Raw genomic sequence first — 127019 nt, 5'->3', positions numbered from 1 at the left:
AAATAATGCCAAAAATAAACACACTTGTGGGACTTTATAGGGACGCTATTAACTCCTTCTCTTAGGATAGGATTCTGCTCTCTTTGCCTAGAATAAAATAGAATAGAATAGAATATAGAATACAGAACAGAAAAGACTAGAATAGAGAATATAAAATAAGAGAGTAGAGTAGAATAGAATATAGAATACAGAATAGGAAATAAGCATTAGAATAGAATAGGAAATAAGAGAATGGAAGAACAGAACAGAACAGAATATAGGATAGACAGGACAGAATAGAATAGAATATAGAATACAGAACAGGAAAAAATAGAATATAGAATAAGAGAATTGAATAGAGTAGAGTAGAATACAGAATAGGAAATAAGCATTAGAATAGAATAGAATAGAATAGAATAGAATAGAATAGAGAATAGGAAATAAGAGAATGGAAGAATAGAACAGAACAGAATAGAATATAGAATACAGAACAGGAAAAAATAGAATATAGAATACAGAACAGGAAAAAATAGAATGTAGAATAAGAGAATTGAATAGAGTAGAATAGAATACAGAATAAGAAATAAGCATTAGAATAGAATAGAGAATAGGAAATAAGAGAATAGAAGAATAGAACAGAACAGAACATAGAATACAGAACAGGAAAAAATAGAATATAGAATAAGAGAATTGAATAGAGTAGAATACAGAATAAGAAATAAGCATTAGAATAGAATAGAATAGAATAGAGAATAGGAAATAAGAGAATAGAAGAATAGAACAGAATAGAATAGAATATAGAATACAGAACAGGAAAGAATAGAATAGAATATAGAATACAGAATACGAAATAAGCACTAGAGTAGAATAGAATAGGGAATAGGAAATAAGAAAATAGAAGAATAGAACAGAACAGAATAGAATGTAGGATAGATAGAATAGAATAGAATAGAATAGAATATAGAATGCACAACAGGAAAGAATAGAATATAGAATATAGAATAAGAGAACAGAATAGAGTAGAATAGAATAGAGAATAGAAAATAAGAAAATAGAAGAATAGAACAGAACAGAATATAATATCGGATAGACAGAATAGAATAGAATAGAATTTTTTATTGGCCAAGTGTGATCGGTGTACATCAAGAAAAATAAAACACATTCATCAAGAATCATAAGACACAACACTTAATAATAGTCATGGGTTATTAGTAAGCCATCAAATTATACTAGGAAAGAAATAAAACGATATAAAATTGAAAGCTACAAGCAAGACGGTTATAGTCATAATTGGGGAGAGATAGATACTAGGAAGGAAGAGAAGAATAATAGCAATACAGTCTTAGTAGATAATTTGACAGCGTTGTGGGAATTAGTTTAGCAGTGATGGCATTCGTGGGGGGCAGGGGGGGCACTGTCCTTGTGTCTAGTGGTTCTGGTGTGCAGAGCCCCCCCACTATAGAAGTTGAAACTATTTATGTCCTGGATGTGAGGGGTGAGCAGATATTTTCCCAGCCCTCTTAAATCTGTGCCAAAGAGTGAAACGTGGAGGCTGTCACCCCTTCCCTGAAAGGGGGACCCCCTCACACTTGTTGAAATGGGTACCCTCGAATCTAGCAGCTGACGGGAACAATAACAACCCCCTTCCTGGGGAAAAACATGACTCCACAACGCATCACCCATCCGTCCACCGCAGTTATGTGTGAACACAGAATTACCCCGAGGTCCAGTTTTTAGGATGCAAAACTCCATCTTTGGAAAGGATGCCCCCAGTTCTTTCCTCCCCTTCCCTCCAAATCTTAACACACACACCCCCTACCCTCTTTGCAAAGTTCAGAGGGGTAGAATGAAAAGGGATGCCCCGGTTTCAGCCCCCCAACACCCCAGAAATCACTCACTGCGCAAAGAGGGGAGGGCTGAGGTCTCCGCTGGATGCTGGCTGGAGGGCTCTCTCGCCCCGCACATTTCCTGCCCCGATCTTTTCTTTGCTGGGTGTTGCCTCCTCCTCCTCCTCCTTCCCTAACCCAGCCCCTGGGGGTGGGGGAGGGAGAGGAAATGGGGAGGGGGCTGGCGGAGTAACCTCAGTTTGCCTGGGGAGACTTGGATTGGAGAGCAGCAAGGAGGCTGACTTGAGGCTTGGCATCCCAAATCAAAGGGTGTTTTTTTTAATATACCTTCCCCACTTTGGCCAGATGTGGCGAAGAGGACCCCAATTCCTTGGCTTGAAGGCGTGGGGCAGTTAGGGGCAGGGGGGGGTATCTGCCAAGGGGCAAAGCTGGTGCCTCCTTCCTTCTGCCACCCCAGCGTTGAAGCTGCAAACTCCTTGCGCTGGGCTCAGATGAATAGGCTGGATGGAAGAAGGATGCCCGTTGTGGTTGTGCCCCCTTAAATTCCCCCCCACCCTGTGACCCCCCCCCCAATGTCTTAATTCTGGGGCACACAAGTGCAGTTAGCCACGGCAAATCACTGCATGTCCCTCAAAAGGAACAAGGAAGCAAGCTATGTTCCCGGGCTGGTAGCAAGCCAACATTTAATCTTCATCCTGGGTTGTTCTCACTTTGCCCCTCTGACACCCTCCCCTGATGCCCCCCCCCGCCCCAAAGAAGGGGAAGAATCAAAGCCCGCGCACCCCATTAGGCAGTCCTAGAGATGCAACCAGTCTCCTCTGGTTACAGATATGGATAATTGGGGGGTGGGTGGAGAGACCACACTTTCCCATCGTTCCTAGCTCTCTTTGGAGCCCCGGAACCATTTCACCAGCCAAGCTAGGTTTCTAGTCCTCAAGGTCCTGTTTCTGCTTTGACTGGAGTAGAACCAAAGGTGTGGGGGGGAAAGTACCACCTGCCACAATTTTCCCCCTTTTCTGTAGGGAGACAGGAATCCAACCGAGTTTTCAAGGTTTTTTTTTCCTCTTCTAAACATGGGGTCTTCTTGGGGGGGGGGTCTCCCCTGCCAAAAGGGATAGAGAGGGGACGGGGCTTCCCAAAGATCAGCGAGGCTGTCCCTTTAAGAAGCCAGGGCGTTCGCTCCGCGGCTGCGGCCCGCGCTATCTTCCCCGACTTCCTCTTCCAACTTCCCCCAAGAGATAGGAGAGATTGCGCTGGCGCCGCGCGGCTCGGGATCCCAGGACCGAGCCAGCGGCGTTTGGCGCCAGCAAGGCACAAGGCTGGGACGTCGCTTCCCACCCGCCCCCTCTCCGCGTCCGGCTAGCAAAATCAGCGCGCCCCCCCCATCCCCATTGCCAAAGCCAGCATCTCAAAGGGAATTACCCTTCCCTTGCTTGCGCCCTAGCTCTCCAAAACGCACGGCGCGCCCGGGGTATCCAAAGGAGTGCCACGCACTTAGATCTGATCTGAAACCCCCCCTTGTCCCCCCCAGGGGAAAGCTGACTCTTGGGGGCAGGAGGGGGAGGGAAGTGAGAGACCCCCTATTGTCAAAACCAGCGTCTCAAAGGGGATTACCCTTCCCCTGCGTGCGCCCTACCTCTCCAAAATGCATCCAAAGGAGTTGCCACCCACCCAGACCTGAGCCTCCTTCCCTCCGCCGGAGAAACCTGGCTCTTGGGGGCAGGAGGGGAGGGAAGTGAGAGCCCCCCTCCCCATTTTCAAAACCAGCATCTCAAAGGGGATTGCCCTTTTTCCTGCGTGCGCCCTAGCTCTCCAAAACGCACGGAGCATCCCAAGGAGTGCCACCTACCCAGATCTGATTTGAACTCGGTGGAAGCTGGCTCTTGGGGGGCAGGAGGGGGAGGGAAGTGGGAGCCCCCCCTCCCATTGCCAAAGCCAGCATTTCAAAAGGAATTGCCCTGCCCCTCCGTGCGCTCTGCGCCCCAGCTCTCCAGAAGCGCACGAGAACAGAAAACTGGCTCTTGCGGGCAGGGAAGTGGGGAGGGGCTCCCCAGCCTGGCTCGGTCCTTAGTAGCCGGGGGTGGGTAGGAGCGGGGAGTGCTGGCCACGGGGTGACCCCTGGCGCCGGCCCCAGTCGGGCTGAGCTTAGTGGAGGCGGACAGGATCTTATCAAGGGAAGCAGGAAACTGCTTGCAAAAAGGAAAAAAAAAGAAAAACCGAGACGGAGAGGAGCCGGGACGCCGGAGTCAGGAATGGGGAAGCGGCTTTGCAATGGGGCCGGGATGGAGGGGGGCAGGGGGGGGGGCTTGTGAAGGAAGGAGGGAGCCGCACCGAGGAGCTCAAAGGAAGCCGCCAAGGGCGCGCCTAAGATTGCCTGCACTTCCTGACCCAGGTAGACTGCTCTTGGACAGGGAGGCTCTGCTCCCATATTTCCCACGGTTGAGGGGTGTGTGGGGGGGGGAGTGGGGGAGGGAAAGAAACCCCCGGGCTGGATTTGGGGAATTCTGGGAGTGGAAATCCAGCCATTTCAAAAATTGCCAACTCTGGCTAAGAAATTCAGATCATCCTTTTGGTCCCCGATGATCAGCTATAGGTTTTTTTAAGGATCACTTGTGGGTTCCAAAAAAAACAAAAACCCACTGCTTTGGTGTGTTGTATTTTGATATGGTAGGTTTTATCTGATGTTTTTTTAAATAATAATATACGCATCAAGAAATTGCAGCTTCCTGCAATAAATAACACCAGCGGGACTGCAAAAAAAATGGTGCTACTCGGAACATCGTATATTTTAAGAGGGTCCTTGGTTGATACCTAGGATGCTGGCAGCAACCAGTATCAACCATTAGCACCAGTCAGTGGTATTTGTGATGCATTTTTGAATGTTCAGTTGACTGAGTTTCATGTTTAATGAATAAAAGAAATAACAACAACAATAATAATATTAAAACAGCAACAAACTGGTGGGAACATCAGCCTGAAAAAGTCACCGAAAATCAGATGGTCAAGATCTTGTGGGATTTTCGCATACAAACGGACAAAATACTGGCGCATAATACACCAGACATCACACTGGTTGAGAAAAATAAGGTCACAATCATAGACATCGCAATACCAGGTGATAGCAGGGTCGACGAGAAGGAACGTGAAAAAATTGCGAAATACCAGGACTTAAAAATCGAAATTCAACGACTATGGCACAAACCAGCAGTGGTAATTCCAGTGGTAATTGGCACACTGGGTGCTATTCCAAAAGCACTGGAATTACATTTAAAATAGTTAAAAAATTGACAAAATCGCCATCAGTCAAATGCAAAAAGCCGCACTGCTTGGATCTGCACGCATATTATGAAAATACGTTACAACGTCCTAGGCCCCTGGGTGGGGCCCGACTAGTAACCAATGCCAAATCCGGCGAAACAACTGGCCGCTGTGATACAATTGTATAATAATGATAATATATACAATTGTATAATAATATATTTTAAGAAGGAACTTGGTTGGTAGCTAGGATGCTGGCAGCAACCAGTATCAACCATTAGCACCAGTCAGTGGTATTTGTGATACATTTTTGAATGTTCAGTTGACTGAGTTTCATGTATAATGAATAAAAGAAATAATAATAATAATAATAATATAATCCTTTTGATTTGTTTCAATCACAGTAAAATGAGGAGAAGGGAAGACCGGTGAGAATTGGGGGGAAAAAAACACCCAATTTTTTATTCCAACACACAGAAAATGGAAAATATCAGAAACACGCTCTGTTTGCGGAATACGATCCGCAGTTCGAAAGATGCCAACAGGACTAGACCAATCCAAGGACGGCCCCTCACCTACGCGTTCCGTTTTACGACGCCGATAAAACTTTCTTTGAAAAGTTCACTTCTTTCCCCCCCCCCAGGCCTTGCTTAAAACCAGCATTGCTGGCTACAGACGCGATCCGGGGTTTCAATGGCGACAGATGCGTTCTTCTTTCTCGTCTTCCAACTCGTAAGCCGGCCGGTAGGATTCTTGGCCTTGTGCGTTTCTGTAACGCAACGCTTGGTTTTTGTGGGTGTTACTCATGCTCCCCAGCGAGGTGTAACTGCCGAAACATTAAACCAAAAGGAAGACATAACAAACAAAATAAAATCCCACATTTTCTATCCAGAACTGATCAACCTCATGATATACACGGTACAAGTAGGCCTCGACTTATGACGTCGAGCCCCAAATCTCCATCACTAAGTTAGACAGTCGCCGAGCGGGTTTTGCCTCATTTTACGACCTCCCTGGCCACCGTTGCTAAGGGGGTCAGTGCAGGTGTTAAGGAAGGAACATGGTTGTTAAGCGAATCCTGCTTCCCTGGAGACTTGGCTTGCCGTCATAAATATGAATCGGTTGCCAAACGTGCGCATTTTAATCCCGCCGATATGGAGATGCTGAGAGGTGGCCTAATGGTGGAGCCTCTCGCCTCACAATCAGGAGGCTTGTGAGTTCGATCACGGGTAGAGGCACAATGAGAATAAATCTGCTGAATAAAAAAAACTCCGCTCTGGCGATTGGAAAGGCATCGGGCCATGAAACACCCAGCTCCATTCAGTTGTCTAAGACTCCATCCCGCAAGGGACGACGGGGTCCTAAGTCCCTTTTCTCTCTCTCTTCTTCTCCCTACCCTCAAATCTTAAACCCGCCTGGCCTTTTAATAGCTTCCTAGAATATTTCCTCGCGCAAATACACCTGTAAACATATCCCCCCCTCCCGAATTAGATAAAAATTAAAGATATCATCGCACTTACCCCTTGTCGTAGAGAATGCAATACGGGATATAAAGACTGCGAAGGAAACGCCATATATCGTGGTAAGTCCAGTCCTAAGCACCAAACGAGAGAATTAAGGAGGATATTTCGCAGACTCTTACAACCTTCACAGCATGGACGTTCCCGTCCAAATTCTGGTCGTAAGTCGAGGACTGCGTGCAATATTTAGTTTGGTTTTTGAACGTGTCCTCAAAAATTAACAAGAGCCTATTAGAATTAAGAGAACTATACGCGGTCGCTCAGGGGCTGAGACGCTGAGCTCGTCGATCAGAAAAGTCGGCAGTTCGGCGGTTCGAATCCCCAGCGCCGCGTAACGGAGTGAGCTCCCGTGACTTGTCCCAGCTTCTGCCCATCTAGCAGTTCGAAAGCAGGTAAATAAAAGTAGGAAAATAGGAACCACCTTTGGTGGGAAGGGAACAGTGTTCCATGCACCTCCGGCATTGAATCATGCCGGCCACATGACCACGGAGACGTCTTCGGATAGCGCTGGCTCTTCGGCTTTGAAACGGAGATGAGCAGCGCCCCCCTAGAGTCAGGAACGACTGGCACGTATGCGCAAGGGGAACCTTTACCTTTTCAGAGTTAAAAATTAAACTGGCACGTATGAATTAAAATGTTGAAGAAGACTATTAAAAGAGCTGTTAAAGCAGGACTCACCAGCAGAGGGCAGACACGCATGTACTGTGGCCATTCGGGGTCCGTCATGCAGAAGGGTTTCAGGGAGCGGGAATATGGGTCCGTCCGGCGGGTGCCCATCAGCACGGCCTCCAGATCCGGCTGCTGTCCCTTCAGGATCCCCAAAGCTTCTTTGATATTCCCATGGACTACACAAATGTGAAGGTTGTACCTGCCGGAAAAATCGCGGGAAGATTCAGAGGGGAAATCGTCAAATTCGGCACGGATCCGTGTTCCGAATCCGCTCCTTGTGGGATTAATGGACCCTATATTTTTTTTTAATTGCTTCCGATTCTTGGACACTGCGTGGAGGAGTCCCAGCCGTTGATTTGGGGATTTTTTGCCATTGCTTCTTTTTTTAGGGCTGCGAGAATGTGGCTGGCACAAATTCAATTTGGCATTGATTTTTTCAAACCAGATTGGTTTTTGGGATGAAAATCAAGGCGGCCGAAGATTTTCCCCTGGTGTGGCATCACCAAAGGAAGAACGGGTGCCTACCTCCGAGACGTCTCTTGAATAAATTCTTCCATTTCGGGGAAAGGAAGGACCGTACGGATGTAGAGAACCTGCAGCTGCTTCAATTTCTCGGGATATCGCCTGCGGAGAAGCGAAAAATGGTTTTTTAGAAAAGGAAAAATAGCAATAGCAATAGCAGTAGACTTATATACCGCTTCATAGGCCTTTCAGGCCTCTCTAAGCGGTTTACAGAGAGTCAGCATATTGCCCCCAACAATCTGGGTCCTCATTTTACCCACCTCGGAAGGATGGAAGGCTGAGTCAACCCTGAGCCGGTGAGATTTGAACCGCTGACCTGCTGATCTAGCAGTAGCCTGCAGTGCTGCATTTAACCACTGCGCCACCTTGGCTCTTTGACCCAAAAATGAGCAACGTCCTGCCTCGAGAGCTAGCTTGACTGTCAAGGGGCCTCTAATCCCAGACAACTCACTCGGACGGTCGCTAAATGAATTGTCGTCAGTTTGAGGTAGCTAAGAAGCGTCGGGATGAGAGTTGGGCCCAGGTTCTCCTATCGCTAAAGGTGGAAAACAACACCCATCATCCCCGGGTGTCGGGGGAACGTTAATCCACCAGGTTTACCCACCAAAAAGGCAGCCCGAACATAAGTGGTCCCGGATTTACGACGGCAATCGAGCCCCAGAAATTTCTGTGGTTGAGTGAGACACTTGTGAAGTGAGTTTTGCCTCAACTCACGAGCTTTCTAGCCCCGGTTGTTAAGTGAATCTGGCTTCCCCCTTGATTTTATTCGTCAAAAAGGTTGCAAAAGGGGGTCACACACACACACACACACACACACACACACACACACACATGGGGGATGCTGTGGCCGTCGTAAATATGAGCCAGCTGCCAAGCGTCTAAATTTCGTTCGCGTGGGGATACTGCTTACGGTCGTAAGCGTGGGGAAAAAAGGGCCATCGGTCTCATTTTTCGGCGCCGTTGTTATCTTTGGTCCCTTAAACGAATGGCCGTAAATTGAGGACTACCTTTGACCATAATTTTAACTTCCTGGATTAAGCCCTCCAGCAAAAGATTGAACTTGGGAGCTTCGCAGGCAAAATTGGCCTCGGAGTCAACAATGAGGACTAGAAACATGCATTCCCCTTTTTAAAGCGTGTAGTACAATTTTAATTTAAAAAAAAAAAAATTTAAGCGCGACTCTACGGGAGGCTAGTTTCGTATCCCTGGGTGACTTTGTGCCAAAGCGGGGTCGAAAGCGAGGCACCTTTGCACGACGGCGTAAGAGAGGTGCAACAAGGCGGTGCAATCCTTCCCGCCGTTAAAACCAATGCAGATTTTGGAGAGACTGTAGCTCTCCAAGCCTTCTTCGATGGTCCTGAGTGACGCTGCCACCTTCTGGCCAAGAGGAGAACCTGCAGGTAGGGAGGAGGAGGCATCCGTGAGTAAAATCATGATTGACAAGGTCCGAAATCCCAGCGGCCCCCTGGGTAGCTGATTTATACAAACAGTCCTCAACTTATGACCGCCAGAAAAGGTAAAGGTTCCCCTCGCCACACCTATTCATTTCAGCCCCCTGCCTTTTATCCCCCGAGCTAGGATGGGCCTTATCTAGCAGCGGTGGCTCTTCCGTCCCAAGGACCGGCCCATAGATTTCCATTGCTCTCCTCTCCTCTGCTTTCTATGTCAGGCAATGAACTCAGCTGTCCCTCCTCTTCCTCATCAGCCACCTCCAGACCTGGGGGCTTTTGACTCGCCATCTGAGGGCTGATGGACGTCCCAGGCTGCGCCTCTGTCTCTCTCTCTCTCTGCTAGCTCCATTCCCTCTTTCCCCTTGGTTGCCTGGATGCTGATCCTGACTCTCATACCGCCGCCTACTCCTCTGATTCGCCTGCCGGAGGGTGGATAGGACTACTTATCATACTCAGTATAATCCATGCGGGGGGACAAGGCTACCTACCGGACTCAGCCAAACCGTAGACATCCGTAGAGGCCCGGGAGACCGGATCCGCTATCAAAGGTACCACCACCCCACGGGGCAAGTTCGCCATCAGGAAAGCGTGCGCCTCGTCCAGGTCAGCCTCCGAATCCGAGTCCAGGATCAGCTTCACGCGGTGGTAGTTGCTGACCCAATCCGGGTACGAGCCCAGGTTGGTGCGAGGCCAGAATTTGCCGTTGGTGTCGTTCAGCACCGACGCGATCCGCGTTTCTTCCACGTTGACGTAGATCTCCCGCATGTAAAACTGGGTCTTCTCGTTCCGGAAGAGATGTTCGAGACCGTCCAGGGCCCGTTTCATTAACGAGGGGATCCCTGGGAAAATGTAGACATTCCGGACGCTGATGAGCGGGTACGGGAGTGTACGTCCCGTCTTCTCGTCCACCCCGTAATTGAGAAGAGACGATTCGGGGACGCAAGCCAGCTTCATGTTAGGGCTTTCGGGCTTGGACTGCTGGCCGAAAAATTTCTTGACCAGCTCCACCATCTCCGGATGCGGTTGGATTTTCTCCCCGAAGGCTTTTGCCACCGCTTCAAAGGTGACATCGTCGTGCGTGGGGCCAATGCCTCCTGACGTCAAAACGTACGTGAATGTGTCAGCAAAAGATTTCACCTCGGTGGCTATGGCCTCCACCTGGTCGGGCACCACAGAGATCTTGGCCACCTTCACCCCCAGCGAGCGGAGTTTTCGGCACATGTAAAAAGAATTGGTATCTTGTGTGAATCCCTGAAAAGAAAAGACCCCCCCCAAAAAAGGAGAGATATTATTAGAAGGATAATCATCATCATGGGACGCAGTGGCTCAGTGGCTAAGATGCTGAGCTTGTCGATCAGAACAGTCGGCAGTTCCATAACGGAGCGAGCTCCTGTGAGTTGTCCGAGTTTCTGCCAACCTAGCAGTTCGAAAGCACGTAAAAAATGCAAGTAGAAAAACAAGGACCATCTTTGGTGGGAAGGGAACAGCGTTATGGTGTGCATTTTGGATTCAAGTTCTGTTCAGATACAGCCTGTTGTGCCTTAAAACGGCTTCTACTGTACAGCACAGTGGAGTTGGCATGATAATGGCTTTGCGGTACTTCACAAGGGGAAGATTGGGATAAACACATACTCAGGCTACGCTAGATAAACTTCAGTGTGAAAAGGCAGGGTGCAAATCGAACAAATGAATTAATCAGTCGGCGTAGATCACCAGATTGAATTTATTGGGGGGGGGGAGAGAATAGATGAATTCGCCGATTGAAGCTTGCCTCGGTTTCCCCAAAGCGTACGCCGGTTATGCGAATGGTTCACGCACCTTTAAGATCTCGTCTCCGATGACGATGATGCCGGCGGTCACGGCTGCGGATTGGGGGGTGCCCCCTTTGTCTTTGGGACTCTCCCCATCCACCTGGGTCGCCATCGTTTGCAGCCACCGCTTGGGGCTCCCGGCGGGCGCGACGTTCCTGCGGAGCCAAAGATTCCAGCGCAGGATCGAGCGGCCCTTGGAAGCTGCCAGTTCTGAAGGTAGCTTTGGCGGGGTTTTGTGAAGCTGCGTTACCTGCAAAGCCCCCCCCCCTCTTGGAAATGAAAATTACAAGCCCCTTGGTAGCAGCTATTTATCTCTCCCCCTCCCCAAATTCTTGCAGGATTGTTATTATTTTAAATCACGGAGAATGTTTGTAGCTTAAAGGTTGAAATGAGGGGGGGTCCTTAGTGCTCTCTGACCTGGGTGGTTTCCTTGCAGACGTTTCTGGACCCAGCTAGGTAACACCATCAATGCTAAAAGAGAGGGGAATTGAGAAGAGGAGGAAGAAGAAGAAGAGGGAGAAGAGGAGGAGGAAGAACATGACCCAGCTAGGTAACATTGTCAGGGTTAGAAAGGAATGGGGTTTTCTTTGTATGAGACTGATGATGTTACCTAGTTGGGTCGTGAAACATCTTCAAGCTGAGAGAGTACTGTGGACCTCATATATCTTCCTCCTTCTCCTCCTCCGTTTCATACACCCCACTTCCAGTCTAGGACTGATGTCGTTAGCTAGTTTGGTTATGAAACGTCTGCAAGAAAACCACCAAGCTCAGAGAGCACCAAGGACCCCCATATTCTTCCTCCTCTTCCTCCTCTTTTTCCTTCTCCTCCTCCTCCTCTTCTCCCTTCACCTCCTCCTCTCCTTGCCCACAACCCTCCCTCTCTTCCAGCACTGATGATGTTACCTAGCTGGGTCATGAAACGTCTGCAAAAAAATCGCCAAGCTCAGAGAGCACCAAGGACCCCACATTCCTCCTCCTCCATCTCCTTCCTCCTCTTCCTTTCACCACTCCTCCTCCTCCCCCTTGCAGATCCCCCCTCCAGTTTAGCCCTGATGTCGTTACCTAGTTTGATCACGAAACGTCTGCAAGAAAACAAGCCAGCCAAAAGAAGAACAAAGACATCATCATTATTATTATTATTACATAATAATCGTTTTGTTTTGGCTGGACGTTTCTACTTTATTTATGATTATTTTCCTCGCTTTGGAAGTACTAAAGGTTGCAGATTCGCCCTCTTGACATGGACAATTCAAATTAAAATGGAATTAAACTGTTCCTATTACAACAACAGCAATTTATTATTACCGTTTTAGACCAGCGACCAGAACAAGTAATTGACACTGGATTTTATTATAGATTTTATGTGATAATTTTTTATTTTATTTTAAACACATAAGCACGTCAACAAAAGCAAACACCTAACTTAAAAACAACATAGGAACAATAAGTCCCATCGTATTTCATACCGCAGTTCCGAATCGGTTTCTTTGCAGTTTTCTATACATTTCTATCTTTCATTCATAATCTCCTTATTCGTTATCCATTTTTATGTACATTTCTTTATTTATTTAAACTTAGCTACTTACGACCAAATATTATCTACCTATATTATGCTTCATATTTTTACTGTCATTTATTCTCTTACATACAGATTATAGATATACATTCACATAATTGTTCTTTTTCTTTGCCATTCTTATATTGTTATTATTCCCTTTGGAAGGTTATAAGGTATAGTTTAAAATGCTTTGTTTACCATCCTTCGCACCTGCTAAGACACCACCTCGTTTTCTCTTTCTTTTCTTTTCTTTTCTCCTTCCCTTCCTTATTATAGATTTTAGTTGTTATGTATTATTTTATACTGGAAGTTTTTAACTGTATATATACACACTGCGCTTTGATTTGTTCTGGTCTAAGACTGTAATAATAAATTACTATTGTTGTTGTTGTTGATTGAATTCAATCACTTTTTTGATTGATTGGTTGAATTAACCCATTCCAATCCTCCTCCTAAACTGGATCGCACCCTAAACCTGCATTTATTTACCTACCCAAGACCATGATTCATCCTTATACTAGTTTCCTGCTTTAAGCAATCCCCAAACAGAGAAGCCTTCGCTTCCAAGCGCCTTTGACACTCTGCCCATGCTCAGGAGCCCCCTTTCCCCAAACCTACAGGGTGGGAGATACCATTTCAAGCAAAAACCCGGGGGATTCCCACGCACCCCCGACTTACCCCAAGCCTCGCTCAAGTAACTGCCCGGGAGCCCCGCCTATCGCTGGCCCATTGGCTGTTTCTTCTTGCCAGACCCGCCCGCCTCGTTTGCTATTGGTCTAGCGAGAAAGGGGCGGGGAACGGAAGGAGCGCGGATTGGCCAACAGGCGTGGGCGGTGTTGCAAGAGAGCGACGCTGTAGGCCTCCCGGGAAACTACAGTTCCCATCATGCCTCCCGGCGCTTCCTTGTGTATATATGTATGTATGTATGTATGTATGTGTGTATATATATATATATATATATATATATATATATATATATATATATATATATATATATATATATATATATATATATATATATATATATGTGTGTGTGTGTGTGTGTGTGTGTTTGTATATAAATGTGTGTGTGTGTATATATATTTAAAGTCAGCTTGAAATAGATCTATACTAGTCTCCCTTTATTTATTTATCAGCACAAATATAACATATATATATATATATATATATATATACACACACACACACACACAATTAAATTGTTTATCATATAATAATAATAAAATTATATAATTTTTTTCTGAATTATGTGCAATGTTGGAAATTGTCATTTCTGCTTAAAGCTGGCTTGGCAGAGAGAAATCCCTTGGGTGTCCAATCACACTTGGCTAGTAAGAAAAGAAGAGTAAATGGATGAAGAAGGGAAGGGAAAATGGAAGGAAGTGGTTGAAGAAGAGAAAGGAAGAAAAAAAGGAAGAGAAGTAAATGAAGAAGGGAAGGGAAAGATGGAAGGAAGGGAAGGAAGTAATGGATGAAAAAGGGAAAATAAAGAAGGGAAGTAAATCGATGAAAAGGGAAGGGAGGGAAATGGATGAAGGGAAGGGAAGGGAAAAATGAAAAGAAGTAAATGGTTGAAGAAGGGAATGGAAGGAAATAAAAAGAAGTAAATGGATGATGGGAAGGAAAAGGAAGAGAGGGAAAGATAGAATGGAGGGAAGTGAATGAATGAAGAAGGGAAGGGAAAGGAAGGAAAGAGAATGAAGTAAATGGATGAAGGAAAGGGGAAGGAAGAGAGGGAAGTAAATGAATGAAGAAGGGAAGGGAAAGGAAGGAGAGTGAAGTAAATGAAGGGAAAGGAAGGAAAGAAAAGGAAGTAAATGGATGAAGGGAAGGGAAAGGAAGAGAGGGAAAGATAGAAGGGAGGGAAGTAAATGAATGAAGAAGGGACGAGAAAGATGGTAGGAAGTAAATGGCTGAAGGAAATGGATGAAGAAGGGAAGGGAAAGGAAGAGGGAAATGGATGAAGGGAAGGGGAAGGAAGAAAAGGAAAGAAAAAAGCTCTTTTTCCTTCCCCAGCCATCTTTCTTTTTATGCTCCTCTATTTTTAAAAATTATAAATCTGCCAAGGCTGGTTTTTTCACCCTGGATTGCCTATATGAAGCTTTTACACAAACACCCGATTTAATTTAATTTATGAGATTTATAGGCCTCCCAATCCCGGAGGATTTATTACACACAGCCCTACATTATTTAAACTACACTGAGTCTAAGAATTGGAAATGTAGGCTACATTCCCCCTACGGATAGCTTTCAAAAGCAAAAATAAACAGACCCAAATTCCGTATAAACAACCTTTATTTCCTGTTCAGGAAAGCTCTTCGGATCAGTCCATCAAAGGAAAACAAACAATTAATTAAGCTTAGGTTACTGGTGTGCGAGTTCAGCTCTTTCGCACCCTTTTAAAACCATCCCTATCCCCAGGTAACACAATAAACGCACAACACAATTATAAACTGCAGTTAAAACGGTCTTTTAGGAAAATTGTGTTCCAGCATAACCCAAGTAACAGAAAACGCTCCCATCAATAAAGTTTTTTTTAAAAATAATAAAGGTCCTGAAAGGAAAATTTAAAAACAGAAAGGAAAGCACAAGAAAAAGAAGGAGAATATGTATAGAATATTTCTTGGCACAATAGATTATATATTGACTCGTAAAGAGAGGTTACAACATGGATAAAAGTTGCTGCATTTGACCATTGAACCCGAAGCTTAAATATTGCCTATTTTTATTGATTTTATTTTTTTTAGAGACACCCACCCCCCTCCCCGGTCAAAGTTTAAAGTCCTGAATGGCTTTCTTTGGAAGACAACATAGTTGAATTTTAATCCTTCAAACCTCAAATGGTTGTTTCACCCCAGTGTAGCTACATCGACACGTTTTATTATTTTCCTCCTAATTTTCAATCCGTGACACGATTCCTCCTTCCCCCCCAACATATCCCAATGTCCAGGTTACGTTAAGATTATTTAAACAGCGTAGAAAATCGGGGGGGTACACGGAGGCAGAAATGATCCTTGGCATGTTAACTCTTTATTAACCCAGCCGGAAAAAAAACAATCGTATCAAAAGTAATCCTATTATAAGCTCTAAAGCAGAAGGTGAAATATTAAGATTAAAAAGGAAAGGCACGTTTGAAGAACAACGGAGCAGAACAAAGTTTCGCAAGACCAGAGATTGAAATAAAACCTCACATGATTTAGGCCTCTCGGGCGGGCCAAGCTTTCAGCCGGTATTAAAAAATGTTTTGTTTTTTAAAAAAAAAAGAAGTCAAGTTGTTGTAGTTTTTGAAGATGGCTTCAGCCGGATAAAACATCGGAGGCAAAATCAATATTTCTTGGATGCTTATTTACGTTGAGAGGTATTTTCTGGGACCGGCATCTTAAAATATTTCTTGGAATTTCACGATAAAGAGATAAAAGAGCCAACTGTTCTCCAAAAAAAGGTGCTTCTATCGAAAACAGAGAAGAAGAAGGAGAAGGACATGCCGTCATTTTTCAACTTTTTTCGGCAGCGGTCTTCGGAAAAGCAGGATGTGTGGCTCTGAAAAGGGAAAGAAACGGCACGTGAATAAGATTCCGTGAACTTGGATTTTTTTCTCCAGCGGGAATCAAATCCCTCGGATCAGTTTTTATGCGGGGCAAGATGCAGAAAATAACCAGATCTTGAATGAGGGAGCGATCCAGAATCGCGGCATTGCTGGGCAAAAGTCGAGTTTGGAATAATTTAATTTGTTTTTATTTATTTGCATCCCCCCTGTTTTTTTTAAGCAGTAAATCAAAATGGCAAATATATCCATTTATCTATTCTTGTTTCCTCGCCCTCAACAACAATCCTGTGAGGTGGGCTGAGCTGAGACAAATTTTGAGCCTAAGGCAGGACTAGAACTCCCAGTCTCCTGGTGATTGGCCCAGTCACCAAGCCTGCTTTCATACCTAAAGTGGGACTAGGATTCTCTGTCTCCTGGGGATTGGCCCAAAGTCACCTAGCTGTCTTTCATGCTTAAGACAGTACTAGAATTCACCATCTCCTGGTGCTTGGCCGAAGGTCACCTAGCTGGCTTTTGTGTCAAAGGTGAGACTAGAACTCACCCTTTCCTGGTGATTGGCCCAGCCATCCAGCCTGCTTTCATACCTAAAGTGGGACTAGAATTCACCATCTCCTGGGGATTGGCCCAAAGTCACCCAGCTGTCTTTCATGCTTAAGACAGTACTAGAATTCACCATCTCCTGGGGATTGGCCGAAAGTCACCTAGCTGGCTTTCATGCTTAAGACAGTACTAGAATTCACCATCTCCTGATGATTGGCCCAAAGTCACCCAGCTGTCTTTCGTGCCTAAGGTGGGACTAGATTTTAGGATTTAGGATTTATTGAACATTTATAGGCCGCCCTTTTCCCTGAGGGGACTCAGGGCGGCTTACAATCACAAAGGAAAGGGAGTGTAGGACAGTGCAAAAAGAAATGTGAACAAAAATAAATTAAATTAAACAATAAAACTCAACATTCACTCAACATTCGGGAGGGGCGAAAATAGACTTAGCCCCAGGCCTGACGGGCTAGCCAGTTCTTGAGGGCTGTGCGGAAGGCCTGGACGGTGGTGAGGGTACGAATCTCCACGGGGAGATTGTTCCATAGTGTCGGAGCCACAACAGAGAAGGCTCTCCTCCGGGTAGTCGCCAGTCGGCACTGACTGGCGGATGGAATACTAGAACTCAACATGCCCTAGTGATTGGCACCCAGTTGGTTTTCATATCTTAAGGCAAATCTAGAACTTTTTTAAACCTTTTTTTAAACCTTTTTTTAAACACACTGTTCAATTGGATTGCTTGTATTAAGATCATTTTTTTTTTTAAAAAAAGAAAAAGATCCAAGCGACAGAGAGGTTTCACCCAACCTGGTTCGTGGATCATGTAATGGACCCAACCCTGGCTCTGCTGGACGCCCAGGTTCCGCCACTCCGATTCGGACATGAGATGGGTCTTGGGGACGAGTTTGGCAATGTCCTTGGGCAGCATGACGTGTCTGCAAGGGCGAGGGAAGAGGAAGAGAAGGAGCAAGAGGTCAATCAACATCGGATCAAGCTACAAAATCCCATGGGAGGGTGTGTGGGTCAAAGAGGAGGAAGGAGTGATGGGACTTGTAGTCCCACCAAACGTATCCAGCCCCCTCTTAACTTGCTGGGGAACCTCTTGACCCGAATTCTGTTCAACCTCAGCTGGATTTGCTGTCAAAGGGCTCTCACACCCCCTTCCCATCAGCCACAGCCAAAGGCTGGGGACCATGGGGGATGGACTCCAAGTAATTCCCAAATGGAGAATGGCTGACTTTTTTGGGGGGCAGGGGGGGGGGGAAGGAGAAAAGGATTTTCCAGAAGACTTTTCAAAGAGTTGAAGCAAGGAGGGTGTGTGTGTGTGTGTGATGATGCATCGATTAGCCAATATAAAATCGAGATTACAAAAGCAAAAAAGGCCAGGATTAAAATGAGATAAAATATCTAATCCTGCTAATTCATTTAAACTGATTTGACAGCCCAACTGTGGGAGGTGTCGAAAATTAGGGGTTTTTTCTTCTAAAAAAAAAGATTAAAAATACAATGCACACTTTTTTAAATGCAGTTCATTAATCTTTTTTTTTTGCTTTCTATTGTAAAAAAAGTTTTGTGGGGAGCCTGTATTTTAATTTTTTTAAAGTTTTATTGGATTTTTAAAAAAATGTACATCATTCCTTGAATAACAAAAGTTTCAACAAAAAATACTAAAATAATGTTGCAGCAGCCTCCCGCCCCGCCCCCTTTCCCCAAGCCACGCCCCCTCCCGTGTCGTCGCCGCGGAAACCTCCCGCCCCGCCTCCTCGCGCCTGCCCATCACGCCAGGCTCCGCCCCCTTCTCACCGGTACTCGAATTCCTCGTCGTCGTATTTATCCGAATAGTAGATCTGCTTGTGCGTCATGATCGGGAAGGCGACGGCGGGGCGGCTGGCGGCGTCTGGCTCGCTCCCTCCAGCCGCGGCTCGACGTTTCCCGGCGGCCTCCGAAGCCCCGCGCTCGCCGGCGCCAGTTGGAGGAAGACGGATAGGGGGAGGCGCCGGCCGCCGTTGCGCATGCGCCCCTTTCTCGGCCTCGCGCGGGTTTTCCCCCTCGCCTAGTTCCACCGAACCGCCGCTTTTCAAAAGCCTCCGCCTTCGACGCTGATTGGGTGGGACGGTCTGAGGGGAGGACGCTTGTTGAGACGTGGCGGAACATGATTGGCTGAGCTCGGAATTACCTCAGACACCCGCATTATGTCTGTCAAACTACAACTCCCATCAGTCCCGTTCTCACAACCTTGTGAGGGGGGACTACAAGTCCCATTCTTCCAGTTTAGGCCGTATATTCCATCCTCGTCAAGCCAGAGCTACATTTTGATTGTAAATGAGATGAGAAAAGAGGAGTTAGTCATTAATGTTCACATTTTATGAAGTTTTAATTTAATTTAATTTTCTCCCTTGGTTTAAAATTAACCATTTGTTTTATTAGGGACTGTGTCAATCAAATTGAAAAAGAGGTTCGGGGGGTCTCAGGTAAAGTCTTAGAGCCGTCTCGTTTACAACCAATGAGGAGCTTTCCCCCCCAAGTGCGTCTACATGCTGATTGGTCTCTGAATCCCCGCGGGGACCTATAAAATAGCCGTGCCAGCAGCCAATGAAAAGTTCAGACCGTTGGTGCTTTAACCAATCGCGTTCAGAGGTGCTTTGGAGGGAAAGTATAAAAGGAGACAGCGGGGGACGGGACGCCTTCAGTCAGCCCGCCGAAGAGCTAGAAGGAGACGCAAGTCAAAGAAGGAAGAGGTTGAAGCGTCGGGAGGCTGGAAGAAAGAAGCTGAGGCAAAAGCGCGCCCAGCCGAGGAGAAAAGCGGCGAAGTCAATCCTGAGGGGAACTTCTGCCTCGCCTGCGGACCGATGTGAAGACTACGACTATCTTTTAATACTGACGTTGTGTAGTAGTCTTTAATTACACCCCCCCCAACCTCTCGCGTAGTGTTCTGTCTATCCCACCTTTAGAATAACCCAGCGGAAGTAAATTAGGTTGAGATGGGTCCCAGCTGACGGGGGAGGAGTGGGTAAGCGAGTCGCAAGGCACGAGCGGCACTACAGGAAGCGTAGGGAAGGCTGATAAAGGGAAGGGGGCGGTGGCTTAAGAAACCCTGCCTTCAAGGCGGGACGGAACCCGGAAATGATTAGTGGGGGGAGTAGACAGGCAGGGGCAGAGAGGTCCAGAAGTTTGATCGGTGAGGCGCCGTCGGAGCAGCCGCAGTCCGCCGCCTTTGTCCCCCCAATGGTGCGGCTATCCCGGTAAGAAGGGGCTTCATCTTCTCCCCCTGCTTTTTTTTTAAATTGCACCGCGTAACCCTGCATAGTCGGCCAGTTTGGGGGGGGGGGTTTACTCGAGCGCTGCCGTCTCGGGTGGGGTGCACAACAGCCCTGCGAGGGAGGCCTGCGCGATCTTTCTTTGCCCCCCACCCCAGCGACGTTCATTTTATCGGCGTCGTTTGCAAACCGCTCCCTGGCGGGATGGGCGTGGCGATCCCTCGAAAGAAGAGAGGGGCGCCTTGCAGAAAGGGAGACTGTCCCTGCGGCTGGAGGCTCTACCTCCTCAGGGCTCCTCCTTTTGCATTTTAAGGAGCGGAGGCTCAAAAGTGGGCCGGTCCCCGGGTGTCGAAAGCGCGGCTTGTTTCCCCGAAAATCAAGGGTGGATTTGGCGGCGAGGAATCCGCACCCTCTCTTCCCCCCCCCTCGAGTTCCGTGGAAGCGCCGCGGGGAGGATTCCCGAGCCGTCTCTCAAAAAGGTTTTGTAATCGAAGCGGGTTACTAACCTCTTACTCAGAGACTGACGAGGCCAGACTATTCCCCCCCCCCCCGCCTCCCTGTCTTGCGCGACGGGCCGGGGAAGAAAGGAATGTGAGATAGAGGAGAAAAAAAAGGCGAGGGGGAAACCCCGTGTCTTGCGGACCAGAGGGAAGACCTCTCCGAAAACAGAAAACAAATGGTATTCGAGAGAAACGAGCGGGAGAGGGAGGGAAAGCACGCCGGACCAGAGGGAAGACTGCGTCCGAGACGTCCGCTTCAAGCGCTTCGCTCTTTCTACGGGGGCTCCTTTCTCCCCCGGAGTTTCTTGCAGGGCAGCCGGCTAGCGTTGTTCTCGGCTCGTCCCTGCGGCTCCCTCCTCGACCCCGAAATGGGGCAACAAGGAAGAGGAAAGAAGGACGAAGCGAGCTCCGCTTTGGGGTCGGCGGGGATGGGTGGGAAATCCACCCAAGTGGGTGGGGGGGAGGCGTCCGAAACGTTTTGCAGAAAGCGCCCGTGATACCTTAAAAACTTGAGCTGCTTGTTTTCTGAGTGTTAGGGGGTGGATGATGGTCTCTGGAACCCTCCGAGGCTTTTTTGGGGGGAGGGTGAGCCTCCATAGCTGGAGTGTGTTGGGGAAAAGGTGGGGGGTATTTCAGTTCAAATCCCTAGTACAGGTCTGGGTGAGCAGGGGGCTGGACTAGATGACCTCCAAGATCCCTTCCCACTCCGTTAGTGTTACACCCGTTGACCCGGCGGAGAAATGCTCGGCGATTTTAACGTTTTAACGCTGCTGGGTGTGTCGGTCTCTCTCTCGGTTGCGAAGTTTGGAGGGGGGGGGCAGGATTAATCTCTCTCGATGACAAGGCTGGGTATTGCAAAATCGGAAAGGGGAGGATTATTTATTAAACGCGTTTGCTGCCAGTTCTCGATACTCCCCGATGCTTGGAGCCAGGATTAATGTCCTTATTCAATTGACCTGCTATCCATAAGTCCCTTTCTCCCCCACCCTCTCCTCTTTTTTTTCTTTTGGAAAAAGAAGACACAAAAATCACATTTCTTTTTTGCATCATCTGTCAAATTACTTCAAACCTTCTTGGGCCCCAAAATCCATCATTTTTTTTAGACTTTGCACCCCTATCCAACAATGGAGGATTTTCTCCCGCTTAAAGAACCGGTGTCCAATTTTGCCAAGCAACTGAGATCTCTTTTTTTAAAATTGAAAATTTTGCAAAAAAACCCAAACTTTTGCAAATGTTTACCTCCCTCCCCCTCCCCACCCAAACCTCCCCCCTCCCCAACTCCCCCCCCCCACTTCCCAGAACCAATACAGGGTATAAATCTTTAACAAAGATATTCTAAAATAAACTTAGTATCATCTTTCATTTGTGCTTTAACTCCTCTTTGCTAGGCTAACTCTAAACAGATTATATCATTCCTTGTTTCTTCAGTCATAAACTATCTGGAATTTCTTAGTCCCGTATTTATTTTGAGTATAGTCAATCCATCTTCTCCACCCCAGTTTATATCTCTCGTTTGAGCGATCCTCGAGATATGCTGATATTTTAGCCATCTCTGCTACGTTTGTTACTTTTAATGTCCATTCTTGAATAGTAGGCAAATCTTCCTTCTTCCAGTATTGCGCCACCAACAGTCTTGCTGCCGTTATTAAATGCAAAATCAAGTTAGTTTCTATAACTGTACAATCAGTAATTATGCCTAACAAGAATAACTCAGGGGTAAACTTTTATCCTTTTTTTAAAGAACATTTTGCATAATCCACCATATTTTTATCCAAAATGCTTTTTACCTTTTTACAAGTCCACCATATATGATAGTATGTTTTATACTTTCGATCCATATTCATTTTATAACCAATGATATATGATAGTATGTAGCATCAGCACAATCACATCTCCAGCATTTAAGGTTGTAAATTCGGATACATAGAGGCCAGTTTTTTAGGATCTAACAAGCCACTGAGATCTTAATTCGTTTCCTTGGACGTCCTGGGGGATTTTTCTCAACCCAAATTCTGTTTAAACTTTTCTGTTTAAGAAGAGGGGAAAAAAACCTGTCTCCCACTGTCCTATCCACCCCCCTCCTTCTCCAGCTGCCTCTTTTTTTTAAAAAAAGTGACAAATGCAGCCCCCAAATCGGATAGCGGGGAGCCTTCCCCATCTCCCATCCCTTTTGGGGGCAGGCGGGGCGATCATCCCTCCCCTTAAGAAGGAGGGCTCTGCATTTCTCCAATTTCATCCCTTTTTTAAAAAAACCGGAGTGGAGGAGGAAAAAAAAAAGGAACTACATCATCCTCTTTTTTGGCAGGTCAGTTTTTCTTTTTTAAGTTTTGCTTTCCTTTCCCCCCACCCCCCTTAAGAAAAAAGAGGAGCTTTAAAGCCTTAAAAAGTTAAATAAATCTCTCTTTTTCTCCCCCCCCTTCCCCTTTTTCCTCCGGGTAGTTGGCATGAATTTCTGCGGGGCTGGGCTTTTTCACTTTGGAATTGGCTTGTCGCTCCATCTATCCCCCTTCCTTGTATTTTTAGGTTGGAGACCCCCACCACCATTCCTTAAAATGCTGAGGGGGGGTTCCCTGTGGCTGAGGGCCCCCCCTTTTTTATTCCTGCAGTCCTGGAAAGGGGGGGGGGGAAGTGCCACGTTTCCCTTGGCTGCCGAAGCGAGAATCCGAAGCGAAGGAAATGCAATTCTACTCCTTTGCAAGCGGGTAATTTTTTGGGGGGGAGGGGGAGTGAGCTAAAAAGGTTGGGGAGGGGGAGTTCTCATCTTTTGGGTCTCCATCCCCCCAAATTGTGGCTTTTGTCGTTCTCCCGCTCCGAAGCCCACCCAAAAAGGGACAAGGGAAGTGTGTACGAAAAAGCAACTTTTTTTTCCTCCTCTTTTGGGAGGAAAACTGCCCGTCCGTCCTTCGGGGAAGCTGTCAGATAGACTGTGCCCACGTTGGGAAGCTCTTCAGAAAGAGTTTGGGCTTCGGGTTGAAATCTTCCCTTTGGGGAAGTGTGTGGGGGTCCTTGATCTCTGCAACAGAAGTGGGATTTGGACGCTTCTTTTGAGCCGCTGATGGTTTTCGTTCAGGATCTGTGGGAGAAAATGAAGTTGGAGTGTGAGCATCTTGGGCTGGTTAACAAGAATCCCCCCCCCCATATATATGTATAATTATAGAAAATCAGGATAATCCCACCCACCTCCCCAAAAATAGTTGCCATTCCCTCTTGGTTTGATAAAAGATTCCCCAGCATCCCCTTCCTCATTTCCAAGCCCACCCATCCCATAATCGCAGAGGCTTGGAAGTGCCTTTCCTTGCTCAGCGGGGCTTCGGAGATAGACTGACTTGGTACATGGAGGTTCTCCGTGGTTCTCTGGCAGTGAACAGTCCCGCCGTGTCTAATCGGTCTCCCTTGGAAGGAAGACCTGGCCGGGGAATTCTAGGATAGGAAGCCCACCTCCTCCTTAAAGCATTGCTGGCTGGGGAATTGTAGGAAGGAAGGAGAGAGAGAGAGAAAGAAAAAGGAGAGAGAGAGAGAGAGAAATTCTTGGAGTTGAAGACTTGAAGCATGCTGGCTGAGGAATGGAAGGAAGGAAAGTAAAAGGAAGGAAGAGAGAGAGAGAAATTCTGGGAAGGAAGGAAGGACGGATTGATTCTGGGAGTCGAAGCCCACCCCCCTCTTAAAGCATGCTGGTTGGGGAATTATGGAAGGAAGGAGAAAGAATGAAAGAAAAAGGAGAGAAAGAAAGAAATTCTGGGAATTGAAGTCTTAAAGCATGCTGGCTGAGGAATGGATGGATGGAAGGAAGGAAGGAAGGAAGGAAGGAAGGAAAAAGAGAAAAATTCTGGGAGTCGAAGCCCACCCCTCTTAAAGCATGCTAGCTGAGGAATTCTGGGAAGGAAGGAAGGAGATAGAAAAGAAAGAAATAGAGAGAGAGAAAAAGAGAGAGAGATTCTGGGAGTCGAAGCCCACCCCTCTTAAAGATGATGGCTGAGGAATTTTGGGAACGAAGGAAGGAGAGATATAGAGAGAGATTCTAGGAGTCAAAGCCCACCCCTCTTAAAACATGCTAGCTAAGGAATTCTGAGAAGGAAGGAAGGAGAAAGAAAAGAAAGAGAGATTGAGATTCTGGGAGTCAAAGCCCACCCCTCTTAAAACATGCTGGCTGAGGAATTCTGAGAAGGAAGGAAGGAGAAAGAAAAGAAAAGAAAGAGAGAGAGGGAAGAGAGAGTCGAAGCCCACCCCTCTTAAAGATGATGGGCTGAGGAATTCTGGGAACGAAGGAAGAAGAGATATAGAGAGAGATTCTAGGAGTCAAAGCCCACCCCTCTTAAAACATGCTAGCTAAGGAATTCTGAGAAGGAAGGAAGGAGAAAGAAAAGAGAGATTGAGATTCTGGGAGTCGAAGCCCACCCCTCAACCCACCAAGTCTGAGAACAAAACGAGATAAAGGCACGAACGAAGGCATCGTCTTCCTGCCTCCCCCCTCCCCTCAAAATCTCCAGCCCCTTCCCCCTCCCCTCGGAGCCCCCTCCTTAATTCCTTCTTTGTCACCAAAATGCAGGTTTGGCTCCCGCGACGAAACAACTCTCCGGTGTCCGGAATGGAGTATACGGTAAGGGTGGGCACCTCCGTCTCCCCGCTTAAACGGTGCTGGGCTGCTCAGCTGCTCTTCCTCCGCCTCCTCTGACCGGTTCCAACATGGCTGCTGGACTTCCAACTCCCAGAATCCCCCTCCGCCACGCACACCGCTGGAAGGGGAGGAATTCTGGGAGTTGAAGTCCCCGCGGCTTAAAAGTTGGGTGAGCTTCGCTCTCTAAAGCGGTGACGGCATTAAAACGGGGGTGATGGTTTCGGCTTCCTATCCCGGCCTTCCCCCCCCTCTCCCGCCACCCCAAGAACGCAGTTGATCGTAGTTTATTTCCTGGAAACAAACCAGGGTTTAGGCACACGAAACCTAACGAAAGAAGTTTGATGAAAGACTCAATTTTTTCCCTATAAACCTCCACGGGTTTTTTTTTCCGTAACGGGGGCTCAAACTTTCACCGGCTGTGGTTTGTACGAGTCAGGAAGCTTGGGATACAGCCAGCCGCGTGGGCCGTTAAAAAAAAGGGGGGGACACTTTGTAAAGCAGGAAATAGAAGTTAAAAAGAAAACCGCCCAGGAATTCATCCAGATATAACTCTCGGTCACCGTATAATTATCACACCGGCTAGCTGGGAACGTCGGCAAATATTTTTTGTTCCCTGCGGGGAGAATCTGTCGGCTGTTTTTAAGTGCTTATTCGGCAGGGGGACCTGATCGCACCTTGTTGCCCTGTTGAAAGTGACCGAGGAGGGGTCGGAGGCAGGGAAAGGATGGGTGGGTTTCATGAGGACTAGCGCCCTGCAGCCACAGATTTGGCGGGTTCCAGAGCCAATAAACTGGGGTGGTGGAAATAGACGGCGCGAGAGACAGAATGAAGAGAGATGTGTGAAATAGATCTCGAAAGTGGCCTTTGGAGACAAGCATGCCGGTTAGGGGGGATTCTGGGAGTGGAAGACCACCCCTCTTAAAGCAGGCTGACTGGGGGATTCTGGGAGTTGAAGACCACCCCTCTTAAAGCATGCAAACTGGGGGATTCTGGGAGTGGAAGACCACCCCTCTTAAAGCAGGCTGACTGGGGGATTCTGGGAGTGGAAGCCCACCCCTCTTAAAGCAGGCTGACTGGGGGATTCTGGGAGTGGAAGCCCACCCCTCTTAAAGCAGGCTGACTGGGGGATTCTGGGAATTGAAACCCACCCCTCTTAAAGCATGCAAACTGGGGGATTCTGGGAATTGAAGCCCACCCCTATTGAAGCAGTCCAGCTGGGGGATTTTCCCGATAAAAGGGCATTGCACTGAAGAAATGTTTTAAAAACTTGGAAAACTGGGGTTATATATATTAAAAAAAAGCCCATCTAGAAAGTTTGCATTCACGCTTCCTTTCAAGGCAGCCTCTTCCCGCAACCCCTCTTCCAATGGCGCTGGACTCCGGCGCTGCTGGGAATGAGGGGCTACATAGTCCCGACCTCTCTGGGCGTAGGGGGGGGGGGTGTTGCTGCAATTTGAGGCCGGATCCCTGGACGAAAAATTCAAAACCTTTGGCCATAGGAGCTTGTAGTAACTGCACCCTGACCTTCCCCAGTTTTACAAGGAAGTGGAGAGATGGAGTAGGGGTCTCCTGTGGGGGGGGCGGGTGATTTCCTGCCCTCCCTTCCCAACCCCTCCCCGGGTCCTTGAGCGAGGTCATCCGAGCATCCGGTGGTAAGGCTGGGAGCCAAACGGCCCTCTCGTCCCACTCCTTCCTCTGTTCTGCATGTTATTTTTTTCCCCGTCTTTCAGCTGTGTCCAGGTGGGTGTTTCCGCTGACCCCCCCCCTCCCCAGAGGAAGGAACCAACAAGGGGGGGAGGGGGCTTCGCCACAGCCCACCCACGGCCGGACATGGACTGTCCAGGAAATGGCCTTGGCTGCCCACCAAAATTAGTTGGTTCAGAAGGGAAAAACAACAACAGAATAACAGAGTTGGATGGGACCTCGGAGGTCTTCTAGTCTCACCCGCTGTTCAAGGCCGGGATCTTGAAATCTACCCCTCTTAAAGCAGGCTGGCTGGGGAATTCTGGGAATTGAAGCCCACTCCTCTTAAATCATGCAAACTGGGGGATTCTGGGAGTCGAAGCCCATCCCTCTTAAATCATGCAAACTGGGGGATTCTGGGAGTGGAAGCCCACCCCTCTTAAATCATGCAAACTGGGGGATTCTGGGAATGGAAGCCCACCGCTCTTAAATCATGCAAACTGGGGGATTCTGGGAATTGAAGCCCATCCCTCTTAAATCATGCAAACTGGGGGATTCTGGGAATGGAAGCCCACCCCTCTTAAATCATGCAAACTGGGGGATTCTGGGAATTGAAACCCACCCGTCCTAAATCATGCAAACTGGGGGATTCTGGGAGTGGAAGCCCACCCCTCTTAAATCATGCAAACTGGGGGATTCTGGGAGTCGAAGCCCACCCCTCTTAAATCATGCAAACTGGGGGATTCTGGGAATTGAAGCCCACTCCTCTTAAATCATGCAAACGGGGGGATTCTGGGAGTCGAAGCCCACCCCTCTTAAAGCATGCAAACTGGGGGATTCTGGGAGTTGAAGCCCACCCCTCTTAAATCATGCAAACGGGGGGATTCTGGGAGTCGAAGCCCACCCCTCTTAAAATTTTCAAGGTGGAGAACCCCTGAATGAAAGGATTCAGCGTCTCTTGTGTAATATTGTCTTGGAGGAGGGCAGGATCTGATGTTTCGAGGGGATTTGCAATCCCAACTTCGGAAAATGTGTGGTGGTCCCTTTCTTGCAAAGTTTGTCTGCCCTGCAGCCCTTGGCGGGGGGGGAAGTCACACATTGCAGCCCCCTCCGAGGGTGGGCTGGGGGCTTGGTCGGACGGCGGTTTTGGTGGGCAGCCGGATTTCAGCTCCGTCTTTTGCTTCGTTGCCAGCTTTGTGCCCCCTTTCTCCTCCTCCTCCTCCTCCTCCACCCCAAATGTGGTTTGCAGTCTCTTTTTTTTCGTTCTTCCTGCGCGGCTGATGCGAAAAACAGACTTTGTGTTTAAGCCAACAAAACTGTTAAGGAAACCGCAGCTTAGCCGGCTGCGTCGATGGATCTTTGCAATAACAACGACAACAATAGCACAAAAACCTTGCAAGGGCTGCCCAAAGGTAGATATTGTACCGGTAGTCCTGGACTTACAACCGTTCGGCCTTACGACGGCACTTAAAGATGGTGGCAGCATCCCTATGATCAAAATTCAGGTGCTCCCCTTTCCTTCCTTCCTTCCTTCCTTCCTTCCTTCCTTCCTTCCTTCCTTCCTTCCTTCCTTCCTTCCTTTTTCCCTACTATGATCTTCCTTTCCTTCCTTCATTCCTTCCTTCCTTTTTCCCTACTATGATCTTCCTTTCCTTCCTTCCTTCCTTCCTTCCTTCCTTCCTTCCTTCCTTCCTTCCTTCCTTCCTTTTTCCCTACTATGATCTTCCTTTCCTTCCTTCCTCCCTCCCCTCCTTCATCTCCTCCTTATGTCTGTTTATATATCATCTATCCTCTTTCGGTTCTTTCTTTTTTCTTTCATTCCTTTCTTTTTGCTTCCCCCTTCCTTTTCCTCCCTCCCTCCCCTTGCTCATTCCTTCCTATGTCTGTCTGTCTATATATCATCCATCTGTCCTCTTTCTCTCTCTTCCTCTTTCCGCCCCTCTCTCTTTATCTTTCTTTCATTCTTCCTTCTTTCATTCTTTCCTTTATGTTCTCCTTCCTCACTTTCCTTTCTCTCTTTTTATCTGTTTCTCTCTCTCCTCCCCTCCCTGTCTCCTCCCTTCTTCTTTTCTTCGTCCTTTCTTCCTTCCCTTCCTTCCTCTCTTTTCTTTCTCTTTTTTTATCTGTTTTCTCCTTCCCTCTCTATCTTCTTCCTTCTTTTCTTCATCCTTCCTTCCCTTCTCTCTTTTCTTTCTCTCTTTATTTGTTTTTCTCCTTCCCTCTCTATCTCCTTCCCTCCTTCTTTTCTTCATCCTTCCTTTCATTCTCTCTTTTCTTTCTCTCTTTATTTGTTTTTCTCCTTCCCTCTCTATCTCCTTCCTTCTTTTCTTCGTCTTCTCTTCTCTCTTTTCTTTCTCTCTTTATTTGTTTTTCTCCTTCCCTCTCTATCTCCTTCTTTTCTTCATCCCTCCTTTCCTTCCTTTCTCTCTTTTCTCTCTCTTTTTATCTGTTTTTCTCCTTCCCTCTCTATCTCCTTCCTTCCTTCCTTCTTGAGCAGGGGATTGGACTAGAAGAGCCCCAAATTCCCTTCCAACTCTGTTATTCCTTCCTCTTTCTTCCTTCCTTCCTTCCTTCCTCCCTCCCTCCCTCCCTCCCTCCCTCCCTCCCACAGCCTTCTCTCTTCCCGGAGAGCAACTGTGCCTGTCCTACCTCGCAAGGCCGTTGCGCGCCTCCCTTGATTTGCAAGGGAATCGAGACCCAGAAGTGGATAAAGATTGTCCCGACTTAACGGATTTCTGGATGGCCAAAGCATTCCGTGACTCTGTCCTCAGTCACGCTCCCCCTCGTGCAAAACCCCTTTTGGGCCAGCCCTACATTGTCGCTCTGTTCCCCCCCCTTCCCCACCCCACCCCAACTGTCACCCTGACCCATGCCCTGTCCCCCCCCCCCACAACCGCCTTGGGCAAACCAAGCGGCCTCTCCCACCCACCCACCCCCTCCTTCCTGGCGCATCCCCCCTCCTCCTCCTCCTCCTACCTCCCGCTGCGTCCGTCCATCCCTCCCCCCCCTCTTCCTCAGCTGGTGTGAGTCAGCAGCCTGCCCTTCCCCTCCGAAGCAGCCAGTGACCAGGCCTGGAAGGTGGGGGGGGGAGGGAGAGGGGGGGGGCTTGGCCTCTTGCCTCTGCCCTTCCCTTTCTCCTTCCCCGCCTTTCCTGGCTGGAGAGGGATTTTTTCCTCTCCGAGCAAAGCTGGATCAGGAATTGCAAGAGAAGGGATTCTCCCCCCCTCTCATCCCCCCCCCACTTATCCAAAGGGGGCTCCAGACGTCTCAACCCCCCCTAAACGGACACCCCATCCTTCCTGGGCTTTTAAAGGGCCGAGTCGCCCCTCCCCAAGCAGCTGGGCACGACCATCCTCAAATTGTCGCCGTCTGTGGATGGCAGCTGGCTTGCCCGGCTTTTAGAGGGCTTCCCGCTGCGGCCAAGCCCCCCCCCATTTTGCGTCGGCTGGAGAAATGGCTGTTTGATGCCCCCCACCCCTTACACGCCTTGGCACAGATAACCAACCCGGTGCCTGCCATCCAGAGGTCGTAAAGACGGAGCTTTTGCACAGAACGAAGAGGATGAGGACTCCCCCGGTGTTGGAAGGATAGCCGAGGCGGGCCGAAGTTCAACAGGCGGCAGCCGAGACGGGCCGAAGTTCTACAGGTGGTGCCGGAGCTTGGAGAGGGAAGAGCCTCCGGGGAACTTCTAAAAACAGCCCCCTAGTGGGGGGGAAACGCCAGCGACACGGCCAAGGCCTCACCCTCTTCGTCTCGGAGGCTGCGCTAAGGCAGGCAGGAGTTCAACAGGCGGCGGTGCATCCGGAGGGGAAGGGCCGGGCATGTCTTAAAACAGCCCTTTGGGGCTGTATCATCGGCGACGGACTAGAAACTTCTTCCTCTCGGCGGCTGCACACAGGCGGAGGTTCAACAGGTGGAGCTGCAGCTGGAGGGGAAGGGCCAGGAACTTCTAAAACAGCCCTCTGGGGTGGGATGGGGAGGCTGTAGCATCAGCAACGGAGCACAAACCTGGCCCTCGTTTTTTTGCCTGGGAGCAGCCGAGGCAGGCGGAAGTTCACCAGGCGCTGCTGCAGCCGGAGGAAACGGGCCAGGAACTTCTCAAACAGCCCCACGGAGGGCGCCGTTACATCAGCAACAGACCAAAAAACTCGGCCTTCTCTGGGGCCGTGCGGGGTCACCGGTCACCTGGCGGGACGATTCCTGTTGAGTCAACAGGACGGCTTGCCTGATTTGGAGGGGGGTGTTGTGATTTGGCAGCAAAGGGGGGCCAAGCAGGAGTCGGCGGAGGCCCCCCCTGTTTCCGGCATGCCAGCAGGGACTTACCGAGACGCCTCGTCGGGATCAAGTCGGACTTTGGGGGGATCCTGACCATCCCCATCGCGGTCGCCTCTCTCTCGCTCTCTCCCCTTCGCTGCTTTGTAGCCCCCTCAAAATGGATCTTCTCCCAAAAAGCAAATACACCCACTTGCAGGATGAATCGCTGGACGAAGGGAGCCCCGTGGCCGAGGAGGGCCCGTCTCCTGACCCTTCCTCCTCCCTCGGGGTTGCCCCGTCGCTGACCGGCTCGACCGGCTCGGGGTCTTCGTCCTCCCTCAGCCCCATGCTGCCTGCGGGGGATCACCCCGAATCGGAGAGCAGCCCCACCACGCTGTGTTCCTTCTTCCCCAAAATGGCTAACCTGAAACTCTCCAATCCCGCCTTTTTGCTGAACCTCCGGTCTTTTCCCGTGAGCCGGGAGTCCCCGAAGACTCTCCGTGCGCCGCGGCCTTGCCGGACTCAACGGGGGTTGTCGGTCTCTATTCCCAGGATATGAACAAATTGAGTTGCGGGAAGAAAATGCGGGTCGAAGGCGGTCAGCTGGGTGGCGAGGAGTGGACGCGGCACGGGAGTTTTGTCAACAAGCCCAGCCGGGGTTGGCTGCACCGGGACGACAAGGTGATGGGTTCCGGAGTCTCCTACCTGGTCCGGGTGAGTGAGGAGGCTGGTGGTTGTGTGAGGCTTGCACACTTGGGGGGGGGACGGGACAGGATGGGACAAGGGAGCGGGGAAGGGGCGGGGAGTACTTGCAACCTTGTTCAGGAAGGTTGGTGTTTTCCCGTCAGGTCGTTCTCGCTTTAACGACTGCAACTGAGCCCGTTGCTAAGCGAGACATTTGTTAAGGGAGTTTTTGCTCCCGTTTTACGACCTTTTTCACCGCAGTTGCTTTTTTTTTTTTAAAGGGAATCCCTGCGGTTGTTCAATTAGTAACAGGGTGGTTAAATGAATAAAACTCGGAATATAAATGATTAGAAATCGAATAAAAGGGCGGGGCACGCACGATTTCCTTCGCGTTTCTTATCCCTGCTCTCCTTCTCGCCCCGCAGTACATGGGTTGTGTGGAAGTGCTGCAGTCCATGCGGGCCCTCGATTTCAGCACGAGGACTCAAGTTACCAGGTGAGCAGGCTAGCAATACTGAAGGTGGGAGTGGGGAGGGGGGGAGAAAGAGCCCCCTCCCCCCAATGCTTTGGGACATGATAACGATTTCTGCCATTCAGTTCCTGCATGTAGTTTCTGAATTCATTTCTGCTCCAATTTATATGCAAATTATCTATCTATCTATCTATCTATCTATCTATCTGTCTTGTCTTGTCTTGTCTTGTCTTGTCTTGTCTTGTCTTGTCTTGTCTTGTCTTGTCTTGTCTTGTCTTGTCTTGTCTTGTCTTGTCTTGTCTTGTCCTGTCCTGTCCTGTCCTGTCCTGTCCTGTCCTGTCCTGTCTGTCTGTCTATTTATCTATCCTATCCATCTATCCTATCATATCCTATCCTATCCTATCCTATCCTATCCTATCCCATCCATCCATCCATCCATCCAGCCAGCCAGCCAGCCAGCCAGCCAGCCAGCCAGCCAGCCAGCCATCCCTCCCTCCCTCCCTCCCTCCCTCCCTCCCTCCCTCCCTCCCTCCCTATCTATCTATCTATCTATCTATCTATCTATCTATCTATCTATATGTATTTATATCTATATCTATCACTATATCTTATCTATCAATCTCTATTTATCACTATCCTATCTATTTATCTATCTATCTATGTATTTATCTATATTTATCTATATCTACCACTATCTTATCTATCTATCTATCTATCTATCTATCTATCTATCTATCTATCTATCATCTATCTATCATCTATCTAATCTTATCTATCTATCTATCCATCTATCCTATCCTATCCCATCCATCCATCCATCCATCCATCCATCCATCCATCCATCCATCCATCTATCTATCTATCTATCTATCTATCTATCTATCTATCTATCTATCATCTATCTATCATCTATCTAATCTATCTCTTATCTAATCTATCTATCATCTATCTATCTATCTTCTATCTATCTATCTTCTGTCTGTCTGTCTGTCTGTCCGTCCGTCCGTCCGTCCATCTATCTCTGTTTCCCCCCCTCTGCAGTCCAGTCCATTAATGGACAGGAAGCAGCTGGAGGGGGCTGGAGAAGCTGCATGGAGCTACGTCTCCCCCCCCCCCATCCCGATTAATTTACTAATGACAGGAAGCATTGATCCAGCATCATCAAATATTTAAGGGGGTCTCGCTCTCTCGATTTCCCCTCCCCGCTTCCTTCTCTCTCTCTCTCCAGGGGTGGGAGGGGGATACGTGGGTTCCCCCTCCTCAAAAAAGTGGGTTTCTCACCCGATTCACGCCAAAGCTCAGGACTTTATGGTCCCCCCCCCCCCCCAGCTGCATTTCTCGGCCTTGAAGAAGAGTGGACTTCATCTCCCAGAATTCCCTGGGGTGGGTGGGGGGAGAGTTGGATTCTGGGAGTTGAAGTCCGTGTGGTTCTAGAGGTTTATGTGTCTCTGGGCTTGCTGAGACCCCAGGGGGACCCCCACACGCAATTGACACACACACACACCCCAAGCAGAAAGGCTACGGGAATTGCTCTGCTTTTGCTGCGTGTTTCGTGTGTTTTGACATGCTCTAATGCCTCCCATCCTTCCTCTTCCTCCCCTGCAGGGAGGCGATCGGCCTGGTTTGTGACGCTGTGCCCAGCAACAAGGGAGCCGTGCGCAGGAGGAAGGTAAGGCGAGATGCGGGAAGCCATTCCTCTGGAAAGGGATGGGGTTTCCTGCTTGGGCAGGGGGCTGGACTAGAAGACCTCCAAGGCCCCTTCCAACTCCGTTATCCTATGTTCCGAGCAGGGGGTCAGACTAGAAGGCCTCCAAGGTCCCTTCCAACTCTGTTATCCTATATTCCGGGCAGGGGGTCAGACTAGAAGGCCTCAAAGGTCCCTTCAAACTCTGTTATTCTATATTCTGAGCAGGGGGTCAGACTAGAAGGCCTCAAAGGTCTCTTCAAACTCCATTATCCTATATTCCGAGCGGGGTCAGACTAGAAGGCCTCAGAGGCCCCTTCCACCTCTCTTATTCTGTATTATGGGCAGGGGGTCTTGCCTCCTTTAACGCCCCATCCTCCTCCTTTCTCAAACTCCAAAAGCAGGAAGCGGCCCCTCCTTCATCCCTCGGAAACATTGGGGTGGGTGGGAGTGGAGAAGCCCCCCGCCCCCCCTCCCCCCCCCCCCGAGCCACCAGGAAGGAAATGGATGGATGCGGTTAAATAGGAGATCTATAACTGCGAACCCCTGGCTGAGAAATCAATCAGAGGCGTCAATCAACATTTTTGGAGTCCCGCAGAGCCGATCGATAGACTAGCGCAATTCTCACTAATGGATGCTGTTGGAAAAATGGGGAGGGGGCTCATTCTCTCCCCCCCCCCCAATTGTGTGTTATTGGCAGTTTCTTCTTCCTTGGGATTTCTTAGCATCAGCGAAAGTGGTCATACGTCGAGGACCCCCCCCCCCCTGTAACAAGCCGGGCCTGAATTTATTCATAATTTATTCACAAATGTCCCGCTTACCGACCTAAATTTGGGATCCGCATTGCAGTTGTAAGACGAGGACACACACACACACAACCGAAACATGCCAGCTTCCGAGTTTATTGTTCATAATTTGTTTCAGGAACATCCCACTTAGCAGCCTCAATTGGGGTTGCTCCGTCACGGTCGTAAGTCGAGGACTTGCCTGAATTCTGGTTTTCTTTTCTCTCTCTCTTCGGCAGCCTGGTGGCCGGGCACTGAACTCCATCTTGGGCAAGACGAACCTAAAGTTTGCCGCTATGCCCATCACGTTGACCATCTCAACCAGCAGCCTGAACCTCATGGCGTCCGACTGTAAACAGGTGAGGTTCCCTCTTCCGCCTTTTGTCCGTCCGCCTCCTCCAGTGGGCTTCGTTTAACCAAGGTCTTGTTTTGCGACATGCGTCGCGCGACGCAGAGGGAAGAACCTCCTCTCCAGGCTCCGAATCGTTTAGGTCTTCAAGCCAAGGTTTTTTTTCCCCTCTCGAAATCCAGTGGGGTTTTGCACAAGAGAGGATAATAATCAAGAATGATAAAAAGATCGATTAACAGAGTTGGAAGGTACCTTGGAGGTCATCTAGTCCAACCCCATTGGGAGTTCCTTCGTTGTTGTTTTTTTCTCTCTCTCTTGAAGTCCACTGGCGTTTGGCACAAGAGATGATGAAGAATAATAAAAGATAAATTAACAGATTAACAGAGTTGGAAGGGACCTCGGAGGCCATCTAGTCCGCCCAGAATGCAGGATAACAGAGCTGGAAGGGACCTTGGAGGCCATCTAGTCCAGCCTCCGCCCAGAATGCAGGATAACCGAGTTGGAAGGGACCTTGGAGGTCATCTAGTCCAGCCCTCCGCCCAGAATGCAGATAACCGAGTTGGAAGGGACCTTGGAGGTCATCTAGTCCAGCCCTCTGCATAGAATGCAGGATAACCGAGCTGGAAGGGACCTCGGAGGTCATCTAGTCCAACCCCTTGCCCAGAATGCATGACAACTAGAGTTTCAAGGGACCTCAGAAATTTCTGTCGCTAAGCAAGACAGTGGTTAAGTGTTCGGTTGGTCCTTGACTTCCAATCGCAATCGGGCCCCAGATTTCCTGCCACAGTCCTTAAGTGAATCACTGCGGTCGTTAAGTGAGTCCCATGGTCGCTAAGCCAATCCGGCTTCCCCCTTGCTCTTGCTCATCAGAAGGTCGCAAAAGCAGAACCCCGGGGACGCTGCTGCCGTCATAAAATACAAGTCAGTGCCCGAGCGTCTGGATTTGGATCCGGTGATCGCGGGGGGGGGCTACAATGGTCGTAAGTGTGGGGAAAACGTTCCAGAGCCCCTTTTTTTCAGGGCCATCGCAACTTTGAATGATCATTAAGCGAATGGTTATAAACCGAGGACTGTCTGTCTTGTGTTTTCTTTCTTCTGATTCAAACTAGTCGACATCCGTTCTCAATTTTATCTCCTTTCGATTTATAGATCATCGCCAATCACCATATGCAATCGATCTCATTCGCTTCTGGAGGGGATCCGGTGAGTATCGTGATATTTCCCCCACCCCCCAAAGTCTTATCCCCCACCCCCCAAATCCTACACTTGATCCCGCCGTTATTTGAAGCGAGCATAAAATAACGAAGGATTTTGGGCGCTCCCTCAGGTCAAAGGATTCCACCGGTGTTTCCCCTGGTGTGAGGATCCCGGTGGATTAAAATTGATCTCCTGCCAGCTTGTTTTTCCCTCCCTCCGTCCTCTCTGTCAAGGCCCCGGTGTATTTCTGGTCATCCCCTTTGTCATCCTCTTTTAACGACGCCATAATCCTTGTGGGGTGGAATCCGGGCAACTGAATGAAGCTAGAAAAATGTTTCATGGCCAGTTGCCTTCCCTGTCGCCAGAGGGGAGTTTTTTGTTCGGCAGATATATTCTCATTCTGCCCAGAGAGGAAAGAATCTGCCTCTACCGAGGATCGAACTCCTGCTCCAGCCTCCTGGTTGTGAGGCTACTACACCACCCTGATCGTCCTCTTTGTATTAGGTGCAAAAACAAATAACGTTTCCGTATTAATTAAGATTAATTGGGGATGAAGGAACGGAAGTTCGGCCTTCAAATTGCAGATTAATCTGGGGTTTATTCTTCATCGGCAGGCAGTCCTCGATTTACGACCGGAATGGAAACCTAAAATTTCTCGTGCTAAGCGGAGAGCGTCGTGAAAGTGACTTTTGCCCTGTTTTGCGACCTCTCTTAAGTTGTTAAGGAAATCAGGGCAGTTGTTAAATGGGTCACACGGTTGTTAAGTGAATCTGGCTCGTCAGACAGTCGTTAAAGTGGGTCATGTGACACACACACACTCCCAGGACATAAATCCAAGTTAGTTTGAATGTCTGAATTTTGATCACGGGGCTACGGCAACGGTCATAAGGGTGAATCACGGTCGTTAGTCACATTTTTCAGGGCTGTTGTAGCCACGAACGGTCGCTAAATGAATGGTCATAAACCCAAGGACTCCCTGTTGTTGATTTTCACAGCGATAGTAATCTGGGTATTATTTTTTGTACAACTGTGTGCAATTTTTTTTAATCCTTTCCCTAAATTCAACTTATTTTGCATTTTTTTCGCCCTAGGATACGGCGGAATACGTCGCTTACGTTGCCAAAGACCCCGTCAATCACCGAGGTAGGTTTTTTTCCCGGCATCTTGGCTTGGATCTTCCAATCCTGGCTTGATCCTGGCTTCTTTTCCTGCAGCCTGTTTAATCGTTAATCAATTCGGCTTGGAAACACGATGGCCTTACCGGTTCACGTAGCGACCGCTCGAAATGACAACGGCGCCGAATAAAAGGAACCCAGGGCCGCTGTTCACACTTAGCGACCGTTGTCACCTCTCCCGCGGACAACGGGATCCGAATTGGGAACGGGCTCACGTTTATGCCGGTTGTGGTGTTTCTCCTTTTGCGACCTTCCGGCAAGCAACGTCAATGGGGGAAATCCGGATTTCTCTTTTAACAACCGTGTTTCTATCGGAACACCTGCAGCGATTCGCTTAACGACGGATCGCAAGGAAGGTCGTAAAACAGGGCAAAGTTTACTTGAACAATTTTCAGGCTCCATTGTCGTAAAGCCGAGGATTGCCTGTAGGATGTGACGGGGTTATTTCCCCCCCCTCCGTAGGCACCTGATGTTCAAAGAATCCGTAATAATAATGATCAATAATCAATAATCGATCAATCAAGGCCACCACCCCCCCTTTTTCTTTGGGGGTCTCTTTGCAGCTTGCCACATCCTGGAGTGCCCCGAAGGTTTGTCTCAAGATGTCATCAGTACCATCGGACAAGCATTCGAATTGCGCTTCAAGCAATACCTTAAGAATCCTCCTAAACTCGTCACGCCCCACGACAGGTAGGGCACAAGCAGGATTTGAACCCGCTGCCCGGGGCGGAGAGGGGGGGGAGGTTTGTGTGTGAAGGTGCTCCTCGACTTACCACAGTTTTAGTGTCCGTCCGAAATCGCAACGGCACCAATGTTCCCTCTAATTTTTTTTCAGTGTGAGCGGAAAAGCATAGTGTTTGAGCGGCACATTTTCATGCCTGAGCACCTGAATTTTTTTCACAGATGTCACCTAAGACAACAACGAAATCAGTATTATTTGAAACTCAAAGTTATGTTTATTCAAGGTACCCGCTTAATTAAAAGTGTTATATAATATCAGTATCACTTAACAACGGTCCTGCTTAGCAACCAAAATGTTGGCTCAGGAACTCTGGCATTGAAGCGTGCAAGTCTTAAAGCTGTCAAGTTACAAGACCCTTGCACCCCTAACCCTTTAGGGAAAAAAACCCCAGGGGTCTTCAAACCTGACAGCTTTAAGACTTGTGGACTTCAACTCCCAGAATTCCTCCTCCAGTCATGTTGGCTCAGAAACTCTGGCATTGAAGCACGCAAGTGTTAAAGCTGTCAAGTTACAAGATCCACCAGGTTCGGGTCATGAAGAAGAGAGAAAAGAGCGCTGTTTCCCTTGTTGTCTTCCGGGGGCCCTGGAGGGAGGGAGGGCTCCTAGGGAGAAGTTGCCCACAACCTGGCAACGGTAGTGCTCAAACGTCCTGGTTACCCCGGTTGTGTGAATGCAGCCACCGTGATGCCTTCCTCGCTAATTTTGCTTGCGAGGCTACTGATCGTTTCCATCTTCGCCCCATAGAGCTTTGGGGGAAGATCTGAAGGGGATCGCTGCGTGTTTGGGCAGCGACAGGCTCGGACCCCGCTCCCTTTCCGCCAAGGGCCCCAGCAAGACTCACGAGGGACTCGCGCCCTTTTCCCGGGGTGCTTCTCACCCCCGCAGTCCCAAAGGACAAAGGACACGAAGGCGGTGCTCCTGGAGCAAAAGCGGCGCCGGGCAAAACGAACATTTGCACCTGCAACGGATGGTACCTTCGCTCCGCCAATGATAGCGCCCAGTCTTCACCCTCGCCCTGCCCCTTCGACCCCTATCCCGCCCCCTCCGAGCTAAGCGGAAATTCTCCTCCAGCCCACAGATTGCGGTTTGTAAAACTGTAATAGGTTTTTTTCGGGTAATAAAAGGCGCAAGGAAGGGTGGAAACTGGGAAGCCGCAGCTGTTTGTTTATCTTCAGAGCTGGAGGCAGGGAGAAAGACCCAAACATGGACCCTGGCTATCTCTCCTCCCACCTCCCCGCCCCGCAAGAGAGGCATCAGCGCCGCCCCGAGGAACAGGAGGGGTTGCGGCCGGCACAAACTACCGTCAGTCGCTCCATGCTCTGCTCATCAAAACAAGTCTGGGGAGGTCCTTTGCAGGCCGCCAGTTCTAGCCACCTGCAAAGGACTTCCCCACGTTTGCTTTGGTAGAAAATCTCTGCGCGGGAGTTAGAAACTTCTGCGCGGGGATTTCTTTCCATGTGCGCGGCCGCGCACGCGCGCACCTTAGAGGGAACAGTGAACGGCACTGGAAAAAAATGAACTTAGGGCTGTTTTTTTTCCCCACACTTACAACTGTCGGATTACGACCCGTGGTCACGTAATCAGATGCTTGGCAACTCGTATTTACGACCCCGGGATGTCGCGCCATCCCCTTTTACGACCGTCGGATGAGCCCAAGTCAACAGGGTGGGGGGTGGGGGAGCCAGATTTGCTGAACAACCTTAAAAACTGAGGTGATTCACTTAACAACTTCGGCAAGGAAGGATGTGAGGCAAAATTCACGCAACGTGTCCCGCTTAGCCACATACATTTCGGGTTCCATGCTGGTCGTAAGTCGAGAACTGCCTATATTGACTTGATAACTGTGGTAAGACAGGTCTTGGGCGTCTCGCTTAGTAACATATGTTTTGGGTTATGTTGTCGTAAGTCGAGGATTACCTATATTCACTTAATAATTGGCAAGACAGGTCTCGGGCAAAATTCACTTAACTGTCTCATTTAGCAACATATGTTTTGGGTTCCGTTGTGTTCGTAAGTTGAGGACTTCCATTGGGGTCATAAGTCAAGGACTAAATTTTGGGCTCCGTTGTTGTAAGTTGAGGAATAAAGTTATTATTCACTTAATAATTGTGGTAAGACAGGTCCTGGGCAAAGTTCACTGAGGTGTTTCACTTAACGTTAATTTTGGGGGTTCTGTTTTGGTCGTAAGACAAGGGCCACCATCTGTGTTCCTGATATCGTTCTCTCACCACTCCTGACTAGGATGGCCGGGTTCGACGGCTCCGCTTGGGACGAAGAGGAAGAGCCGCCGCCTCCGGACCACCAATATTACAACGATTTTCCGGGAAAGGAACCTCCTATAGGAGGGGTCGTTGACCTGCGTTTGCGGGAAGGGGCTGCAGCGGCTCAGACCCCCAACAATTTGGGGGCCACCTTGGTAAGTTCCCCTCACTGACAATTATGCACGATGCAGACGTATATATGCATATATACAGTATATATATATCTGCTGAACAAAACTCCTCATTGGCAACAAGAAAGGCATCTGGCCAGGAAACATTCAGCTCCATTCAGTTGCTCATCGTTAAAAGACGATGATTGCAGGAATATTAAGCTGCGGGAAAACGGGACTTAAAATATTCATTTGAACCTTCAATTAAACCTCCTTCCTTCCCATAGCCCGTCGGACAGATGGTTGCTGGGGACTACGAGTCCAAGAAGCCACATTCAGTCACACAAGGTAGGTGACACAGCAATGAATTTGGGTGCCTTTAAGTTAAATCTCGCCTGGGGGGATTCTGGGAGGTTTTCAGAGGCGGTTTTCACAAGCTGGCGCTTTGTAATTGTGGGGAGGGGGTTTCTTATCCCATCTTGTTTCCTCCCACCCCCCCTTCCAGGCAGGGATCGGGGCCCTCCTGGCCGCACCGAATTCGTGGTGGACCCATCCTACGTGAATGTGCAAAATTTGGAAAAATTGCAGCCGGGCAGCCAGAACGCGACCTCCAACGGGAGCGTCCAGAGAGATCTCTTTGACATGAGTGAGTAGCGCAAGAGGGCGTGGGAAGGGCCTGGGAAGTTCCTGTAACAGGTATTCCTCGACTTCCGTCCGTTCATTTAATGACCGAAGTTGTAATAGCACTATTTCCCAAGGCCAGAGAAGGAAGAATGGAAAGTGGAAACTGACCAAGGAGAGATTCAACCTAGAAATAAGGAGGAATTTTCTGACAGGGAGAACAATCGACCCACGGAACGGAAGTTGCCTTTGGAAGTTTCGGGGGTTGGGCTAGATGACCTCAGAGGTCCCTTCCAACTCTTGTTATTCTATATTCAATGGGACTCTGTTCATCTGTTAAATCTGGGCCAAAGCTTTCAAGAAGAGACTGGACAGCCCTCTGTCAGAAATGGTGTTAGGGTCTCCTGCTTGGCCGGAGGGGGGGGGGAAGGGGTGTTGGACTAGATGACCTTATGAGGTCCCCTCCAACTCTGCTATTTAGGACCATTTCCCACACTTAACAACTTTTGCAGCATCCCCATGCTCACGCGGTTGACATTCAGGCAACTGACTCGCAGTTATGACGGTTGCAATATCCCGCGAACCACTTTTCTAACGAGCCAAGAACCAGATTCGCTTAATAACCACGTCGCTAACTTAACGGCGGTGGTTTCCCCTTAACAATGTTGGCAGGAAAGCTCATACGGTGGGAGAAGAGAAAGGAAGAAATAAATAGAAATATACAGAGGGGAAAAAAGGAGGGAAGAAAGGAAGAAAGAGTGGAAGAAAACAAAAAAAGGAAGAAAAGGGAAGAAAGGAAAAAAGGGAGGAGGGAAAAGGAAAGGAAAGGAAGGAAGGAAGGAAGGAAGGAAGGAAGGAAGGAAGGAAGGAAGGAAGGAAGGAAGGAAGGGGAGAGGGGAGAGAAACCTCCCTCTGTTTTGGTCGTAAGTTGAGAACAACCTATAATAGATGACTCCTAATGGCGGATTTCGTCCCCAGAGCCTTTTGAGGATGCCTTGCGGGGGGGCCCGCCACCCCCTACTCCTCCCTCCCACCCACCAGCTACCATGGAGGAGCAGCTCCGGCGGGAAGCCTGGTATCACGGACAGATGAGCCGCAAAGAATCGGAGAAGCTCTTGCAAGCCAATGGAGATTTCCTGGTGCGAGAAAGCACCACCACACCGGGACAGTATGTGCTGACCGGACTTCAGGGCGGGCAACCCAAACACCTTCTTCTCGTCGATCCGGAGGGAGTGGTAGGTGTGGCTCGGGTTGGGGGGGCGATATTATACTGTTTTTGGGGGGAAGGATGTGTTGTTGCCTGCCAGCGGGAGCCGATTTGGAGAGTAAGGAGGGTTGGGGAGGAACCTGGGCCAGTCCTGGAGTCTGGGGAAGGCTCGGAGGAGGGCTCTGTGTCGGAGGCAGAGAGGGGGCCAAGGCCGTCCGACAGTTATCAGCTGCCTTCGGAGTCAGACATCAGTGAGGCAGAAGAACAGCTGGAGCCTGTTCCCAGTGTGCACATACACAGAGTTGCCAGAGGAAGGGAAGAGCTAAAGAACAGGGGTCGACTTGGGAGGAAGGCCACAGGTGGACGGTGAATGGCCCCTCCCAGAGGCAATAAAAGAGGAGCGACAGGGAAGTGGAGTTTGCAGGAGACCATTAGTTCGCTTAATTGGTTCGTGACTTTCCGAGCCTCCTAGCCAAGTTTTGCAGAGATCAGCCTGGCAGCTCTCCAAGCCAGATAAGGTCTGTGACTATAAATCCTCCCTTGAAAGACTTTGCTGGATGGGAATGAGCAGAATTCACCGTCAATTAATAAAAGGGGGTTTTGCCAGGACAAGGCGTTGGCTTCCTGCTCTTGGGAAGCCTCGGTCTGAACGTTTAGTGACCATTCGAAGTGACAACAGCGCTGGAGACTGCTTTTCACACTTAACAACCGTCACAGCCTTCCCAGGGTCATGTGATCAAAATTCAGACTCCGGGCAACTGACTCATGTTTATGACAGTCGAGTTTCCAGGGGGTCGCGTGACTGATTCCCTTTAGCCAGCGGTTGTCTCGCTTAGCGGCAGAAACTTGGGGCTCGATTGCAGAAGCAATTCAAGGGTGATCTGATTTGTTCCCATCCCAGGTTCGGACGAAGGATCACCGCTTCGAAAGCGTGAGCCACCTAATCAGCCACCATATGGACAATCGGTTGCCCATCATCTCGGCCGGCAGCGAGCTGTGCCTACAGCAGCCCGTCGAGCGGAGAGCATGAGCACGACAACCGGAGTGGCATCACTACAAACGACGCCCTTCCAGCGGGAGATTCCTCCGCGTCTCTTTTTTCTCCCCGATGGACTCGTCCGACAGCTGCTCGAATCGGCTGTCGCCTCTGCCAAAGCATTTTTTTCTGGGGTCGAAGGGGACTCGGATGAGCACCAAAACCCATCGTGCCCTCCCAGACCACCTCTCTCTACGTCTTGCCAGCTTTTCCTGGTTGGAGCCAAGCGCCGTCTCGCCACGTTTCTAGTCCTCGGTGAGAACGGTCTCGCTTCGGTTTTGTTGACGGTTCTAGAGGAAATCCTTCTTGCCTTGGACAACTTTTGTCTCCTCTGCTAACTGTTAACGGTATTGATGGGGGGGGAGATCTTGCGTGTGCCACACACACGCAGTGCCTCGTTGTGTCTTCTGCCAGGTGCGACTGATGCCAAAGTCCCCGCGAAGGATTTTCTTTCCGGGGAGATTATTGCTTAAAAGCACAAAAAAAAAGGGAAAGAAAAGGGCAACTTGTTTGGGTCTGGAAGGCAGAATCCTCTCTCTTCGCTGCCCACCGACCCAGCTCACGCATTTTTATATATGTTCTGTGTGTGCCTTGAACCTTTTTCAGGTCAGATTTTATGCAAGATTCCTCTGGAAGGTCTCACAGAGCTGCCTGGGGTTTGGGGAAAAGGTTGTAGGATGGAGAAAGTCGTTTCTCATTCGCCTCCTTCTGATCCGTCACAGCTGCCCCATAATTTATCCCCTTCTTTTTTTCCCCCACCCGCAAAAGCACCCCTCTCAGGGTTAAGGAACGTTTTCCCTGAATTTTGGGATAGTTTCCAAGAAGACAGCCCCAAAACTGAAGGGAGGTTCCCCCACAAAAAGGATGAAAAGGGGGGGAAAATGGGTTTGTCTTCCAGCACTGAAGCTGGTTTCCTTCCCAGTTTCTGTACATAAGTTTGATAAGTTGGTGTTGCATGTATGTTGCTATAATCTGAGGCCAATGTGTAGCTTTACTCTCTTATCACTGTGCCTGTCCCCGCTACTCTGTGGGACACCTGCCCTCTCGCCCCCAAGCCCACCTCAGCCCCTCCTCTCCACGTCCTTTATACACACTTTGTATCGGTTTGATTTTCTCCTGATTATACCAAAGGAAATCAAATAGTTATTATTAAAGGTTGGTATTTCTTTAGCGTGTGGCTCCTGGGTGCCTTTTTTTCTCTCTCTTTGGGGAGGGAGAAAGAGAAGGAAGGGAAGAAAGAAAAGGAAGAGGGAAGAGATAGGAAAGAGGAGAAAAAGATTGAAAGAAGGAACAGAAAGAGAGACGGAAGGAAAAGGAAAAGGAGGGAAGGAATAAATGAAGGGAGGTGGATACAAGGAAGAAAGGAGAAATGAGAGGTAGAAGGAAGGGAAAAGCAAAGGAGAAAATGAAGAAGAAAGATAAAGAAAGGAAGGGAATGAGAAAGAAGTAAAAAAGGAAGAATGGTGGGAGGAAAGGAAGAAATAAATAGAAATATACAGAGAAAAAGAAAAAGGAGGGAAGAAAGGAAGAAAAAGTGGAAGAAAACAAAAAAAGGAAGAAAAGGGAAGAAAGGAAAAAAGGGAGGAGGAAAAAGGAAAGGAAGGAAGGAAGGAAGAAAAAAGGAAGGAAGGAAAGAAGGAAGAAAAAGAAAGGGAAGAAGAGAAGGAAAAAAGGAAGAAAACAAAAAGAAAAGGAAGAAAAGAAAAGGGAAGAAAGAAGGGAGGAGGAAAACAAAATAGAAAGGAAGGAAGAAAAAAGGGAAGGAGGAAAAGAAAAAGAACCACTAGAGACTCAAGATGGTTGAATATGTTTATTTATTCCTGCCATGAGCTTCTAATTCAGCAACGTCATCAACATCGGACACAAAACAGCGCCGGCTAGTGACGTCACCGGCGTTCCCGCTCCATCCTTCTGAAAGGCGCCTTTTTTTCAATACTCTCGAACCATAGAGAAAGACGTGAGGCCGACGCCCAGAACAGCCGGACTGGTAAGCCGCCTGCAACATATCGCCCGGAACCGGAAGCGAGTGTTTCTTCCCCCTCCCCCTTTTCCCCTCCCGTCTTTTCTATCAGCTTCCGCTTCCGGCTCGCGTCGCGATGGCGCGGCCTGGGCCTCGGGGCCCCTCGTAGCCGCCTCGCCCCGCGCCCGCTTTACTTCTTATGGCGGCCCCGCACCCCGACAAGCTGGAGGGGGGAGTAGGCCTCGCTCCGCCTGCTCCGGGTCCGCCTCCTCCTCCGCCGCCGCTGCCTCCTCCGCCGGGGAGCCTCGCCACGGGTCCAGGCCGCAAGCAGGGCAAGGCCGGTAAGGGAGGAGCGGGAAGGGGTGGTGGTGGTGGTTGCCATGGAGACCGGAGACGGCGTTGCTAGGGAGACGGGGCCCCACCTGACTGGGGGCGGGAGAGGGGAGCTCTCTTACTCGGGCAGGCGGAAATTCAACCGGGAAAGTGGATGATGGGCATTGTGGTCCGTCCCCCTGCCAGGGAGCCCCCTTCCCATACGGGCTGGTGCTGCTCATTGCAAGGGGGGGGCGGATTTAAGCCCCTCCCCCTCCAAAATAACCCCTACCTTACCAGGTAGGCTTCCCCCCTCCAACCAAAATCCCCCCCTGCAACCACAACCCTGCGAGGTAGGAAGGCTGACTTGAAAGAAAGGGAGCTTTCATGGTCCTGGAAGGTCATTTTTAAAAGAAATAGTTATAATGTATAATACATATATATATAAAGATATATATAGGCCACACCCAAGTATTGGGGCTGCTGCCACTTGTCACAAGGGTGAAAAGCATCCCAATGGCTCCGTGGGGGCAGGTTTTGCACTCATAACCCACCTAACACCAGTCCTCGCAGTAGCGTCTTAGGCCTAAGTATATTTACCCATGTTTATATGGTTGGTTAGTAAGGTAGGTAGGTAGGTAGGTAGGTGGTAGGTAGGTAGGTAGGTAGGTAGGTAAAAGGAGGAAGGAGAGGAGAGATGAGGAAGGGAGGAAGGGAAGGAGGGAGGGAGGAGTGGATAAGGAGGAGTGGTTGAGAATAAGGAAAGAAAAATGGAAGGAAGAAAGGATGAGTGAGTGAAAAGGAGGAAAGAGAGGAGAGATGGGGAAGAGAAAGGAAGGAAGGGGAACAGTGAGGGAGGAAAAGAGTGGATAAGGAGGAGTGGATGAAAAGAAAGAAAGACAGGAAGGAAGGAGAAGAGAGGATCAAGAGTGAATGAAAAGGACGAAAGAAAGGAGAGGAGAAGATGGGAAGGAGGGAGGAAAAGAGTGGAAGAAAAGAAAGACTGGAAGGAAGGAGTTGAGAGGAGGAATGGGTGAAAAGGAGGAAAGAATGGAGAAGATGAGAAAGAAAGAAAAAAAAAGGGAAGGAGGGAGGAACAGAGTGAATGAAGAGGAGTGGGTGAAAGAAAGGGGAAGATGAGAAAGGAAGAAACAGAGAGACAGATGAAGAAAGAAAAATAGGCCCCCAATTATTACCATCCATCTCATCTTTTCTATCACATCATATTGGTATCATTATTATTATCATTATGATTATTATTACTCCGGTGCTTTCCATGTACACTGAGAGCTTCTGCACCGGAAACAAATCCCCGTCTATTGATGTAATCGTTTCATAATCACAATTGGCCAAATTAAATTTTAAAAAAGGGAAAAAAAAAACAGTCCTGGTGTCATTTGAAAAAAAAAAGCCCCTTTGATACAACTTTGACCTGGACAACGACTGACAAATCTCTATAAGATGCTTGGACCAATATTCTCAATTTCTCCTTTTCTGCCTTCGTCAGGTCTTCAAATGAAGAGCCCAGAGAAGAAACGTCGCAAGTCCAACACGCAGGTATATTTGGAGTTGGCTGGGAGGGGGTGTTTCAGGTGCCCTGGGTTCGAGACAGCCTTGGGTTCTTATTCCCATACTCCTCCCTCCCGTCGTGTATTTATATATGCATTTTTTTTAATGGCCATGTAAAAGAATGGGCTTCCTCTTAACAGCCGTTAATGAATGCAGATTGGCTTAATGAGCACAGTGATTCATTTAAGGACCACTGCAAAAAAATGTCATAAAGTCGGGTCTGGTCACGGGGCGCCTCGAATTTATGACGGTAACACAACTGGAGATTTTGTCTCAATCGCGGTAAATTGAGGATTACCCATATTAAGTTAGTCTAATCTTCTCTTCCCCCACACTTGGTATCTTCCAGATCTATTGGCCTCCAGCGCCCCCTGCTGGAAACTGTACTTGTAAGTCCCCCTCTCTGGCCAATATAGGAATGCCGGTCTGCTTATTCGCCTCTTTCTTCTTGCAGGGCCCCTCCTATTCCCACCTCTCGGAGTTTGCCCCCCCTCCCACCCCGATGGTCGATCACCTGGTGGCCTCCAACCCATTTGAAGATGACTTTGCCATCCCCAAGGTTGGCTCCTCCTCCGCGCCCTTCCTCGGCAACCCGGGCCCCTTTGGCAACTTCCGCATGCAAGGGGCGATGGGCCCCCAGGTCCCGCCCAGCTACGGCGGGGGTCCCCAGCCCATGCGGAGGCAGCCGCCCCCCTTTGGACCCAACCAGATGGGCCCGGCATTCAACATGCCCCCCCAAAACCCTGGCTACGTCCAACCCGGCGGGATGGGCTTCGGCGGGCAACCTTTCGGGCAGCCGCTGGGACAGAACTTCAGCCCCCCCGGCGGGCAAATCATGCAGGGGCCCATGGGGGCGTTTGGCCCCATGATGTCGCCAACCATGGGGCAGCCCCCTCGCGGGGGGGACATGGGCTCCGGGCCAGCTCTCAACCCTCCAGGCGGACCGCCGATGGCCCAGCGATTCAGCCAGCCCGCCAACCTCTTTGGACAGTCCCCCCTGCAGCGCCCCAACCCCAACCTCTCCAGCCTGCCCCCTAACCCCAGCCCCTTCCCGGGGCCTGACCCCGGATTCCCTCCCTCTGCCGAAGACAGTGGGTCCGGCAAGCCCCTCCACCCGCCTCCCAACAGCTTCAACCAGGAACAGCACACCGGCTCGCCGGCGGCCGTCAACGGCACCCAGCCCGCCTTCCCGCCCAACAGCACCGGCCACAGCGGCCCCACCGGGACCCCCGAAGGCAACCCCTTGCCCCCCACCAGCAAGGCAGCTGGCAACTCGGGCCACCAGCCTCCGCCCGGCCTGGTGTACCCCTGCGGCGCTTGCCGCAGCGAAGTGAACGACGACCAAGACGCCATCCTGTGCGAGGCATCGTGCCAGAAGTGGTTCCATCGGGAGTGTACGGGCATGACGGAGAACGCCTATGGGCTGCTCACCACCGAGGCCTCAGCTGTCTGGGCCTGCGACTTCTGCCTCAAGACCAAGGAGATCCAGTCCGTCTACATCCGGGAGAGCATGGGGCAACTCGTGGCCGCCAACGACGGCTGAGACCTCCCCCCCACGTCGTCATCCCGGTGGGCAGAAAGGACGGCCGATCCGGTTTGTACCACTACGAGACACTCCTGGCTGAGGAGGGGGACAGCAAATCCCATCCCTGGAGAATTTTGGGCGGCCGAGAAAAAAGACCCTAGGACCTCCAGTGGGTTTCACTCCTGACCCTGGACTTGCTGGGCACACAATTGGATGGCCGGAAGATCCATTTTACGCCTTCATCCACTCCGGGAGCTTTGTCGTCCTTCCTGGGTTTGTCTCTCGCCCTCCTCGACCCACAACCTTTCTTTAAAACTGCCTTGACAGAAAAGAGAGAGAGAGAGAGGAGGGGGCGTTTTCCCAGTCTCCCCCTCCCATCTTCCATTCCTCTCCTCCGCCTCCATTCAAGTTTCGCCTCAGCCCCGTCCCTCCGTTTGGTCTCGCCGCGAAATCGTCCGGTTTTCTTCCAGTAAATCCACCAATTCAAGTAATATATACCTCTTGTTTGGAAGAGGGTGGGGAGGGGGCTGCAGGGGCATCTGACAGGAAGAGAGTCTTACGGAACACAACCTGAGGACTTGTCCGGACGCTGCTCCTGAATTTGGAGCTTCCGCGCTTACTTAAAACTTTGGAACCCTCCGCTGTAGCCGGTCGTTTCGGTAGCTCGAAAGTGGTTGCCGGGGTTTTTTTGACAAATAATGGGGGGAAACTTGACAGAACGACAAACTTTGGCCCTTTTTTTTTCTCCCGAGAAGACTGTAAAACAAAACAAAAGAACCAACTTGGGACCTGTTTTTTTAATTATTATTATTATTATTGTTATTATTATTATTACGTTCGCCTTCCGGTAATTTTCCCAACTGACATTTTTTGGGGGGGTCGCTGTGTCCGTTTTTCTTTCCGTCGGGCTTGTGTTTGGTCACGTGCTTAACGGATGTGTCTTTGATCGTTGTTTCTATCCTGCTGGACATTCGGCGGAGAGAGAGAGAGAACTGGGGAGGGGGTGAGAGAAAAAGAGAGGGAGTGGGGGGGAGAAGCAAGGTATAGCTGGATTGATACACAACCCCTCCCTCGTGTTTTAATGTTGCGGACATTAAAAACAAAGTGAATTTTGTACCAATTTCAGCTGGCGTTAACTGAAAAAGGGCTCTCGTCTAGGTGGCGAGATTTCAGATTATTATTATTATTTTTCCGCCTCGCCGTGGTGTGTTTGTGTGTCTCGAGGTCCCCGTTTTGTGAAACACACTCACTTCCGTCCCTCAAACGACAAGAGACGTCGGTTCAACTTGAAGTTCCCTTATAGCGTTTGGAGTTGGGTATAATAAGAGCCGGTTTGCTCAGGACACCAGGAGACAGTGAATTCTAGTTGTGATTTAGGGATGGAAAGTTGGGTGGGTGACTTTGAACCAATCACCAGGAGATGGTGAATTCTAGTCCTTCCTTGGGCACAAAAGCCGTCTGGGTGAATTGGACTAATCACTAGGAGTCTGTGAGTTCTAGTCCTGACTTACCCATGAAACCTTGGGCCAAATCACCAGGAAATAGTGGGTTCTATGCCTTAGGCACGAAAGCTGGCTAAGTAACTTGGAACCAATCACCAGGAGACGGTGAGTTCCAGTCCGGCCTTAGGCACGAAAGCCAGCTGCGTGACTTTGAGCCAATCGGCGGGTGTTGGTGAGTTCTAGCCCTGCTTTAAGTCTGAAAGCAGGCTGGGTGACTTCAAAACCAGGCCCTTCCTCCAGCCGTCAACCCACCCACTTCACAAGATTGTTGCTGGAGAAAACAGGAAAGAATATTAGCTATGTTTGCCACCTTGAATGATTTATTTATTTTTATATATATATATATATATATATACACACACACATACACATACACATATATACACACACACACACACACACACACACACAAAGGGCAAGTTAAAAATTAGTAAATAAAATTAGAAAACGTCTTTTCTCCCACTCATCTCAAAACGCACTTTGGATAAGGGTTCACAAGCTTTTTAAAAGACTCCCAGACCGTTTAGGGAAACCCATAAGTTTTAAAAGTTTCTCCGCCTTTTCCCGGGAGTTGAGGTCCACCAGTCAGAAAGCTGCCAGGTGCGGAGAGCCCCCACCCCCCTGAATTAAGATGCCCTCCTTATCCAGTCCTCTCCGTATGCCAATGCTGTGAGAGAGGGTAGAAGAGGGAGGGAAGGAAAGAAATTTTGGTCCAGGATATTTGATCCAGAAAAAACAACAACAACAGTGTCCTGGCCTCTCTCTTTTTTTTTAAAAAAAGCACCCTGTGTTCCTGCGTTTGTCCTCCCCTGATTGATGACTTTCATCCTGCCCGAAACATTGCCGCCACTACCACCAAGCAACCGGTGCCCCGTGCCAGGACGAGTTGCCCAGAAGGGATTAAAAAGCATTTGGCACCGGGCTCAAAAAATCAAAAGGTTTTCGTTCTGCTGGCCAGGGATGAGAGAGCTCCAAGCAGGATGGAAAATTCCTGGATCCAACAAAGAGAAAAGAGGGAGGAAATTGACTTCCTTGGCAGGAAGAAACACTCGGTGTCTGAATCCGTGCCGCGAATTTGGATCGTTTCTTTGGCCAAGCCTCCCCAAATCCCCAATTCTAACCTCGCTGGTGTAATTCTAGGAGCCCCTTTTTTCTCTCTCCATGTTTTATTTACATTACTTTCCATTTCCATCAAACTCTTGATCTGGGTGCAGTTATTTGAACAGTCACAATCCACATATTTGTTGTCATATCACAATTATATTAATGTAACTATAAGGTAAAGGTTCCCCTTGCACATATGTGCTAGTCGTTCCTGGCTCTAGGGGGCGGTGCTCGTCTCCGTTTCAAAGCCGAAGAGCCAGCGCTGTCCGAAGACGTCTCCGTGGTCATGTGGCCGGCATGACTCAACACCGAAGGCGCACGGAACGCTGTTCCCTTCCCACCAAAGGTGGTTCCTATTTTTCTACTTGCATTTTTTACGTGCTTTCGAACTGCTAGGTTGGCAGAAGCTGGGACAAGTCACGGGAGCTCCCTCCGTTATGCGGTGCTCGGGATTCGAACTGCTGACCTTTTCTGATCGACAAGCTCAAAGAGAGAGAGAGAGAAATGAGGGTCCCATGATGCGTTCTGAGCTCCGTGGTTTCCTTGTAGAGGTTTCCTAACCCAACTGGGTAACACCATCAGTACTACAGGAGAGGGGTTTGCGGAGAAGAGAGGAATGAGAAGGGAAGGAGGAAGAAAAGGAAGGAAAGGAAACGAGGGAGCCTTGATTGTCTCCAGTTGTAGGTAACATTATCAGTGATTCTGGGGTTTGTGGAGAAGAGTTGGAGGAGAATCATCATTAGTGCTACAAGAGAGGGATTTGTGGAGAAGAGAGGAATGAGAAGGGAAGGAGGAAGAAAAGAAGGAAGGAAGGAAAGGAACAAGGAGGCCTAGATTGTCTCTAAGCTGGCCTTGTTTCCTAACCCAACTAGGTAACATCCTCAGGGTTACAAGAGGGGTTTGTGGAGAAGAGATGGAGAAGGAAAGGAGGAGGAAAAAGAAGGAAGGGAAGGAAGAAAAGAAAGGAGGAAGAAAAAGGAAGGGAAGGAGGAAAAGAAAGGAAGGAAACGGAACGAGAGGTCCTTGATTATCTCTAACCTGGTTTATTTCCTTCCAGACCTTTCCCCACCCAACTAGGTAACAACATCAGCGCTTGAAGGAACAGCCTCTGACCAAAGCTATCTTTCCCAGCATATGGAGCCTTTCCCCCCTTTATTTTTTTAGTGTTATTTAGTTTATTTTGGCGAAGGAGACCCCTGGCATCTGTGCCCCCAGCTCCTTCCCGCTTGCAAACCCTACTTGGGTGGGGGGGCTTAGCTTATGCAGCCCCCCCCCTCCCAGCTTTTGTGAGAGGCGGAGACTCCAAACATGGAAGGCGGAGTTGCCTGATAGGGAATATTTTTTTTAAAAAAATTCAGCTGTTGCTGTCTCTCTCCTGCTCTATCCAGCTTAGTCATTCTGGAGGGACCCACACCTTAATTCTTATTTTTATTTCCTTTTCTATTTAAATTGGAAGCTTCTGCCTCCTTTAGGGCAACGCTCCCGGATTGTCTTTATGCAGGGGGCGACCCCCCTCTTTGTCCCCCCACCCCCCTCAAGCCCCCTTTCCCCCCCTCTTTCCCCCCCCTAATTCTCTCGACTTTCTCCCAACTTTAAGAAAACTTTCGCCAGGCTTTCTCAGCCCCGCGCCTCTCATTGGCCGGCTGGCGCCGCGTCCCTCTCCCCATTGGCTGCCGAGCTTTCCCCCCCGCCCTTTTTCCCACCACCCACCCACCCCGTGGACGTTTGGCCATGCAAAAGTTTCCAGCCGCGTCCGGATTTCCCTCGGCTCTGCGCAAACGGGGCAGCCCCCCCCCCCCTTTGGATTTTAAGGTAAGCCCTGTAATGTGGGGAGGGGGGGCAAAAGGAGAGGGGGAGGAACACCCCCCCACACCCCCACTTAGAGACTCCCCCCCTCCCTTCCCTGTTAAGAAAAAAAGTCACTTTCCCAAGTTTGGAAATGAGGTTTTTGGTCCATCAGGGATGAAGCGGGAGGGGGGGGGGATGCAGGGTTGCCATGGCGACCGCCCGGGGCGATGCTGCGGGTTCTTGTGTGAACGTGCGAAGCTTCCCATCTCTCCCCCCCCTCAATTGCTTTTTTTATTTCTCTAGCAATGTTACTATTTTTATTTTGTTTGTTTTTTTCAGGCTGGAAAATGGTTATTTGTTTCAGTTGAGTTTAATTTAGTTTCCTTTTGTTTCAAGCTTTGCCCATCCTTGGCGTCCTGGGGCATTTGCAACAGGGGAGACTCCCCGTTTTAGGGTGGGGCTTTGCAAAGGAGTTTCCCACACACACACACACACACCCGTCACCCACCCCACCCCACAAAGCGGTTTCCACTAAGAGGCTCCTTCTTCCAAGCCTGGAATATCACCACTTGGTGACCTTTCCCTTCCCCCCCTTCTCTGCCTTTCTCTGGAAATCTTCACGTTCCTGCTGTAAACAAATGCAGAAGCTTTTTCTTTCTTTTAAACTCTCTTAAACAAGTTTTCACCCTGGCTTCCTGCCGCAGCATATTTGCATTTCCGTTCCCTTCAAAGGCAGTGAATTTGCACCTTTTTCCTCCCCCAGCGTGATAGTTTCAAGTGGACTTTGTAAGAGGCAAAAATAAAAAAGCCTGTTTATCAACTGGCAAGAAAGCTGGGAAAAGCTGACAGGTTTTTCTTCGAGGTGTCAGCTGCCACTCACCAAAGCTTTTATTTATTTATTTATTTATTTAACAAATGTGTTAGTCGGGGGGGGGGGGAAATGCTACCCTTTGGCGTTTTCCTTCTGAGGTGGCAGCCTGGGTCTTCCCTTGATTGCATCGCTGGCTGTGATGATAATCTGGAAAAAATAAAAGATAAAGTGGACAGTGAACAAACTTGGTGATGGTTAACAACAGGTACATTAAAGAAAGAAACAGAGTCACTAATCCTGGCTGCGCAAGAACAAGCTATCCGCACAAATGCCATTAAAGCCAAAATCGAAAAATCCTCTGATGATGCCAAACGCAGACTTTGCAAAGAAGCTGATGAAACTGTGGATCACATCCTCAGCTGCTGTAAAAAAATCGCCCAGACTGATTATAAATTGCGGCACAATTCAGTAGCACAAATGATCCCTTGGAATTTGTGCAAAAATTATAATATTAAAACAGCAACAAACTGGTGGGAACATCAGCCTGAAAAAGTCACCGAAAATCAGATGGTCAAGATCTTGTGGGATTTCCGTATACAAACGGACAAAATACTGGCGCATAATACACCAGACATCACACTGGTTGAGAAAAACAAGGTCACAATCATAGACATCACAATACCAGGTGATAGCAGGGTCGCCGAGAAGGAACATGAAAAAATCGCAAAATACCAGGACTTAAAAATTGAAATTCAACGACTATGGCACAAACCAGGAAGTGGTAATTCCAGTGGTAATTGGCACACTGGGTGCTATTCCAAAAGCACTGGAATTACATTTGAAACAGTTTAAAAATTGACAAAATCACCATCAGTCAAATGCAAAAAGCCGCACTGCTTGGATCTGCACGCATATTACGAAAATACATCCTAGGCCTCTGAGTGGGGCCCGACTAGTAACCAATGCCAAATCTGGCGAAACAACTGGCTGCTGTGATACAATTCTGTTGTTGCAATAATAATAATAATAATAATAATAATAATAATAATAATAATATTGCAATAATCATGATTGCTCAGCAGGTGGGCACAGCAGAGAGCTCTCCCTCCCCGCCCTTCCTTTGCCACAAAGGGGAAAAAAAGTTGGTTTTCGAGAAAGAAAGTTTGTCTTGAAATGCAACTTTTTCAAAAATTTTGGCGGGGGGAAAAAATCATTCCCCCTCCCCAATTTTTCTTAACTGCTAGGGGTAGCCTGCAAGCAAATTGTGCCAAACCGCAGCTCTCAAAACAGCCTTGAGGGAAATTTTAAGACCCACATGGTATAACAGAGTTGGAAGGGGCCTCGGAGGTCTTCTAGTCCACCCCGCTTGTTCAAGCAGGAGATATGATGCGATTTCCTGCAAATGGTTGTCTAACCTCTTCTTAAAAGCCCACAATTTTGGAGGCGAGCTGTTCCACGGATTCATTGTTCTAACTTTCAGTAAATTTCTCCTTGGTTCGAGGTTGCTTCACCCCCTTGATTAATCTCCCTCCATTGTCCTGCCAGTGGCAGAATGCACTTTCTGCACTAACGATCCTCCTTTTTTTGGTGGGGAACAAAAACTTAATGGGATCCACTTTGATGAGTGACGGAGTTTTTCCCCCACCACTTTCTGAGAAGTGGTGAGAAATAAGTTTCTGCTGGTGAGAAATAAGATGGCTTGGCCAAAGGTTTGATGAAGCTGTTGTTAGAGACTTCCTGAATGCAAAGTATGGACCTCTCCTTCTCCTTTGTGTGGAGAGGCATAAAGCAACCGCAGGAATTACCGAGGCCCTCGGCTCCAAGTTTATATTCCTTTTATTACATTTTTTATGCGAAGGTGGTCTTTGCAGAGAGCCAGAACTTCCGGTGTGCCTGTTTAAGGCTATTTGCACCTTAAAATATCCGGATTTCTTTTTTCTCCTCCTGGGATTCTTTCTCTCTTTCCCTCTCCCTCTTTCTCACTTTCTATTTCTATCACTCACTTTCTCACTTTTTTCTATTTCCCTCTCTCTCTTTCTATTTCTCTCTCGCTCTTTCTCATTCTTTCTGTTTCTCTCTCTTTCACTTCATATTTCTCTCTTTCTCACTTTCTATTTCTATTTCTCCCTCTCCCTCTTTCTATTTATTTCTCTCTCTTTCTCACTCTTTCTATTTCTCTCTCTTTTACTTTGTATTTCTCTCTTTCTCACTTTCTATTTCTCCCTCTCTCTCTTTCTATTTCTCTCTCTTTCTCACTTTCTATTTCTATCTCTCCCTTTACCTCTTTCTATTTATTTCTCTCTTTCTCACTCTTTCTATTTCTTTCTCACTTTATATTTATCTCATACACTTTTTCACTTTCTATTCCTTTCCTTTCTTTCTATCTCTGCCTCTCTTTCTATTTCTCTTTCTCACTCGGCTTTCTCACTTTCCTTCTATTTCTCTATTTCTCTCTATCTCCCTCTATTTCTCTCTCTCTCACACTCACACACTTTTTCTATTTCTCTATTTCTTTCTTTCTTTCTTTCTTTCTTTCTTTCTTTCTTTCTTTCTTTCTTTCTCTCTCTCTCTCTTCTCTGTCCCCCCCCCTGCTCTGTTTAGCCAAGCCATTTCCACCTGTTAAGTTGCCTTCAGCAAAGCTAAAAATATATCACTTTCCTGCCCCCCTCCCCACCTCCCAGTCTGTCTCTTGCTTGGACAGCTGTTCTCGGGACAGTGGAAGAGTCTCGTGGTAAGAATTTCGTAAGCGGGCAAGCAGAGATTCCTGGAGAGAAACTTAATTTTTTAAGACAGGAGTTCCCCTCTTTGCTGTCTCTTTTAGGGTTGGGATATTTGGGAGGGGGGCTTGCTTTTCCTCCCGTTCAAAGGTCCTGGGTTCAGATGGGTTTCTGAGTTGGGGGTCGCCTCTACCCCCCCAACATGCAACCACACATCAACAACCACACAGTGCTGCTGCTCCTTATAACTTCAGCCAGGGCGAAGTCCCCGAGGGTTGGCTAACCGCCTGTCTCTGCTGACCAGCATAATTTGGATTCTTGGCATTTTCTCTTGAATTAGAATAGCTCAGCCTGGATGGCATTCGAAAACACCCTGGTCTCTTCTTAGCCTTGAGAGAGAGAAAATAAAACGATGCTACAGACAGGGTCTCACTTTTGGCTCTCTTTTTTCTTGCATTTATTTATTTATTGGTTTATTTCTGGAAATCACCCAGCTTGGCGTATCATCGGCTTCGACGGGGCAGTGTCCAACTTCCGAAGCTTGCATGGCGAGGCGCGGAATTAAAACAAAACCTTTTTTTGGAATATATTTGAACGTTTCATCTCGTCGCTTTGACTCGCTCCGGAAGCCGGTTAGAGTCGGGACGAGCGGCATTATCCATTGAATAAATAAATAAAAAAATTAAACTTAGCTGCTTGTCTGTTAGGTCTGCTTGAATCCTGCTGCTGGAGATGCTTGTTGTTATTTTTATTTTAAATGGATATAAGCTGACCGTCCTCACTAATCAGAAGCTTTTTAGAGTGAAATGGGTGGCAAATAAATTCAATCAGTCAAAAAATAAAATAAAATAATTAATTACTACATTCCAAAAGGGCCATTTTGTTACCTATCTTTGTCTTTCAACATCTTTTTTTTTAAAAGATGTTGGATGACCACCTGTCTGAAGTGGTGTAGGGTTTCCTGCCTAAGGAGGGGGTTGGACTAGAAGACCTCCAAGGTCCCTTCCAACTCTGTTATTCTATTCCACTTTTCTTCTTTTTCTTCTTTCTCTTCTTCCTCTTCCCCGTCTTCCTTCCTTTTCTTCTTCTTCTTCTCCTTCCTTCTTCTTTCTTTTTCTTCTCCTCTTTCCTCCTCCTCCTCCTCCTCCTCCTCCTCCTCCTTCTTCTTCTCCTCCTCCTCCTTCTCCTCCTCCTCTTCCTTCTTCTCCTTCTCCTCCTCTTCCTTCTTCTCTTTCACCTTCTCCTTTCCTTCTCCTTCTTCTTCTTCTTCTCCTTCTTCTCCTCCTTTCTCCTCCTCCTCCTCCTCCTCCTTCTTCTCCTTCTCCTTCTCCTTCTCCTCCTCCTCCTCCTCCTCATGGCAATAAATTTAATAAGCCCCAGGACCTGACTGTTTACATTTCCTCCTCCTTCCTCCTCCTCCTCTCTTTTTTCCCCCCTTGCGTGCTGTTGCATTTATTATAATTATTATTATTTTAAAGACATTAAAACACATCTTGTTGTCAGTTTCCCCCGGAGAGCTTTTTAGCTAAAGAGCAACAGGGGTAGAAACTTGCTGAGGGCCACCTGTGACCAGCCAGAGAAAGGAAAACAATCGCCTATTATTCAATCCCCAATAAACTTTGTTCCCAGTTCGAGCCACCTGTGTTTGTTAAGTTGAAGCTAATTTCCCAGTCAAATTTTATTTTTTTCCCCCCTCCTATACAATTTCGATCAGGCGCCAGAAGTTTGGAAGGATTTCTGGTTTGGCCCTTAAAGCTAAATTGGGAAGGTTAGCAACAGATCGGGGTGATTTTCTGCTCGGTTTTCGAGGCGTCCCTCTTTCAATTAAAAGGCAAAGATTCCGCTCGCGCATATGTGCTAGAAATCCAGGCGCCTGGCAACGGATTCATCTTTACGACGGTCACAGTGTCACGCAACCCTCTTTTTTGTGACCTTCCGATGAACCAAGTCAACGGGGGGGAGGAGGGGGGCAAAGCCAGATTTGGTTAACGACCGTGTCCCTAACTTAATCGCTGGAGGGGGGGATTCGTGTCCCACCACCGCGGAGAGAAAGGTCGTAAAAATTGTTATCTGTCATCTTTTTCCTAACCTCTCCAGGTGGATATTTGAGCATTTCAGGGCATGAAAAGGGATGGCTGACCGTTCAAATTCTCAGGAGCTGGAGAACAACAGCTGGGTGATCACAGGAGCAGAGGTGAGCAGGGTCGTTTCAAGGGGAAAAGAGTTCCAGAGCATGTCAAGAAATCTCCCACAGTGGTTTCCCCTTCCCTTGCATTCACTGGCCTGTCAATAACCCACTTTTCCATTCTTCTTCTTCCCCTTCTCCTCCTTCTTCTTCTTCTCCTCCTCCTCCTCCTTCTACTACTACTACTACTACTACTATTACTACTGCTACTACTACTTCTACTTCCCCCTTTTCTTCCCCTTTTTCTTCTTCTTCCTCCTCCTCCTTCCTCCTCCTCTTCCTTCTTCTTCCTCCTCCTCCTTCCTTCTTCCTCCTCTTCCTTTTTCTTCTTCCTCCTCCTTCCTCCTTCTTCCTCCTCTTCCTTCCTCCTCCTCCTCCTTTTCCTTCTTCTTCTTCCTCCTCCTCCTCCTCCCTCCTCCTCCTCCTTCCTTCTTCTTCCTCCTCCTCCTTCTTCCTTCCCCTCCCCCTTCCTCCTCTTTTTTCTTCTTTTTCCTCCTCCTCCTTCTTCCTCCTCTTCCTTCTTCCTCCTCCCCCTTCTTCTTCCTCCTTCCTCCTCCTCCTCTTCCTTCTTCTTCTTCCTCCTCCTCCTTCTCTAGGCTGCCGCTGTGGAAGATCTCGGCTTCGAAGCATCCGAAGAAACCCAGTTAGAAGGCGAGTTAGCCATGATTTAGCACCGAGGGGTGGGTGGGGATACACGGGAAGACGAGATTCCCCCCACTCCCCCACATTAACTGTTGTCCACAGGCTTCCCTCTTAAGCTCTGCCCTTTCCCGCCACCCGTGTCTGCAAAAACATCGGCAGCGAAAATTCCACGTAGGGGTTAAAATGAAGAAAGGGGGAATATGAAAAGATTCTGGAGTTAAAAATCAATCCATTGTGTGTCTGTTTGTTTTTTTTTTTCCCCCGTCCCCAACAGCATCTCCACCCGAGAGCGATCTCTTCGTGGACAGTCCAGATCTGGAAGAAGGCAAAGCAAAGGTTGAATGTGGAAATTGTGGGTCGGGACGTGTGTGTGTGTTTGTTTGTGTGTTTTGTGTGTGGCAAGCCACAACTCTGTAGCATTGGAAGGCTCCAGACTCGCAGTGGTGGGTTTCAAAAATTGTTGGGACCTACTCTGTGGGTGTGGCCTCCTTTGTGGGAGTGGCTTGCCGCCCATGTGACCGGATACGAAATTATGAATTAGTACTTAGGTCGGTCCAAGTAGCTATTCAGAAACTCTGGCGTTGCAAGTCTTAAAGCTGTCAAGTTACAAGATCCTTGCCAGTGGTGGGTTTCAAAAAATGTTTGGAACCTCTTCTGTAGGTGTGGCCTGCTTTCCGGGGTCCACTGGTGGAACCTCTTCTAACCGGTTCGGTAGATTTGACGAACTGGTTCTACCGAACAGGTGCGAACTGGTAGGAACCCACCTCTGCTCCAGAGAGACACTGCTTATCCATCCTTTAAATTAATGCAATAATCCAAATCTCACTTTGGAAAGGTTAGCCCTCACTCCTGGGAAGGGAATCAGCTGCTGGGATTTCATTAATTGGGACATAAACACATGAAAACATCTTTTACGTCTGTCTGTCTGTCTGTCTGTCTATAATAAAATAGCCACCCTTCTCAGATGTTTAACATTTCTTTTACTTGATTCAATGTACTTTCTCTCTCTCTCTCCTCCTTTATTCTTTCCTTCCCCCATTCCCCTCCCTCCCCTCCAATTCCCTTCCCTTCTTTTTCTTTTCCTCCTTGTTCCTTTGCTTTTTTCCTTCCTTCCTCCATTCCCTTCCCTTCATCTTCTTCCCTTCCTTCCTTCCAATTCCCATCCCTTCTTTTCCTTCCTTCCTTCTTTTCAGTCCTCTCTCTTCCTTCCTTCCTTCCTTTCTTTCCTTCCTTCTCTCCCGTCCTCTCTCCCATTCTTCCTTCCTTCTTTCTTTCCTTCCTTCTCTCCTGTCCTCTCTCCCATTCTTCCTTCTGTCAACTCGCAAAGCATCCCTGGTTTAATTGATTTAAATCAATTGATTTAATTAGGGCATCCGTCGGAATCCTGACACCTTCCTTCCTTCCTTCTCTCCTGTCTTCCTTCCTTTCTTCCCCTCCAATTTCCTTCCCCTTTCTTCTTTTTTCCTCCCACCTTATTCCTTTGCTTCTGTCCTTTCTTTCTCCCTTTGTCTTTTTCCCTTCCTTCCTTCCTTCCTTCTTTCCTTCTCCCCTTCTCTTCCCTCCTTCCTAGACAAAAAGATAAAAGAAAAACCACTTCTCAGTCGGGACAAACTTCCAAACTTTTTCCCATCCAGAGTCAGGAGCCAGAAGATCACCTGATTTCCAGAGATCCTTCCAGCCAGGAATCTACTCTCTTATTGTTGAATGAAGAGAAGACGGACAGCCCACATCCAGAGGATGAAGGATTCCCCCTCTCACAATCACCCCCCACAGGTGACTTCACATTTCCAAAGCGGGGTCCATTTTCCGGCTGAGAAATGGCCTAAATAATTCTAACTAACACAGGCAGTCCTCGACTTACAAGAGTTCACTTAGTGACCATCCCAAAGTTACTACGGTACTGAAAAAAAATGACAAGGCCGTTTTTCACTCTTACGACCGTCACAGCCTCTCCCGTGGTCACACGGTCGAAATTCAGGCGCCTGGTAACGGATTCATGTTTATGATGGTCACAGTGTCACGCAACCCCACCCTTTTAGCGACCTTCTGGCGACCTTCCAAGTCAACGGGGGGGGGAGCCGGATTCACTTAATGACCGTGTTGGTAACTTAACCACTGTGGGGGATTCATGTCACACCACTGTGGAGGGAAAGTTTGTAAAAGGAGGTGAAATTCGATTTCGCAACCGTCTCGTTTAGGAAACAGAATTTTTGGTTCCCATTTGGGGTTGTAAGTCGAGGATTTTCCTGCATTAAAATAAAATGAAATGAAATGAAATAATGAAATGAAATGGAAAAATAAGAAAATAAAATAAACTAAAAATTATAAAAATAAAATAAAAATAAAAAAATAATTAAAAAATAAAAAAATGAAATGAAATGAAATAAAATAAGAAAATAAAATAATAAAAATAAAGAAATGAAATAAATGAAATAAATGAAATAAATGAAATAAATGAAATAAATTAAAAAATAATTAACAAACAAAAAAGAAATGAAATGAAATAAAATAAGAAAATAAAACAAAACAAAATAAACTAATAATAAAAAAAAATAAAAAATAAAAAATAAGAAAATAAAATAAAAATAAATAAATAAATAAAATAAGAAAAATAAAATAAAAATAAAATAAAAAAATAATAAAAAATAAAATAAATAAAAAAATAAAAAAACCAAAAATAAAATAAAAAAATTAAAAATTAACAAAATAAAATAAAATGTATAAATAAATATATACACTTATTTTTAAAAGGAAAATAAAAAAAATGTAATTTCACAATGGATCAACTTTGGGGTCATTTTGAATAATTCTCTTCCTTCAATTGACGGTGTTCTTTGATTGGCTGGGGAGGCAGGTGTGGTGGTCACAGGTGACCCTCTGGCCTCCGTCCAGCCAGGTGTGTGAGCCTGGGCCTCTCTTCCATGACATTCAGGTCTCCCCAGAGATGAACAGAAGGCTTCTTCCAGCCTCAGGGAAGAGGTGGCGTCCCCCGAAGCCGACGTCGAGGGTCTGCGCCAACGGAAAGGCCGCGTGGACGACGTCCAGCAGGTGGGGCCGGAGCTGACCCGCGACCAAGCTAAGGAAGCTCCTGAGGACGAGGACGATGGGCTTTCCAGGGTGAAATGGCTGCTGGCCGTTATAGCCATTGTTGGTTTTGGAGTCTTGGCCATGTTGGGTAAGCAGGAATAATGGTGGGTTGGTGGGGGTATATTTTCTAAATGATCTGTCATCTGTCTGTGTATCCATCTCTCTCTCTCTCTCTCTCTCTCTCTCTCTCTCTCTCTCTCTCTGATATCTATCTATCTATCTCTATCAAAATATATATCGAAATAGCTGTCGAAATATCTATCTTTGTCTCTCAATCTATCTCTTCATCTACCAGAATCTTATTTATCTGTCCATCCATCCACGCATCTATCTTCTATCTTTATATCACCTCTCTTCTCCCCCATTCTCTTTCCATTCTCTTTGTTTTCTTTCTTTCTTTCTTTCTTTCTTTCTTTCTTTCTTTCTTTCTATCTTTCTATCTTTCTTTGTCTGTCTGCCTGTCCGTCTGTCTGTCTGTCTGTCTGTCTGTCTATCTATCTATCTATCTATCTATCTATCTATCTATCTATCTATCATCTATCTATCTATCTATCTATCTATCTATCTATCTATCTATCTATCTATCTCTTATCATCTATCATATCTTCTATGTCTGTCTGTCGGTCTATCCATCCATCCATGCATCCCTCCATACAATCTCCTAAACCATTCTTTGCCTCTCTCTCTCTCTCTCTCTCCAGGGGTCTTCCTTGACACCGAGGAAGGTGAGTTTGGGGCCACGTTTTCATGCTTTCCCGTACAGGTGAGACCTTGGCTTTTGAACCGCAGTTGGGAAGAGAACTTCCATTGCTCCAGAAGAAGAATTAAGTCAGCCATACGTAATCGTCAAAGGCGAATCGGCGACACTTAAGGGAATAATGGAACGACTGCTGCAAAAATGCCAAAATACCCAGGGGTGGGCATGGACTACCCCTATTTTTTTTAAAAAAACTTTATTTTTTTATTTTTTCCCTCCCACCTCCACCTTCAGGGGGCCTGGACCTGCTGAATCTGGGACTCAGCTCCGACGGAGGAGAGTCGCCTCCCGCCAACGGCGGACAGGTAAGGAAAATGACGGTGTTACGGGGTGGATCTCTGATCCAGCGCCTGGAAGGACGGATTGAAACAGGATTTGGGATGGTCCATCTGCAGAAAGGACGACAGAATAGCTCCGTGGAAGCTGAGGAAGCTATAGACACAGTCACCCATGAAAGTTTTTCTGTCGCGAAACAGAGAAATACATAATACAAAATAAGCAGCTGTCTTTTTTTTTTTAAGGATTTTATTTCTCATGCATTCATTCGCAAATATGCATTCTCATAGCTATTGTTATATGTCATCCTTTTAACATTTATAATTCCATTCTTCCCCTAAAGATTTAACGGTATAATCGAGATTCCTTTCCTGCCATCTCCTTCCCTCTCGTTTTCTCCTTCCCTCCCTTCTTCTCTACTTTGTTCTTTCGCGCTCTCCTTTCCCTTTTCTTCTTCCCCTTCCTCTCCCCTACGTCTGTCCTACTCCGACTACCCCCTCCCTTTCTTCCTCTCCTTTACCCTTTCTTCTTTCCCTCTCCTCTCTTCCTCTCTCCCTTCCCTCCTTCCATCCATTGTAGTATTTACATATTTTCCTGGCAAACAATAGATACGAACTCAAGGCAAAATTGCTCGACTCGACTGCAGAAAATATGACTTCGGCAACAGAGGGGTCAACGCCTGGAATGCTCTACCTGGCTCTGTTGCAGAAAATGGGCTGTTTTTCGCAAAAACGAGGGCGTTTTCCCCTTCCCCCCAGCCCTGCTGAAGCCTGCAGAGTGCTTCTGGAGGCTGGGAGAAGGCAAAAACGCCTCCGTTTTTGCAAAAAACGAGACCTCTCTGGGACTGGCATGAGCAAACTATTTAAAAAGGCTGGGGGGAATTACATTTTTTTTCAATGAAGATGATAGAACTGGTACATTCACGTGTCCGGCAAAGTTCCTAGCTATTCGTCTGAACTGGTAGAAATCCACCTCTGGCTTATATGTTATATTCATACTTGTTTTCTCATACATGCTTGAAAAACCGAAAGAAATAATAAAATAAAAATGCAATAATCATAGCCGAGAGGTCATCTCTGCCCAATTTTTCTTCCCTCCCTCCCTCCCTCCGTCCCCCAGGACTGGTCACCCTCCCTGGAATCTGCGAAGGACCCTCAATTCCGTGCAGGCAAGGAAGATTTTTCCACTGATCCGAAGAGCTTGGATGCCATGGGAGCCTTGCTGGATAAGCTAGCCAAGGAAAATCAGGATATTCGACTCATGCAGGCGGAACTCCAGGTAATGGGGAGGGGGTCTTCGCCCAATCAGTGGGCATCAAGAGACCCCTTTGGGTCTCTGGAGAGAATCTGGGTTTGGATAACGGCCGCAGGGGTTTGCTCCAAAGTGTGGCGAAAAGGGCTGCGAAATCAGGGGCGACTCACTTAATGACCCCATTGGGAAGACCTGGTACTAGACTGTGGTCATAAGTTGAGGACTATCTTCTATCCCTTTCTATAGTTTTGGTTCTGGTATATTTTGCCTCTTCGTAGTTAAAACCGTTTTTTAAACCGAACCTGCTAAAAATAAAGACGTTTTTGATTAGAACTACCAGGTCTTGTTGAACCGCGAAGATAAGACCCTTTTTGATTGGAAAAATAAGATCTTTGCGATTGTAGAAATTAAGAACGTTTGGATTGGAAAAATAAGATTTTTTGGGGTGGGGAGGGAGGGATTGCAAAAATAAAAAACGTTTTGACTGCATAACTTAAGACTTTTTTGCCTGTAAAAATAAGATCTTGACGCTTGGAAAAATTAAACCTTTTTTGACTGCAATAATAGAACTTTTTTGACCAGAAAAAATGGAAAACCCTTTGCCTGCAAAAATACAATCTTTGTAATTAAGAACTTTTGGATTGCAAAAATTAAAATGTTTGGACTGCAAAAATAAAACCTTTTTGACGGCAAAAGTTGTCTGATTGCAAAAGTAACCGTTTTTAACTGCAAAAATAAGATATTTTGCCTGTAAAAATAAAAGTTTTTTTAAATGCGGAAAATAAACCTTTTTTTTACTGCAAAAATGAAACCTTTTCGAGTGCAAAAACAAAACACTTTCGACTGCAAAAATAAGTTTGTTTGTTTTTTTACTGCAAAAATAAAACCTTGTGAACTACAAAAATGAGACCTTTTGGATTCTAACATCTTGAACAAAATCTCTCTTTTTTTTTCTACTTGTTTCACAGGCCCAGAAGGAAGAACTAGAAATTCTGCTGCAGAAATCCCAAGACAAGACATTAGCTGTCGATTCCCTGCAGCAGAATTTGGCTACGGAAAACCAACGTTTGGCCGAAGCCTTGAAGAGGGAGACGGCCGCCCTCTCGGCTGCCCGGGGTGAACTCCAGCTTCTTCGGGAAAAGGTCCGTAAGCAGGACACGCCGGCCGATGCCAAATCCCGCCAGCATGCCGGAGAAGAACCGGTCTCTCGTCGCCCTGATTTTCAGGAGAAGGAACTCCACCGTCTGCGTTCCTTGCTGGCTTCGGTCCGTCAGGATTTGGGAAAGCTGATGCAAAAAAACCCCCTGGAGGAATTGAAAAACCTGGAGCAGAGGCTGGGCAAGGAGGTAGACCTCAGTGAGGTTGAGAAAGAACCCCGGACGCCGTGGAAAGAGAGCGCCAAAGCAAAGCAGGGCAGAGCCAAACCGTGGCAGAAGAAACACCAAGGGGAGGAGAAGTTTCGGCAGGAGGACCGGGGGGAGGATCCCAAAGCAGCCAACGGGAAAGGGCCACATCCCCCCAAGAAGCACCAAGCAAAGACCCCCAAAGGAGGAGACTACCAGCGGGGGTCCCGCAAAGCCAGGAAACCGATGGAGCCCCAGGAATTGTGGGAGATGCTCGCCAAGCATCCGTTCCCCGCCCCGCAAGGTTGTTCTGGGGTCGCCGAATGCGCCCGCCGAGACGGTTTGGCCCCCGTCCAGAAAGGCCCCTTCCTCAAACTGGTGCAAAATTATCTCTCCGGACTGGGCTGGGGGAGATACGCCAGCGAGTTGGTCCCGGTGCTGGAAGGGTTTTTCGGCGCCGATGGGCTCTTTGCCCACGATCGGATCGGCTTCGCCGACTTTTTGGATAAAACCGAAGACGCCCTGGAAGAACTGGCGCGGCACTTGGGAGTGAGCGAAGATGGGGTGGACGATTTCGAGGACACCATGCTGAAGCAGCTGGGGGCAGCCCCAGGACGCAGGTGAGGAAGAGGAGGGGGAGAGGAAGCATCGCAGGCAGGAAAAGGCTGGGGGAGACACTGTCGTATTTCAGGGGGTGGCTAATGGCTTTCCCACGCAAGAAGGAAGCTTGCTTGGAAGACTTTTAAGCTTCTAGTCCTCATGGCGGCCGAGCAAACCCGAATGTGTAAAGGTGGAGTCGCTCAAGGGGAGATTAATTTAGAGGCAGTGTGTTCATTTCCCCCTTACGAGACCCCTTTCCCCCCTCAATAGGTACCTATAATATCATCCTCAACTTTCGACAATTTATTTAGTACACTGGGAAAAGTGACTTACGACCGTTATTCACACTTAATGACCATTGCAATAATCCCCATCTGGTCAATGTGATCAGAATTCGAACGCATGGCAGCTAACTCCTATTTACGACGGTCGCAGGGCCCCCAGGGTTGCGTGAGTTCCTTTGGCGACCGTCTGCCGTAAGCCGAGTCCCCGGGGAAGTTGGACTCACTTAAAGACCGTGTCACTGGCTTAAAACCGTTGCCGTGGCTCCCTTAACAACAGAAACGATGGGCTCAGTTGTCGTAAGTCGAGGACTGGCCACACTGTAGTGTGCGAGGCGAACCCCGTGAAAAATCCCATGAAAAAAAGGAGCTTGCTTTGAAGGCTTTTAAGTTTCTAGTCCTCGTGGCTCTGAGCGAGCTCGACTACCTAAATTCTCACTCAAGGGAGAGGGGGATCGATTCTGCTTCTTGCAAAAGTGGGGCGCATTTATTTCCCCGTTGGGAGAACTCCCCCTATTACCCCGTGTCATAAAAGCAGTATAATTCTCACAAACGCACCTAGATTAAATATTAAATTTGCACACTTTAATGCTGGAAGAATTTGCGTTGCAGGGGGGGAGGTTTGCAAACTCGCTCCTCATGATCTCCTAAAATCTCACCTGATTCCCGGGGATCCCTGTGGAGTGATAACTGGGTCCCTTTCTTGCAGATCCACTCGGGGAGATGGCGCCAAAGAGCGGGGCCATCCTAAGAATCGGGCGTACGGTTAGCCCGTCTTTCGACCGGCGTGGCAAAGGTCGCATGGACATTGGTGGAAATCTCAAGGGAAGAGGCTTCTTCAAGGTTTTTTTTGGGGGGGGGGCATTCTTACCTCCCCCCCCCTTCGAACTTTATATCCCCATCTTATACGTCCAGGAGTGACGTCCAGTGAGTTATGAGCCGATGTATCTGAGCTCTCCTTTCTTCGGTCTGTATTTTGGGTTTGAAATGCCGCTGGGCCTCGACGTACGACCCCCATTTCTGTCGTACAGCGAGACGTTGGCGGAGTGAGCTTTGCCACGCAACCCCCCCCCCCTCCATTTTGCCTTCCTTCCTCACCACTGTCATTTAAGCAAATCGCTGAAGTTATTATGATCCTAACACGGGCGTTAAGCGAATTCGGCTTCCCCCACCACCCCTGCTGATGTCGCTTGTCAGAACGTTCACAAAAAGGGGGTCACACAGCATCTGTCGTAAGTTGGCCAGCGCCTGAAATTTTGATCGCGTCACCTCCTAGATGCCAGGAAGGTTGTAAGTGTGAAAAACTGTGTGAAAAACTCTCCTCAAGCGTCCATTGTCACAGTGTCGTAAGTCGAGGACTTCCAATAAGAAAAATATTGCTCTCTGCCCTTCCACACGGACATTTCTCTGGCCTCGTCCCTTCTTCCTTTCTTCCCCCCATCCCAAAAACCCCCCCACCCACAAATTTATCTTCAAACTAATTTAATTTTTGAGTTTTCCTTTCTTGCTTCCAACGTTAAGCTGATCAGGGCAGGCAAGAGGCCAATCAGCACCTCACCAAATCGGAGGTGTGCGGTGGGTGACCTGCGGAGAAATGATTCAGCTTGCTTTACACAACGCCACAATTGTCTTGTTTGTGGGTTAGCCGCACGATAAACTTCCTGCACGTTTTGTTATAATGGGTTCAAAGACACACAGACCCCCAATCCTTCCATCCCCAACCCCGGGGGCTTTGATGCCAGGGAGTTGCCCCCTTTTTCTCCGCATGACTTCCACGCACACTAATTTTACCCGTCTTGTTATATCGCATTGTGTGTCCAACAGCCAATTAAAAGGACGGATTTAGAACCCCCAAAAGTCTCCTGAACTTCTCTGGAAAACGAAAGGGTAGTGGGGATCGCTCTGCAGGGCTGGATGAGATTACGGGGAGAGCATCGTTGAGTTTATCGGCCTCGAAGGAAGGAGAAGAGGGTGGAAGGAGGGGGAAAAAGGAAAAAGAAAGGAAACTTAAGGATGGAAGGGAAGGAGAAAGAAAAAAGGAAGGGAAAAAAGGCGAAAAGAAAGAAAAGGAAGGAAGGGGAAGAAAAGGGAGGAGGAAAAGAAAAAGGGAAAAAAGAAAATAAGGATGGAAAGATAAAGAAAAGGAAGGGAAAAATAGTAAGGAGAAAAGAAAAAGAAAAGTAAGGAAGGAAGGAAAAGAAAGGAAAAAGAAAGGAAACTAAGGATGGAAGGAAAGGAGAAAGAAAAAAGGAAGGGAAAAATAGAAAAGGAAGAAGAAGAAAAGGGAGGAAGCAGGAAAATAAAGGAAAAAGAAAGGAAACTAAGGATGGGAGGAAAGGAGAAAGAAAAAAGGAAGGGAAAAATAGGAGAAAGGAAGGAAAGAGAAGGGGGGAAGAAGAAAGGAAGAGAAAAAAGGAAGGAAATAAAAGAATGGAAGGAGAAGAAGAAAAGGGAGAAAGGAGAAAAGAAAAAAGGAAGGAAAAAGAAAGGGAAGAAAAAAGAATGAAGCAGAAAAAGAAAAGAAAAACTTATTGATTTGTATTATTATTATTATTATTATTGATGTACATGGGCGTGGCTAAGAAGCCCCGCCTACTCCGGTGAATCAGGATAATGTTCTTCCAACGCTGCTGGGGCGCTACGATTCCTGAGTCCCTTCTTCCTTCCTTCCCCCCCCTCCCCTCCGAAATAGTCGCGCCCTCTGCGCGCGCGCGAGGAACAAGATGCGTTTCCAATTGGTGCGAGGGAGGCGGGAGCGCGCGGATGAGACGTTGGGGTCCGGGCGAGACCATCCGGGCGGGGGTGACCGCAGGGAAAGTTGCTCCCTCCGCCGTCTCCGAAGCTGCTGCTCCTGCTGCTTTCTCAGCGGGAAGCGAAAATCGGGCAAAGATTTCGTGGCCGAAGAAATGCAAACCCCGTCAAATAAAAATAAATGAAAATGAATTTTACAAAAAGAAAGGGGTTCGTGTGGGGAAAAAAAAATGGAGGAATTGCATGTCGGGAGGAAAGAGGCGGGCCTTCTGAGTGATGGACGGGATGGGTGGCTGCCTACCAAGGCTGGCACTGATTGGGCAATGCAGAGTAGATGACCTCTGACCTTCCATTCCCTCCTCTTCCTTAGACAGGCAGCCAATCGAAACTCCTTTCCTCGGTTCCCCCCCCCCCCTTCAGACTCTGAGGAGAACCAGAGATACCCTCGGCTTCTCCAGGACAGGCGAGCTCCCCGGCCTTTCTCCGGCTGCCTAGCCCACCGAGCCCCGGTCCCTTTGGAAGCGCTCCCCTTGGGCCTGCGCTGGGCGCGGGAGTCTCTGCCCGGAGCTCCGGTGCAAACTCTCCAGTCGGCCCTCCAACCAGCCGCCTCGGCCTCTCCCGGCCATGGAGCCTCCCAAGGAGCCGGTGAGTGGCGGAGGGCTGGATCTGGCCGCCCCCAAGCCTGGCGTGGGCAAGGGATCCCCCTCCAAGCCCAAGCCGGTCCCGGCCAGAGCCTCGCCCAACACCCGGGCCAAGGCGCCGCTCGCTAAGAAGGCGCCGCCCGCTAAGAATGCCCCGAAGGCCGTGAAGAAGGCCGCCCAAATTCCCCCCAAGGCTGTAGATACAGTAGACGCCGCAGGGGAAAAGGAGCAGGAGCGCCCCCTTGTGGACGGAGCTGCCGCTTGCAGCGCTTCCCAGCCGTTGCAACCTGTAACGGAGGCAGGTGAGACGCCTATCCCGTCTCGTCCACCAGATGGCGCCAGAGAGGAAGTTTCTCAGCCGCAGCTCCCAGTGATGGAGCCCGCTCAGCCTTCGTCCCTTCCTCCTGCTTCAACTCCGCTTCCGGAAAGTCCTTCGGGGGAGCCAGCTGCTAAGACCTTACAAGTAGCCGCCTCGGTCTCTCCCAAGGAGCCGGTGAGTGGGGGAAAGGTGGATCTGTCCGCCCCCAAGCCTGGCGTGGGCACGGGATCCCCCTCCACACCCAAGCCAGCGCTGGCCAAAGCCTCGCCCAAGACCCGGGCCAAGGCGCTACCCGCTAAGAAGGTGCTGCCCGCTAAGAAGGTGCTGCCCGCTAAGAAGGCTGCCCAAATTCCTCCAAAGGTTTTAGACATAATAGATGACGCAGGGGAAAAGGAGCAGGAGCGCCCCCTTGTGGACGGAGATGTCGCTTGCAGCGCTTCCCAGCCGTTGCAACCTGTAACGGAGGCAGGTGAGACGCCCAGCCCGTCTCATCCACCAGATGGCGCCACAGAGGAACTTTCTCAGCCGCAGCTGCCGGTGATGGAGCCCGCTCAGCCTTCGTCCCTTCCTCCTGCTTCGACTCCACTTCCGCCGGAAAGTCCTTCGGGGGAGCCGGCTGCTAAGGCCTTACAAGTAGCCGCCACAGTCTCTCCCAAGGAGCCGGTGAGTGGGGAAAAGGTGGATCTGTCCGCCCCCAAGCCTGGCGTGGGCAAGGGATCCCCCTCCGCACCCAAGCCGGTCCCGGCCAGAGCCTCGCCCAATATCCGGGCCAAGGCGCCGCTCACTAAGAAGGTGCTGCCCCTTAAGAAGGCACTGCCCGCTAAGAAGGCCACGAAGAAGGCCGCCCAAATTCCCCCAAAGGCTTTAGACCCCGTATGCACCGCAGGGGGAAAGGAGCAGGAGCACCCCCTTGTGGACGAAGCTGCTGCTTGCAGCACTTCCCAGCCCGCTCAGCCTTCATCCCTTCCTCCTGCTTCGACTCCGCTCCCACCAGAAAGTCCTTCGGAAGAGCCGGCTGCTAAGAGGGCAAAGACTGCCACCCCAGAGGTTGCTATCCCTCCTGCAGCGGCCGGACTCTGTCCAAAGAAGGCCCAGGAGCCTGGCATGCAAAACAAACAGCCGCCGGCCTCTGCAGCCTCCGACAGCGCCTTACACCAGGGGCAGGCTACTGCAGCCGATGATCCAACGCTCCCTTCTACTGCCTCTTCCATGGACATCCTGAAATCGGTGGTTGAGGGACCTAAAGACTTGCCACTGTCTGGGGACAAAGGAGGGACTCCAGACACACCTACCTTCAGCGGTCTCTTCTGTCCTGGCTTGTTTAAGACGCTTCTCCAGAAAGCCAAGGCCACCGCTCGGATAGTAGTGGATCCAGCCCCCTCAGATCCAGCCTTATCTGACCCCAATAATTTGTTGTTCTCAGAGCCCGCCACAGAGAAGGAGGAGATCCCCTGCCCAAAATTGTTTTTGGCTGTCGTCCAGCGACAATGGGAAAAACCAAGCGCGTCTCCAAACCCGGGCGCAAATGACAGACGGTTCTATAATATGACCCCCAACCTCATGTCTGCATTAAGAGTTCCAATAATCGACGTACCAGTGGTGTCCTTAGTTGGTAACATTCTGGGCGGTAATCCGGAAGATAACTTGAAACCAGAAGACAGGAGAATGGAACTGACGCTCCGCAAAGCCCATCAGATGGGTTCCTGGGCGGTTAAGTCAGCATTGGCTGCATCCTTCTTCAATAGAACTTCGTTGCTCTGGCTCAAAGAGATTCAAGCCAGAATCCCAGCCACCGACCTCCAGACTCACGAGGACCTCAACAACCTGATAGCAGCGGCAGAATTCTCTGCAGATGCCACCCTGCACTCGGCCAAGTTCGCTTCCAAGACCATCGGCAACTCCGTGGCAGCCCGACGACTGTTGTGGCTCCGTTACTGGCAGACACAACCCAAGTACAAGTGGAAGTTGGCCGCTTCCCCCTTCAAAGGAGACAAGCTATTCGGAGAGGCCTTAGAGCCTTTACTCAAGGAGACCAAAGACAAAAAGAAAATCCTACCCGCTACGTTCAAAACCTCTGACCACAAATCCTTGTCCAACGTTCAGAAGCCTTCCTTCAGAGGAGGGAACAACGCACGCGGCTTCTCACAACAAAAGAGGTCATACTTCCAGCGACCTAATCGCCAATCCGATAGGGCCGATAGATATAAAGACAGGACCAGGCAGCAGTTCCAATCCAAACAGCCATTTCGAGACAACAGAAGTCGGCCCTTCGATGGCTTTTCTAGAGATCTGCATAGCCAACCCTCCCAGACCCAACCCTCCAAAAGACAAACAGTGGCTGGGGATTGTAGTCCCCAAAGATTCAAAGAGATGAAGAGCGATTCTCGAATTAAAAAGACTCAACAAGCATCTGGTATACAAGAGATTAAAAATCCAGTCCATACTGGACAGCGTCCGAGTGACCGACTCCCTGAGGTCAATAGATCTCACGGAAACATAACTACACGTCCCTATATTGCAGACTCACCAACAATTTCTATGGATACGCCGCGCAAATCAGCATTTCCAGTACAGGGCCCTCACAAAGATGCTAGCTACGCTCTCGGCTCACCTCAGGACTATCCTTATTCTCGTCCAACGCTCTCTGGCCAACCTGTTGATCGAATCGTCCCACCGCCGGCCCACAGAGAACCTCCACGTCACGATCCGGGTCCTTCGGGGTCCTTCAGGGAATCAGGGATTCAGAATCAACCACGACAAGAACCACTTGTCTCCTACCAAAAGGATGCTCCACCTAGCAGCATCTATAGACGCGACATCGTGCCTAGTCTTCCTGTCCCAGGACCGCCAGCACAGCATCAGCGCTCTGGCGAACCGCATCCGATCGGACCGAACGGCGCCTCTCGACCTCGTCTCACAATTGTTAGGCAAGATGGTGTCCTGCGTCTCCATCTTTCCCGGCCCACGTCTGCATACCAGGACCCAGAGGGCACAAGGCCAGTGGTTCTAAGAGGACTTGCGAATCAGCTTCAACTGGCAAGAACTCAAAGTATGCCACGTAGTACTCCGACGGATCCAGACCATCGTCTCCGGCCAACATACACTGATCCTAGCAGACAACAGAGCCACCAAGGCCCATATGAACCACCAAGGGAGCACTCACTCCAGGTACCTCATGCGAGAAGCCGGGCACTTGGGGCACTGGGCAGAAGGGCATATTTTATCTGTGCAGATAGAAACAGAATATAACTCGGGAACATCCAAGTTAAAGGCACTTATTTTGCGTCTTGGAGGTCTCCTGGGATGAAAAACGGGCCACATGGGGGGAGGGCTGTACCTTTATGCCTTATTTGGGGGCACTCAGGCCTCCCTGCAGCCTCCTGGGACCAAAAACAGGCCGCGGGGGGGGGGGGCAGCTGCATGCCCCCATACTTCGTTTTGGCCATAGCAGGCCTCCATACAGCTTACTGGTACCAGAAATGGGCCTTGCGGGGGGGGGGTTGCCCTTCCCTGCCCCGTTTTGGGCCTGTCATCTCTACCGGCAGCCTCCAGGGGCCAAAAAAAGGCTGCAGGGAGGTAGCCTGAACCCCTATCCCCTGAGCCCGTTTTGGGCCAGCAGGCTTTTGAAGTATATTTTGAGTAAAACTACTTGAAACTGCTGCAGTGACCTGGGGCCAAAAACAGGTCAATGGGTTTCTCCGTGAAAAAGGGAGACTTTTAAGTTTCTAGTCCCCATGACAGCTGAGCAAGTTCAAATACCTAAATTCTCACTGGCGTGGTGGTGGTGCTTCTTTCTACAAAAGCATGGTGCATTTATTTCCCCACTAGCCGATAACCCGGTATTTCCCCAGGTATTTATTTACAGGGGGAAATATATAGTACAGTAGAAGCCATTTAAAGGCACAGCAGGCTCCAGCTTAACAGAACACACACCCCTAGGTGTATCTTTTTCTCACAGTATTTGTCTCCAAAGAGTAAGTCATCTGTGCACCGAGTTTGTTGAAATTGCCCAAGGCGTTCCAGAGATATGCTGCAACACACACAGAGCTATGTTTATATAGTTTATAAAAAGGTTTCTAAATTTGCTCCTCAGGATATCCTAAAAGCCATTTTGCTGCAGTACAGTAGAAGCCGTTTAAAGGCACAACAGGCTGCATCTTAACAGAACACCCCCCTCCCTGAGGGGTGTTAGGGGTGTCTTACCCCCACAATATTTGTTTCAGTATGTAGATTAGGAGAACTCCCCCTCTTCTTCCCCAATATCAAAAAAACAGTATAATTCTCACAAACGAGCCTAAAATCTCACGGGGTCACAGATTCCCAGTCAACAACAACAAGAGCCATTTGTCTCCTACCGACAGGATATTGACTACCGGACACAGGATCCCATCGGAAGTCCTCCAGTGGTGAAGGTCACCCAGTACAACCATGGGAAGCACATTGAAGAAACTGAACCGTCTCGCCATCGCTCCGGCAGCCGGTTTTCTCGGCTGGAGAGCCCAGATGGCAGAAGGACAGTGGACAGAAGAGGAGCGATTCAAGAACGTCAACCGGTAAGAGCTCAAAGCAGGCCACGGAGTCTGCGAACAGATTCATACCACCATCTCCGGCCACCACGTACTAAACCTAGCAGACAACGTAGCCACCTAGGCCCAGATGAACCGCCAAGGGAGCATCCACTCCAGGTACCTCATGCAAGAAGCCGGGCAATTAATGCACTGGGAAGAAGGGTATCTTCTATCCGTGCAAGCAGAATATAACCTGGGAACCTCCGATGTACAGGAGCTCCATTTTGGGCCTAGCAGACCAATCTACACACTCCTGCGACCAAAACGTGGGTGGAGCTTCACGGGGCGAAGGGGGGTGGGAGCTGCACCCCCTATGCCCCTTTTTAGGCCTAGCTGGCATCCCTGCATCCTCCGGTGACAAAGGTTCTCCTGGGAGGGGGACTGCACCCCAGCCGCTGCCCTTTTGGGCCAACAGGCCTCCCTGCAACCTCATTGGACCAAAAACAGGTTGTGGGAGGGCCTCCCCTCCCCCCCCCTCACTCCATTTTGGGCGTAGCTGGTCTCCCTGCAGCCTGCTGGGTCCCAAATCAGGCCATTGGGGGGCGTTGTACCCTCCCATCCCAATTTGTGCATAGCAGGACTCTCTGCAGCCTTCTGGGACCAAACACCATGGGGGGCTGTGGGGGGGGGGTTACTTCACCCCGAATGCCCCGTTTTTGGGCCTAGCACAGGCCTTGCTGCTTTTACAGGTGTTCTATCTGCCTTGTGTGCAGCTTTATTCCTCTTTAGCCTCCTGAGAGGCGCTTCCTGTTCCTGTAGTTAAATTCTCGATGGCTTGTTTGTTTTAAATGCATTTTGAGTAAAACTACTTGAAACACCTGCAGCCTCCGGGGACCAGAAAGAGGCCGATGGATTTCCCCCTGTTAAAAGGGAGAGTCAAAGTTTCTAGTCCTCATGGTGGCTGAGCAAGCTCCAATGCCTAAATTCTCACTCAAGGGGATGGACGGACATGATTCTGCTTTCTATAAAAGCGGGGCACATTTATTTCCCCACTAGGCAATAACCCGGGGTCGCCCGGGTATTTATTTATAAGGGAAAAATGTCTGGACCAAATGTAATTTCTAATGTTGGATTTTCCCCCTTACCAGAGGTAGCCCCCTAGTGGAGTACTTGAATCAGTTACCATGGCAACTCCACTGTGTTGTACAATGGAAGCCATTTTACAGCAGTACAGTAGAAGCCATTTAAAGGCACAACAGGCTGTATCTCAACAGAACACACAGCCCGAGGGATGTTAGGGATGTCTTACTACACAGTATTTGTTTCCAGTGAGTAAGTCATCTGTGTACCAAGTTTGGTTAAAATTGATCAAGGCGTTCCAGTGTTATGCTGGAACAAACACAGATGCATACACACACAGAGCCACTTTTATATAAAGTATATAGATTAGCAGAACTCTAACCCCTCTTCCCCAATGTCATAAAAACAGTTTGATTCTCACAAACACGCCTAGATTAAATATTAAATTTGCACAATTGAATGCTGGAAGGATTTGGATTGTCTGAGAACAGGTGTGTCTGGGTCCGGACACCGAGTTTAGCTTTCTAAATCCTCACGATCTCGTAAAATTTCACGGCATCGCAGATTCTCATTCAACAACAACAAGAGCCATTTGTCTCCTACCGACAGGATGCCGACTACCGGAGAATGAATCCCATCCAAAGTCCTCCAGTGGCGGATGTTACCGACCGCAACCAGGGGACGTACATTCGAGAAACCGAACCGTCTCGCTATCGCTCCGGAGGCCGGTTTTCTCGGCTGGAGAGCCCAGATAGAGACCGAGATGGCAGAAGGTCAGCGGACAGAAGAGGAACGACGAGAGAACGTCAATCGGCAAGAGATCGAAGCAGGTCACGGAGCCCTCGAAGGGATAGAGATCGCCGGTCACCATATACCGATTCTAGCAGAAACCGTAGGCACTAGGACCCAGATGAACCACCAAAAGGGAGGACCCACTCCAGGTAACTCTTACAAGAAGCCGTGCAGCCTGCAGCTTCCTGCAACTAAAAACAGGCCACGGGTGGGGGGGCATTTCACACTCCCCCCCCCCCCATGCCCTGTTTTGGGTCTAGCACCGCTCCCTGCTGTTACAAGTGTTATGTCTGCCTTGTATGCAGCTTTATTCCTCTTTAGTCTCCATCTCCAGTTTTGTGACTTTAGGATTTTCCTCCATTTGAGGCACTTCCTTTTGTTTCTATATATTTACATTCCCGATGGCTTGTTTAACGTTTGAAGTGCATTTTGATTAAAACTACTTGAAACACCTGCAGCCTCCTGGGACCAAAAATGGGCTGTGTGGGGGTGGGGGTGGCGCCACACCTCACACACCCCTTGCACAGGTGTGTGCGACCCCTGCGCAGGCTTGTGAGTCTACCGCATGCGTGCCCACCCACACACCCCGCTTCCCAAGTCTGGATTGTCTTGACGGCTGCAGGGTTTTGCTCCAAAACTGACAAAAAGGTTGTTAAGTCAGGTGTGACTCGCTTAATAACCACATTAAGATGTTCCTGTTCTGATTGTGGTAGTAAGTTGAGGACTATCTTGTATCTTTTTCCATAGTTTTGGTTCTGGAATATGACGATCTTTTGTCTCTACGTAGTGCCCGGGGCGGTTTTTAAACCAAACCTGCTAAAAATAAAGATGTTTTTGATTAGAAATATAAGGTCTTTTCGACCACAAAGCTAAGACCTTTTGGATTGCAAAAGTACGATCTTTGTGAGTGCAAAAATTAAGAACTTTTAGATTACAATGTTTGCAAAAGTAACCATTATTTACTGCAAAAATCTTTTTCCCTGCAAAAATAAGATCTTCATACTTGCAAAAATAACACTTTTCTGACCGCAAAAAGAGGATTTTTTTTTAACTGCTAAAATAAGAATTTTTTTCGCTGTAAAAATAAGAATTTTTTTGATTGTAAAAATAAGAATATTTTTGAATGTAAAAATAAAACCTTTTGGATTGTAACGTCTTGAGCAACATCTCTTTTTTTACTGCTCGCTTCTCAGGGGCACAAAGAAGAATTAGAAATTTTGCTGCAGAAATCGCAAGGCAGGACGTTGGCTGTCGATTCCTGCAGCAGAATTGCCCCTTTTGCGACCTGGCACAAGCCAAGTCCATGGGGAAGCCAGGCTCACTTAACGACCGTGTCATTGGCTCTAAACTATTGCAGTGACTCCCTTAACAATAGAAATGATAGGTTCAATTGTGGTCGTAACTCCATTGTAGTGTGCTAGGCGAAGCCCGTCAACAGAACAATGGGTTTACCCTTGAAAAAGGTAGACTTTAAGTTTCTAGTCCTCTGGCAGCTGAGCAAACTCGAATACCGAAATTGTCACTCAAGGGGGGGGAGCGATTCTGCTTTCTGCAAAAGCGGGGCGCATGTCTAGACCGAATGTAATTTCTAACGTTGGATTTTCCCCCTTACCAGAGAGAGCCACATTGTGGAGTATGCCATTTTTCGGCAATACAGTAGAAGCCATTTCAAGGCACAACAGGCTGTATCTTTCAAGGTAGAACAGAACACACACCCTGAGGGGGGTTAGGGATGTCTTACCCCCCACAGTATTTGTTTCCAGAGAGTAAGTCATTTGTGTACCAAGTTGGGTTGAAATTGCTCAAGGCGCTCCAGAGTTATGCTGGAAAACACACACAAACAGCCATTTTTATAGGCGGCGTATAGGAGAACTCCCCCTCTTTCCCAATGTCACAAAACAGTAAAATTCTCGCAAGCGTGCCAAGTTTAAATATTAAATTTGCACAATGTAATTCTGGAAGAATTTGGATCGTCTGAGACAGGTGTGTCAGGGTCCAGAAAAGCTGCCTTGTAGGTGGAGGTTTCTAACATCTCCTAAAATCTCGTGTGATCCCCGGGCATCCCTGTGGAGTGATAACACGGTGCCTTTCTTGCAGATCCACTTGGGGAGACGGCGCCAAAGAGGGGAGCCATCCTAAGAACCAGGCATATGGTTAGCCAGTCTTTCGACGGGCATGGAGAGGGTCGCATCGACATTGGTGGAAATCTCAAAGGAAGAGTCTTCTTCATTTCCTTCCAAGTTTTTTGTGGAGTGGGGGGGCATTCCTTTCTCTCCTCCCCCTGGTTCGAATTTTATATCTCCCATCTAATACATCCGGGAGTGACGTCCAGTGAGTTAGCTGATGTATCCAAGAGCTCCGTTGCTCGATCCGTGTTTTAGTTTTGAAATGCCGCTACTCCTCGACTTACAACCACAATTTCTGTACTACAGCAAGATGTTGGGGGGTGTGGTTGCCCCCCCCCTTCCTAGCCACCATCTAAGCAAATTGCTGCAGTTATTAAGTTCGTGACACGGACATTAAGCTTATCACAGTTGTTTTAATGGGTTTAAAGACACAGAAACCCCAATCCTTCCCATCCCAATCCCGGGAGTTTAGATGCCAGGGAGCTGCCCACTTTTTCTCCGCTTGACTTCCACGCTCACTAATCTCTCCCGAATCTCGTCTGTGATATCAAACTCTGTCCAACAGCCAATAAAAGGACGGATTTAGAACCAAAAAATGTCTCTTGAGCCGCTCTGGAAAACGAAAGGGTAGTGGGATCGCTCTGCAGGGGCGGGATGAGATTCCGGGGAGAGCATCTTTGCGTTTATCGGCCTCTGCCACAGAGCCTGGCCTGCTTTGCAGGGCTGTTGTGTGGCAAAGTATCCCAGCTCCATTTCGCTTCTTTGGAATTCTGCTCTGAAAAGAAGACCATGTAAATGATATAATAAAGGATCTTGTGGGTGGAGGAAGTAGCCAATTCTGTCTCGGAGGCAGGACGGGTGTCGTTCTGCAGATACCAGGGGTGAAACTAGCATCGGACCCCGACAACCTTGAAGCTCCACCGGACAACTCGATCCAGGCACCTGGCAGGAGTAGATCCAGGATGTTTTGATACTTGAAGTGAAGTGAATACTTGAATGAAGTCTTGGACGGTTCAGGAAGAAGAGAGACGTATTTTTCTACCTTCTGCGTCCTTTCCCCATCTCCAGCGCGGGGGATACTAATCCCCATCCTCCCTGGCTGTGCGTGATGGGCGGTGTAGTCCAGCACTTCCTTTTCAGGCCCACAGCTAGGAAAGAGCTTTTCAATGGAAGACACAGCTTAGAAATGCCAGTGGAAGGAAGGAAGGAAGGAAAAAGAAAAAAGGAAGGAGAAAAAGAATGCAAAGGAATGAATAATCTTTTATTGATATCAGGCAGGTAATGTACGTGGGCGTGTCCTCAAAACCTCATGGGCGTGGCTAAGGAAGCCTCGCCTCCTTCCGTGATTCAGGCTCATTTCAATCTTCCTACGTTGCTGGTACGCTTCCATTCGTTGGTCCACTTAGTTTCCCCCCTCTCCTCCGAAATGGTCGCGCCCTCTCTGCGCGCGGTGGAGCTCTGGTCGCTTCCAATTGGTGCGAGGGAGGCGGGAGCGCGCTGTAGGGACGTTGGGGCCCGGGCGAGACCATCCGTCCGCCCGGGCGGGGGTGGTCGCGGTCAAAGTGGCTTTTCGCGCCATGGCCCGAAGTTGGTCCTGATTTTCAGCGGAAAAAGGGCAAATATTTCGTGGGCGAAGAAATCCAAAGTCAATGTAAAATAAAAATTTTTTTAATGAATTTTAAAAAAGGAAGAGGACCATGTGCTGAAAAAATAATCTGAGGTGATTTACAGCCATGGAGGAAGGGGGCGGGACTTATGAATGATGGGCAGGGTGGGTGGCCTATTGCATCCTTTGAGTGTGCCCAGAGCGAGTAGGCGGGAAAAGGGTTAACGCTGCCTGCGTACTTCTCCTCAGACAGGCAGCCAATCGGATCTGCGCAGCGTCTCCTTCCCTCAGAGAGTCACTTCAGACTCCGATCGCCTGAGGAGACCCAGAGACTCCCCGCTTATCCAGGACAGGCGAGTTCCCCGGTCTTTCTCCGGCTGCCTCCCGCTCCGAGCTCCGATCCCTTGTGAAGCGCCCCCCCCCTTGGGCCTGCGAAGGGCGCGGGAGTCCCTGCCCGACACTCCGGTGCAAACTCTCTCGGCGGCCTTCCAAGTAGCCGCCTCGGTCTCTCCCAGGGAGCGCCTCCCGGCTATGGAGCCTCCTAAGGAGCCGGTGAGTGGGGAAAAGGTGGATCTTTCCGCCCCCAAGCCTGGCGTGGCCAAGGGATCCCCCTCCACGCCCAAACCGGCCCCGGCCAGAGCCTCGCCCAGGGGCCGGCCCAAGGCGCCGCTCGCCAAGAAGGCCCCGCTCGCTAAGAAGGCCCCACTCGCTAAGAAGGCCCCGAAAGCCGCGCAAAGGCCCAAAAAGGCTTTAAGCACAGTAGGCGCCGCAGCAGCAAAGGAGCAGGAGCGCTCCCGTGTGGACGGAGCTGCCGCTTGCAGCGCTTCCCAGCCGTTGCAACCTCTAACGAAGGCAGTTGAGACGCCTAGCCCGTCTTGTCCACCAGATGGCGCCAGAGAGGAACTTCCTCAGCCGGAGCTCCCAGTGGTGGAGCCCGCTCAGCCTTCGCCCCTTCCTCCTGCTTCGACTCCGCTCCCGCCGGAAAGTCCTTCGGAGGAGCCGGCTGCTAAGAGGGCAAAGCCTTCCGTCCCTCCTCCAGAGGCCCAAGAGCCGGAAATGACCCCGCAGATGAGGCGGATCATCTCAGAGGCCATTGCTCAGGGCATTGCTGCAGGCATCCAACAACAACGCCCGTCACCCTCTGCAGTCTCTGACAACACTTTAAGCCAGGGGCAGGCTCCTCCTTCCATGAACATCCCACAATCCCTCTCGGTCATTGAGGGACCTACAGAATTGCCACTGGATGAAGGAGGGACTCCAGACGTCCATGGCTTCGTAGGTCTCTTCAACCCTGCCTTGTTTAAGACGCTGCTCCAGAAAGCGAAAGCCACTGCTCGGATAGAAGCAGATCCAGCCGCCTCAGATCCGGCCTTATCTGACCCTAATAATTTGTTATTTTCAGAGCCTTCCACAAATAAGGATGAGATCCCCTGCCCCAAATTTTTCCTGGATGTCGTCCAGCGACAATGGGCCGTACCAGGGGGTGGCCAGGTTCTAGGTGTGAATGACAAAGTGTTCTACAATGTGGCCCCGAACCTCTTGGAGGCATTAGAAATGCCAACAGTCGATGGGCCTGTGGTGGCCTTAGCCCCCCTCCCCGTTCTGTCCAGTAACACAGACGATGCTTTGAATCCAGAAGACAAGAGATCGGAAATAACACTCCGCAAAGTCTATCAGTCAGCTTCCTGGGCGGTTAAGTCAGCGGTGACTGCTTCCTTCTTCAATAGAACTTCCTTGATCTGGCTCAAACAAATGCAAGCCAGAATCCCAGCCACCGACCTCCAGACACACGAGGACATCAATAACCTGATAGCAGCGGCAGAATTCTCTGCAGATGCCACCCTGACTTCGGTCAAGTTTGCTTCCAGGGCCATCGCCTCATCCGTGACAGCCCGACGACTGCTGTGGCTCCGTCACTGGCAGTCAAACATGAAGTGCAAGTGGAAGTTGGCCTCTGCCCCCTTCAAAGGAGAAAAGCTATTCGGAGAGGCCTTAGAGCCTTTACTCAAGGAGACCAAAGACAAAAAGAAAATCCTACCCGCTATATTCAAAAACACTGAACGAAAGTCAAATTTTCAGAAGCCTTCCTTCAGGGCAGCGGACACCACAGACAACTTGTCACAACCGCAGAGGGCATACTTCCAGCGACCTGATCGCCAATCCGATAGGGGCGGATATAGAGTCAGGAGCAAGCAGCAGTTCCAATCCAAACGACCATTTGGAGGCAATGGAAGTCAGTCCTTCCCTCACTCCTCCAGAAGTCTTCAGAGCCAAGCCTCCAGAGGGTCAGCAGCAACTGGGGATTTTAGTCCCAAAGGCTTTGATGAGATGGAGAGTGATTCTCCACGTAATATGACTCAACAAGCATTTTTTGTACAAGAGACTAAAAATCCAGTCCATACTGGACAGCATGCAGGTGGGCGACTTCCTGATGTCACTAGATCCCAAGCATTACCAGTACAGAGCCCTCACAAAGATACTAGTGACACTCTCAGCTCTCCTCAGGACTATCCCTATTCGCGTCCAACACTATCTGGCCGACATGTGGATCGAATCGTCCTGTCACCTCCACGCCAGAGAGGATCTACTCATCACGATCAGGGTCCTTCAGGGTCCTTCAGGGAATCAGGGATTCACAGTCAACAACAAGAGCCACTTGCCTCCTACCGACAGGATGCTCCACCTAGCAGCATCTATAGAGACGACATGCATAGTATGCCTGTCCCAGGACTTCCAGGACAACATCAGCGCTCTGGCGAACCAGATCGGATTGGACCGAATGGTGCCTCTCGACCTCGTCTCACAATTGTTAGGCAAGATGGTGTCGTGCGTCTCCATTGTTCCCGGGGCACGTCTGCATACCAGGATCTTACAATGGCTCCTCCTGCCTACTCAGAAATCCGGCAGGAGCAATTCAACTACCGAAGACTGGGTCCCATGAGAAGTCCTCCAGTGGTGGATGCCACTGACCACAATCAGCACATTCAAGGAAACGAACCGTCACATGATCGCTACGGACGCCGGTTTTCTCGGCTGGAGAGCCCAGATAGAGACCCAGATGGCAGAAGGCCTGTGGACAGAAGAGGAATGACGAAAGAACATCAACAGGAAAGAGATTCCAACAGGCCACGTAGCCCTCCAATGGGTCCAGACCACCATCTCCAGCCATCACATACTGATCCTAGCAGACGACGTAACCACCAAGGCCCATATGAACCGCCAAGGGAGCACCTACTCCAGGTACCTCATTAATAGCAATAGCAGTAGAGTTATATACCGCTTCATAGGCCTTTCAGGCTTCTCTAAGCGGTTTGCAGAGTCAGCATATTGCCCCCAACAATCTGGGTCCTCATTTTACCCACCTCGGAAGGATGGAAGGCTGAGTCAACCCTGAGCCAGTGAGATTTGAACCGCTGAACTGCTGATCTAGCAGTAGCCTGCAGTGCTGCATTTAACCACTGCGCCACCTTGGCTCATATGAGAAGCCCGGCAATTGGAGCACTGGGCAGAGGGGCATCACTCGCCCTCTCCCCGTTTTGGGCCTAGCAGGGCTTCCTGCAGCCTCCTGCAATCAGAACTGTGAGGGAGGGGAGCCGTACCCCCCATGCCCTATTTTAGGCATAACAGGCTCCCCTGCACCCTCCCTCCTTGGGCCAAAAAGAGGTGGGGGGAGGAGCTGCACACCATGGCTCTGTTTTGGGCCCAACAGCCATCCCTGCAGCCTCTTCATGCTCAAAATGGGCTGCGGGAGGGAATTGCACACACTCCCATTCCCTGTTTTGGGCCTAGCAATTCTCCTTTAAACTTCCTGAGACCAAAAGGGGGGGGGGGGCAGAGGGGGAGTTGTCTTCCCTCTGGTTTGTTTTGGGCCAGCAAGCCCCCCCTACTGTTACAGGTGTTATGTCTGCCTTGTGGAGTGATAACCCGGTCCCTTTCTTGCAGATGTACCCGGGGAGACGGCGCCAAAGAGCAGAGCCATCCTAAGAACCATGTGGATGGTTAGCCCATCTTTCGACCAGCATGGCGAGGATCACATGGACATTGGTGGAAATCTCAAGGGAACAGCTTTCTTCGTTTCCTTGCCAAGTTTTTTATAAGGGACCAATTCCCCCCCCCCCCTTTTCAAACTTTGTATCCCCATTTTATACGTCCAGGGGTAACATCTAGTGAGTTCTTAGTTGATGTATCCCAGCTCTCCTTTCCTTGATCTGTATTTTGGATTTGAAATGACCCTAGTGTCGTAAGTCGAGGACTGCCGAAAAGAAAACTATCCCTCTCTGCCCTTCCACGAGCACATTTCTCTGCCCCCCACCCCACCCCCCAAAAAACCAACCCAGAAATTTATCTTCGAACTAAGTTAATTCTTGAGATCCCCTTTGTTGCTTCCAACATTAAGCCGATCAGGGCAGGCGAAAGGCTAAATCAGCACCTCTCCAAATCAGGATGGGGAGACCTGTGGAGAAATGATCCAGCGTGCTTCACACAATGCTGCAATTGTCTTGTTTGTGTTAGCTATACACTTTTTTTAATGGATTCAAAGACCCACCCTAATCCTTCCCATCCCAACCCCAGGGGTTTTAGATGCCAGGGACCTTCCCACATGACTTCTACACTGATTTTACCTGAATCTCGTGTGTTATATTGCATTTTGTATCCAACAGCCAATAAAAGAACGGATTTAGAACCCAAAAGAAACTCTTGAACCACTCTGGAAAACAAAAGGGTAGTGGGATCGCTCTGCAGGGGCCAGATAAGATTACGGGGAGAGCTTCTTTGAGTTTTATTGGCCTCTGTGTTTCAGCCTGGCCTGCTTTGCAGGGCCGTTTTGCGGCAAAGTAGGAGTGTCCCAGCTCTGCTTCTCTGCTTTGGAATTCTGCTCTGAAAAGAAGACCATGTAAATGATATAATAAAGGATCTTGTGGGTGGAGGAAGTAGCCAATTCTGTCTGGGAGCCAGGACGGGTGTCGTTTTGCAGATACCAGGGGTGAAACTGGCACAGGACCCCGATGGCTTACAGCCTTGAAGCCCCACAGGACAACTCGATCCAGGCACCTGGCAGGTGCAGCAGGCTCTGAGTGGATCCTTTGATCCTTTGCAAATCGTCCCGAAAACCTACAAGGGATCCCACTGTCGGATGAGGTCTTGGAAGCTGCAGAAAGAAGGCAGCTGTATTTGTCTACCCACCGCGCCTTTTCCCCATCTCTATCATTGGCTACTAATCCCCGTCCTCCCTGTCTGTGCATGATGGGCGGTGTAGTCCAGCGCTTCCTTTTCAGACCCAATGGAAGACACAGTTTAGAAATGCCACTGAAATGGAGGGAGGGAGGAAAAGGAAAGAAGGAAGGAAGAAGAAAAGGGAAGGAATGAAAAAAATACAAATCTTTTATTGCAATCTCAGGCCGGTAATATACGTGGGCGTGTCCACAAACCTTCCAGGGCGCGGCTAAGAAGCCCCGCCTCCTTCCGTGATTCTGACTAATTTCCCTCTTTCTACGCTGCTGCTGCGCTTCGATTCGTGGGAATTTGCTTCCTTTCCCCCCTCGCCTCCGAAATGCTCGTGTCCTCTCTGCGCGCGGCGGAGCCGTGACCGATTCCTATTGGTGCGATGGAGGCGGAAGCGCTGCGGGTGGAACGTTGGAACCCGGGCGAGACCATCCGACCGGTCGGGCGGGGGTGGCCGCGGGGAAAGTTGATGTCTCCCCCCCCCCCCCCCATGGCGCTGGTGCTGCTTTTCAGCGGAAAGTGGAAATCGAGCAAAAGTTTGGTGGCCGAAGAAATCCAAAGGCAGTAAAATAAATATATATATATATATATTTTATATATATATATATAAATTAAGGGTGCATGTGCAAAAAAAGAAAATATGGGCGGGCCATTTGCATGATGGACAGGACGGGTGGGCTGCCTACCAAGCCCCCCCCTCCCCTTCATTTGCCTCTGCAAGGCTGGCACTGATTGGTCAGCTTCCTTCCATTTCTCCTTCCTTCCATCCTTTTTTGTTTTTCATTCATTCCTTTGCTTTCTTTTATTTTGCTCCTGCCGCCCTCTTTTTTCTCTTCCATCCTTCCTGTTCTTTTTCATTCCTTCCTTTTTTTTTCCTTTCATTTTTTTTCTCCTCCCTCCCTCCCTCCTTCCCTTTTCTTTTCCTTCCTTCCTCCTGAATTGGCTACTTCCTCCACCCACAAGATCCTTTATTACGCCACTTATATGGTCTTCTTTTCACAGCAGAATTCCAAAGAAGCGAAGCGGAGCTTGGACACTCCTACTTTTTCACACAACGGCCCTGCAAAGCAGGCCAGGCTCAGAGACAGAGGCCGAAAAACTCAAAGAAGCTCTCCCCGTAATCTCATCCGGCCCCTGCAGAGCAATCCCCACTACCCTTTCGTTTTCCAGAGAAGGTCAAGAGACTTTTTGGGGTTCTAAATCCGTCCTTTTATTGGCTGTTGGACACAAAATGCAATATAACAGAGGAGATTCGGGGAAAATTAGTGAGAGCGGAGGTCCTGGGGAGAAAAAGTGGGCAGCTCCCTGACATATAAGCCCCCTTGGTTGGGGTGGTAAGGATTGTGGGGAGGGGTATCTTTGAACCCATTAAAACAAAACATGCAAGAAGAACTTTATTGCGTGGCTAACCCACAAAGAAGACAATTGTGGCACTTTATAAAGCAAGCTGAATCATTTCTCCGCAGGTCGCTTGTGCCAGAAGGTCGCAAAAGGGGCAATTCTGCTGCAGGAATCGACAGCCAACGTCCTGTCTTGATTTCTGCAGCAAAATTTCTAATACTTCTTTCTGCCCCTAAGAAGCGAGCAGTAAAAAAAGAGATGTTGCTCAAGACGTTACAATCCAAAAGGCTTTATTTTTTTTACAGTGAATAATATTATTTTTACAGTCAAAAAAATTCTTATCTTTACAGTCAAAAAAAAAATCTTATCTTTACAGTCAAAAAAATATTCTTATTTTTACAATCAAAAAAATTCTTATTTTTACAGTGAAAACAATTCTTATTTTAGCAGTAAAAAAAAATCCTGTTTTTGCGGTCAGAAAAGTTTTATTTTTGCAAGCATGAAGATCTTATTTTTGCAGGGAAAAAGATTTTTGCAGTAAATAATGGTTACTTTTGCAAACATTGTAATCTAAAAGTTCTTAATTTTCGCACTCACAAAGATCGTACTTTTGCAATCCAAAAGGTCTTAGCTTTGTGGTCGAAAAGACCTTATATTTCTAATCAAAAACATCTTTATCTTTAGCAGGTTTGGTTTTAAAACCGCCCCGGGCACTACGTAGAGACAAAAGATCGTCATATTCCAGAACCAAAACTATGGAAAAAGATACAAGATAGTCCTCAACTTACTACCACAATCAGAACAGGAACCTCTTAATGTGGTTATTAAGCGAGTCACGCCTGACTTAACAACCTTTTGGTCAGTTTTGGAGCAAAACCCTGCAGCCGTCAAGACAACCCAGATTTGGGAAGCGGGGTGTGTGGGTGGGCGCACATGCGGTAGACGCACAAGCCTGCGCAGGGGTCGCACACACCTGTGCAAGGGGTGTGTGAGGGGTGGCGCCATGTCCCCCCGCACGGCCCATTTTTGGTCCCAGGAGGTTGTAGGTGTTTCAAGTAGTTTTAATCAAAATGCACTTCAAACGTTAAACAAGCCATCGGAAATGTAAATATATAGAAACAAAAGGAAGTACCTCAAACAGAGGAAAATCCTAAAGTCACAAAACTGGAGATGGAGACTAAAGAGGAATAAAGCTGCATACAAGGCAGACATAACACTTGTAACAGCAGGGAGCGGTGCTAGGCCCAAAACAGGGCATGGGGGGGGGGGAGTGTGAAGTGCCCCCCCCACCCGTGGCCTGTTTTTAGTTGCAGGAAGCTGCAGGCTGCACGGCTTCTTGTAAGAGTTACCTGGAGTGGGTCCTCCCTTTTGGTGGTTCATCTGGGTCCTAGTGCCTACGTTTTCTGCTAGAATCAGTATATGGTGACCGGCGATCTCTATCCCTTCGAGGGCTCCGTGACCTGCTTCGATCTCTTGCCGATTGATGTTCTCTCGTCGTTCCTCTTCTGTCCGCTGACCTTCTCCCATCTCGGTCTCTATCTGGGCTCTCCAGCCGAGAAAACCGGCCTCCGGAGCGATAGCGAGACGGTTCGGTTTCTCGAACGTACTTCCCCTGGTTGCGGTCGGTGACATCCGCCACTGGAGGACTTTGGATGGGATTCGTTCTCCGGTAGTCGGCATCCTGTCGGTAGGAGACAAATGGCTCTTGTTGTTGTTGAATGAGAATCCGCGATCCCGTGAGATTTTACGAGATCGTGAGGAGCGGATTTAGAAAGCTAAATCCGGTGTCCGGACCCAGACACACCTGTTATCAGACAATCCAAATCCTTCCAGCATTCAATTGTGCAAATTTAATATTTAATCTAGGCTTGTTTGTGAGAATCAAACTGTTTTTATGACATTGGGGAAGAGGGGTTAGAGTTCTGCTAATCTATATACTGTATATAAAAATGGCTCTCTGTGTCTATGCATCTGTGTTTGTTCCAGGGAAGAGAGATGCGTCTTATGCTCCAAGTATAAGACGCACCATGATTTTGAAGACGTAAATAAAAAAAAAGCTTTTGCACTCTGCAGGACTCATTTTTTTGCACAAAAAAGATGGGGGGCATGCAAAGCTTTGGGAGGCTCTTAAAGTGGCAAGCCCCCCCCCAAAACAAAACAAAAAATGGGCTGTTTTTCACAAAAAAAGGGGATCATGCAGAGGCTTGGGGGTTGAAGAGTCTGAGGGCTGTGTTGGGGGGGGGCAAAAATGGCCTGTTTTTCGCTCATTTTTGCCCTCCCCAATCCCCAGGAACATTTTACGAGCCTCCCAAATTTTCTGCACATCCATTTTTGCCAAGGGAGGCCAAAAATGCTGTGTGTATAAGACACACACAGATTTTCACTCTCTTTTTTGGCTCCAGAAAAACAGCAGGGAGCCGTCCTAGGCCCAAAATGGGGCATTAGGGGTGGAGTAACCCCTTCACGGTCCATTTTTGTCCCAGGAGACTGCAGGGAAACCGGCTGGCACAAAATGGCAAGGGTGTGGGGGGAGGCACAAACACCCCAGAGCCCATTATTGTTCCCATGCAGCTGCAGGGAGGCCTCCTAGGCTCAATAAAGAGCAGGAAGGTGCAGGCTGCAGGTTGGCCTGCTAGGCCCAAAATGGAGCTCCTGTACATCGGAGGTTCCCAGGTTATATTCTGCTTGCACGGATATGAAGATGCCCTTCTTCCCAGTGCATTAATTGCCCGGCTTCTTGCATGAGGTACCTGGAGTGTGTGTGAACCCGTGGCGGTTCATCTGGGCCTAGGTGGCTACGTTGTCTGCTAGGATTAGTACGTGGTGGCCGGAGATGGTGGTATGAATCTGTTCGCAGACTCCGTGGCCTGCTTTGAGCTCTTACCGGTTGACGTTCTTGAATCGCTCCTCTTCTGTCCACTGTCCTTCTGCCATCTGGGCTCTCCAGCCGAGAAAACCGGCTGCCGGAGCGATGGCGAGACGGTTCAGTTTCTTCAATGTGCTTCCCATGGTTGTACTGGGTGACCTTCACCACTGGAGGACTTCCGATGGGATCCTGTGTCCGGTAGTCAATATCCTGTCGGTAGGAGACAAATGGCTCTTGTTGTTGTTGACTGGGAATCTGTGACCCCGTGAGATTTTAGGCGCGTTTGTGAGAATTATACTGTTTTTATGACATTGGGGAAGAGGGGGAGTTCTCCTAATTTATATACTGAAACAAATATTGTGGGGGTAAGACACCCTTAACACCCCTCAGGGAGGGGGGTGTTCTGTTAAGATGCAGCCTGTTGTGCCTTTAAATGGCTTCTACTGTACTGCAGCAAAATGGCTTCCACTGTACAGCACACTGTAGTTGTCATGGTAACAGCTTCCCAGGACTCCAGAAGGGGGCTCCCTCTGGAAAGGGGGAAAGTCCAACATTAGACATTACATTTGCTCCAGATATTTCCCCCTATAAATACACACCCAGGCAATTTGGAGAAAGAAGAATCAAGCCCCCCCCCCACTCTTGAGTGAGAATTTAGGTATTTGAGCTTGCTCAACTGCCACGTGGACTAGAAACTTAAAATCTCCCTTTTTCACGGGGAAACCCATCGGCCTGTTTTTCATCCCTGGAAGCGGCAGTGAGGAAGCTGCTGGCCCAAAACGGGGCCGGGGGGAGATGCAGTTCCCACCCGCCTCTTGCTTTTGACCACCAGGAGGCTGAAGGGAGATGTACTGCCTCAAAATGGGGCTGGGGGGGCAGAGCAGGCCTCCTCCCCGCGGCCACTTTTTAGTCCCAGGAAGCTGCAACAGAGGCCGGATCTATCCAAAACTGGGCATAGGGGCGTGGAGCCGCCCATCTTCTGTGCCCTGTTTTTGGTCGCAGGAGACTTCAGAGAGGCCCGTTAGTCTCAAATTGGGGCATGTGGGGTGTGTGTCTCCCCCCCCGACCCCTTTTGTGTACTTTGAGACTGTAAGGAGGCCTGTTAGGCCTAAAACTAGAGATGAAGAGGGAGGGCCTCCACCCTCGCGATCTGTTTTTGGCTCCAAGAGTACTGCTAGGTGTAAAACAGGGTGGGAAACTGCAGCCACCCCTCCTGAAGCACGTTTTTGGTATGGGGAGGCTGCAGGCCCAAAATGAGCGCCTGTACTTTGGATGTTCCCGAGTTATATTCTGTCGTACAGATAGAAGATGCCCTTCTGCCCAGTGCCCCAAGTGCCCGGCTTCTCGCATGAGGTACCTGGTGTGGGTGCTCCCTTGGCGGTTCATATGGGCCTTGGTGGCTCTGTTGTCTGCTAAGATCAGTGTATGGTGGCCGGAGACGATGGTCTGGATCCGTCGGAGTACTACGTGGCATACTTTGAGTTCTTGCCAGTTGAAGCTGATTCGCAAGTCCTCTTAGAACCACTGGCCTTGTGCCCTCTGGGTCCTGGTACGCAGACGTGGGCCGGGAAAGATGGAGACGCAGGACACCATCTTGCCTAACAATTGTGAGACGAGGTCGAGAGGCGCCGTTTGGTCCGATCGGATGCGGTTCGCCAGAGCGCTGATGCTGTGCTGGCGGTCCTGGGACTGGGAGACTAGGCACGATGTCGCGTCTATAGGTGCTGCTAGATGGAGCATCCTTTTGGTAGGAGACAAGTGGTTCTTGTCGTGGTTGATTCTGAATCCCTGATTCCCTGAAGGACCCCGAAGGACCCGGAGCGTGACGTGGAGGTTCTCTGTGGGCCGGAGGTGAGACGATTCGATCAACAGACTGGCCAGAGAGCGTTGGACGGGAATAGGGATTGTCCTGAGGTGAGCCGAGAGCATAGCTAGTATCTTTGTGAGGGCCCTGTACTGGAAATGCTGATTTGCGCGGCGTATCCATAGAAATTGTTCGTGAGTCGGCAATAGGGGGACGTGTAGATATGTTTCCGTGAGATCTATTGACTTCAGGAAGTCGGCCACTCGGACGCTGTCCAGTATGGACTGGATTTTTAATCTCTTGTATACCAGGTGTTTGTTGAGTCTTTTTAACTCGAGAATCGCTCTTCATCTCTTTGAATATTTTGGGACTACAATCCCCAGCTGCTGCTTGTCCTCTGGAGGGTTGGATCTCGGAGTGTTGGCTACGCAGACCTCTGGAAGAGTCATGGGAGGGCCGACTTCTGTTGTCTTGAAATGGCTGTTTGGATTGGAACTGCTCCCTGCTCCTGTCTTTATATCCGGCCCTATCAAATTGGCGATTAGGTCGCTGGAAGTATGACCTCTTTTGTTGTGAGAAGTTGTGTGCGTTGTTCCCTCCTCTGAAGGAAGGCTTCTGAACGTTGGACAAGGATTTGTGGCCAGCCCTTTTGAACGTAGAGGGTAGGACTTTCTTTTTGTCATGGGTCTCCTTGAGTAAAGGCTCTAAGGCCTCTCCGAATAGCTTGTCTCCTTTGAAGGGGGCAGAGGCCAACCTCCACTTGGACCTATTGTCTGTCTGCCAGTAACGGAGCCACAACAGTCGTCGGACTGTCACGGAGTTGCCGATGGCCCTGGAAGCGTAAGTGGCTGAGCTCAAGGTGGCATCGGCAGAGAATTGTGCTGCCACTATCAGTTTGTTGAGGTGCTCATGAGTCTGGAGGTCGGTGGCTGGGATTCTGGCTTGCATCTCTTTGAGCCAGAGCAAGGACGTTCTATTGAAGAAGGATGCAGCCACTGCTGACTTCACTGCCCAGGCAGCCGACGAATTGACTTTGCGCAGCATCATTTCCATTCTCTTCTCTTCTGTAGTCAAATGATCCTCAACTGAGGTGGGGAGAACGGTGGAAGAGACTAACGCCGCCACAGGCCCATCAACTGTTGGGATTTTTAATGAATCCGTGAGGTCCTTGTCCACATTGTAGTATCGTTTATTATTTACGTCCGGGTTTGTAAAACAGTTTGGTTTTTGCCATTCTTGCTGGAAGACATCCAAGAAAAATTTCGGGCAGGGGATCTCCTCTCTAACTTGGGGTCGCTCTGCGAACAATAAAAATTTGGGGTCAGATAAGGCCGGATTAGAAGCGGCTGGATCTGGTCCTATCCCGGCTTTCTGGAGAAGCATCTTAAACAAGAGAGGGCTGAAGAGACGTCTGCAGCTAAGGGGGTCTGGAGTCTCTCCTACGTCCCCAGAGAGTGGCAAGTCTTCAGGTCTATCAACAACTGAGAGGGATTTCAGGATGTCCATGGAAGAGGCAGTAGAAGAGCGGATAGGTGCATCAGCTGCAGTAGCCTGCCCCTGGCGTAAGGCGCTGTTGGAGGCTGCAGAGACCGCCGGCTGTTTGTTTTGCATGCCAGGCTCCTGGGCCTTCTTTGGACAGAGTCCGGCCGCTGCAGGAGGGACAGCAGCCTCTGGGGTAGCAGGCTTTGCCCTCTTAGCAGCCGGCTCTTCCGAAGGACTTTCCGGCGGGAGCGGAGTCGAAGCAGGAGGAAGGGACGAAGTCTCAGTGGGCTCCATCACCGGCAGCTGCGGCTGAGAAAGTTCCTCTCTGGCTCCATCTGGTGGACAAGACGGGCTAGGCGTCTCAGCTGCCTCCATTACAGGTTGCAACGGCTGGGAAGCACTGTAAGCGGCAGCTCCATCCACAAGGGGGCGCTCCTGCTCCCTTTCCCCTGCTGCGTCTACTGTGCCTACAGCCTTGGGGGGAATTTGGGCAGCCTTTTTCGGGGCCTTCTTAGCAGGCAGCACTTTCTTAGCAAGCGGCGCCTTGGCCCGGATCTTGGGCGAGGCTCTGGCCGGGACCGGCTTGGGCGTGGAGGGGGATCCCGTGCCCACGCCAGGCTTGGGGGCAGCCAGATCCACTTTTTCCCCACTCACCGGCTCCTTAGGAGGCTCCATAGCCGGGAGGCGCTCCCTGGGAGAGACCGAGGCGGCTACTTGGAGGGCCTTAGCAGCCGGCTCCACCGAAGGACTTTCCGGAGGGAGCAAAGTCGAAGCAGGAGGAAGGGACGAAGGCTGAGCGGGCTCCATCACTGGCAGCTGCGGCTGAGAAACTTCCTCTCTGGCGCCATCTGGTGGACAAGACGGGATAGGCGTCTCACCTGCCTCCGTTACAGGTTGCAACGGCTGGGAAGCGCTGCAAGCGGCAGCTCCGTCCACAAGGGGGCGCTCCTGCTCCTTTCCCCCTGCGGCGTCTCCTCTGTCTACAGCCTTGGGGGGAATTTGGGCGGCCTTCTTCGCGGCCTTCGGGGCATTCTTGGCGGGCGGCGCCTTCTTAGCGAGCGGCGCCTTGGCTCGGGTCCTGGGCGAGGCTCTGGCCGGGGCCGGCTTGGGCTTGGAGGGGGATCCCTTGCCCACGCCAGGCTTGGGGGCGGCCAGATCCAGCTTTTCCCCACTCACCGGCTCCTCGGGAGGCTCCATGGCCGGGAGGGGCTGTCCTGGAGAAGGGGGGGGGGTCTCCTCCGGGGATCCGATTCTGAAGGGGAGAAGGAGACTCGATTGGCTGCCAGTCTGAGGAGGGAGGCAGAGTCAACAGTCTCCCTGCATTACCCCCCCCACCCGGCCGCCAGGATGGTCTCGCCGGCGCCAACGTCACATCCGCAGCGCTTCCGCCTCCCTCGCTCCAATTAGAAACTCCGACGCGCGCCGAGTGGGCGCGACCACTTTGGAGGGAGGTGGGGGGGAGGAGGATGGACCCATGAATGGAATCGTCCCAGCATCGTAGGAAGAGTGAAATTAATCTGAATCACGGAAGGAGGCGGGTTTCTTCCTAGCCACGCCCTCGAAGGTTTGGGGACACGCCCACGTACTTTTCCTGCCTGAGAGCAGAATCTTTTTTTTCTTTCTTTCATTCTTCCTTTTTCCCCCTTTCTTTTCTTCCTTTTTCTTTTCCTCCATCCTTCCTCTCTCCCTTTTCTTCTCCTTCCTTCCATCCTTCTTTCTTTTTCCTGCCCTCTTTCCTTCCTATTTCTGTTTGCTCCTTCCTCTCTTCCTTCCTAATGGCCTCTCCGTCGCTCCTTCCCATCGTTTCTTCTCCTTCCCTTTTTCTTTTTCATTCACTTGTTTTGCTCCTTCCTTCCTTTCTTTTTCATTCTGTCCTTCCTTTTCTTTTGCTCCTTCCTTCTTCCTACCCAATGCCATCTCCTTTCTGCCTTCCTTCTTTGGTTCATTCCTTCCTTCCTTCCCTATTGCTCCTTCCTCCTTCCCCTCCCTTTTTCTTTTCCTTCCTTCCACTGGCATTTCTAAGCGCCGTCTTCCATTCAAAAGCTCTTTCCTGGCTGTTGGACTGAAAAGGCAGCGGTGGACTACACCACCCATCACCCACAGCCAGGGAGGACGGGGATTAGTAGCCCACACGCTGGAGATGGGGAAAGGACGCAGAAGGTAGAAAAATACCCCCGTCTTCTTTCTGCAGCTTCCAAGACATCAGCCGACAGTGGGATCCTTTGTACGTTTTCAGGACGATTTGCAAGGGATCAAAGGATCCTGGACCTGGATCTACTCAGAGGCTGCTGCACCTGCCAGGTGCTGGGATTGAGTTGTCCTGTGGGGCTTCAAGGCTGTAAGCCATCGGGGTCCGATGCCAGTTTCACCCCTGGAAGCCGCAAACCGGCACCCGTCCTGCCTCCGAGACAGAATTGGCTACTACTTCCACCCACAAGATCCTTTATTATATCATTTACATGGTCTTCTTTTCAGAGCAGAATTCCAAAGAAGCGAAGCAGAGCTGGGACACTCCTACTTTTTCACACAACGGCCCTGCAAAGTAGGCCAGGCTCAGAGACAGAAGCCGATAAACTCAACGATGCTCTCCCCGTAATCTCATCCGGCTCCTGCAGAGCGATCCCACTACCCTTTTGTTTTCCAGAGAAGTTCGAGAGACTTTTTTGGGGTTCTAAATCTGTCCTTTTATTGGCTGTTGAACACACAACGCGATATAACAGATGAGATTCGTGTAAAATTAGTGTGCGTGGAAGTCATGCGGAGAAAAAGTGGGCAGCTCCCTGGCATCTATGCCCCCTTGGTTGGGGTGGTAAGGATTGGGGGGGGGGGTCTTTGACCCCATTAAAATGAAACCTACAGGAACTTTATTGTGTAGCTAACCTACAAACAAGACAATTGTGGTGTTGTATAAAGCAAGCTGAATCATTTCTCCGCAGGTCAACCACCCCACACCTCCGATTTGGTGGGGTGCCTGCCCTGATCGGCTTAATGTTGGAAGCAAGAAAGGAGAACTCAAGAATTTTTAGTTCAAAGATTAATTTCTGGGTGGGTTTTTTTTTTGGGTGGGGGAAAGACAGGAAGAAGGGATGAAGCCAAGTGCATGTGGAAGGGCAGAGAGGAATATTTTTCTTTTCAGCAGTCCTCGACTTACGACACTAGGGTCATTTGAAAGCCCAAACACTGATCTAGAAAAAGAGAGCTCGGACACATCAGCTAAGAAGTCACTGGACGTCACTCCTGGACGTATGGGGATATAAATCCTGAAGAGGAGGGAGAAATGAAGAAGGCTCTTCCCTTCAGATTTCCACCAATATCCACGGAACCCTCGCCACATGAGACAGGCAAACCTTACGCCCGGGTTTTAGGATGGCTCCGCTCTTTGACGCCTTCTCCCCGAGTGGATCTGCAAGAAAGGGACCGGGTTATCACCCCACAAAACAGACATAGCACCTGTAAGAGCAGGGAGGCTTTCTAGGCCCAAAATGGGGCATTGGGGATGAAGCAACCCCCACAGAACGTTTTTGGTCGCAGGAGGCTCATGGATGCCTGCTGGGCCCAAAAAGGGGAGGGAGGGGGGCGAGTTAAATTCTGCTGTCACGGATAGGAGATGATGCCCTTCTGCCCAGTGTCCCAATTGCCCATCTTTTCACATGAGTTACCTGCAGTGGGCGCTCCCTTGGTGGTCCATACGGGTCCTATTTCTTTCGTTTTCTGCTAGAATCAGTACGTGGTGTCCAGCGATGGTGGTCTGGATCCTTTTGAAGGCTCCGTGGCCTGATTTGAGCTCTTACCGGTTGGCATTGGTTCGTTGTTCTGCTTCTGTCCACTGGCCTTCTGGCATCTGGGTCTCTATCTGGGCTCTCCGGCCGAGAAAACCGGCCTCCGGAGCGATGGTGAGACAGTTCGGTTTCTTGAATGCCCATCCTCTGGTTGTGCTTGGTGACATCCACCACTGGAGGACTTCTGATGGGATCCTGCCTCCGGTAGTCGATATCCTATAGGTAGGAGACAAATGGCTCTCGTTGTTGACTGTGAATCCATGATCACATGGGGGTTTTAGGCGCATTCATGAGAATTAAACTGTTTTTATGACATTGGGGAAGAGGGGGAGTTCTCCTAATCTATATACTGTATATAAAAATGGCTGTGTGTGTGTGTGTGTGTGTGTGTTGCAGCATAACTCTAGAACACCTCAAGCAATTTCAACCAAACTTGGTACACAGATGACTTACTCTGGAGACAAATACTGTGAGGAAGATACTCCTAACACCCCTAGGTGTGTGTGTTCTGTTAAGCTAGAGCCTGCTGTGCCTTTAAATGGCTTCTACTGTACTGCCATAAAATGGCTTCTACTGTACAGCACAGTTGAGTTGCCATGGTAACAGCTTCACAGTACTCCATAAGGGGGCTCCTTCTGATAAGAGGAAAAATCCAACATTAGAAATCACATTTGGTGCAGATATTTTCCTCCTATAAATAAATACCTGGGCAATGCCGGATAATCAGCTAGTAGGGAAATAAATGTATCCCATTTTTGTAGAAAGCAGAATCAAGTCCCCTCCCCCCACCCTTCAGTGAAAATTTAGGTATTTGAAGTTGCTCAGATGCTATGAGGACTAGAAACTTGAAGTCTTGAAAAAGTTGTTTTTGGCCCCAGGAGGCTGCAGAGAGGTCTGCTAGGCCCAAAATGGGGTTCCTGTACATTGGATGTTCTTGCGTTATGTTCCGCTCGCACGGATAGGAGATGACCTTCTGCCCAGTGCCCCAACAGCGTGGATTCTCGCATGAAGTACCTCAAGTGGGTGCTCCCTTGGCGGGTCATATGGGCTTTGGCGGTTACATTCTCGGCTAGGATAAGTACATGGTGGCCGGAGATGGTCGTCTGGATCCATTGGAGGGCTATATGGCCTGCTTGCATCTGTGGCCGGTTGATGTTGGTTAGTCATTCCTCTTGTGTCCACAGGCCTTCTGCCATCTGGGTCTCTATCTGGGCTCTCCAGCCGAGCATACTGGCGTCCGTAGCTATAGTACGATGGTTCGGTTCCTGGAATGGGCATCCTCTGGTTGTCGTCGGTGACATCCACCACTGCAGGACCTCTGTTGGGACTCGGTCTCTGGTAGCTGAATTGGTCCTGCCGTATTTCTGGGTAGGCAGGGGGAACCATTGTAAGGTCCTGGTATGCAGACTTGCCCCGGGAACAAAGGAGACGCAGGACACCATCTTGCTTAACAATTGTGAGACGAGGTCGAGAGGCAATATTCGGCACGATCGGATTCGGTTTGCTAGAGCCCTGATGCTGTCCTGGCGGTTCTGGGACAGGGAGACTATGCATGTTATCACGTCTACTGATGCTGCTAGGTGGAGCATTCTGTCGGTAGGAGACAAGTGGTTCTTGTAGTTGTTGACTGTGAATCTCTGATTCCCTGAAGGACCCTGAAGGACCTGGATCGTGATGAGTAGGCCCTCTGTGGCACAGAGAAGAGAGGACAATTCGATCCACCTGTCTGCCAGATAGTATTGGACGGGAATAGGGATAGTCTCGAGATGAGACAAGAGCATCGCTAGAATCTTCGTGAGAGCTCTGTACTGGCAATGCTGGTTCACTTTGCATATCCATGGAAATCGTTGGTGAGTTGGCAACATAGGGATGTGTAGATATGATTCCGTGAGATCTATTTACATCAGGAAGTCGCCCATCCGGATGCTCTCCTGTGTGGACTGCATTTTGAATCTCTTGTATACAAGATGCTTGTTGAGTCTTTATAAGTGGAAAAACACTCTCCACTTCCTCGAAGCCTTTCAGACTACAATCCCCAGTCACTGCTGGTCCTCTGGAGGCTTGGCTCTGAAGACTTCTGGAGGAGAGAAGGAAGGACCGACTTCCGTTGCCTCGAAATGGCTGTTTGGATTGGACCTGCTTCCTCTTACTGGATTGGCCACCATGTTGCTGGAAGTATGCCCTCTGTGGCTGTCCAGTGTCCGCTTTCCGCTTCCGAATGTTGGGCAAGGATTTCTGACCAGCTTGTTTGGACATAGAGGGTAGGACCTTCTTTTTGTCTTTGGTCTCTATGAGTATAGGCTCTAAGGCCTCTCCGAATAGCTTGTCACCTTTGAAGTGAGTAGAGGCCAACTTCCACTTGAACTTTATGTTTGACTGCCAGGGACGGAGCCACAGCAGCCGTCTGGCTGTCAGGGAGTTGCCGATGGCTCTGGAAGCAAACCTGACTGAATTCAGGGTGGCATCTGCAGAGAATTCTGCCGCTGCTATCAGGTTGTTGAGGTCCTTGTGAGTCTGGAGGTCGGTGACTGGGAATCTGGCCTGCATCTGTTTGAGCCAGAGCAAGGATGTTCTAGTGAAGAAGGAAGCAGCCATCGCTGACCTAACTGCCCAGGCCGCCGATTTATGGGCCAAGATGAGTGCCATTTCTGTTCTTTTCTCTTCTGGATTCAAAGCATCGTCTAAATTGTTGGAGAGAATGGTGGAGCAGGCATAGGACGCCACGGGCTCATCAATTGTTGGCGGTTTTAATGCCCCTCTGATGATTGGACCCACATTGTAGAACTGTTTCTCATTTTCGGTCAGCTTTGGAGCCGCCCCTAGTACAGCCCATTGTTGCTGGACAACATCAAGAAAAGATTTCGGGCACGGGATCTCCTCATCTGTGGTGGGCTTTGAGAACAACAAATTATTGGGGTCAGATAAACCTGGATCAGAAGTAGCTCGATCTGCCCCTATCCCAGCGGTGGCCTTGGCGTTCTGGAGAAGCGTCTTAAACAAGGCAGGCTTGAAGAGACGTGTGACGCCATAGGCATCTGGAGTCCCTTCTTTGTCCCCAGACAGTGGCACGTCTTTGCCGAGGGATTCTGGGATGTTCATGGAAGGAGGAGGAGCCTGTCCCTGGCGTAAGGCGTTGTCAGAGGCTGCAGAGGGTGACGGGCGGTATTGTTGGAGGCCTGCAGCAATGCCCTGAGCGATGGCCTCTGATATGATCTCTCTCATCTCCGGGCTCATTTCCAGCTCCGGGCTCTCTGGAGAAGGGACGGCAGCCTCTGGGGTGGCAGGCTTTGCCCTCTTAGCAGCCGGCTCCTCCGAAGGACTTTCCGGCGGGAGCGGAGTCGAAGCAGGAGGAAGGGACGAAGGCTCAGCGGGCTCCATCACCGGCAGCTGCGGCTGAGAAACTTCCTCTCTGGCGCCATCTGGTGGACAAGACGGCATAGGCATCCCACCTGCCTCCGATACAGGTTGCAACGGCTGGGAAGCGCTGCAAGTGGCAGCTCCGTCCACAAGGGGGCGCTCCTGCTCCTTTTCCCCTGCAGCACCTACTGTGTCTAAAGCCTTGGGGGGAATTTGGGCGGCCTTCTTCGCGGCCTTCTTGGTGAGAGGCGCCTTGGCTCGGATCTTCGGCGAGGCGCTGGCCGGGGCCGGCCGGGACGTTGAGAGGGATCCAGTGGCCACACGGGGCTCGGGGGCCGCCAGATCCAGCTTTTCCCCACTCACCGGCTCCTCAGGCTCCATGGCCGGAAGGGGGTGTACTGGAGAAGGGGGGGGGGTGTCTCTCTCTTGGTCTCCTACGGGGATCGGAGTCTGAAGTGACTCCCTGAGGGAAGGAGACGCTGCGGAGACCCGATTGGCTGCCTCTCTGAGGAGAAGTAGGGAGGCAGCGTTAACCCTTTTCCCGCCTTCTCTCTCTCTCTCTCTCTCTCTCTCTCTCTCTCTCTCAGGATGGAATAGGCCACCTACCCTGCCCATCATGCAAAAGTCCCGCCCCCCTTCCTCCATGGCTGCAATTTACCTCATAATTATTATTATTTTTGTACATGCCCCCCTTCGTTTTTTAAAAAAGTCGTTTTTATTTATTATTATTTTTACTGGCTTTGGATTTGTTCCGCCACCAAATCTTTGCGCGATTTCCGCTGGAAATCAGCACCAACTTCGGCCATGGGCGCGAAAAGCAACTTTCCCCTCGGCGCACCCCCCCCCCACCGCTCCTGACCGGTCTGATGGTCTCGCCCGAGCCCTAAGCTCCCATTCGCATCGCCTCCGCCTCCCTCGCACCGATTGGAAACGGTGCTGTCAGAGGGCGCGACCATTTCGGAAGGGGGGGGAAGGAAGGGTGAAATTAGCCTGAATGCCGGCTGAGGGGGCTTCTTAGCGGCGCCCACGAAGCTTTGGAGACAGGCCGATGTGCACTGCCTGAAAGCAAATATATATTTATTCTTTCTTGCTTTTATTCCGCTTCCTTTTCTTTTCCCTTCCTTCCATTTCTTTTCCCTTCCTTTTCTATCTTTTCCCTTCCTTTTTTCTTTTCTCCCATCCTTGCTTTTTTCTTTTCTCCCATCCTTCCTTTTTTCTTTTCTTCCATCCTTTTCCTTCCCTTTCCTTCCTTTTTCTTTTGCTCCTTCCTCTCTCACTTCCTAATGGCCTTTCCTTTGCTCCTTCCCCTTTTCTTCTCCTTCCTTTTTTTCTTTTTCATTCCTTTCTTTTGCTCCTTCTGTTTCCTCCCTCCCTCCCTCTGGCATTTTTTAAGCTTCATTGAAAAGCTTTCCCAGCTGTGGGCCTGAAAAGGAAGCGCTGGACTACAGCGCCCATCACGCACAGCCAGGGAGGACGGGGATTAGTGGCCCACACGCTGGAGAGGGGGAAAGGACGCAAAAGGTAGAAAAATATGCCCCGTCTTCTTTCTGCAGCTTCCAAGACCTTATCCGACAGTGGGATCCTTTGTACGTTTTCAGGATGATTTGCAAAGGATCCTGGATCTATTCGAATCCTGCTGCACCTGCCAGGTGCTTCGATCGAATTGTCTGGTGGGGCTTCAAGGCTGTAAGCCATCGGGGTCCGATGCCAGTCTTACCCCTGGAAGCCACAAAACGACACCCATCCTGCCTCCGAGACCGAAATGGCTACTTCCTCCACCCACAAGATCCTTTATTATATCATTTACGTGGTCTTCTTTTCAGAGCAGAATTCCAAAGAAGCGAAGGGAGCTGGGACACTCCTTATTTTCACACAACAGCCCTGCAAAGGAGGCCAGGCTCAGAGACAGAGGCCAATAAACTCAACGATGCTCTCCCCGTAATCTAATCTGGTTCCTGCTGAGAGAGCCCACTACCTTTTCGTTTCCAGAGTGGTTCAAGGGACTTTTTTTATTGCAAATCTGTCCTTTTATTGGCTGTTGGATACACAATGAGATATAACAGACAAGATTCGGGGGAAATTAGTGAGCGCGGAAGTCATGCGGAGTAAAAGTGGGCAGCTCCCTGGCATCTAAGCTCCCAAGGTTAGGGTGGGAAGGATTGGGGGTGGATGACACTTCTTTTAGTGACCAAAGTTGCAACGGCCATTTGAGTACCATTTTTGACACTTAACGACTTTTGTAGCATCGAGGCGGTCAGGCGATTGAAATGTCAGACGCTTCGGAACCGATCAGCAACAAGTGATGTCAGCTGCGGGAGGGGTGTGTGGAAAGCCAGATTCGCTTAACATCCCTCTTACGAACTTAATAACTGCTGCAATTTGCTTAAATGACAGTGGTGAGGAAGGTAGGTAAAATGAACGGCAGGAGTGCGGGCAAAGCTCACTCTGCCAACATCTCGCTATACGACAGACATTGTGGTCGTAAGTCGAAGACTAGCAGAATTTAAAACCCAAAACATGGAACGAGGAAAGGAGAGCTCAGATACAGTAGCTAACAACTCACTGGATGTCACTCCCGGACGTAAAAGATAGGGATGTAAAGTTCAAAGGGTGAGGAATGACGTCTCCAGAAAAAACTTAAGAGGAAATGAAGAAGACTCTTCCCTTGAGATTTCCACCAATGTCCATGTGACTCTTGCCACGCCGATCAAAAGATGGGATAAAAGTGCGCCCAGTACTTAGGACTCCGCTCTTTGGCGCCGTCTCCCCAAGTAGATCTGCAAGAAAGGGACCGGGTTATCACCCCACAAGGCAGACATAGCATCTGTAACAATAGGGAATCCTGCTAGGCCCAAAATGGGGCATTAGGGATGGAGCAACCGCCACGGAATGTTTTTGTTCCCAGGAGGCTGCAGAAAGGCCTGTTAGGGCCATAACAGGGCATGGTGGGTGCGGCTCCCCTCTCCCCTGTCCGTTTTTTGTTCGCAGGAAGCTGCAGGAATGCCTGCTAGGCCTAAAACGAGGAGGGGGTGAGTCATGATCCTTTTCCCATGGATAAAAGATGCCCTTTGCCCAGTCCCCCAAGTGTCCAGATTCTTGCATGAGGTACCTCGAGTGGGTGCTCCCTTGGCGGTTTATCTGGGCCTTGGTGGCTATGTTGTCTACTAGGATCACTACGCAGTGGCCAGTGATGGTGGTCTGGATCCCTTCAAGGGCTCCGTGGCCTGCTTTGAGCTCTTACCGGTTGACGTTCTTCCATCGTTCCTCTCCTGTCCACTGGCCTTCTGCCACCTGGGTCTCTATCTGGGCTCTCCAGCCGAGAAAACCGGCCTCTGGAACGATGGCGAGACGGTTCGGTTTCTTGAATGTTATTCCCCTGGTCGTAGTCAGTGAAATCCGCCCCTGGAGGACTTCCAAAGGGACTCAGTCTCCGGTAGTCGATATCCTGTCGATAGGAGACAAATGTTGTTGACCGAGAATTAGTGAGCAAGTGAGATTTGTGAGAATTATACTGTTTTTATCACACTGGGGAAGAGGGGGAGTTCTCCTAATCTATATATTTATATAAAAATGGCTGTGTGTGTGTGTGTAACTCTAGAAAGCCTCAAGCAATTTCAACCAAATTTGGTACACAAATGACTTACTCTCTGGGAACAAATACTATGGGGAAATGGGGGGAAAGACACCCCTAACAGCCCTCCGGATGTCTATTCTGTTAAGATGCAGCCTGCTGTGCCTTTAAATGACTTCTACTGTACTGCCATAAAATAGCTTCCACTGTACAGCTCAGTAATGGCTTCACAATACTCCACAAGGAGGCTCCCTCTGATAAGGGGGAAAATTCAACATTAGAAATTACATTTGGTACCAACATTTTCGCACTACCACCCCTTAAATAAATACCCGGGCAACGCAAGTGGGGAAATAAATGCACTCCGTTTTTGTAGAAAGCAGAATTGAGTCCCCATCCTTGAGTGAGAATTTAGGTATTTGAGCTTGCTCAGATGCCATGAGGACTAGAAACTTAGCCTCACTTTTTCATAGGGAAACCCATTGGCCTATTTTTGGCCCCAAGGAGGCTGTGGGGAAGCCTGCTAGGCCTAAAACGGGGCTCCAGTACATTGGAGGTTCCCGACTTATGTTCAGCTCGCAAGGATAGGAGATGCCTGTCTGCCCAGTGCCCCAAATGCTCAGCTTCTCGCACAAGGTACCTCGAGTGGGTGCTCCCTCGGTGGTTCATATGGGTCTTGGTGGCTACGTTGTCTGCTAGGATGTGGTGGCCGGAGATGGTGGTCTGGATCCATCGGAGGGCTCTGTGGCCTGCTTGGATCTCTTCCCAGTTGTCGTTGGTTCGTCATTCCTCTTGTGTCCACTGGCCTTCTGCCATCTGGGTCTCTATCTGGGCTCTCCAACCCAGAAAACCAGCGTCCGTACCGATGGTGAGACTGTTCGGTTCCTGGAATGGGCATCCCCTGGTTGTGGTCGGTGGCATCCACCCCTGGAGGACCCCTGATGGGACTCTGATAGTTGAATTGCTCCTGCTGTATTTCTGGGTAGGCAGGAGGAACCATTGTAATGTCCTGGTATGCAGACGTGCCCCGGGAACAAGGGAGACGCAGGACACCACCTTGCCTAACAATTGTGAGACGAGGACGAGAGGCACTGTTTGGTCCAATTGGATCCAGTTCGCCAGAGCGCTGATGCTGTCCTGGCGGTCCTGGGACAGGCAAACTATGCATGCTGTCGTTTCTATAGATGCTGCTAGGTGGAGTATCCTGTCGGTAGGAGGCAAGTGGTTCTTGTCGTTCTTGACTGTGAATCCTTGATCCTCCGAAGGACCCTGAAGGACCCGGATCGTGATGAGTAGATCCCCTATGGCGTGGAGGTGAGAGGCGGATTCGATCCACATGTCGGCCAGATAGTGCTGGACGGGAATAGGGATAGCCCTGAGGTGAGCCAAGAGCATCACTAGTATCTTCGTGAGGGCTCTGTAATGGTGGTTCGCGTTGCATGTCCATAGAAATCATTGGTGAATCTGCAATATAGGGACGTCCAGGTATGTTTCCGTGAAATCTATTGACATCAGGAAGACGCCCACCCAGATGCCCTCCAGTATGGACTGGATTTTGAAATTCTTGTATACCAGATGCTTGGTGAGTCTTTTTAGGTGGAGTATCACTCTCCAACTCATAGAAGCTTTTAGCATTACAATCCCCAGTCGCTTCTGGTCCTCTGGACGGTTGGCTCTGCAGACTTCTAGACGAGCCTCTTAATGGCCGTTTGGATTGGAACTGCTGCCTGCCCCTGCCTCTATATCTGGGGCTATCTGATTGGTGATCCGGTCGCTGGAAGTATGCCCTTTGCGGTTGTGAGCAGTCGTCTGCGGTGTCTGCTGCCCTAAAAGGCGGCTTCTGAAAGTAGGGGGAGGATTGCTTATTAGGCTTTCTGAACGTAGAGGGTAGGACTTTCTTTTTGTCTCTGGTCTCTATGAGTATAGGCTCTAAGGCCTCTCCGAATAGCTTTTCACCTTTGAAGGGGGCACAGGCCAACTTCCACTTGAACTTCATGTTTGACTTCCAGTTACGGAGCCACAGTACTCGTCTGCCTGTCACAGAGGAGCCAATGGACTTGGAAGCAAACCTGACTGAATTCAGGGTGGCATCTGCAGAGAATTCTGCCGCTGCTATCAGGTTGTTGATGTCCTCGTGAGTCTGGAGGTCGGTGACTGGGATTCTGGCTCGCATCTGTTTGAGCCAGAGCAAGGACGTTCTATTGAAAAAGGAAGCAGCCATCGCTGACTTGACCGCCCAGGCAGCTGACTTATGGCCCATGACTAGCGCCATTTCTATTTTCTTCTCTTCTGGATTCAAAGCACCGTCCGTGTTGGTGGAGAGAACGGTGTAGGAGGGAAAGGCCGCCACGGGCTCGTCAATTGTTGGCGGATCGAATGCCGCTGTTAAGTTCGGGCCTACATTGTAGAACCGTTTGTCATTGATGGTCGGATGTGGACCCGACCCTAACACAGCCCATTGTCGCTGGACGACATCCAGGAAAAACTTTGGGCAGGGGATCTCCTCCTTCTCTGTGGCGGGTTCTGTGAACAACAAATTATTGGGATCAGATGAGGCCGGATCTAAGCCGGCTGGATCTCCTCCTATACGAGCGGTGGCCTTGGCTTTCTGGAGAAGTGTCTTAAACAAGGCAGGGCTGAAGAGACCTACAAAGCCATGAGGGTCTGGAGTCCCATCTTGGTCCCCAGACAGTGGCAAGTCTTTGTCAAGGGACTCTGGGATGTTCATGGAAGAAGGAGGAGCCTGTCCCTGGCGTAAGGCGTTGTCGGAGGCTGCAGAGGAAGCCGGGTGTTGTTGTTGGATGCCTGCGGCAATGCCCTGAGCAATGGCCTCTGAGATCATCCGTCTCATCTGCGGGGTCATTTCCGGCTCCTGGGCCTTCTTTGGACAGACTCCGGCCACTGCAGGAGGGACGGCAGCCTCCGGGGTGGCAGGCTTTGCCCTCTTAGCAGCCGGCTCCTCCGAAGGACTTTCCGGTGGCAGTGGAGTCGAAGCAGGAGGAAGGGACGAAGGCTGAGCGAGCTCCTTTTCTGCTGCGACGCCTACTGTGTTTAAAGCCTTTTGGGGCCTTTGGGCGACTTTCACCGCCTTCTTAGCGGGCAGCACCTTCTTAGCAAGCGGCGCCTTGGGCAAGGCTTTGGCCGGGGCTCGCTTGGGCGTGGAGGGGGATCCCTTGCCCACGCCAGGCTTGGGGGTGGACAGATCCACCTTTTCCCCACTCACCGGCTTCTTGGGAGGCTCCATAGCCGGGAGGGGCTCCTTGGGAGAGACCGAGGCGGCTACTTGGAGGGTCTTAGCAGCCGACTCCCCCGAAGGACTTTCCGGAGGGAGCAGAGTCGAAGCAGGAGGAAGGGACGAAGGCTGAGCGGGTTCCATCACTGGGAACTGCAGTTGAGAAAGTTCCTCTCTGGCGCCATCTGGTGGACAAGACGGGCTAGGCGTCTCACCTGCCTCCGTTACAGGTTGCAACGGCTGGGAAGCGCTGCCAGCGGCAGCTCCGTCCACAAGGGGGCGCTCCTGCTCCTTTTCCCCTGCGGCGTCTACTGTGTCTACAGCCTTGGGGGGGTTTTGGGCGGCCTTCTTCGCGGCCTTCGGGGCCGTCTTAGCTGGCGGCGTCTTCTTAGCGGGCGGCGCCTTCTTAGCGAGCGGCGCCTTGGCCCGGGTCTTGGGCGAGGCTCTGGCCGGGGCCGGCTTGGGTTTGGAGGGGGATCCAGTGGCTGCGCGGGATCCGGGGGCGGCCAGATCCAGCTTTTCCCCACTCACCGGCTCCTCGGAAGACTCCATTGCCGGGAAGGGCTGTCCTGGATAAAGGGGGGGTGGTCTCTTCCGGGGATCGGAGTCTGAAGGAGGGGAAGGAGGCGATGCGGAGACTCGATTGGCTGCCTGTCTTTTCCCGCCTTCCCTCTCGGCACACTCGGAGGATGGAATAGGCCACTCACCCTGCCGATCATGGAAGAGGCCCGCCCCTTCCTCCCTCAATGCAATTCACCTCATATTTACATCTTTGCCCGATATCCGCTTCCTGCTGAAATAGCAGCACCAGCTTCGGAAACAGCGCCATGGCGCGAAAGGGAACTTGCCCGGCTCCCACCCCCGCCCTTTTGGGTCGGATGGTCTCGCCCGGGTCCCAACGTCCCATGCGCGCTCCTCCCGCCTCCCTCGCGTCTATTGGAAACGGCCCTGGCTCCGCTCTGCGCGCGCAGAGAGGACGCGACCATTCCGGAGGGGAAGGGGGGGAAGGACCCAAGATTCGAACAGACCCAACAGCGTACCAAGAGTGAAATTAGTCTGAAGCACGGAAGGAGGCGGAGCTTTTTCTTAGCCGCGCCCACAAGACACGCCCACGTGGATTACCTTTCTGATAGCAATAAAACATTTCCCTCTTTTTCTCTTCATCCTTCCTTTTTTCTCCTTCCTTTCCTTCCACCCTTCCTTCCTTTTCTTTTTCATTCCTTCTTTCTTTTTCTCCTTTTCTTCCACCTTTCCTTCCATTCTTTTTCCTTCCTCCCTTTTTCTCCTCCCTCCCTCCCTTTTCCTAATTTCCTTCCTTTTTTCATTCCTCCCTTTTTTCTCCTTCTACCTTCTTTATTTTTCCTTCCTTTTTCTTTTTTCATTCCTTCCTTTTTTCTCCTTCTACCTTTTATTTTTCCTTCCTTTTTCTTTTGCTCCTTCCTTTCTCCCCTTTCTTCTCCTTCCTAATTTCCTTCCACCCTTCCTTTTTTTTCATTCCCTCCTTTTCCTTCTTCTTTTTCCTTCTTTTTCCTTTTCTTCCCCCTTCCACTGGCATTTCTAAGCTGTGTCTCCCATTGAAAAGCTCTTTCCCGGCTATCGCCTGAAGAGGAAGCGCTGGACTACACCGCCCATCACCCACAGCCAGGGAGGACGGGGATTAGTAGCCCACACGCTGGAGACGGGGAAAGGACACAGAAGGTGGAAAAATAAATTCTTTCTGCAGCTTCCAAGACCTCATCCGACAGTGGGATCCCTTGTAGGTTTTCAGGACGATTTGCAAGGGATCAAAGGATCCTGGATCCACTCAGAGCCTGCTGCACCTGCCAAGTGCCTGGATCGAGTTGTCCGGTGGGGCTTCAAGGCTGTAAGCCATCGAGATCCGATGCCAGTTTCACCCCTGGAAGCCGCAAAACGGCACCTGTCCTGCCTCCGAGACAGAATTGGCTACTTCCTCCACCCACAAGATTCTTTATTATATCATTTACATGGTCTTCTTTTCAGAGCAGAATTCCAAAGAAGCGAAGCTGGGACATTCCTACTTTTTCACACAACGGTCCTGCAAAGCAGGCCAGGCTCAGAGACAAGAGGCCAATAAACTCAACGATGCTCTCCCCGTAATCTCATCCGGCTCCTGCAGAACGATCCCCACTACCCTTTCGTTTTCCAGAGAAGTTCAAGAGACTTTTTTTGGTTCTTAAATGCATCCTTTTATTGGCTATTGGACACACAAAGCGATATAATAGAGGAGTTTCGGAGAAATTAGTGAGCGTGGAAGTCATGCGGGGAAAAACTGGGCAGCTCCCTGGCATCTAAGCCCCCAGGGGTGGGATGGATTGGGGGGGGGGTCTTTGAACCCATTAAAACAAAACATGCAAGAACTTTATTGCGTGGCTAACCCACAAACAAGACAATTGTGGCGTTGTGTAAAGCAAGCTGAATCATTTCTCCGCAGGTCACACACCCCACCCCTCCGATTTGGTGGGGTGCTGATTAGCCTCCCGCCTGCCCTGATCGGCCTAACATTGGAAGCAAGAAAGGGAAACTCAAAAATTAAGTTAGTTTGAGGATAAATTTGTGGGTTTGGGGGGTTTTTTTGGGTGGGGGGAAGAAAGGAAGAAGGGAGGAGGCCAGATAAATGTGAATGAGGAAGGGCAGAGAGGAATATTTATCTTTTCGGCAGTCCTCGACTTACGACACCAGTGGTCTTTCAAACCCAAAACACAGAACGAGGAAAGGAGAGCTCAGATACATCGGCTAAGAACTCACCGGACGTCACTCATTGATGTATAAGATGGGGATATATCAAAGGGTGAATGGAGGAATTCCCCCCACAAAAAAAAAAAAAACTTGGCAAGGGAAGAAGGCGGCTCTTCCCTTGAGGTTTCCACCAATGTCCACACGACTCTCGCCACGCGGGTCGAAAGATGGGCTAACCGTACTCCCGGTTCTTAGGATGCCTCCGCTCTTTGGCGCCGTCTCCCCGAGTACATCTGCAAGAAAGAGACCGGGTTATCATTTCACAAGAATCCCCGGGGAACACGTTAGATTTTAGGAGGTCATGAGGAGTGAGTTTAGAAACCTCCCGCCTACAACACAACATTCCTGGACCCTGACACACCTATTATTCAGGCAATCTAGCATTAATTGTGCAAATTTAATATATAATCTAGGCCTATTTGTGACAATTATACTGTTTTTATGATACTGGGGAAGATACAGCCTGTTGGGCCTTAAAATGGCTTCCACTGTACAGCGCAGTGGAGTTGCCACGGTAATGGCTTCACAGTCCTCCACAAGAGGTTCCCTCTAGTAAGGGGAGAAATCCAACATTAGAAATTACGTTTGGTCCGGACATTTTCCTCCCTAGAAATAAATACCTAGGACTAGAAACTTAAAAGTCTCCCTTTTTCACGGGGAAACCCACTGGCCTGTTTTTGGCCCCAAGGAGGCTGCAGGTGTTTAGTTTTACTCAAAATGCACTTAAAACCGCTAAACAAGCCATTGAGAATTTAACTACAGGAACAAGAAGTGCCTCTCAGGAGCAAATGGAGGAAAATCCTAAAGTCGCAAAACAAGGGAAATGGAGGCTAAAGAGAAATAAAGCTGCGTACAAGGCAGACAGAACACCTGTAAAACCAGGGGACGGTGCTAAGCCCAAAATGGGAGTGTGTGCAGCATCCATTTCCCCCACGGTTTGGTTTTGGTCCCATGAGGATTCAGGGAGGGCTGTAAGGCCCAAAATGGAGCATGGGAGGGTCTATATTTTGGTCACAGGAGGCTCATGGATGCCTGCTTGGACCAAAACGGGTCGGGGGGGGGGGAGCACTTAAGTTCTGCTCGCACGGATAGGAGATGCCCTTCTGACCAGGGCCCCAAATGCCCGGCTTCTCACATGAGTTACCTGGAGTGGGTACTCCCTTGGCGGTTCGTATGTGCCTTGGTGGCTCCGTTCTCTGCTCGGATCAGTACGTGGTGGCCGGTAGTCTGGATCAATCGGAGGGCTCCGCGGCCTGCTTGGATCTCTTGCCGGTTGATGTTGGTTCGTCATTCCTCTTCTGTCCACTGACCTTCTGCCACCGGGGTCTCTATCTGGCCTCTCCAACCAAACATATGGGCGTCCGTAGCGATCGCGAAACGGTTCGTTTCCTTGAATGGGCGCTCCCTGGTTGCGGTCGGTGACATCCGCCACTGGAGGACTTCTGGTGGGACTCGGTCTCCGGTAGTTGAATTGCTCCTGCGGGATTTCAGGGTAGTCAGGAGGATCCATTGTAGGGTCCTGGTATCCAGACGTGCCCCGGGAACGATGGGGATGCGGGACATCATCTTGCCTAACAATTGTGAGGCGAGGACGAGAGGCACCGTTCGGCCCGATCGGATCCGGTTCGCCAGAGCGCCGATGCTCCCCTGGGACCGGAAAACTATGCATGATGTCGTCTCTATAGATGCGGCTAGGTGACGCATCCCGCCGGTAGGAGGCAAGTGGCTCTTGTCGTTGTTGATTGTGAATCCCTGATTCCCTGAAGGACCCTGAAGGACCCGGATCGTGATGAGTAGATCCTCTCTGGCGTGGAGGTGACAGGACAATTCGATCCACACGTCGGCCAGATACCGTTGGACGGGAATAGGGATAGTCCTGAGGTGAGCCAAGAGCGTAGCTAGAATCTTCGCGAGGGCTCTGGACTGGCAATGCTGCTTCGCGTTGCATATCCATAGAAACCGTTGGTGAGTCGCCAATATAGGAATGTGTAGATATGCTTCGGTGAGATCTATTTACGTCAGGATGTCGCCCACCCGGATGCCCTTCATGGATTGGATTTTGAACTTCTTGTATACCAGATGCTTGTTGAGTCATATTAGGTAGACAATAGCTCTCCATCTCCTCGAAACCTTGGGGACTACAATCCCTAGTTGCCGCTGGTCCTCTGGAGGCTTGGCTCTGAAGACCTCTGGAGGAGCGAGGGGAGGACTGACTTCGGTTGCCTCGAACTGGCTGTTTGGATTGGAACTGCTTCCTGCTCCTGTCTCCATATCCGGACCTATCTGGTCGCTGCGAGAATGCCCTCTGCGGTTGTGAGTTGTCGCCAGCGGTGTCCGCTGCCCTGAAGGAAGCCTTCCGAGAGTATGGCAAGGATCTCTGACCAGCGCGTTTGGAGATAGAGGGTAGGACTTTCTTCTTGTCTTTGGTCTCTATGAGCAAAGGCTCCAAGACCTCTCCGAACAGCTTGTCTCCTTTGAAGGGCGAACAGGCCAACTTCCACTTCAACCTCATGTCCGACTGCCAGTAACGGAGCCACAGCAGCCGCCTGGTTGTCACGGAAGAGCCGATGGCCCTGGACGCGAACTTAGCCGTATTCAGGGTGGCATCTGCAGAGAATTCTGCCGCCGCTATCAGGTTGTTGAGGTCCTGGTGAGTCTGGAGGTCGGTGGCTGGGATTCTGGCTTGCATCTCTTTGAGCCAGAGCAAGGAAATTCTATTGAAGAAGGAAGCAGCCACCGCTGAGTTAACCGTCCAGGCAGCCGACTGATGGGCTCTGCGGAGCATCAGTTCTGTATTCCTATCTTCTGCTTTCAAATTATTGGCGGCCTCATTGTACAGAGTGGGGGGGCAGGAGGCTAAGGCCGCCACGGGCCCGTCCACTGTCGGTATTTTTAATGCCGCCGCGAGCTTCGGGCCCACATTGTAGAGCCGTTTGTCAATCTCGTCTGGGGGTTGACGGGCCCCTGGTACGGCCCATTGTCGATCGACGACATCCAGGAAAAACTTTGGGCAGGGGATCTCCTCCTTGTCTGTGACGGGCTCTGAGAACAACAAATTATGGGGGTCAGATAAGGCTGGATCTGAGGTGGCTGGATCCGCTTCTATCCCAGCGGTGGCCTTGGCGTTCTGGAGAAGCGTCTTAAACAAGGCAGGGCTGAAGAGACCTACGAAGCCTTGGGCATCTGGACTCCCTTCATTGTCCTCAGACGGTGGCAATTCTTTAGCTCCCATAACGACCGAAGGGGCTTCTTGGATGCTCATGGAAGAAGGAGGAGCCTGTCCCTGGCATAAGGCGTTGGCGGACACCGCTGGGCGGTGTTGTTGGATGCCTGCGGCAATGCCCTGAGCGATGGCCTCTGAGATGATCCGTCTTATCTCCGGGGTCATTTCCGGCTCCGGGCTCTCTGGAGAAGGGACGGCAGCCGCTGGGGTGGCAGGCTTTGCCCTCTTAGCAGCCGGCTCCTCCGAAGGACTTTCCGGCGGGAGCGGAGTCGAAGCAGGAGGAAGGGATGAAGGCTGAGTGGGCTGGAAAGCGCTGCTAGCGGCAGCTCCGTCCACAAGGGGGCGCTCCTGCTCCTTTCCCCCTGCGGTGCCTACTGGGTCTAAAGCCTTTGGGGGAATTTGGGCGGCCTTCTTCGCGGCCTTCTTAGCAGGCAGTGCCTTCTTAGTGGGTAGCACCTTCTTAGCAAGCGGCGCCTTAGCCCGGGTCTTGGGCAAGGCTCTGGCCGGGACCAGCTTGGGCGTGGAGGTGGATCCCGTGCCCACGCCAGGCTTGGGGGCGGACAGATCCACCTTTTCCCCACTCACCGGCTTCTTGGGAGGCTCCATAGCCGGGAGGGGTTCCCTGGGAGAGACCGAGGCGGCTACTTGGAGGGTCTTAGCAGCCGGCTCCTCCGAAGGACTTTCCAGCGGGAGTGGAGTCGAAACAGGAGGAAGGGACGAAGGCTGAGCGGGCTCCATCACTGGCAGCTGCGGCTGAGAAACTTCCTCTCTGGCGCCATCTGGTGGACAAGACGGAATAGGCGTCTCACCTGCCTCCGTTACAGGTTGCAACGGCTGGGAAGCGCTGCAAGCGGCAGCTCCGTCCACAAGGGGGCGCTCCTGCTCCTTTTCCCCTGCAGCGTCTACTGGGTCTAAAGCCTTGGGGGGAATTTGGGCGGCCTTCTTCGCGGCCTTCGGGGCATTCTTGGCGGGCGGCGCCTTGGCTCGGGTCCTGGGCGAGGCTCTGGCCGGGGCCGGCTTGGGCTTGGAGGGGGATCCAGTGGCCACGCCAGGCTTGGGGGCGGCCAGATCCAGGTTTTCCCCACTCACCGGCTCTTCGGGAGGCTCCATGGCCGGGAAGGGCTGTCCTGGAGAAGGGGGGGGGGGTCTCCTCTCGGCGTCGGAAGGAGGAAGCGGGGAGAGCTGGAGCCCGGGGGGGGGGAAACTGGAGGAAGGAGACGCTGCAGAGCTTCGATTGGCTGCCTGTCCAGGGAGGCGGAGGGAGGCGGAGTTAACCCTTTCCCCGCCTCCCCTCTCTCTCTGTCTCGCAGGATCGAATGGAAGGGCAGAGAGATCATCTAGACCAGCCCCCTGATCAGGCAGGGGACCCTAACCTTAAAAAAAAAAACATCCCGGGATGGAGAAAGAAGGAAGGAAGGAATAGAAAGAGGGAGTGAGGGGGGGAGGAAACGAAGGAAGGAAGAATAAAAGAATAGCAGATACCTTGGAGGTCATCTAGTCCTACCCCCTGATCAGGCAGGGGACCCTAACCTTTAAAAAAGAGAACCTCAAGGGATGGAGAAAGAAGGAAGGAATAGAAAGAGGGAGTGAGGGGGGGAAACGAAGGAAGAAAAAAAGAATAGCAGAATAAAAGAATAGCAGGCACCTTGGAGGTCATCTAGTCGAACCCCCTGATCAGGCAGGTGACCCTAACCTTTAAAAAAAAGAACTTCCAGGGATGGAGAAGGAAGGAAGGAATAGAAAGAGGGAGTGAGGGGGGAAACGAAGGAAGGAAGAAAAAAAAGAATAGCAGAATAAAAGAATAGCAGGAACCTTGGAGGTCATCTAGTCCAACCCCCTGATCAGGCAGGAGTCCCTGTGAGCCTTTCAGGCAAAGGGCTCTCCAATCCCTTCTTAAAAGCTTCCAGGGTTGGAAGCAGCAGGCACAACTTCTCCAGGCAGGCAGTTCCGCTGGTTAATTGTCCTCACTGTCACCCACCCCATCCATCCTTCACCACTGCTTCATTCATGCTTTGGGGGGGGGGGGCGGTCACGTATCGGACGCACGTCTGCACGCCTAGGAAACACGCGTGCAAAGGCGGGTGTGTGTATGTTTGGCACTTCCAAGCCCTGGACAGGGGAGGGGGCATTGCCCAATCAGTGCCAGCCTTGCAGAGGCAAGTGGAGGGAGGGGGGCGCTTGGTATGCAGACCCCCCACCCCGCCCATCATGCAAACGACTCTCCCCCTTCCTCCCTAAATGGAATCCCCCGCCCCATATTTCCTTTTTTGCACATGGACCCCTTTCTTTTTAAAAATTCATTATTATTATTATCATCATTATTATCGTCATTTATTTTAATTTATTTTGCATTTCTTCGGCCACGAAATCTTTGCTCGATTTCCGCTGAAAATCAGCACCCGCTTCGGACAGCGGCGCGAGCTTTCTGCAACTTTCCCCGCGGTCACCCACCCCCGCCAGGCCGTTCTGATGGTCTCGCCCGGTCCCCAACGTCCCATCCGCAGCGCTTCCGCCTCCCCTCGCGCCAATTGGGAACGGGCCGGAAGCTGCTGCGCGCAGAGAGGGCGCCACCATTTCGGAGGAGAGGGGGGGAACGGAAGGAAAGGACCAACGAATCGGCGGCTTCCGCTCGGGCGACTCTCCGTCTCTCCCTCCTTCAGACTCGGATTCCCGGAGGAGACTCAGAGAGAGACCCCTTTATCCAGGACAGCCCCTCCCGGCCATGGAGCCTCCCGAGGAGCCGGTGGGTGGGGAAAAGCTGGATGTGGCCACCCCCGGGCCCCGCGTGGCCACTGGATCCCCCTCCAAGCCCAAGCCGGCCCCGGCCAGAGCCTCGCCCAGGACCCGGGCCAAGGCGCCGCTCGCTAAGAAGGCCGCCCAAATTCCCCCCAAAGCTTTAGACACAGTAGACGCCGCAGGGGAAAAGGAGCAGGAGCGCCCCCTTGTGGACGGAGCTGCCGCTTGCAGCGCTTCCCAGCCGTTGCAACCTGTAACGGAGGCAGGTGAGACGCCTATCCCGTCTTGTCCACCAGATGGCGCCAGAGAGGAAGTTTCTCAGCCGCAGCTGCCAGTGATGGAACCCGCTCAGCCTTCGTCCCTTCCTCCTGCTTCGACTCCGCTCCTGCCAGAAAGTCCTTCGGAGGAGCCGGCTGCTAAGAGGGCAAAGCCTTCCACCCCGGAGGCTGCCGTCCCTCCTGCAGCGGCCGGAAAGAAGGCCCAGAAGCCGGAAATGACCCCGCAGATGAGACGGATGATCTCAGAGGCCATCGCTCAGGGCATTGCCGCAGGGATCCAACAACAACTCCCGGCTTCCTCTGCAGCCTCCGACAATGCCTTACCCCAGGGACAGGCTCCTCCTCCTCCTTCCATGAACATCCCAGAATCCCTCGGCCAAGACTTGCCACAGTCTGAGGACAAAGGAGAGACTCGATATGGCAATGGCTTCGTAGGTCTCTTCACTCCTGCCTTGTTTAAGACGCTTCTCCAGAAAGCCAAGGCCGCCGCTGGGATAGGAGGAGATCCAGCTGATTTAGATCCGGCCTCCTCTAACCCCAATAATTTGTTGTTCTCACAACCCAACACAGAGAAGGAGGAGATCCCCTGCCCGAAGTTTTTCCTGGATGTCGTCCAGCGACAATGGATCCAACCAGGAACGAGTAAATCCCCTTGCGGATATGACAAACAGCTCTACAATGTGGCCTCGGACTTCGAAGCGGCATTAGAAATGCCAACGGTTGATGAGCCTATAAGCCGTGACGTGACGGGATTGGGGCCAGAAGACAAGAGAGTGGAACAGATGCTCTCCAGAGGGCATAGCATTGCTGGCTGGGGGATTAGGTCAGCGATGGCTGCTTCCTTCTTCAATAGAACGTCCTTGCTCTGGCTCAAACAGATGCAAGCCAGAATCCCCGCCACCGACCTCCAGACTCACGAGGACATCAACAACCTGATAGCGGCGGCAGAATACTCTGCCGATGCCACCCTCAATGCGGTCAAGTTTGCGTCCAGGGCCATCGGCTTCTCTGTGACAGCCCGACGGATGGTGTGGCTTCGTTACTTGCCGTCAGAAGCTAAGTACAAGTGGAAGTTGGCCTCTTCCCCCTTCAAAGGAGACAAGCTATTCGGAGAGGCCTTAGAGGCTTTTCTCGCGGGGATCAAAGACCTAAAGAAAGCCCGAGCCTCTAGAGCGAAAAACCCTAATAAGCGAAACTTTCAGACGGCTTCCTTGAGAGGAGGGAGGAAAGCACACAACTCCTCACAAGCGCATAGGGCATACTTCCAGCGACCTGATAACCACCAGCGACCTGATAACCAATTTGATTGGGCCGAATATGGATACTGGAGCGGGCAGCAGTTCCAATCCAAGCAGCCAATCCGGGGCAATGGAAGGGGCAATGGAGGTCGGTTCTTCCCTCGCTCCTCCAGAGGTCTGCAGAGGCAACCCTTCCAGTTCCAACCCTTCAGAGGACCAGCAGCGACTGGGGATTGGAGTCCCCAAGGCTTCGAGGAGGTGGAGAGCTATTGTCCACCTAAAAAGAAACAACAAGCGTCTGGGGTACAAGAGATTCAAAATCCAGTCCATACTGAAGGGGATCCGGGTGGGCAACATCCTGACGTAAATAAATCTCACCGAAGCATACCTACACATTCCTATGTTGGCGACTCGCCGACGATTTCTATGGATATGCGACGCGAAGCAGCGTTGCCAGCCCGGAGCCCTCACAAAGATACTAGTGACACTCTCAGCTCTCCTCAGGACTATCCCTATTCGCGTCCAACGGTATCTGGACGACATGTCGATCGAATCCGCCTCTCACCTCCACGCCAGAGTGGATCTACTCATGACGATCCGGGTCCTTCAGGGTCCTTTAGGGAATCGGGGATTCACAGTCAACAACGACAAGAGTCACTTGCCTCCTACCAGCAGGATGCTCCACCTAGCCGCATCTATAGAGACGACATGCATAGTTTGTCTGTCACAGGACCGCCAGGTCAGCATCGGCGCTCTGGCGAACCAGATCCGGTCGGACCGAATGGTGCCTCTCGACCTCGTCTCACAATCGTTAAGAAAGATGGTGTCGTGCGTCTCCATTGTTCCCGGGGCACGTCCGGACAACAAGATGTTACAATGGCTCCTCGTGCCTACTCAGAAACCGGGCAGGAGCAATTCAACTACCGGAGACGGAGTCCCATCAGAGGTCCTCCAGTGGCCGATGCCACCGACCGCAACCAGCAGATTCAAGGAAGCGAACCGATTCGCGATCGCTACGGACGCCAGTATGCTCAGGTGGAGAACCCAGATAGAGACCCGGATGGCAGATGGTCAGTGGACAGAAGAGGAATGACGAACCAACGTCAACCAGGAAGAGATCCAAGCAGGCCACGGAGCCCTCCGACAGGTCCAAACCAGCATCTCCAGCCATCACGTCCTGATCCGAGCAGAGAACGTAGGCACCAAGGTCCATATGAACCTCCAAGGGAGCACCCACTCCAGGTATCAAAAATGGGCCAGTGTGGGGACTATACCTCCCTGTCCCGTTTTGGGCTTGCCAGCCTCCTGGTATCAAAAATGGGCCAGTGGAGGGACTATACCTCCCTGTCCCGTTTTGGGCCTTGCGGCCTCCCTGCAGCCTTCTAGTATTTAAAATGGGCCAGTGGGGGACTATACCTCCCCGTCCCGTTCTGGGCCTTGTGGCCTCCCTGCAGCCTCCTAGTATTCAAAATGGGCCAGTGGGGGGACTATACCTCCCTGTCCCGTTTTGGGCTTGCTAGCCTCCTGGTATCAAAAATGGGCCAGTGGGGGACTATACCTCCCTGTCCCGTTTTGGGCCTTGTGGCCTCCCTGCAGCCTCCTAGTATTTAAAATGGGCCAGTGGGGGGACTATACCTCCCTGTCCCGTTCTGGGCCTTGCCAGCCTCCTGGTATCAAAAATGGGCCAACGGGGGGACTACACCTCCCTGTCCCGTTCTGGGCCTTGCGGCCTCCCTGCAGCCTCCTTTTATTTAAAATGGGTCAGTGGGGGAACTACACCTCCCTGTCCCGTTTTGGGCCTTGCCAGCCTCCTTGTATCAAAGATGGGCCAACGGGGGGGACTACACCTCCGTGTCCCGTTTTCGGCCTTGCCGGCCTCCCTGCAGACTTCTGGGGCCCAAAAACGGCCAGCGGGGGAGAACTGCAACCCCCCCCCCCCCGCACACACACACACACTCCCACGCCTTTTTCTCCCTAGCAGACTTCCCTGCTCTTACAGGTGTCATGTCTGCCTTGTGGAGTGATAATCCGGTCCTTTTCTTGCAGATGCAGGCCGGGAGACGGCGTCAAAGAACCGAGCCATCCTAAGAACCGGGGCGTACGGTTATACCATCTTTTGATCGGCGTGGCGAATGTCGCGTGGACATTGGTGGAAATCTTAAGGGAAGAGCCGCCTTCTTTCCTTGCCAAGTTTTTTTTGGGGGGGGGGGGCGAGGGCATTGCTCTCCCCTCTTCAAACTTTATATCCGCATCTTACACGCCCGGGAATGACATCCAGGGAGTTCTTAGCTGGTGTATCCGAGCTCTCTGTTGCTCGATCCGTGTTTTTGGGTTTGAAATACCTCTAGCGTCGTTAAGTAGGGGACTAAATATTCCTCTCTTCCGTTCCAAACATACATTTTTCTGCCTTTATCCCTTCTTCCTGTCTTTCTCCCCCCACCCTACCCCCCCAAAAAACGACCCAGAAATTTTCAATCTTCAAACTAACTTAGTTCTTGAGTTTCCCTTTCTTGCTTCCAACGTTAAGCTGATCAGGGCAGGCAAAAGGCTAATCAGCACCTCACCAAATTGGAGGTGTGGGGTGGGTGACCTGCGGAGAAATGATTCAGCTTGCTTTATACAACACAATTGTCTTGTTTGTAGGTTAGCTACACAATAAAGTTCCTGTAGGTTTCATTTTAATGGGTTTGTTTATTTGTTTGTTTGTTTGTGGGATTTAAATGCCGCCCTTCTCCCAAGGACTCAACATTTATTAAGACACATATTACAAAAGTTTTTTAAAAAAATTAAGAGTATCCCAAAAACAAACCCGATTAAAATTAGCAATAACATTTAAAATCCGGTTAAAATTAACAATAACGAATCATTGATTTTATTTTGTTCAATGGGTTCAAAGACAAACCCAGCCCCAATCCTTACCACCCGAACCAAGGGGGCTTATATGTCAGCGAGCCGCCCACTTTTTCTCCACTTGACTTCCACGCATGCTAATTTTAGTTGAATCTCGTCTGTTATATCGCGTTGTGTGTTCAACAGCCAATAAAAGGATGCATTTAGAACCCAAAAAAAGTCTCTTGAACTTCTCTGCAAAACGAAAGGGTAGTGGGGATCGCTCTGCAGGGACCGGATGAGATTACGGGGAGAGCATCGTTGGGTTTATCGGCCTCTGTCTCTGAGCCTGGCCTGCTTTGCAGGGCCGTTGTGTGAAAGAGTAGGAGTGTCCCCGTTTCGCTTCTTTGGAATTCTGCTCTGAAAAGAAGACCATGTAAATGATATAATAAAGGATCTTGTGGGTGGAGGAAGTAGCCAATTCTGTCTCGGAGGCAGGACGGGTGCCGTTTTGCGGCTTCCAAGGGTGAAACTGGCATCGGACCCCGATGGCTTACAGCCTTGAAGCCCCACAGGAGAATTTGATCCAGGCACCTGGCAGGTGCAGCAGGATCCTGAGTAGATCCAGGATCCTTTGATCCCTTGCAAATCGTCCTGAAAACCTACAAGGCATCCCACTGTTGGATGAGGTCTTGGAAGCTGCAGAAAGAAGACTGGATGTATTTTTCTACCTTCTGCGTCCTTTCCCCGTCTCCAGCGTGTGGGTACTAATCCCCGTCCTCCCTGGCTGTGGGTGATGGGTGGTGTAGTCCAGCGCTGCCTTTTCAGTCCAACAGCCGGGAAAGAACTTTTGAATGGGAGACACAGCTTAGAAATGCCAGTGGAAGGGAGGAAGAAAGGGAAAAAAGGAAAAAGAAGGAAAAGGTAGAAGGAGAAGGAGGGAATGAAAAAAAAGGAAGGGTGGAAGAAAATTGGGAAGGAGAAGAAAGGGGAGGAAGGAAGGAGCAAAAGAAAAAGGAAGGAAAAATAAAGGAAAGGTAGAAGGAGAAAAAAGGGAGGAATGAAAAAAGAAAAAGGAAGGAAAAATAAAGAAAAGATAGAAGGAGAAAAAAGGGAGGAATGAAAAAAGAAAAAGGAAGGAAAAATAAAGAAAAGGTAGAAGGAGAGAAGGGAGGAATGAAAAAATAAAAAGGAAAAAATAAAAGGTAGAAGGAGAAAAAGGAAGGAAAAAAAGATAGGAGAAAAAAGGGAGGAATTTAAAAAGGAAAGAAATTAGGAAGAGGAAAAGAAGGAAAAAGAAAAGGAAAAAAGGAAACAAGGAGCAAAAGAAAAAGGAAGGAAGGAAGGAAAAAAGAATGAAAGAAAAAGAACGGAAAAAAAACTTATTTCCATCTCAGGCGGGCAATGCACGTGGGCGTGTCTCCAAACCTTCGTAGGCGGGGCTAAGATGAAGCCCCGCCTTCTTCCGGGGTTCAGCCTGATATTCTTTCTACGCGGTTGGGCCGCTTCCATTCGTGAGTCCTTTCTTTTTTTTTCCATTTCCCCCCCTCCCCTCCGAAATGGTCGCGCCCTCCCTTGCGCGCGTCGGAGCCGGGACCGCTTCCCCATTGGCGCGAGGGAGGCGGAAGCGCGGCGGATGGAACGTTGAGGGCCCCGGGCGAGACCATCCCGCCACCCGGGCGGGGGGGGGTGACTCCGGGCTGGAAGTTGCTTTTCGCGCCATGGCGCCGTGTCCGAAGCTGGTGCTGCTTTTCAGCGGGAAGCGGAAATCGGGCAAAGATTTCGTGGCCGAAGAAATCCAGAGCCGGTAAAACGAAAATGAATTTAGGAAAAGAAAAGGGTGCATGTGCAAAAAAAAAAAGAAAAAGAAGAAAATATGGGGGGGGGGGTTGCATTTAGGGAGGAAGGGGGCGGGGCTTTTGCATGATGGGCAGGTGGGATATAATTTTGGGGGGGGGGTAAACTGCTCCTGCCTCTGGAGGCTCTATCCCACTCTTTCCAAGCTAAGCGGGGCAGAAATGGGAAGTAGCTCCATAGCTCCCAACTTGCAGCATCTTCCCAGAGTTTGAAGGTTGCTTGGCCTGTTTTGGGGGCCATTGGAGGTGTGGGGGGGGGAGGTAGACTGCTGCTGGCTAGGGAGGCTCTCTTCTGGATCTTTTGACTGCTGACCTCCCTTTTCTTTCTTTTTCTGCTTTTTTGCAGGTTGGGATTGGACGTTTGCACCATTCTCCGCTTATCCGGCCCTCTGAAAGAGCAGTATGCAAAGGTAATTTGGATTTAGAACTGAATTATTCTGCCTTTTTAAAATATGTTTGTGTGTGTATGTATGTATGTTGCATTTGTCTGATAAATAAATAAAGGGAGACTAGCATAGATCTATTTCAAGCTATTTAGCTCTCATCAGCTAGCCATACCCTTACTGGGATTTGAACCTGTGCTGTATTACATCTTAGGCAGCTGTATTAACCATTAAGCCACAAGGTTCTTCTCCTTATCAGCTGAGCCAGGGAGAAAAGCCAGAGGTTGTGACTTTAAATAAATGTGTGTGTGCGTGTGTGTGTGTTGCATTTGTGCTGATAAATAAAGGGAGACTAGTATAGATCTATTTCAAGCTATTTAGCTCTCATCAGCTAGCCATACCCTTGCTGGGATTCGAACCTGGGCTGTATTACATATTAAGCAGTTGTGTTAATCACTAAGCCACAAGGTTCTCCCCCTTTATTTGTGATATTAAATACGTATGTATGTATGTATGTATGTATGTATGTATGTATGCGGATGGATGGATGGATGGATGGATGGATGGATGGATGGATGGATAGATTGATAGATAGATAGATAGATAGATAGATAGAGAGAGAGAGAGAGAGAGAGGGAGGGAGGGAGGGAGGGAGGGAACATACATACATACATACATGCATATACATACACTGTCTGGGGTTTGGGTGTAGATTCTGGATTTATTTGAGCCCTTATCAAATAGGTATTTAGGCCCTTATTAATTTTTAGGCCCTTATTGCATTTTAAATTATTAAATTTTAATTTTAGGCCCTTATTAAACTTTAAATTATTAAATTTAAAATTCAGGCCCCTTGTTACATTTTAAATTATTAAATTTAAAATTCAGGCCCCTTGTTAAACTTTAAATTATGAGGTTTAAAACTCAGGCCCTTGTTACATTTTAAATTATTAAATTTAAAATTTAGGCCCTTGTTACATTTTAAATTGTTAGACTTAAAATTGATGGTGTTTTTTTGTTCTCTGGGCTTTTGGGGGGGGAGGGCTGGAGTCTGGTTTTATTTGAGCATGAAACGCTGATTCAATAGGGAAATGTAGTTGAAAACGGGGGATTTTTTGGGTTTGGATTTTTTGGAGGGTAGAATCTGAATTTATTCAAGAGCCAAATTTTGATCTCTGTGTGTGTGTGTGTGTGTGTGTGTGTGTGTGTGTGTGTGAGAGAGAGAGAGAGAGAGAGAGAGAGAGAGAGAGAGAGAATAAATACGAATAAACCTCGCTTTAGGGATTTTCACGTGGCGGTGAGTTCTGCGGGTAAATTAAGACCTTTTTTGGGATATTGTTGTTAGTTGCAAAGTCTTGTCCGACCCATCGCGACCCCATGGACCACGTTCCTCCAGGCCTTCCTGTCCTCTCCCATCCTCTGGAGTCCATTGAAGCTCAGGCCGGCTGCTTCGGTGACTCCATCCAGCCCCCTCCTTCTCTGCCGTCCCCTTCTTCTTCTTTCGCCCTCCATCGTTCCCAGCATGAGGCTCTTCTCCAGGGAGTCCTTCTTCCTTCTCATCAGGTGGCCAAAGCATTTGAGTTTCCTCTTCAGGATCTGGCCTTCCAAAGAGCATCCAGGGTGGATCTCCTCTAGGCCTGACCGGTTGGATGGCCTTGCAGTCCAAGGGACTCGTGGGAGATAGATAGATGAGATAGATAGATAGATAGATAGATAGATGGATGGATGGATGGATGGATGGATGGATGGATGGATGGATGGATGGATGGATGGATGGATGGATGGATGGATGGATGATAGATAGGTGGGTGGGTGGGTGGGTGGGTGGATGGATGGGTGGGTGGATGGATGGATGGATGGATGATAGGTAGATGATTGATAGATAGATAGATAGATAGATAGATAGATAGATAGATAGATAGATGATAGATAGATAGATAGACAGACAGATAGATTGATAGATGATAGATGGATGGATGGATGGATGATAGGTAGATGATAGGTAGATGATAGGTAGGTAGGTAGGTAGGTAGGTAGGTAGGTAGGTAGATAGATAGATAGATAGATAGATAGATAGATAGATAGATAGATAGATAGATAGATGATAGATGATAGATAGATTGATAGATAGATGATGGATGGATGGATGGATGGATGGATGGATGGATGGATGGATGATAGGTAGGTAGGTAGGTAGGTAGATAAAGTTGATAGATAGGTAGGCAGTCAGATTAGATGATAGATAGATAGATAGATAGATAGATAGATAGATAGATAGATAGATAGATAGATAGATAGATAGATAGATAGAAGTCCCCTTCTTCTTCTTTTGCCCTCCATCATTCCCAGCATGAGGCTCTTCTCCAGGGAGTCCTTCTTCCTTCTCATCAGGTGGCCAAAGTCTTTGAGTTTCCTCTTCAGGATCTGGCCTTCTAAAGAGCAGCCAGGGTGGATCTCCTCTAGGACTGACCGGTTGGATGGCCTTGCAGTCCAAGGGACTCAATGCAGGAGTCTTCTTCTCCAGCACCAGAGTTCAGAGGCCTCCATTCTTTGGCCCTCAGCCTTCCTTATGCTCCGACCATCCATTGCAACTGGGAAAACCAGACTAGATGCACTTTTGATTGGCAGGGTGACGTCTCTGCTTTTGGGATACTTGCGATATTTCGGGATGTTAGGCAGTTGAATTTGGAGAATTTCAGAGGATTTTTTTTTTCCTTTTTTTGCCACGCAGGAGCACGGTCTGGATTTCCTGCGGCTTTTAGACGCCACCGATTACAAGGAACTGTATCGCGAAGACATGATCCGTTGGGGCGAAGAAAGGCGCCAGAGCGATCCGGGTTTCTTCTGTCGCATTGTGGTGGAAGGCGTGACGCAACCCATCTGGGTAAGGCCAGGCCGAATATACAGGTGGACACCCCCCCCCCCCGACTTACGACCACAGCTGAGGCCGAAGTTACTAACCAAGGCAGTTTTTAAGCGAGTTTAATCCCAACCTTTCCTGCAAGCGTTGTTAAGCGAATCGCGGCGATGGTTAAGCTAGTCCCGCGGGCGTTTAGGGAGTCCACCTTCCCCGTCGACTTGGTTTGTCGGAAGGTTGCAAAAGGGGGGGTCAGGTGACACACACACACCGGGGGGGACGCCGCGACCGTCGTAAATACGAGCCAGCAGCCTTGAATTTTGATCACGTGGCCAACTTCCACCGTAACTTCGACCGGTCACTCAACGGATCGTCGTAAGTCGGGGACTGCTCGTAGTTGCCGTCTGGACCAACACCCACCTTGGTCCTTGCTCTCCTGGGCGCCGGATGGAGCTAATCGGTTTAACCGCGGCAGAATTTGAACTCAAGTCCCCAAGAGTTCATTAATTTCTTTTTTTTAAAAAAATTTTTTTGTTGTCTTTGGCAACCCAGATCGTGAGCGACACCCGGCGGTCCTCGGACGTGGAGTGGTTCCGTGACGTGTATGGGGATATAGTTCAAATTGTGCGGGTGATCGCCACGGAGGAGACTCGGACAAGACGGAACTGGGTCTTTGTGGCAGGTAAAAATTAGATTGTCTGAATGTGTTTGTGTGTCTCCACCGAAAGGTGGATAAATTTGCTCTCTTTCTGTGGAGCTGGTCCAGAACAAAACCAGAACGTAGAATACAATATATTTTCTATTCTATATGTAGAATATAGGATAGGATAGAAATTGGAATAGAATAGAGATTGGAATAGAATAGAATAGAATAGAGGAATGGAAAATAGGAATAAAATAGAATAGAATAGAATAGAATAAAGGAATGGAAAATAGGAATAGAATAGGAGGAATGGAAAATAGGAATAGAATAGAGGAATGGAAAATAGGAATAGAATAGAATAGAGGAATGGAAAATAGGAATAGAATAGAGGAATGGAAAATAGGAATAGAATAGAATAGAGGAATGGAAAATAGGAATAGAATAGAGGAATGGAAAATAGGAATTGAATAGAAAAGAAAATAGGAATGGAAAATAGGAATTGAATAGAATAAAGGAATGGAAAATAGGAATAGAATAGAATAGAGGAATGGAAAATAAGAATAGAGGAATGGAAAATAGGAATAGAATAGAATAGAGGAATGGAAAATAGGAATAGAATAGAATAGAGGAATGGAAAATAGGAACAGAATAGAAAATAGAAAAGGAAATATGAATAGAATGGAATCAGAATAAAGTTAGA

General features: G+C 49.8%; 14 protein-coding genes across 18 annotated transcripts in view; 7 read left to right on the top strand and 7 right to left on the bottom strand.

Moving 5' to 3' along the window:
- The window catches only part of LOC106548706 (SMAD family member 6-like), a 10778-nt gene extending 8524 nt beyond the window's left edge, over positions 1-2254 (bottom strand). The window contains exon 1 of the mRNA XM_087705115.1: positions 1878-2254. Within this exon, the coding sequence (XP_087561241.1) occupies positions 1878-2122 (245 nt within the window). The 5' untranslated portion in view covers positions 2123-2254. The remainder of the gene's footprint in view (positions 1-1877) is intronic.
- A 3259-nt stretch (positions 2255-5513) lies between these two features.
- Positions 5514-13345, bottom strand: FLAD1 (flavin adenine dinucleotide synthetase 1). The gene is made up of 8 exons (XM_087705114.1): positions 13294-13345; positions 11065-11307; positions 9735-10497; positions 9042-9189; positions 7799-7897; positions 7283-7472; positions 6605-6678; positions 5514-5910 (listed from the first exon to the last, which is right to left on the bottom strand). Exons 2-8 carry the CDS (start codon positions 11167-11169, stop codon positions 5775-5777), a joined length of 1515 nt encoding a protein of 504 aa, XP_087561240.1. The 5' UTR covers positions 11170-11307; positions 13294-13345; the 3' UTR covers positions 5514-5774.
- Positions 13346-14892: 1547 nt separating this feature from the next.
- On the bottom strand, positions 14893-18707 carry CKS1B (CDC28 protein kinase regulatory subunit 1B). The gene is made up of 3 exons (XM_087705113.1): positions 18503-18707; positions 17507-17634; positions 14893-16155 (listed from the first exon to the last, which is right to left on the bottom strand). The coding sequence occupies exons 1-3, from the start codon at positions 18559-18561 to the stop codon at positions 16103-16105; spliced, it is 240 nt and encodes a 79-aa protein (XP_087561239.1). The 5' UTR covers positions 18562-18707; the 3' UTR covers positions 14893-16102.
- Positions 18708-19816: 1109 nt separating this feature from the next.
- SHC1 (SHC adaptor protein 1) lies at positions 19817-44502 on the top strand. 3 transcript variants are annotated; one of them, XM_087705107.1, is made up of 14 exons: positions 19817-19941; positions 25003-25053; positions 31561-31722; positions 32118-32188; positions 33770-33833; positions 34873-34992; positions 36132-36185; positions 37271-37322; positions 37918-38044; positions 40338-40512; positions 40755-40815; positions 40973-41113; positions 42067-42323; positions 43197-44502. In XM_087705107.1, exons 2-14 carry the CDS (start codon positions 25042-25044, stop codon positions 43323-43325), a joined length of 1425 nt encoding a protein of 474 aa, XP_087561233.1. In that variant the 5' UTR covers positions 19817-19941; positions 25003-25041; the 3' UTR covers positions 43326-44502. The 3 variants fall into 3 exon arrangements, with proteins under 3 accessions (XP_087561233.1, XP_087561234.1, XP_087561232.1); XM_087705108.1 differs by lacking the exon at positions 25003-25053 and having other exon boundaries at positions 19824-19941; XM_087705106.1 differs by lacking the exons at positions 19817-19941; positions 25003-25053 and having other exon boundaries at positions 31544-31722.
- An 892-nt stretch (positions 44503-45394) lies between these two features.
- On the top strand, positions 45395-49811 carry PYGO2 (pygopus family PHD finger 2). Its single transcript, XM_014051611.2, has 3 exons — positions 45395-45632; positions 47111-47160; positions 47627-49811. Exons 1-3 carry the CDS (start codon positions 45491-45493, stop codon positions 48713-48715), a joined length of 1281 nt encoding a protein of 426 aa, XP_013907086.2. The 5' UTR covers positions 45395-45490; the 3' UTR covers positions 48716-49811.
- On the top strand, positions 47140-68898 carry PBXIP1 (PBX homeobox interacting protein 1). 3 transcript variants are annotated; one of them, XM_087705112.1, is made up of 11 exons: positions 52971-53115; positions 58717-58825; positions 59401-59455; positions 59718-59782; positions 61081-61219; positions 62379-62621; positions 63235-63258; positions 63525-63595; positions 64686-64844; positions 65786-66780; positions 67751-68898. In XM_087705112.1, exons 2-11 carry the CDS (start codon positions 58751-58753, stop codon positions 67809-67811), a joined length of 1887 nt encoding a protein of 628 aa, XP_087561238.1. In that variant the 5' UTR covers positions 52971-53115; positions 58717-58750; the 3' UTR covers positions 67812-68898. The 3 variants fall into 3 exon arrangements, with proteins under 3 accessions (XP_087561237.1, XP_087561238.1, XP_087561235.1); XM_087705111.1 differs by lacking the exons at positions 52971-53115; positions 59401-59455; positions 59718-59782 and adding an exon at positions 47140-47160 and having other exon boundaries at positions 58717-58813; XM_087705109.1 differs by lacking the exons at positions 59401-59455; positions 59718-59782 and having other exon boundaries at positions 58717-58813.
- Positions 68899-70416: 1518 nt separating this feature from the next.
- LOC148048676 (uncharacterized) lies at positions 70417-79854 on the top strand. Its single transcript, XM_087707656.1, has 4 exons — positions 70417-73920; positions 75114-75305; positions 76950-77281; positions 79230-79854. The coding sequence occupies exons 1-3, from the start codon at positions 70417-70419 to the stop codon at positions 77241-77243; spliced, it is 3990 nt and encodes a 1329-aa protein (XP_087563782.1). The 3' UTR covers positions 77244-77281; positions 79230-79854.
- Positions 79855-81101: 1247 nt separating this feature from the next.
- On the top strand, positions 81102-84971 carry LOC106537471 (uncharacterized). The gene is made up of 2 exons (XM_014051609.2): positions 81102-84104; positions 84807-84971. The coding sequence occupies exons 1-2, from the start codon at positions 81396-81398 to the stop codon at positions 84846-84848; spliced, it is 2751 nt and encodes a 916-aa protein (XP_013907084.2). The 5' UTR covers positions 81102-81395; the 3' UTR covers positions 84849-84971.
- A 3575-nt stretch (positions 84972-88546) lies between these two features.
- On the bottom strand, positions 88547-94012 carry LOC106537467 (uncharacterized). The gene is made up of 3 exons (XM_087705104.1): positions 91652-94012; positions 90313-90504; positions 88547-89109 (listed from the first exon to the last, which is right to left on the bottom strand). The coding sequence occupies exons 1-3, from the start codon at positions 93953-93955 to the stop codon at positions 88816-88818; spliced, it is 2790 nt and encodes a 929-aa protein (XP_087561230.1). The 5' UTR covers positions 93956-94012; the 3' UTR covers positions 88547-88815.
- Positions 94013-96245: 2233 nt separating this feature from the next.
- On the bottom strand, positions 96246-101269 carry LOC106537477 (uncharacterized). The gene is made up of 3 exons (XM_014051614.2): positions 98374-101269; positions 97240-97575; positions 96246-96983 (listed from the first exon to the last, which is right to left on the bottom strand). The coding sequence occupies exons 1-2, from the start codon at positions 101095-101097 to the stop codon at positions 97276-97278; spliced, it is 3024 nt and encodes a 1007-aa protein (XP_013907089.2). The 5' UTR covers positions 101098-101269; the 3' UTR covers positions 96246-96983; positions 97240-97275.
- A 1451-nt stretch (positions 101270-102720) lies between these two features.
- On the bottom strand, positions 102721-108071 carry LOC106537476 (uncharacterized). The gene is made up of 3 exons (XM_014051613.2): positions 104928-108071; positions 103958-104161; positions 102721-103493 (listed from the first exon to the last, which is right to left on the bottom strand). The coding sequence occupies exons 1-3, from the start codon at positions 108069-108071 to the stop codon at positions 103455-103457; spliced, it is 3387 nt and encodes a 1128-aa protein (XP_013907088.2). The 3' UTR covers positions 102721-103454.
- A 1612-nt stretch (positions 108072-109683) lies between these two features.
- On the bottom strand, positions 109684-114629 carry LOC148048675 (uncharacterized). Its single transcript, XM_087705103.1, has 2 exons — positions 111421-114629; positions 109684-110509 (listed from the first exon to the last, which is right to left on the bottom strand). Exons 1-2 carry the CDS (start codon positions 114607-114609, stop codon positions 110468-110470), a joined length of 3231 nt encoding a protein of 1076 aa, XP_087561229.1. The 5' UTR covers positions 114610-114629; the 3' UTR covers positions 109684-110467.
- Positions 114630-116188: 1559 nt separating this feature from the next.
- Positions 116189-120433, top strand: LOC148048674 (uncharacterized). Its single transcript, XM_087705102.1, has 2 exons — positions 116189-118993; positions 119798-120433. The coding sequence occupies exons 1-2, from the start codon at positions 116222-116224 to the stop codon at positions 119837-119839; spliced, it is 2814 nt and encodes a 937-aa protein (XP_087561228.1). The 5' UTR covers positions 116189-116221; the 3' UTR covers positions 119840-120433.
- A 1760-nt stretch (positions 120434-122193) lies between these two features.
- Positions 122194-127019, top strand: part of PMVK (phosphomevalonate kinase) — a 5622-nt gene continuing 796 nt past the window's right edge. The window contains exons 1-4 of the mRNA XM_087705101.1: positions 122194-122387; positions 122783-122846; positions 125551-125703; positions 126229-126358. Coding sequence (XP_087561227.1) covers positions 122302-122387; positions 122783-122846; positions 125551-125703; positions 126229-126358 — 433 coding nt within the window. The 5' untranslated portion in view covers positions 122194-122301. The remainder of the gene's footprint in view (positions 122388-122782; positions 122847-125550; positions 125704-126228; positions 126359-127019) is intronic.

Source organism: Thamnophis sirtalis, unplaced genomic scaffold (genome assembly GCF_051295495.1).
Source record: "Thamnophis sirtalis isolate CommonGarterSnake01/CBP01778 unplaced genomic scaffold, rThaSir2_p1.2 scaffold_2, whole genome shotgun sequence".
NCBI lineage: Eukaryota > Metazoa > Chordata > Lepidosauria > Squamata > Natricidae > Thamnophis > Thamnophis sirtalis.
This window is presented reverse-complemented; position numbering and strand designations above follow the sequence as displayed.

Bases quoted from the DNA above. Each gene is read 5' to 3' on its own strand.
- FLAD1 (XM_087705114.1), bottom strand. From the start codon at position 11,169: ATGGCGACCCAGGTGGATGGGGAGAGTCCCAAAGACAAAGGGGGCACC. The intron at 10,498-11,064 runs GTGCGTGAACCA...TTTTCTTTTCAG, and splicing joins TCGGAGACGAGATCTTAAAG to GGATTCACACAAGATACCAA. The intron at 6,679-7,282 runs GTGAGTCCTGCT...TTTGGTGCTTAG, and splicing joins TGCGTGTCTGCCCTCTGCTG to GACTGGACTTACCACGATAT.
- CKS1B (XM_087705113.1), bottom strand. From the start codon at position 18,561: ATGACGCACAAGCAGATCTACTATTCGGATAAATACGACGACGAGGAA. The intron at 17,635-18,502 runs GTGAGAAGGGGG...TCGCCCTTGCAG, and splicing joins GACGAGGAATTCGAGTACCG to ACACGTCATGCTGCCCAAGG. The intron at 16,156-17,506 runs GTTGGGTGAAAC...TTCCCTTTTCAG, and splicing joins TTACATGATCCACGAACCAG to AGCCACACATCCTGCTTTTC.
- SHC1 (XM_087705107.1), top strand. The intron at 34,993-36,131 runs GTGAGGTTCCCT...TTCGATTTATAG, and splicing joins TGGCGTCCGACTGTAAACAG to ATCATCGCCAATCACCATAT. The intron at 38,045-40,337 runs GTAGGGCACAAG...ACTCCTGACTAG, and splicing joins CTCGTCACGCCCCACGACAG to GATGGCCGGGTTCGACGGCT.
- PYGO2 (XM_014051611.2), top strand. From the start codon at position 45,491: ATGGCGGCCCCGCACCCCGACAAGCTGGAGGGGGGAGTAGGCCTCGCT. The intron at 45,633-47,110 runs GTAAGGGAGGAG...TGCCTTCGTCAG, and splicing joins CCGCAAGCAGGGCAAGGCCG to GTCTTCAAATGAAGAGCCCA. The intron at 47,161-47,626 runs GTATATTTGGAG...TTCTTCTTGCAG, and splicing joins GTCGCAAGTCCAACACGCAG to GGCCCCTCCTATTCCCACCT.
- PBXIP1 (XM_087705112.1), top strand. From the start codon at position 58,751: ATGGCTGACCGTTCAAATTCTCAGGAGCTGGAGAACAACAGCTGGGTG. The intron at 58,826-59,400 runs GTTTCAAGGGGA...CTCCTTCTCTAG, and splicing joins GAGCAGAGGTGAGCAGGGTC to GCTGCCGCTGTGGAAGATCT. The intron at 59,456-59,717 runs GCGAGTTAGCCA...CCCCGTCCCCAA, and splicing joins CGAAGAAACCCAGTTAGAAG to CAGCATCTCCACCCGAGAGC.
- LOC148048676 (XM_087707656.1), top strand. From the start codon at position 70,417: ATGGAGCCTCCCAAGGAGCCGGTGAGTGGCGGAGGGCTGGATCTGGCC. The intron at 73,921-75,113 runs GTACCTCATGCG...TCCTACCGACAG, and splicing joins CAAGGGAGCACTCACTCCAG to GATATTGACTACCGGACACA. The intron at 75,306-76,949 runs GTAAGAGCTCAA...TCCTACCGACAG, and splicing joins CGATTCAAGAACGTCAACCG to GATGCCGACTACCGGAGAAT.
- LOC106537471 (XM_014051609.2), top strand. From the start codon at position 81,396: ATGGAGCCTCCTAAGGAGCCGGTGAGTGGGGAAAAGGTGGATCTTTCC. The intron at 84,105-84,806 runs GTACCTCATTAA...CCTTTCTTGCAG, and splicing joins CAAGGGAGCACCTACTCCAG to ATGTACCCGGGGAGACGGCG.
- LOC106537467 (XM_087705104.1), bottom strand. From the start codon at position 93,955: ATGGAGGCAGCTGAGACGCCTAGCCCGTCTTGTCCACCAGATGGAGCC. The intron at 90,505-91,651 runs GTACCTCATGCG...TCCTACCGACAG, and splicing joins CAAGGGAGCACCCACACCAG to GATATTGACTACCGGACACA. The intron at 89,110-90,312 runs GTAAGAGCTCAA...TCCTACCGACAG, and splicing joins CGATTCAAGAACGTCAACCG to GATGCCGACTACCGGAGAAC.
- LOC106537477 (XM_014051614.2), bottom strand. From the start codon at position 101,097: ATGGAGCCTGAGGAGCCGGTGAGTGGGGAAAAGCTGGATCTGGCGGCC. The intron at 97,576-98,373 runs GTACTTCATGCG...TCCTACCTATAG, and splicing joins CAAGGGAGCACCCACTTGAG to GATATCGACTACCGGAGGCA.
- LOC106537476 (XM_014051613.2), bottom strand. From the start codon at position 108,071: ATGGAGTCTTCCGAGGAGCCGGTGAGTGGGGAAAAGCTGGATCTGGCC. The intron at 104,162-104,927 runs GTACCTTGTGCG...TCCTATCGACAG, and splicing joins CGAGGGAGCACCCACTCGAG to GATATCGACTACCGGAGACT. The intron at 103,494-103,957 runs GTAAGAGCTCAA...CCTTTCTTGCAG, and splicing joins CGATGGAAGAACGTCAACCG to ATCTACTTGGGGAGACGGCG.
- LOC148048675 (XM_087705103.1), bottom strand. From the start codon at position 114,609: ATGGAGCCTCCCGAAGAGCCGGTGAGTGGGGAAAACCTGGATCTGGCC. The intron at 110,510-111,420 runs GTAACTCATGTG...TCTTTCTTGCAG, and splicing joins CAAGGGAGTACCCACTCCAG to ATGTACTCGGGGAGACGGCG.
- LOC148048674 (XM_087705102.1), top strand. From the start codon at position 116,222: ATGGAGCCTCCCGAGGAGCCGGTGGGTGGGGAAAAGCTGGATGTGGCC. The intron at 118,994-119,797 runs GTATCAAAAATG...CTTTTCTTGCAG, and splicing joins CAAGGGAGCACCCACTCCAG to ATGCAGGCCGGGAGACGGCG.